This window comes from Pelobates fuscus, chromosome 9 (assembly GCF_036172605.1).
Source record: "Pelobates fuscus isolate aPelFus1 chromosome 9, aPelFus1.pri, whole genome shotgun sequence".
Classification (NCBI taxonomy): domain Eukaryota; kingdom Metazoa; phylum Chordata; class Amphibia; order Anura; family Pelobatidae; genus Pelobates; species Pelobates fuscus.
The window spans coordinates 165,796,357-165,921,138 of NC_086325.1; the positions used below are offsets into that span (position 1 = coordinate 165,796,357).

At 42.4% G+C, this 124,782-nt stretch overlaps 2 protein-coding genes across 2 annotated transcripts; one reads left to right on the forward strand and one right to left on the reverse strand.

Moving 5' to 3' along the window:
* Positions 1–1,100: 1,100 nt before the first annotated feature.
* Positions 1,101–39,524, forward strand: NOXA1 (NADPH oxidase activator 1). The gene is made up of 16 exons (XM_063431750.1): positions 1,101–1,429; positions 11,724–11,806; positions 13,990–14,098; positions 14,197–14,334; positions 16,783–16,890; positions 22,064–22,123; positions 22,891–22,928; positions 23,366–23,504; positions 24,272–24,334; positions 26,988–27,069; positions 27,318–27,382; positions 27,814–28,341; positions 34,274–34,446; positions 36,383–36,488; positions 37,222–37,345; positions 39,323–39,524. The coding sequence occupies exons 1-16, from the start codon at positions 1,256–1,258 to the stop codon at positions 39,406–39,408; spliced, it is 2,076 nt and encodes a 691-aa protein (XP_063287820.1). The 5' UTR covers positions 1,101–1,255; the 3' UTR covers positions 39,409–39,524.
* A 4,524-nt stretch (positions 39,525–44,048) lies between these two features.
* LOC134572656 (ectonucleoside triphosphate diphosphohydrolase 8-like) lies at positions 44,049–101,269 on the reverse strand. The gene is made up of 10 exons (XM_063431751.1): positions 101,185–101,269; positions 98,000–98,137; positions 90,031–90,148; positions 54,860–55,010; positions 50,391–50,550; positions 50,079–50,306; positions 49,452–49,706; positions 47,843–47,953; positions 46,160–46,297; positions 44,049–44,393 (listed from the first exon to the last, which is right to left on the reverse strand). Exons 2-10 carry the CDS (start codon positions 98,123–98,125, stop codon positions 44,178–44,180), a joined length of 1,503 nt encoding a protein of 500 aa, XP_063287821.1. The 5' UTR covers positions 98,126–98,137; positions 101,185–101,269; the 3' UTR covers positions 44,049–44,177.
* Between the last annotated feature and the right edge of the window lie 23,513 nt (positions 101,270–124,782).

A 124,782-nucleotide genomic window follows, 5' to 3' on the forward strand; every position in this document is an offset into this window, starting at 1 on the left:
AACTGAAACGTTATACGCTGACTTTGTCTATATTGACGTGCGATATCAGATGCACTATTAATAATAACTTTTACCTATTGTGTTGTTTTTGGTGGGTTTTTTTTAACAGGTTCAATAATGCATGATAAATTTACAGCAATGATATAGAAGACACATGGATTAGATAAAAAATTTTAATAGAAGGGTAGAAATACCCAGGACATAGTTGGAAAAACCCAGGACATACTTGGAAAAACCCAGGACATACTTGAAAACGAGAGACATTTCAATGTATCTTTCCTGGTAAAATAGTTTATAAATACATAAATATTGCAAACCAAGATATTACAGTAAGAGATCGATGAAGTATAATTTGTTTTAATTTCTAATTCCTAAGATGTGACACTGGCAAGTAATGTAATAAAGAAGCACTCCCATTAAAGTATTCAGAGTAATTGATGTTATAATAAACCGTGTGCAATTCCAGAAACCAATGATAAAAAAAAAAATCTTTATTTTCTGGTCATATTTTTTAAGGTCTGATATATATTTTTCTTTGAAAAAAAATTCTGGATGATAACTAACATCTAATATAATTGTAAAGTGCCTTGAGTCTCACAGGGAGAAAAGCGCTACAGAAATCGCAAATTCTTATTATCTTATTCTACAAAAATCACAAATTATTATTATTTTATTCTACAGAAATCACACATTTTCCAGGTTATTTATTAAAGCATACATTTTCAGGAAAACATATTAAAGATCAAATTTGAGGCCAAAAAAAGCCAACTTGAATACCTAGCTAACTATTTAAAATTCACACATTTTTGGCCTAAAATTTGCATTTTATTTTTTTATTTTTTCACACTTCAGTGAATAACTCTGACAATATTAATATATACATCCCTGGTTCTCGGTCTCAAGTTTAAAAATAATATTTGCATAGTATCAATATGTTAAGAAATTGTATTAAAACGTGTCCTTTCCTCTTCTTTGAACAGAGCACAGATGGGAGGTGCGCAATCGTGATGTCATTCAGGAATTTAAAGAGCTGCTGAATGCTCTGTGATTTAGTGCAGGTACTCACAAAGGAGGGAGGGAGACTTGAAAGGTATAAGAACTTCCTGGTTTCGGCTATCAGGTGTGTGGGACTGTAGTTTTTGTTTTGATTTTTTTTCTCTCTCACCTAAGGCAGAAATCTCCTGGAACGAGTTTCGATAGTTGGGCCAGGGGGTTGGAGAACAGGTGCCTTGTCACTTTATTGTACCTGGACACTATGCCATACAAGGACCTAATAACATATTGGCACGAAGGGGTTCTAGAAGCAGATAAAAAGAATTATGATTCATCTCTCAAAAACTTTGGAAACATTGACGACCCGCCAGCCAAGATTTGGTTCAACATTGGATGCATCCATCTTCTGAAGGGCGAGCTGGAGCAATCCCTGGAGGTAAGGGTTTATTTACTAAACAGTGAACTTAAAACCAAACCAGGCCTGCTGTGTTTATGCGCTACATAACTCCATAAACAGACGGCACAGTTAAAAAATGTGAACTAAAACAATCAACGTGAAACTATAGCGGAGTTGGAGAATTTTACCAAACTTGGTATGTTTTTCCTACAATTCATTGTTTAGTGCAGGGATAGGCAACCTTCGGCTCTCCAGATGTTGTGGACTACATCCCCCATAATGCTATTACATACATAATGCTGGCAAAGCATCATGGGAGGTGTAGTCCAAAACATCTGCAGAGCCGAAGGTTGCCTATCCCTGGTTTAGTGAATACAATCTTTTGTTTCCCTGAGTTGAGAGATGACCTGCAATGATAACCTGTGGCTACAAGCCAGGGGACACTCCAGGACACCTGTTTATGGCGGGATGGCCATAATTATAACTATACACAGCAAGGGCAGAAATAAGTGTATTAAAAACTGAAGTGCAAAATTTAGGCAAAAAGGGCTGATTTAAAAAAATTCTCCATCTTTAATATATACCTGCCAAGTGTCCCTGTTTAGGAAGGACAGTCCCTATTTTGGGCCAAATCCTTCTCTGTCTTTGTATGCTGATGTCCCTCTATTCAAGGTGCTCCATATTGTTGAGGTGTCCCAGTGTATAACAGAGCTCCACAGCAGTAATACTCCCAGTAATGTGTCTGAGTGTATAACAGAGCTCCACAGCAATAATACTCCCAGTAAGGTGTCAGATTGTATAACAGAGCTCCACAGCAATAATACTCCCAGTAATGTGTCTGAGTGTATAACAGAGCCCCACAGCAATAATACTCCCAGTAATGTGTCTGAGTGTATAACAGAGCTCCACAGCAATAATACTCCCAGTAATGTGTCTGAGTGTATTACAGAGCCCCACAGCAATAATACTCCCAGTAATGTGTCTGAGTGTTTAACAGAGCTCCACGGCAATAATACTCCCAGTAATGTGTCTGAGTGTATAACAGAGCTCCACAGCAATAATACTCCCAGTAATGTGTCTGAGTGTATACAGAGCTCCACAGCAATAATACTCCCGGTAATATGTCTGAGTGTATAACAGAGCCCCACGGCAAAAATACTCCCAGTAATGTGTCTGAGTGTATAACAGAGCCCCACAGCAATAATACTCCCAGTAATATGTCTGAGTGTATAACAGAGCTCCACTGCAATAATACTCCCAGTAATGTGTCTGAGTGTATAACAGAGCTCTACGGCAATAATACTCCAAGTAATGTGTCTGAGTGTATAACAGAGCTCTACGGCAATAATACTCCCAGTAATGTGTCTGAGTGTATAACAGAGCTCCACGGCAATAATACTCCCAGTAATGTGTGAGTGTATAACAGAGCCCCACAGCAATAATACTCCCAGTAATGTGTCTGAGTGTATAACAGAGCTCCACAGTAATAATACTCCCAGTAATGTGTCTGAGTGTATAACAGAGCTCCGCAGTAATACTACTCCCAGTAATGTGTCTGAGTGTATAACAGAGCTCCACAGTAATAATACTCCCAGTAATGTGTCTGAGTATATAACAGAGCTCCACAGTAATAATACTCCCAGTAATGTGTCTGAGTGTATAACAGAGCTCCACAGTAATAATACTCCCAGTAATATGTCTGAGTGTATAACAGAGCTCCACAGCAATAATACTCCCAGTAATGTGTCTGAGTGTATAACAGAGCTCCACAGTAATAATACTCCCAGGAATGTGTCTGAGTGTATAACAGAGCTCCACAGCAATAATACTCCCAGTAATGTGTCTGAGTGTATAACAGAGCTCCACAGCAATAATACTCCCAGGAATGTGTCTGAGTGTATAACAGAGCTCCACAGCAATAATACTCCCAGTAATGTGTCTGAGTGTATAACAGAGCTCCACAGCAATAATACTCCCAGTAATGTGTCTTTAAATGGTTACTTTAACTCTTTGGAGGGGGGGGGGGACATTTTCTGTGTAATATATCCTATTGGGCACTACATAAAAGGTCCATCCTCTCCATGTGCAATAAAAGCTAAAAAAAAATATTTTCTCACCTTGAATCCAACACCGGGCGAAGCAGCCTCACTAATCTTCCACACGCCCTCCAACATCTCAAGTGCCGCGCACCGTGCAATCTCAGACTTCTCATTGAGAAGCCTTTGATTGGGCATATTGCTGGCTCAAGTGCATGCGCACGCTCCAGGCTGGAGAGAGGAGGTCAGGAAGTGGAGGGGGAGGTTTTTTTTGTTAAAAGAAATCTGCCTGCAATTGACGGAAGCGGGGAGGAGCACACACTAGGAGGGGAAAGATATCATCCCCTTGATGGCGCCCTGCCTGCAAGCGGAAGATTTTTAGGTCTGTTGCCAGAGTGCAAGGCGCAGCGACAACAGATGTAATTTATGCACAGAATTGACGTTAGGAGTTCTGGGCTGCCGATGTCACTTGTCCCGGGGGGTGCAACTAGCCCCCAGCACACAGGTGCAAATAACTCTGAAAGTGCAGTGTTTCAAGCAAAAACACTGCACATACATACCATGACCACTTCAAATCACTGGTTGGAGTAACCCTGTAAACTGCAATAAATGTGTTTAGAAATCAGTCTGTGTAAATAAGATACATTGTTCTTCTAAGTTATATTTTAGTTTTATAAATTGTTATTAGTCACTATGAAATTTTTCAGAACAGCCCTGCCCCTGGCCACACTCCCACTCAGAACAGCCACACCCATGGCCAAACCCTCACTCAAACTCAGAACAGCCCCATTCTGGTCATCCCCCACTCACACTCAGAACAGCCCCAACCCTGGTCATCCCCCCACTCACACTCAGAACAGCCCCACCCCTGGTCATCCTCACACTCAGAATAGCCCCACACCTGGTCATCCCCCCACTCACACTCAGAACAGCCCCATCCTAGTCATTCCCCACTCACACTCAGAACAGCCCCATCCTAGTCATTCCCCACTCACACTCAGAACAGCCCCATCCTAGTCATTCCCCACTCACACTCAGAACAGCCCCAACCCTGGTCATCCCCCAAATCACACTCGGAACCGCCCCACTCCTGGTCATCCCCCCACTCACACTCAGAACAGCCCCACCCCTGGTCATCCTCACACTCAGAATAGCCCCACACCTGGTCACCCCCCCAATCACACTCAGAACAGTCCCATTCTAGTCATTCCCCACTCACACTCAGAACAGCCCCATCCTGTTCATCCCCCACTCACACTCAGAACAGCCCCATCCTGGTCATCCCCCACTCACACTCAGAACAGCCCCACCCCTGGTCATCCCCCCACTAACCCTCAGAACAGCCCCATCCTGGTCATCCCCCCACTCACACTCAAAACAGCCCCATCCTGCTCGCCCCCCACTCACTGCTCTAAAATTAAAGTGTCCGTCTCTGTCATGTGATATGTTGGGCAGTGGGCTCCTACAGTTACAGCTTCACTACTTTAACCTAGATTTTACAATTGACTTTTCCATTCTCTGAACTCCACAGGCGTTTTCTCTAAAGTGAATATTTATTTATTCGTTAATATATTAAAGTTTCTACTGAACAATAGAAAAGTGAATGTACGTGCAAACACGCTATTTTAATTACGAGATCGAGTTCTACGTGCATCATTAACCAGCAGATTATTGGGTAACAGGAATTCCCAAACTCACAGGACCTGATTCATTCACTGTGAATAATCAACTCGTAACATCAGAAAATCTGTTCAAGTGAATATACTGTGTAATGCAAGATTTTTCAGGACAACTGGGCTTATTAGCAAAAATTAATTTTAAGGAGACTGCAAATTGAAGCACAAAATAATCGAGATGGAAAAATAACACATTTTTAGTGTAGTATAAACCACAATGTATATATGTGACAAGTGAGTGTAGAATACATGATTATACACATATGGTATGTTGTTGAATATAAACTGCTCAAGTTACTCCTTATAATTGTAGATTATGCTAACGTAGTGTACCTATAATCTTAATTTTAATAATGACAGGAGGCGAGTATTTTGCATAACTTTCTTTACTTTATGCCTCCAGCAGCACAAGTCAATCAGTAAACTTTAAACCAATCAGTAACAGGCATCACATCGATATATAAAGCCCTGACAGTCACATGATTTCCTCTTTCTTTGATGCGAAAAACAGTCCATTATAACGTCAGGGAATTCAAATAACAGTCTTGAGTAACGTGTAGAACATAATTTGGAACATGACTTGAAAAAACCTTCCAGCTTTATCTTGATCTTGATCTTTATGATGGTTACTCTGAAAAGAACAGAAATACGTGAAAGGTGGTGGAACCCAACTGATGTCCACATTAAAAAACAGTACTATATGCATCTATATTTATATTACGTTAAATTTTTTTAACATTAAACAACCATGGTTTACTATAATAATCGCCATGGCTGTAACATCCGTCAACTATATAAGCATCCCATAAATATACTGAAATATCCAAAATCTTATAATTAGACTGAAAATGATAACCAGAAAAATTCGAATTTCCCAGAGTATAGGGAGGGAAACAGGGAGGGAAAATACTCGCCTCCTGTCATTATTAAAATTAAGATTATAGGTACACTACGTTAGCATAATCTACAATTTTATCACATGACAGGAGGCTTCGTATTTTGCATTTTTAAAGCTGTGGTATGATCGAAAGGATGCGTGTGCGGTTGACGAAATAAATATACGGAAGTTGTCTCGCCGTGTCCAATTCGCCGCCTGTAAAAAATATAGAGGCCCCTCATGAAGGCCGGAGAAGCAGCCGTGCCTCGTACCGAATGAGTACCTAAAGCAAGTCTCCTCCCCCGTTAATGATGACAACCAGTGAACCCATCTAGACGGAGTGTTCATGGTAACTGGCTTGTATGGTTGTTATAAACCCCACCGATGTCTTAATGTGTCAATCTAAGTGTTGTCGGGATCTCCATATAACCAAACACCGCTATAACTGCACAAAGACTGTGAAAAAAACGCCGGGAACAGGGTAAAACACGGACGCGAAAAAGATTTAGTTCTACGAGAACCGTAAAGGTCCTTCGGTCTGATCGTGGCATGAATATCCCTGTAGTGACACCGAGCTCACTGTTGAGGATTATCTTGTTCGTTCCTAGATGACATGGGTATTCCATCCTGAGCTTGTTTCGTACTTCTTTTCCCCGAAGCCGGAGGTTTGCAAGGTGTGCCCGGTGCTTCGGCAAAACCCCTTTTCGGATGATCCTGGGTGTCTGGTGGTACGCGAGTCAACCGAGGTTTTCCAGTGTGCCAAAAGAAACTTTTCTTGCCAGGCGGGTTCTGACTTTTCCTCTTCCGATGGAGACTCTCCGTTCTCTTATGATCTCCAGAGAAGGGGAAGAATGGAGTCCTCGTACCCTGATGAAGGGGTCTGAGATGTTCAATGTGCAGAACGTTCTTAGAGACGGTTCCGCTAAGTCGGGGTGTTCTCTTTCCCCTTTGGGGAAGTCGCGTTGGGCCCTTCCCATGGTGTTTAGGTGGTAAGGTGTCCGACTTGTTAGCCAGCCTCTTGGAGAGGGCTTCTTCCCCCGGTGCTGCCCTGGCGGCTTAATCTTCACCTGGAAATTTGGTCGGTGAATTGAGGGAAATCTGACCTGTTGGTTCACACCCTTTCGGTCTGTGGAGTCAGGATTGTACAACAGTACGCTTATTGCCCCTCAGTGTGTCTCTGTGTATAACCGGGGTCACCCAGCATTTCGATTAATCGGTACCACTTTCGCAGGATCTGGGTAGTGGTCTGAGAATGAGGACACCCTCCGTAGGACCGGGACGTACCCTGGTATGGGAGACGTGAAAGTCTCCCTATGTATAATCTAATGGTTCATCCTTATATGTCCTAGAGTTGTGGAGTTTGGCGGTATAGTGAGTTCTCCTTCTCGGTTAAGGGAGGGGCGTACGGGTCCTTCAATTGGGGCGTAGAGGTGTCGGAACACATGCATGTAGTGTGCCCTGGTCTGTGCATGCAATGCCAGAGCATATTCTGAAGGTAGAAGCCCTGGACAAGGGCGCGGTGGTCACCCCTTCGTACCTACGCCACTAGCACCGGGTAAGACTATCCTGGGGTCATGTTGGGACCCTCTTCCGGTCTGTGGGGTACCGAGACAGGTGTCAGGTACGGTAATACACTTATTGCCACTAGTGGGTCTCCACATACCGCTGGGGTTCTCCGGGAACTGTTTCTATCAGTACCACTTAGAGATTTCCTGGAGTGGTCTGAGGAGGGGGTTGCCCTCAATAAGACCGGGCTGAACGGTCAGGAATGTCTGGACGTAAGCCCGTATGGGGAGGTACGGTAGTCTCCAAATTATCCAAGGGGTCACCCTTATTGGGTATAGTACTGTGGAGCTTTGGCAGCACCGTGAGCTCTCCTTTCTTGGTGCTGTCGACATACATGTATCCATTGTGTTCCGATCTGGCATACAGTGACAGATCGTACTCCGTGGTTATCAGCCCGTCCTAGGGCGTGGGGATTAGACCCCAATATCTATATGTCCTTAGCCCTTCCGGGTCTTGGTTGGGTTCTCTGACTTCCTGAGGTATGTCTTGCCAGACCTCCTCCTCCGAGGGAGAGTCCTCTGCCCTCCGTTCGTCTATGATTTCTAAGGACGATGGAGATAATGGTTCCTCATCCTCTCATGAGGGTCTTGTGGAGTGTCTGACACAATGGTAGTATGATTTTTTCCCGTCTGTGGGGAGACAGAGTATACGTCAGTGCGTATGTGTCTACACAGTGGCTTCCACGTACAACTGGGGGGTACCCAGGTACCAAATAATCAGTACCACTAGGAGTTTGACTAGTGGTCTGAAGAGGGGTCACCCTCTTATCGACCGGGGTGAACGGTCTTTAATGTTGGGACGGAGCCCGGTAATGGTCGGGACGAAGCCCGGTAATGGTCGGGACGGAGCCCGGTAATGGTCGGGACGTAAGCCCGGTAATGGTCGGGACGTAAGCCCGGTAATGGTCGGGACGTAAGCCCGGTAATGGTCGGGACGGAGCCCGGTAATGGTCGGGACGGAAGCCCAGTAATGTGAGGTATCGAAGACCTCAGTACGCTTTTGCAAGGAGTCACCCTTGTGTATGGAATTTTGTGGAAATTTTGCCATTGTGGATTGTGCGTACTTCGTTATAAGCCCTTGATTGGGCGTGGTGGTCAACCTTGTACAACAAATTGTTGTTGTTGATTGTTTGTATGTAGTGATTTCTGGGTAGTTCTTCAGTGCTTTGTAACAATCATCATTGCCTTCTGAGTGTTCATCTAATTGGGCAGTGCAGCCTGAGCCTGATGGGAGTTGTTCCTGGTTTGGTGTAATACAATCCCAACGGTGAGTTACCTGCAGTGGTCCTTTAGCACAGAGCTGTAGGAGTTAACTGCAGTGAGGAGTGTGCTTAGCCTGATGGGAGTTGTTCCTGGTTTGGTGCAATACCATCCTCACGGTAAGTTATCTGTAGTGGCCCTTTAGCACAGAGTTGCAGGGGTTAACTGCAGTGAGAAGAGTGCTTAGCCTGATGGGAGTTGTTCCTGGTTTGGTGTAATACCATCCTACTGGTAAGTTATCTGTAGTGGCCCTTTAGCACAGAGTTGCAGGGGTTAACTGCAGTGAGAAGAGTGCTTAGCCTGATGGGAGTTGTTCCTGGTGTGGTGTAATACCATCCTACTGGTAAGTTATCTGCAGTGGCCCTTTAACACTGAGTTGCAGGGATTAACTGCAGTGAGGAGTGTGTTTAGTTACACGTTATATTATGTGAGCATGACGAATTAATTCAAATAATAGGATAAACAACAAAACTTCTCAGTGTACATGACAGAATATTTTGTCAGCTTCAGTGTAAAGCAATCATAATTTTTTGCTCTTTCCATCAAGTGGTGTACCTGTGATGGCACACATACTGTAATACTTTAATGGCACATAAAAACGTTAATAGAAGCAGAAAATCTGTGCCAGTTCGTGGGAATCACGAACTGGCGAAACTAAGATGGCCGCCGAGGATCTCGCGGTATCGCGAGATCCAAGATGGCCGCCGTTCGCGCGCAAATTTGCCGCGCAGTCCGCGACCGCGGCCCGCAATTGCGGTCCGACGGACTCGGTCTGCACCCCCTCGCGCCCCCCTACCCACCCCTCGGTACCCTGGGACCCTTAGAGGAGCCTGGTGGTCCCGCGCGATCGCGGTAAAATGCCGCGAATCGCGAGGGACAAACAGGCAAGCAAGCAGACAGTAACAGATCCCAGCAGGGGAAACACAGTGGGAAAAACCCACCTAACAGTCCAGGGAGAAGGATGGATTTAGCAGGGGAAATAGAGGAGGCAGATGAAAAAGGGAGGCCCCAGACAGGGGGAAGAAAAGAAAAGGTACAATACCAAAACCAGTTAAAGGGACCACAAGATAAATTTGCATTATATATAGAAAACAGTTGAGAGCTTCATACTCTGACCTGTGCCTTGGCTGGAAGCAGCAAAGAAAGAGGAAGTCATGTGTCTGTCAGGGCTTTATATATGGATGTGATGCCTGTTACTGATTGGTTTAAAGTTTTCTGATTGACTTGTGCTGCTGGAGGCATAAAGTAAAGAAAGTTATGCAAAATACTCGCCTCCTGTCATGTGATAAAATTCTGGCAGGACCTGCGAGTCCCTTATTGTCCTGCTATCTTTTCCTGCGAGACCCGACATATTTGCCAGATTTGGGGACCTGCGTTGTCCTTCTTTGAAAATTGCGTAGAGAATAGAAATGATACAAGGTTTTATCAGCTCACTACGGTGAGTCTCCATGAAAGATGACACACGGGGAGAAAGTCTATAGGTAAAAAAATAAAAAGCCATAAAGTGAACTATTTATTGGAAGCGTCAGTTAAAAATGTGTCAACTTCACCTGATAGGAAACCAAAGGAATAATAAAGAGCAGATAAAAAAAAAAAAAATTAGTAAAAAATCGCACTTGAAAAAGATAAGTAAATCCTTAATTTTGTTCATTTTAATAGCAAATGGGGCGGGGGGCGCTTGTCTTTTATTACGTACAGGGACAGAGAAGTGTTAGGAATGCACATTTTTATTCCTAATGCTTTGTGTTCCTTTATGGTTAGTAAATAGGAGGAATTTGGAGAAGCGCCTTAGGCAGGGATCATACCGCTCAATGCAATCAAGAGGAGCTGTTTTAGCCCCACCGTTTGTACTTCTGCACCTCTTCTTCTAATTAAAGGATTGTATTACATACTGCACTATATTGGTTTACCTTGTTCTCCTGTCTTCTTGTTACATACACCATTGGAGATTTTATCAAGGCGCTACACCCAACTCCTCTTCTTCACTACCTCTTATTTCTGCTGGATAGAGAGACTCCCGAGGGGGTTGTTTGAGCCGCCTTCTTCACATTTCCAGTATCTCCTCATGCGCTGAACCTTACTTTCTGTTGGTTCCTTTAAGATTAACTGTAACCCAGGAGGAATGCCATTTATTCATAATATGATAATTATACATCTTTAGCCAAGTGCCAAATAATTTGACAGACTAATACAGAGAATAATTTAATCCAGCGGTTTAAGGTACTCCCAGTGAGTTTTGAAAAGTCTCTCGTGGGACCTTCGATGGGATAAATGGTGATATTGGGGAGATGTACAAAGGTGTCGTCATAAGGAAAAGTGAGGAAAAGTTCTAAAAGTTGAGCAATCACCATGAAAACCTATGGAACGTTCCTACTGATTGCACATGTTTCCATAGTGACTGCGATGTGCTCTGCTTCATTGTTCGATTTGAATTAATCAGAACCTAGATGGGTGAAGGGACACGAAGTACGGCAGAGCCGGCAGAGACATGCCAAATCCTGGCTCTTTCTTTTCCTATTCAGCTGTGCTGGAGGCTGAAATCAGTGCTATCCTTCAAGTTTTTAATGTAGGTCTTAACTACCGTCTATGTTCAGTAGGCAAGAGAGACGTTCAGTAGCCTTGAAAGCGCTCTGGAAATGGTAGGCCAAGACTGAAGACTCCTCATGCATTGCCTCCAGAATGTTCTAGATAACTGACAGAGTGTGGTGTTGAGTGAAGTTAACTGTATGAATAGTTATATGCGTAAGATTTATTACTTCACTTTAAAATTGAATTGAGGTAAGGCTTTGGGGACCAGTACTGGACCAAGGCTAGATTTACGTATGAGAAGTGCAATGCTTAGCACTGGAAAACCTTGCAGAAAAATCTCTTCTGAAATAACGTCTAACCTGGTTCATCTTCTCGTTCTTTTACTTCCAGGCATATAATAAATCAGTTATGAAGGACCCCTGTCTGGCTGTTGGGTATTTCCAGAGGAGTTACGTAAACTTCAAGTTACAAAGGTAAGAGTTTCTGATTTACAGATTGTACAGTTCTCTGCCTCGAGCTGGGTACACTAACCGAGTGTCACCCTCATCAGCCATTCAACCCATCTGATTTAGCCAGGTTCACCCCAATTTACATTGTTACTGTTTGCTGAGTTTAAAACCATCACTCCGAATAGCCCTATAGCTTTGGTTGTAGTTTGCATTATTTTATGTGTAGTCCGGTGAGTGACGAGATTCAACTATTTAATAACGTATGACCGGCCAGCGATAGTAATCAAGGTGCCACTCAGATTCAGAGCTTTTATTGTCTTCTGAACAAGAAATGTCAACAAATTCTAGGGCTGCGTCGAATAAATACTGCTCCCTGTGTGCTTAATGAGAACACAGTCAATATTGCGTAATTCGGTGTAATGAAACATATAAAGTGTCGATCACACAGGGACCGTCAGAACAGCGCGGGTACAAAGATCATGTAATCAATATGTTGAGACATTATATCCATAATATATACATAACTCCTGATGTGCTATATATTGCAGGAAATTAACATTGGAATGGCAAAATGTAAGCTAAAACACCCATGATGACACTATAGCTAAATTGGATAATAATGGAACACCCTTCCCCTCTCTGTTAGACTTTCACCCAATCTCCACTCCTTCAAAAAAATCTTTGAAAACTTACTTTTTAAGGAAAGCTTATCAATTAAACGGCGAACAGCTTTCCCTTCACACACCCTGATTCCTCTCCTGAAACTGTCATCAAAACAAAACACTAAGCCCTCAATGAATACTATCCTAGCAACCTACTTTTCTACCCTACCCTTACCCCCTGTGTCACTTTACCCCACTCCCTCTAACATGTAAGCTCACTGACCAGGGCCCTCAATCCCTCTGTTACTGTGTCACTTTACCCCACTCCCTCTAACATGTAAGCTCACTGAGCAGGGCCTCAATCCCTCTGTTACTGTGTCACTATACCCCACTCCCTCTAACATGTAAACTCATTGAGCAGGGTCTCAATCCCCCTGTTACAGCAGGGCCTCAATCCCTCTGTTACTGTGTCACTATACCCCACTCCCTCTAACATGTAAGCTCACTGAGCAGGCCCTCAATCCCCCTGTTACTGTGTCACTATACCCCACTCCCTCTAACATGTAAACTCACTGAGCAGGGCCCTCAATCCCTCTGTTACTGTGTCACTATACCCCACTCCCTCTAACATGTAAACTCACTGACCAGGGCCCTCGATCCCTCTGTTACTGTGTGTCCAACTCGTCAGGTTAAAAATACGTGTCTGTTAGTCGACCCATTGTACAACGCTACGGAACTTGTTGGCGCTTTATAAATAATAATAATAATAATAATTGTACAGATCACCTAGTTTTGCCCAATTTTGGGGATTTCATTTTAAAGTGAGAATTCAAAGAGAATTTTTGATTTAAAGGGACATTATAGTCACCACCAGAACACCTACAACATTTCTTCTGGTGAGTAGAATCATTCCCTTCAGGCTTTTTTCTGTAAAAACAGTATTTTCAGAGAAAATGCATTGTTTACATTACAGTCTAGGGATACCTCAACTGGCCACTCCTCAGATGGCTGCTAGAGGGGCTTCCTGGGGCAGTGCTGCACATTGTGACTGCCATTCAGTGTATCCACCCTCTGCATGCAGACACTGAACTTTCCTCATAGAGATGCATTGATTCAATTCATCCCTATGAGGAGCTGCTGATTGGCCAGGGCTGTGTTTGGCTTGTGCTGGCTCTGCCCCTGATCTGCCTCCTTGACAGTCTCAGCCAATCCTATAGGAAAGCATTGTGATTGGCTCACAGAATCACTTCTGATGATGTCAGCCAAGCAGGCAGACAAGGGCAGAGCTTGCAGCTTCAGACTTGAATACAAGTAAGATTTTACTATATTTAGTTAGGCAATGGGGGCTAGATCTTGGTTTTAACACTGTAGGGTCAGGAATACATGTTTGTGTCCCTCACCCTATAGTGCTCCTTTAAGGTAGAAATAGCCAAACTGGAAACATTCAGACATGCTCCAGTTCAGCTGCTCTGGCCTTAAATACCAAATTCACTTTGAATTTTCACTTTAATGACTAACCCTGTATATTTCTGAGTTTAATGAATAATCCTGATGTTGTTCCCCTTGGGGTTTTTATTATTTCATTAATATTTTTTTTTTTTTCAGGTATGAGAAAGCATTATGTGATTGCCATCATTCGCTGGCTCAGCTGAGAAACAACAAAGTGATTGATTATAAACAGCTGGGACTCCACTACCTGCTGTATTCCTGGGAGGTAGGCTAAAGGCGACTTCCTCTAGCCTTCAGAGGCATTGTGTGTGACACCATGGAGGGTTATTTTAATGACGCTGTCTCCTTGCGCATGTCTTGCAGATTCTGTATAATACTGCGGTAATCCTGTGTTACCTGGGAAAGTGGGAGAATGCCCACGATAAACTGAAGGAAGCCACCGGGTGTCTGCCCGGAGAGGCCAGAAATTGTAAAATTGAAGACATGCTGGATGCAGTTCAGGTAAATGCTTTGCGTCATTTCCCCATTTTACATTTTAACGTCACAGTCATTGACCCCTTCAATACCAGAATTGAGTAGAAATGTTTTTGTTTGCAGTATAAAATATTGTCCAAAAAGCTTCAATTACCCTCATTTATATTCTAGATATTATTACCAGCCTGTAGAGCAGGGGTGCCCCCAAAAAGGTAGACCCCCATATGTGGTAGAACAACAACTCGTTGAAATGCCTTTAGAATGGGAAAACATCTTGGGACTTTAGAGATATATAAATGTATCTGTATTTACAGTGTGTGCGCATTATGCTGAAATGCCGTATTTCTTTTTATATTCTGTTTGCAATTTTTAGTAAGCTGTACTGCTATGCCTTCAAGGTCCTTTTAAAAATTGCGCTAAAAGTGTACTTTAGCGTATTTTATTATTTTTCAATTGTACTAAAAACAAATGGCGTATTTTATTATTAACAGTCATTATCAAAGTAAAATCATCATGTTTTCATTAAAAGTAAATGGTGATATCTTGGGAAAAAATGTAATGAAAACTCTTAACAGTAACTGGGTCCATCCAATGGTACACGACCCTCCCGTCTAGCATTAAACTGGATCATTCTCAGCAGTGACAAGCATAAATGGTGTTATGTAGCTTCCAACATTAGTGGCAAAGTGTTGTGTTGAGTAGTAGACCGACATGCTTTATATATTATTCCATCTTTTTATGGCACCTGATGTAAATCCTTAATAGAATGCACCTGATTGACTATTTTAAAATAAAAATCAACATTGTGCCTCACAAAACCTTACATAACCTAAAGTGCTAGCCTGGTTATTTTACTATTTATAATAAAAATTAATAACTTTCCTGTTATTTAAGGTTGTGCCTTGCTCAAAACAATTTTATTGCCGTTTTATCTTCAGACTGGATATCTTCTTGTATGGCATACAATGAAGCTTAGATCAGATCTTCAAAGCACAGGCTCAAATACATTGCAGTGGCAGGAATAGTACAAATAAGCTATGATTTCATTAAAAAGGTGGTTTTCCAGCATAGCAGGACGATCTATGCTATATACTTCATGCTAGATTTGTACGGGTGCACCATAATAGCAATGCAAAAAAAAGTACGCTATAATACACGTGAATGAAATGGTAAATAATTAAATACGCTAAAATACACTTTTACCAAAATAGCTATAAGCAAGGTGTTTGACCATTTTTACATATCTATTTTTGTCACGTCAAAATGTAATTGTAGCTTTTATACTAGCATTTCAGACCCTGAGTGAAATATGGCAAGATAAAGGACAGTGTATACTAACTAAAGCTGTCCGTTTTCCAAATATTTTTTTATCAATGATGAATGAATAAGTAAAAATGAAATATTGTTTATATTTAAGTTTGTCTGGAAAGCAATCTATATTGCTGTGTATATGCTAGCTATGTATCCCATGCGCTGATATTTTATAAATCATAACGTGCTGGGTTCTGAAGGGGTTAACCAGCTAGGAAGATTTTTACAGTGTTTAGTCTTAGTATCGTCATTGCTACAGCTCCCCTTCCCGAGCCGGAAATCTGTCAGGAAAATTATAAAAACCTGTCGACAACCTATTATACGTCCCTGAGTCAAAAAAACAAAACAAAGGATTGGATATTTGGGAAAGAGGAATGAACCCAAAGTTGGAGCACTCTGCTGTGTCTTTAATGTAGAAATCCTAAAAGTATTGTCATATTCTCTTTGTCTTTTTACCTGTCTTTCTATCTCCTGTTTATCTGTCTGTTTTTTTTTTTTACCTGTCTCTCTCTGTTTACCTGTCTGTCTGTCTCACTTTCTGTCTGTTTACCTGTCTCTCTATCACTGTCTTTCTGTCTGTTAACATGTCTCTCTCTCTGTTTACCTGACTGTCTCTCTTTTTGTCTGTTTACCTGTCTGTCTTTTTCTCTCTCTCTCTGTTTACCTGTCTGTCACTCAATTTTTTTTGTATTTATCGCTGTCTGTCAGTTTACCTGTCTGTCTCTCTTTCTTCCTGTTTACCGGTCTGTCTCACGTTCTGTCTGTTTACCTGTCGATCTCTCTCTCTCTGTTTTCCTGACTGTCTGTCTGTCTATCTATGTCTCTTTGCTCATGCAGCATTCTGTTGTGATTGTTTTCGGATGTGTTTGGGATGGTGGGAATGTCCTGCTGAATTTGCGAGGTTTGGGGATATGGAGCCTTCCTAGAATATATTAAAGTTTGGGCACGTCCAGCCTGTCCCTTTAAAAAGCTGGCTAGCAGGATTTGGTGTTTGTACTAATAGTGTTAATGAAGTATTCTGTCTGTTAAACTAAATGTTTAGTCATTGATGTAATACATTATAATACACGGCAATGCCTGCAATACATTGTCATTAAACCCAATAAAGCGATAAAGTTGTCATTGTCAGACATTAATTCCGTGTCCGTGTCCTCTCTCTCCCAGAACCATGTCTTCCTGCTGCCAGCGCACGTTCCTCAGGAGGAACTTTTCAAACCTAAAAAGGAGGAAGTTGAACAAATAAAATACAAAGACTTCCTGGGTAAACCGAAGGTAACAAAACAAACACTAACTTGTCTCTGAATGAGTCACGCTGACTTATCAACCCTTCTACTGCGATTACCTGACCGGCAACGCCACATCCCAGATTTACCCTGAATTTATATATCAACCCTTCTACTGCCATTACCTGACCGGCAACGCCACATCCCAGATTTACTCTGAATTTATATATCAACCTTTCTACTGCCATTACCTGACCGGCACCGCCACATCCCAGATTTACTCTGAATTTATATATCAACCCTTCTACTGCCATTACCTGACCGGCAACGCCACATCCCAGATTTACTCTGAATTTATATATCAACCATTCTACTGCCATTACCTGACCGGCACCGCCACATCCCAGATTTACTCTGAATTTATATATCAACCCTTCTACTGCCATTACCTGACCGGCACCGCCACATCCCAGATTTACTCAGAATTTATATATCAACCCTTCTACTGCCATTACCTGACCGGCACCGCCACATCCCAGATTTACTCTGAATTTATATATCAACCCTTCTACTGCCATTACCTGACCGGCACCGCCACATCCCAGATTTACTCAGAATTTATATATCAACCCTTCTACTGCCATTACCTGACCGGCAACGCCACATCCCAGATTTACTCAGAATTTATATATCAACCCTTCTACTGCCATTACCTGACCGGCAACGCCACATCCCAGATTTACTCAGAATTTATATATCAACCCTTCTACTGCCATTACCTGACCGGCAACGCCACATCCCAGATTTACTCAGAATTTATATATCAACCCTTCTACTGCCATTACCTGACCGACACCGCCACATCCCAGATTTACTCTGAATTTATATATCAACCCTTCTACTGCCATTACCTGACCGGCAACGCCACATCCCAGATTTACCCTGAATTTATATATCAACCCTTCTACTGCCATTACCTGACCGACACCGCCACATCCCAGATTTACTCAGAATTTATATATCAACCCTTCTACTGCCATTACCTGACCGGCAACGCCACATCCCAGATTTACTCAGAATTTATATATCAACCCTTCTACTGCCATTACCTGACCGGCAACGCCACATCCCAGATTTACCCTGAATTTATATATCAACCCTTCTACTGCCATTACCTGACCGACACCGCCACATCCCAGATTTACTCAGAATTTATATATCAACCCTTCTACTGCCATTACCTGACCGACACCGCCACATCCCAGATTTACTCAGAATTTATATATCAACCCTTCTACTGCCATTACCTGACCGGCACCGCCACATCCCAGATTTACCCTGAATTTATATATCAACCCTTCTACTGCCATTACCTGACCGGCACCGCCACATCCCAGATTTACTCTGAATTTATATATCAACCCTTCTACTGCCATTACCTGACCGGCACCGCCACATCCCAGATTTACCCTGAATTTATAGATCAACCCTTCTACTGCCAATACCTGACCGGCACCGCCACATCTCAGATTTACTCTGAATTTATATATCAACCCTTCTACTGCCATTACCTGACCGGCACCGCCACATCCCAGATTTACTCAGAATTTATATATCAACCCTTCTACTGCCATTACCTGACCGGCAATGCCACATCCCAGATTTAGTCAGAATTTATATATCAACCTTTCTACTGCCATTACCTGAACGACAATGCCACATCCCAGATTTACTCAGAATTTATATATCAATCCTTCTACTGCCATTACCTGACCGGCACCGCCACATCCCAGATTTACTCTGAATTTATATATCAACCCTTCTACTGCCATTACCTGACCGGCAACGCCACATCCCAGATTTACTCAGAATTTATATATCAACCCTTCTACTGCCATTACCTGACCGACACCGCCACATCCCAGATTTACTCTGAATTTATATATCAACCCTTCTACTGCCATTACCTGACCGGCAACGCCACATCCCAGATTTACTCAGAATTTATATATCAACCCTTCTACTGCCATTACCTGACCGGCACCGCCACATCCCAGATTTACTCTGAATTTATATATCAACCCTTCTACTGCCATTACCTGACCGGCACCGCCACATCCCAGATTTACTCTGAATTTATATATCAACCCTTCTACTGCCATTACCTGACCGACAACGCCACATCCCAGATTTATATATCAACCCTTCTACTGCCATTACCTGACCGGCACCGCCACATCCCAGATTTACTCAGAATTTATATATCAACCCTTCTACTGCCATTACCTGACCGGCAACGCCACATCCCAGATTTACTCAGAATTTATATATCAACCCTTCTACTGCCATTACCTGACCGGCAATGCCACATCCCAGATTTACTCTGAATTTATATATCAATCCTTCTACTGCCATTACCTGACCGGCACCGCCACATCCCAGATTTACTCTGAATTTATATATCAACCCTTCTACTGCCATTACCTGACCGGCAACGCCACATCCCAGATTTACTCTGAATTTATATATCAACCCTTCTACTGCCATTACCTGACCGGCACCGCCACATCTCAGATTTACTCTGAATTTATATATCAACCCTTCTACTGCCATTACCTGACCGGCACCGCCACATCCCAGATTTACTCAGAATTTATATATCAACCCTTCTACTGCCATTACCTGACCGGCAATGCCACATCCCAGATTTAGTCAGAATTTATATATCAACCTTTCTACTGCCATTACCTGAACGACAATGCCACATCCCAGATTTACTCAGAATTTATATATCAATCCTTCTACTGCCATTACCTGACCGGCACCGCCACATCCCAGATTTACTCTGAATTTATATATCAACCCTTCTACTGCCATTACCTGACCGGCAACGCCACATCCCAGATTTACTCAGAATTTATATATCAACCCTTCTACTGCCATTACCTGACCGACACCGCCACATCCCAGATTTACTCTGAATTTATATATCAACCCTTCTACTGCCATTACCTGACCGGCAACGCCACATCCCAGATTTACTCAGAATTTATATATCAACCCTTCTACTGCCATTACCTGACCGGCACCGCCACATCCCAGATTTACTCTGAATTTATATATCAACCCTTCTACTGCCATTACCTGACCGGCACCGCCACATCCCAGATTTACTCTGAATTTATATATCAACCCTTCTACTGCCATTACCTGACCGACAACGCCACATCCCAGATTTATATATCAACCCTTCTACTGCCATTACCTGACCGGCACCGCCACATCCCAGATTTACTCAGAATTTATATATCAACCCTTCTACTGCCATTACCTGACCGGCAACGCCACATCCCAGATTTACTCAGAATTTATATATCAACCCTTCTACTGCCATTACCTGACCGGCAATGCCACATCCCAGATTTACTCTGAATTTATATATCAATCCTTCTACTGCCATTACCTGACCGGCACCGCCACATCCCAGATTTACTCTGAATTTATATATCAACCCTTCTACTGCCATTACCTGACCGGCAACGCCACATCCCAGATTTACTCAGAATTTATATATCAACCCTTCTACTGCCATTACCTGACCGGCACCGCCACATCCCAGATTTACTCTGAATTTATATATCAACCCTTCTACTGCCATTACCTGACCGGCAACGCCACATCCCAGATTTACTCAGAATTTATATATCAACCCTTCTACTGCCATTACCTGACCGGCAACGCCAGATCCCAGATTTACTCTGAATTTATATATCAACCCTTCCACTGCCATTACCTGACCGGCACCGCCATATCCCAGATTTACTCTGAATTTATATATCAACCCTTCTCCTGCCATTACCTGACCGGCAACACCACATCCCAGATTTACTCTGAATTTATATATCAACCCTTCTACTGCCATTACCTGACCGGCACCGCCACATCCCAGATTTACTCTGAATTTATATATCAACCCTTCTACTGCCATTACCTGACCGGCAACGCCACATCCCAGATTTACTCTGAATTTATATATCAACCCTTCTACTGCCATTACCTGACCGGCATCACCCCATATAACATGCGGCATCTGCATCACCCCATATAACACGCTGCATCTGCATCACCCCATATAACACGCGGCATCTGCATCACCCCATATAACAGGCGGCATCTGCATCACCCCATATAACAGGCGGCATCTGCATCACCCCATATAACAGGCGGCATCTGCATCACCCCATATAACAGGCGGCATCTGCATCACCCCATATAACAGGCGGCATCTGCATCACCCCATATAACAGGCGGCATCTGCATCACCCCATATAACAGGCGGCATCTGCATCACCCCATATAACAGGCGGCATCTGCATCACCCCATATAACAGGCGGCATCTGCATCACCCCATATAACAGGCGGCATCTGCATCACCCCATATAACAGGCGGCATCTGCATCACCCCATATAACAGGCGGCATCCGCATCACCCCATATAACAGGCGGCATCCGCATCACCCCATATAACAGGCGGCATCCGCATTACCCCATATAACAGGCGGCATCCGCATCACCCCATATAACAGGCGGCATCCGCATCACCCCATATAACAGGCGGCATCCGCATCACCCCATATAACAGGCGGCATCCGCATCACCCCATATAACAGGCGGCATCCGCATCACCCCATATAACAGGCGGCACCCGCATCACCCCATATAACATGCGGCACCCGCATCACCCCATATAACATGCGGCACCCGCATCACCCCATATAACATGCGGCACCCGCATCACCCCATATAACATGCGGCACCCGCATCACCCCATATAACATGCGGCACCCGCATCACCCCATATAACATGCGGCACCCGCATTTCTAATGCCTACAGCCCAGAACGGACACCCCTAACAAGATGAAAACGTATAATAGTAACTCATGTTATAATTTTCATTATTAAACCTTTGATACAACGCTTGGCGTGAAGCAGTGCTATATCACCAACGTATTCTTCTAATTAAAAAGTAAGGAATTTATTTGATTTGGGGTCCAATTTTATTTCGGTTTTATTCTTTCTGAGGTCGGGTTGTTCTTTGTATGTCTTTTGTTTTATTTACACACAGGGGTTCATCTGCTAAACAGTGAATGGCCATGAATGACGTAAATGTATCGAGTGCATAAAGCAAATCTGTAACCAACACCACTTTACCCCTCTCAGGTCATCTCCTCTGTGGTTCCCAATGATCAGTACAGCGGATTCGAGCCCCTGCGTCCCCAGGTAAGAATGAGACCATCAAGGGAAATGTATATATTTATTAATAGGAAAACATTTTATATTATAAAAAAAGAGAATACAAATTGCTACACAACACATGGATTTCAGAATAATCAAAATCGCAATGATGTAATCCTGGTATCAATTACAGCATTTTATCAGCGTCACAAAGTCTCTGCTTGCAATTCTTCAAAGGTGTGTTTAATTCTAAAACCAAATATATATTAGATGGAACATGAATGGCTTAGTAAAAAAGTACAGATATTATAGAAACATAGAATGTGACGGCAGATAAGAACCATTCGGCCCATCTAGTCTGCCCAGTTTTCTAAATACTTGCATTAGTCCCTGGCCTTATCTTATAGTTAGGATAACCTTATGCCTATCCCACGCATGCTTAAACTTACTGTGTTAACCTCTACCACTTCAGCTGGAAGGCTATTCCATGCATCCACTACCCTCTCAGTAAAGTAATACTTCCTGATATTATTTTTAAACCTTTGCCCCTCTAATTTAAGACTATGTCCTCTTGTTGCGGTAGTTTTTCTTCTTTTAATCTCTTCAATTCAATTCAGTTCACTTAATTATCACTAAATATTGCTTGCCCTATCTACATCACAAAGCTAGATTATTTAACAATCAGAAATTTGCTGATGTTCACCTCACAGTGTAAAAGTGATCGTTTAAAATGACCGAGGAGTATTTCAATGCAGTTGTTTGATGTGAATTCTACTGGGGTTTTTATTTATTTTTTTTTTTTTATTTTTTAGAAACCTGGATTTTATGAGCCATGTCCTGAAGCAATCCTGTAAGTAATATTGATCTGTCTGTCTACCTATCTGTATCTAACTACCTGTCTGACTATCTCTCTGTGACTGTATAATGTTTGTCTGTCTATCTGTTTGTGTCTGTCTGTCTATATCACTGTCTCTCTATCTCTCGATGTCCAGCTCCTCTTTTTGTCTGTTTCTCTGTCTGTCTTTCTCTCTGTCGTTTTCTCTCACTGTCTGTCTATCTCTCTACCTTTGTCTCACTGTGTCTGTCTTTCTCTGTCTGTCTGTCAATTTCACTGTCTGTGTCTATCTCTTTCTATATGTGTGTGTCTGTCTTTGTCTGTAGATTTCTGTCGGTGTTTGTGTGTCTTTCTAACTTTGTCTTGCTCTCTCTCTCTGTCTGTCTACTTCTGTCTGTAGGTCTGTCTGTCTGTAAAAGATAATTCTGATAATCTGGGTAATTTTTCCACAGCGGTCAGGATGCTGGGTATCATCGTGTTTTGGTTCATTATTATCCAGAGAATTCTAGCGAAGTGTCTGTGAAAGCAAATACCATTCTGTTTGTTTTGAACAAAGATGGAGACTGGGCCACCGGCATCCATGATGGCCAGGTAACGTCCTCCCTGACATGCATGGCTGGGGGAGTAGGTCACACACAGCGCTAGGTCATAAAATGGGAATTGTCATTAAATTAAATTGCGGCAGGATAGTCAAATTGTAAGAATAGTTTTATATGTAAGTGTGTGTTTAACACTCATTGGTTAAATGAATTCAATTATTTCCTTATTCGGGCTCTTATCATGCTATGCACTAGTGCAGGGGTTCCCAACCCAGTCCTCAAGTACCCCCTAACAGTCCAGGATTTAGGGATTACCCAGTTGTGTCTAAGGTGTTTTTAGAAGAAGAAAAAATTAAACACTTTAGACACAACCGGGTAATCCCTAAATCCTGGACTGGTAGGGGGTACTTGAGGACTGGGTTGGGAACCTCTGCACTAGAGCACTGGTTGCCTGTCCATGGTTGAGAGCTCACCGCAGAAGATCAGTATACAATAAAGCAATGCTTGTATCTTGTGGAAGAGTATTACACACCAGAGTAATGCTTGCTTACCTGCGGGATCCCTGGGGATTGTGGAGTATTGACAATTACATTGTATCTCTCATGTAAAAATAGCCAAGTTAAGCAGCATCATGCTTCTGATTTGGTTATGTTGGCCTATAATTTGCAAGTCCTTGGTCAATTCTCCATAATTTCCGGTTTAGTGAATACAGCCCAGGGTAGTGTATAATAATAATAATAATAATAGATACTTTGTGTATGCACAGCTTGATAACCTCATTTTTATCATGTTCTATTCGTGAATGCCTACATTTTACAGAAAATATTTATTCCAACGAATGTTCTGGAACCTGTGAACAACACTCCCAAAGCAGACATTAAGGTAATTAACAACAGACGGAACAAATTGCACAATTTTACCTGTGATCAGTAATACATTAGAAGTAAGAGCTTCATTGGAATCCACATTGCAAGTCTAATAGAATCTGGACCAATTGCATACCTCCCAAGAGTCCCTATTTAGGAGGGACAGTCCCTATTTTGGGCCCAAATTCCTCTGTCCCTCTTTTCTATCCCAATGTCTCTCTAAACGCTCCATATTGTTGGTGTGTCTGAGTGTTTAACAGAGCCCCACAGCAATAATACTCCCAGTAATGTGTCTGCGTGTATAACAGAGCTCCACAGCAATAATACTCCCAGTAATGTGTCTGCGTGTATAACAGAGCCCCACAGCAATAATACTCCCAGTAATGTGTCTGAGTGTATAACAGAGCTCCACAGCAATAACACTCCCAGTAATGTGTCTGAGTGTATAACAGAGCTCCACAGCAATAACACTCCCAGTAATGTGTCTGAGTGTATAACAGAGCTCCACAGTAATAATACTCCCAGTAATGTGTCTGAGTGTATAACAGAGCTCCACAGTAATAATACTCCCAGTAATGTGTCTGAGTGTATAACAGAGCTCCGCAGCAATAATACTCCCAGTAATGTGTCTGAGTGTATAACAGAGCTCCACAGCAATAATACTCCCAGTAATGTGTATAACAGAGCCCCACAGTAATAATACTCCCAGTAATGTGTCTGAGTGTATAACAGAGCCCCACAGCAATAATACTCCCAGTAATGTGTCTGAGTGTATAACAGAGCTCCACAGCAATAATACTCCCAGTAATGTGTCTGAGTGTATAACAGAGCCCCACAGCAATAATACTCCCAGTAATGGGTCTGAGTGTATAACAGAGCTCCACAGCAATAATACTCCCAGTAATGTGTCTGAGTGTATAACAGAGCCCCACAGCAATAATACTCCCAGTAATGTGTCTGAGTGTATAACAGAGCTCCACAGCAATAATACTCCCAGTAATGTGTCTGAGTGTATAACAGAGCCCCACAGCAATAATACTCCCAGTAATGTGTCTGAGTGTATAACAGAGCTCCACAGCAATAATACTCCCAGTAATGTGTCTGAGTGAATAACAGAGCTCCACAGCAATAATACTCCCAGTAATGTGTCTGAGTGTATAACAGAGCTCCACAGCAATAATACTCCCAGTAATGTGTATAACAGAGCCCCACAGCAATAATACTCCCAGTAATGTGTCTGAGTGTATAACAGAGCCCCACAGCAATAATACCCCTGATAATGTGTCTGAGTGTATAACAGAGCTCCACAGCAATAATACTCCCAGTAATGTGTCTCTGTGTATAACAGAGCTCCACAGCAATAATACTCCCAGTAATGTGTCTGAGTGTATAACAGAGCCCCACAGCAATAATACCCCTGATAATGTGTCTGAGTGTATAACAGAGCTCCACAGCAATAATACTCCCAGTAATGTGTCTGAGTGTATAACAGAGCTCCACAGCAATAATACTCCCAGTAATGTGTCTGAGTGTATAACAGAGCTCCACAGCAATAATACTCCCAGTAATGTGTCTGAGTGTATAACAGAGCTCCACAGTAATAATACTCCCAGTAATGTGTCTGAGTATATAACAGAGCTCCACAGCAATAATACTCCCAGTAATGTGTCTGAGTGTATAACAGAGCTCCACAGTAATAATACTCCCAGTAATGTGTCTGAGTATATAACAGAGCTCCACAGCAATAATACTCCCAGTAATGTGTCTGAGTGTATAACAGAGCTCCACAGTAATAATACTCCCAGTAATGTGTCTGAGTGTATAACAGAGCCCCACAGCAATAATACTCCCAGTAATGTGTCTGAGTGTATAACAGAGCCCCACAGCAATAATACTCCCAGTAATGTGTCTGAGTGTATAACAGAGCTCCACAGCAATAATACGCCCAGTAACAGGTCTGAGTGTATAACAGAGCTCCACGGCAATAATACTCCCAGTAATGTGTCTGAGTGTATAACAGAGCTCCACAGCAATAATACTCCCAGTAATGTGTCTGAGTGTATAACAGAGCTCCACAGTAATAATACTCCCAGTAATGTGTCTGAGTGTATAACAGAGCCCCACAGTAATAATACTCCCAGTAATGTGTCTGAGTGTATAACAGAGCTCCACAGCAATAATACTCCCAGTAATGTGTCTGAGTGTATAACAGAGCTCCACAGTAATAATACTCCCAGTAATGTGTCTGAGTGTATAACAGAGCTCCACAGTAATAATACTCCCAGTAATGTGTCTGAGTATATAACAGAGCTCCACAGCAATAATACTCCCAGTAATGTGTCTGAGTGTATAACAGAGCTCCACAGCAATAATACTCCCAGTAATGTGTCTGAGTGTATAACAGAGCTCCACAGCAATAATACTCCCAGTAATGTGTCTGAGTGTATAACAGAGCTCCACAGCAATAATACTCCCAGTAATGTGTCTGAGTGTATAACAGAGCTCCACAGTAATAATACTCCCAGTAATGTGTCTGAGTGTATAACAGAGCCCCACAGCAATAATACTCCCAGTAATGTGTCTGAGTGTATAACAGAGCTCCACAGCAATAATACTCCCAGTAACGTGTCTGGGTGTATTACTGAGCTATTTTATTTATTTTTTGGTAGAAAGTGGTAAATGGGATTCCTATGCCACCCATGAAGACTCCTCCTACTAGACCAAAAGTGACGCCAATCCGAGAACATCGAGGTACAGACAGCCAAATCCCGTTATGTATGAATGTAAAAGTACCCACTGAGACTTACTAAGTACTGTATACTCTGTATTATTGTAAACGTACCCACTGAGAGATACTAAGTGCTGTAAATTTTCATTATTCGCCATCTATCCTGTTGCAGCATAGGGCAAAATAATAGTGTTATTATCATTCATCACAGTGGTATATAGAAATAAATTAATGGCTGCATTAAAATCCTGCTGACTATTGTGTTTTATAGGAAATCTGATATTTCCAGAGGGAATACCACCTCGGCCAGACGGAAAACCTCCAGAACCACATATGGTATGTTGCCGAAAGTGTGTCCACTGACTGTGTGGCCATTGATTTTGTGGCTAGTGACTGTGTGGCCACTGATTTTTATGGCCAGTGACTGTGTGGCCACTGATTTTTATGGCCAGTGACTGTGTGGCCACTGATTTTGTGGCCAGTGGTTACAGACCAGTGAGCAGATTCGCTGCACCCAAGTTAATGAGTACCAAATTCAGAATGTATTTGGGTTACCACTGACTTGTTATTAAACCATTATTTGGACTTGTCTATACTTGTATGACTATCCGCCACACTACCAGTTTAAATCCCTCTGTGATAATCCAAAGTGGGGGCATTATCTGTATCACCAAACCTCCATTCATCCCAGGTTTAGTCAGACGACAGATAGTTATCGAAAAGCCATTTCCAGTTGTCATTCTGATGATGTTCTCTTCTTCCAACAGCTGAATAATGGTATCCCAAGGAAAGGTTTGGAGGAAATATCTGCCCTTTCTACTGTAGACCCAGTGTTGGTGGAATCAGATTTTCCAAGGACAGGTCCGGTGGTGGAGAGGCCTACTCCTCATAGATTATATCCAGTAGTAGAGAGAGATGTAACATTTCTTGAGAAAACAATGCCTTTAAAATCAGATCCATTAGTGGAGAGAACCGCGCCACTAACAACAGGTCCAGCTGTGGAGAGAGCTTTGCCACCAACGACAGGTCCAGCTGTGGAGAGAGCTTTGCCACCAACGACAGGTCCAGCTGTGACTCTAAAAAACAATCCAACATTGGAAAAAGATGTCCATAAAAAAACAAATCCAGTTGTCGAGAGAGCTGTACCTCTAAGAACAGAGCCAGATGGGAAGAGAAATGTCTTTCTAGGATCAGACTCAGCAGGGGACAATTCTTTCCCTCAAAAACCGGATCCAGTGATGGAGCAAGATGTTTTTCTCAAGGGTGGTTTGGGAACAAATCAAAACTCTGAGAAGGTTAGTGAGGAACATTGTGCAGTTAATACATACATGAAACTATGGATAGTCAACTTATCAAATGTTTTCCACCTTTGACGAATGCCAACACAAAACTGTCACAAAGCTATTGCTTCTTCCTATTTCTGTGTTTATTGTCCCCCAATGACCCCAAGGGCCTTATGCCTGTTCCAGAGAGAAGTTTGTCGTTCTTGACTTCCCACATAGTTGCTTCTCCAGTTTCATCCTAAATGACATTGTTCTCTAAGCTCAGAAATTACAGGGTAAGCCATTCAGGTGTATTGGGACAGGTTGAAATTGTCTGGAAATGGACAAGCAATTATATCTTCATTTTTAACCACTCTCACTTGTAGCTTCAACATACTGTAATAAATCACTAGATTGAAAACCTCTAAGGGGTAGCCAAGCGCACAGTATACAGGAATCAACAATATCACAAGACAAGAGTTTACTACAGAAATAAGGAATGCAAGTATAATATATTTAAATAAAAATCAAATGTATGCAAATGATAAATGATTAAACCAAATAAATTGAATTAAATTAAAGCTCCACGGTTCATAGAAGGTTCCCTACGCACTTTGAAAGAATTATTATTACTGTTATTATTATTATTGCCATTTATATAGCACCAACAAATTCTGCAGCACTTTACTATTTTTTTACATCAAGTAAGTTACATATGGAATATTAACAGAGACGAGGTGAAGAGGCCCTGCTCAAATTAGCTTACAGTCTATATGAGGAAGGAGGTAAACACACACAATATAAATTACAGCATGTCAGAGTGGGGAGGGATTGCTCAAACAAGCTTACACTCCATGAGGAAGGGGTAAAGACACACAATAGAAATTACAGAATCTCAGAGTGGGGAGGGATTGTTTAAACAAGCTTACACTCCATGTAATGGTTGGTAAAGGCAGGGCCGTCTTTAAGGAGGGGCAAAAGGGGCAGCTGCCCTGGGCCCAGTTACTCCTGGGGGCCCTAAGGCAGCTGCCCCATGGGCCCCCTGCAGCACCTGAGATAATCAGGGGCCCCGGCCCTTTAATACTGCTCTGGACCGGGCCCCTGTAATATGGGGGGTGGCTGACTACATACTCACAGCTAGCCCCCATCTCACACACTGCCCTGTGAGTCTCTTTGTTCCCCGGGCATGCTGGGAGGAAGTGAGGTCAGATCGCTTCCTCCCAGTAAGAACAGATCACTTCCTTCTCAGTGCCGCTGGGGAGGGGGCACACACCACACAGAGGAGAATGCAAGCATTGTGGGGGGGGGGAGAGGGACTGGGGCAGCTGAATGCAGACTCCCATCAGCCAGGGCCAGCAAGCTCCCACTGGACCCCAGGGAAGCCACCCCACTGTACCCAAAAGGTAAGCAGACAGGAGGGTGGCTAAAAAAAAAATTTCTGTTTGTTTTGCTAATTTCTGATTTCACTTTTATTTATCAGAGATTACAAACACCCATGTGTGAAACACACTGGGGATAACTACATGTTAAAATTTCTAGATGAACCTGACAGTGCCCTATTAAATATAAATAAATAAAACATTGTCAAATATTTATTTTAACTATGTAAGAACAGAGTTGAGACATTATATTGGCCAAGGTTGTTGGGAGTTGCTATCCAGAAGCTGCTAGAGGGCAGAGATTAAAATATGTAAATTGACACTTATATATGTGTGTGTACATGGGTCTCATAAGTGTGTGTATCTGGCTGTGTTTATGTCAGTGTATGTATCTGTGTGTGTGTGTGTGTGTATCTGGCTGTGTTTGTGTGTGTGTGTATCTGGCTGTGTTTGTGTGTGTGTGTGTGTGTGTGTGTATCTGGCTGTGTTTGTGTGTGTGTGTGTATCTGGCTGTGTTTATGTCAGTGTGTGTATCTGGCTGTGTTAATGTCAGTGTGTGTATCTGGCTGTGTTAATGTCAGTGTGTGTATCTGGCTGTGTTTATGTCAGTGTGTGTATCTGGCTGTGTTTATGTCAGTGTGTGTATCTGGCTGTGTTTATGTCAGTGTGTGTATCTGGCTGTGTTTATGTCAGTGTGTGTATCTGGCTGTGTTTATGTCAGTGTGTGTATCTGGCTGTGTTTATGTCAGTGTGTGTATCTGGCTGTGTTTATGTCAGTGTGTGTATCTGGCTGTGTTAATGTCAGTGTGTGTATATCTGGCTGTGTTAATGTCAGTGTGTGTATATCTGGCTGTGTTTATGTCAGTATGTATATCTGGCTGTGTTTAGGTCAGTATGTGTATCTGGCTGTGTTTAGGTCAGTATGTGTATCTGGCTGTGTGCGTGTGTATCTGGCTGTGTATCTGGCTGTGTTTATGTCAGTGTGTGTATCTGGCTGTGTGTGTGTGTGTGTGTGTGTGTGTATATGGCTGTGTTTATTTCAGTGTGTGTATCTGGCTGCATTTGTGTCAGTGTGTGTGTATCTGGCTGTGTGTATGTGTACTTGTGGGTCAGTGTGTATGTTTACCTGTGTGTGTGTAAGTGTCCATCTGAGTGTGTGGTAATGCATACATCCCAGCATTTTAATGCCAACACTGCACACAAATACACTCCTACATTCCATCGCTAGCACTGCACACAAATACACTCCTACATTCCATCACTAGCACTGTACACAAATACACCCCTGCATGTGTACATGTGTATGTGTGTATCTGAGTGTGTACATATCTGTGTCGATGTGTGTGTGTCTCAGTGTGGCTGTGCCAGTGTGTGTATGTCGGTGTGTGTATCAAGTGCATGTATCTGTGTGCCAAAGGGTGTTTATGTGTGTATGTGCCAGTATGTGTCAAGGTGTTTATGTGTGTATCTGCGTGTTAATGTGTATGTTTATATGTGTTAATATGTATGTACATACATCCCAGAAATCAAACAGAACATGGAAACACACCCATGCAAATACAAACATTACATATACACAAACCCCTTTGCTGAAATACCAATACTGCACACAAATGTACATATGCATTTAAAAGACAACACTACATCCAAACACACCCATGCATGCAAATGCAAACATTACATACAAACACACCCCTGTATTAAAACGCTAAAATTATATACAAACATCAACTCTACAGACAAAAGCACGCCTGCATTTAAAAGCCAACTCTACAGACAAAGCACGCCTGCATTTAAAAGCCAACACTACACACAAGTACACAACTGCATTCCAGTGGTAACAGTAAATACAAATACACCCCTACATGCACACATACACTCTATACAAACACATGCTTACCTTCAAATGCACAAACACTGCTCACAAATACAACCCTGCAAGGATAGTAGATCCCCAGCTGTCATAGCATAGCATGACTTTTATATGAAAGATGGGGATTTCTCTTTTCTTCCCTCTTGCGATACAGGGAAGGCCTGAAAAATATTCTTGCAACAGGGCACTCTATACATTAGTTCTGCCGCTTAGTGGGAGTTGAGGTTGTGATTGCATGCCCGGGAGGTGGGGGTCCAGGGTCCAGGGGGCCCAGGCAAATGTTTGCCCAGGGTCCAATCAATATTAAAAACGGCCCTGGGTAAAGGGGTGAGGAGTGGAGTTAGTAGGGGTGTGGCGAAACCGACCTCGCCACGTGTCCTTGGAGGGGGCTGATTGCCCGCCTCTTGCCTTTGGACTATGGACCAGACTTTATGGGAATGTGATACCCCAGATAGCCATACCATGGAGCCTATTCATATAATGAAAGACTATGGGAAAGACTTTAGCTCCATGGCAATTGTACTGTGTGAGTAGGATCTGCGCGCTATTCGGTAGTTTTGTGCGTGCAGATCCCAGCTATCTGGGGATAGGTGAAATGTCTGTGTGTTATGTGTAAATGTGACTTTATGTATTTTAAAGTGTTTTATGTTGTTTTGCAACCATGTGGTTAATGGAGTCTGCCTTTAGTCCTGGGTAATTGGATTACTTCTCCAATTAACTCCAGGGCAGAAGGGAGGAAACCAGGGTGCATTGTGGGGATGTTTTTCTGCCAGCCAGAAAGGAACAAAAGATACTTTTAGTAACTTTTGAACCCCTGTTCGGATTCATGCCATTTTTTAATATGTTGTTCCCCTGAATGGATTGATTGTGGATATGTATTTTTATGTGAATGTGATGTATGGTTTTAAAGTTATGAAAGTTGTGTAAAAGTATATTTTACACTGTATGCATAATGGGATTATGTGTCACACTAAGGGGAGGGGATGTGTGGGAGGTAACATCTATGTCATTGGTTCTTTTATGCCTCCCCCTGGGTGTGGCCTGTATGTGTGAGTGGAAATAAAAGCCAGGCTGGATGAGCCAGTCCAGAGTTCCTGTTTTACCCTCAAAGTGATGTGTCGTCTCATTATTGGGGGGAAGGATTTATTGCATGCTGTTCCAGTTGACTGCTAGGAGTACAAGCCTATTCGTATGGTTCCTATTCAATGGTCTACAGCATTCATATGCTTGGGAGAATTTAAAAGGTTTCTCGGATTCGGTGATTGTGGTGTCTGCCAGAGTGCTTGGAGTCCTCAGGAAGCACTAGGAGCATCCATTAACGGAGGTACCAAGTCGGGGTGCCAGGTGATCCGTTACAAGGGGCTTTGTAGGTTAGGAAGCCGATGTAATGATTGGTAAAGGGTGAGGAGTGGAGTTAGTAGGGGCTTTGTAGGTTAGGAAGCCGATGTAATGATTGGTAAAGGGTGAGGAGTGGAGTTAGTGGGGGATTGGTAGGTTAGTGTTAGCAGTTTGAAGGGTACAGGAAGCCGATATAATGATTGGTAAAAGGGTGAGGAGTGGAGTTAGTGGGGGCTTTGTAGGTTAGTGTTAGCAGATGAAGGGTGGAGTTAGTAAGGTCTTTGTAGGTTAGTGTTAGCAGTTTGAATTGGATCCTGAAGGGTAGAGGAAGCCAATGTAATGATTGCCATAGGAATGAGGTGTTGAAGTAGCGATCAGTCAGGAAGATGAGCCTGACTGCAGCATTCATTACAGATTGAAGAGAGGCATTGTGGGTATTAACAAGGCCGATGACTAGTATTGAAATTCACTAGTCATCGGCCTTGTCAATAGTCAAGCCGGGAAATAATGAGTGCATGAACAAGTGCCTTAGTTGTATCTCTAGTTAGAAAAGGGCGGTTTCTGGCAATAGTTTTAAGGTGGAAGTCACAGGATTTGGAGACAGACTGGATGTGAGAAAAGACCTGAGTCGAAAGTAACACCAAGGCTGTGAGCTTGAGGGGTTCGGGTAATAAGTGTCCCATTGACTTGCAGGGAGATTGATGGATAAGAACTATTTGAGCGAGGAAACATGAGGATTTCAGTCTTAGAAAGATTAGAGTTTAGAAATTGGGAAGGCATCCAGGTAGAGATGGACGAAAGGCAGTTTGTAACGTGTTGTAGGAGAGCCGGAGAGAGGTCATCGGAGGAGAGGTAAATATGTGTATTATCAGCATATTATCAGCATATAGATGGTGTTGAAATCCATAGGAGTTAATAATGTAAACACAGTATAAAAATAGCAAAAATCTCCACCATTTAGCTATTGAAACCAGGGCTATAAAATACAATAAATGTCAATCAATAGTCCAAAAGCAGTTGAATGATGTTAATCCACTGAAGGCTGTAAATATAGAATCAATAGGACATAGTGCTTTCCGTAAAACAAACCCTTTATTAGACATGTAACTTAAACACTTACAAAGCCCAGAGCGGTGTAGACGTAGTTCCAGTGACCATTGGCAGCCGTGCAATAGTGATCCGGTGATTGTCACAGTGGACATTTGGACTATTGATGGACATTTATTGTATAGCTTTGGTTTCAATAGTTCCATCGTGGCGATTTGTTTGCTATTTTTATACTTTGTCAGTTCCCCTGCAGGTATCTCCCTGAATCTATAAACCCTCTTAATAATCGTGGATTTAATGTCTTGGATCTCCTGTTTTACTGCTACAGGTCACACAGAACACAGTGCCTCCACCTGCAGAGGACAAGGAGATAACACTAAAGATTCACACGGAATTCACTGTATCACTGAAAATCCACAAGGATATCGCCTACACAGAGCTCCAGGATCTCCTGCGGGACAAAATTCGACAACAAGGAGAACAAATGAGAATCCAGCTGAGGTACTGCATGACTCCCATATGCTCAACCTTTTTCTATGAAGACATTGTCATGGTGGCGCTGCAGGGTGTTCCCGCTCACTGTGTCCCATCGCCGCTGGTGCCACTCTTGCTCCATCCTTGGAAGCCTCCTCCGGCAGTCCGATTGACGCTGGCCGCTGCGCAGCTGAGCCCTTTTATGGCTCCACCTTCTCCGCCCTGAATTCGGCTGCAAACATGTGCAGACTTCGCGCACACATGATCCGGTGTCACATAACTGCCAAGAACCAATCAGAGTTCTTCGTAGGCTATTTAAGCTCAAATTAGATAGTTCTTAGTGCCCTGTGGTGGTAGTCCGATAGCTTGTTGTAATTATTGATTTCATTACAATTGAACCCCCGACTTGTACACTAACTTCCTTCTGTATTCCTTGATATCTGGCTTGCCTTTCCGTTTACGTACTCTGTCTCCCTGACCTAGGCTTGTTCTGTACTATTCTAAATTAGTAGTGTTAAACTCGCCATTTCAATGTCCGGTAATACGCTGCAGTATTCAGCTTATATTTTATTGATTCATTTAAGTTCTGTGTTGGGTCATTTCCTGACAGACATTTTTGGGAATAGTAGCTTTCGCTGGTTGGCTGTGATTTGTATTACTGGAGTGTTATACACAAAAGTAGGGATGGATCAGCTTAGACTGGTAGATGGTATAAAGGGAGACAAACTAACAAGAATAGAGACAGATGATCTCGGAATTAAAGACATGTGTGAGCCACATTAAACAGATGCTCCAGACAGAAAATGTTCATTATTTTTGTAATGCATTAGATAAAGTATTAAATTACACAATAAATGCAGAAGAAAAATCGAATAAAAACAAGTCACCTTTAAAGTACCTTCTACATCGAAATAGACAAAGCAGCTCTTATTCTAGTTAAACGAGCTCTAATTCATTCCATAATACAAGGGTTTATGGGGCATATAGCTAAACATCTTACATCGATCCCGTTAATTACATGCATGGATGGAATGGACGTGCAAGCCGATAGAAGCTGCAGTTTTGTGAGCAGAGCTGTCAGACGAAGCTTCATAGTAAGTTATGGAAGAGCCTGTTAGGGGAAGTTGAGATTTGTATACAAAGTTTCACAAAAATAGAAGGAAATCTAGCTTTGTCCTCTGTCAGGCAGACTTAGCCTTAACCTAGCCCTCAGCAATGAGCTGAGGTTGTTATGGTGCTTAGAGTGTCCCTTTAACCATAATCATAGTTATCATAATCCCCGCGGCCCGCACAATGTGCCTCCATGGGCCAGTGAGGGAGATCAAAACTCCACAGGCAGGGAGGGAGGCAGGAGAGCACCCGGGGAGCTCTAGCCTATCGCGAGGTCGGAGCGATGCCCTGCAAGCTAGAGTTCACTCACCACTGGATCACCAGGGATGGCAGCAGCACGGTCCCCCCTACAAAAGGTAAGAAGGGAAGGGGGCTATTTCCTAAACGGTCCCCCCCACCCCCACAGTCCCTCAAAACAAATACACACAATCAGCACCCTCATACACACAGCACCTTTACACATACGCACACACACACACTAACAGCACCTTTACACACACACACACACACACACACACAGCACCCTTACACACACACAGCAGTGTGTGTGTGTGTGTGTGTGTGTATATATATATATATATATATATATATATGTGGCATGTGTGTTTGTGCTTTAGGGTGCACACCCTTATACAATAGGCTGCGCACGCCTATGACCACAATGCTTAGTAAAAATACTCTGTTACCCCAGACAGTATCATTACTTTAGTGCATAACTTCTACATTATAACAGTGTTACTGCCTGCAGCCCCATGTGTCACCATATTTTGTCCAAAATAATGACAGTTTGTTACTGGAATAGTGATTTTTGTCGTTTCTATGTTTTACTATAATTCTACACTGATTTTTACAGTTACAGGGGTGCAGCTGGCAGCTCGGTGACCCCAGTGAGGGGGGACGGAGAATTACAGAATATATTGAAACAAGCCCCCACCAAGCGCCTAATGTTGCACTGCAAGGTACTCGACGTTCAGATATTTCAATATCAATATGTTTACCGGCTGTGTGTTAAAGAGCTGGGAGTGTCGCAGTGTGACTAGACCTGTTATCCATATTGAAACACATATATAAATAGTACGTCTTTATTGAATATGTGCAGAACTCTGTGGTTTAACCCCTTAAGGACACATGACGGATATAGTCCGTCATGATTCCCTTTTATTCCAGAAGTTGTGTCCTTAAGGGGTTAAAAATGGACATAAACTGTAAACGCCAAATATACTTGGCCTTGACAATACAAAGCTTGCAGGAGAAGGAACTAGAGTCTGAAATGCCATGTGTCAGTTCATATCTCCACTGTTTACCAGCACCACCCAGTGGTGGGAGGTTATATTACATGCTCTATGGAAAAGTAGCACAAATTAATGATGGGTATATGCCGAATCGTACACCTAAATAAATGGATGCATTTATTGATATCACTTAACCACACTGTGGGGTTTATTACAAAAATAGCAAGTTGTAGTGCGATCAGTACCGTTCACAAACGTTAGACCGAGATACCTGATTTTATTAAAACTTACAAGTCTACCAATCGAAGGCCATATTGGCCTTAGTTTTGCAAGTTGCTTCTTAACTCAGTATTAAAAATGTTTAAATTGTTTTTATTGATACATTCTGATAAACTAGAATTGATTAAGGTCTGGTTACAGACTGATGGGAGTAAAACAAGTTATCTGTATCTCAATACAGGATGCCAATTGCTGCCTAGGACGGCGTATCCTGTATAGTATGAAAGCAATCTATGAATATCCCGCAGAGGGTCCAGAAGACCTCACCTTTATTGTAGGAGACCTTATCGACATCCTCTCAGAAGGTAACTCCAGTGAATCAGCTAACGTGTTGTGGGATATCTGATTTATACAATCCTACAGACTAATGTATGATGGATATGGATCTGAAACATTGACTGTTTAAGGTGTGACAGGGAAAAAATGAAAGTGTGTCAGTATGGTGCGATAGCGGTTAATGGCTTATTGACTGTTTAGTTTTGGATAGCTGCAGTTATAATACACCGTGTGCGGGGAGACAGGGGACCTCCTTACACCATAACCTTATAGCTGCAGTTATAATACACTGTGTGCGGGGAGACAGGGGACCTCCTTACACCATAACCTTATAGCTGCAGTTATAATACACTGTGTGCGGGGAGACAGGGGACCTCCTTACACCATAACCTTATAGCTGCAGTAATAATACACTGTGTGCGGGGAGACAGGGGACCTCCTTACACCATAACCTTATAGCTGCAGTTATAATACACTGTGTGCGGGGAGACGGGGGGCCTCCTTACACCATAACCTTATAGCTGCAGTTATAATACACTGTGTGCGGGGAGACAGGGGACCTCCTTACACCATAACCTTATAGCTGCAGTTATAATACACTGTGTGCGAGGAGACAGGGGACCTCCTTACACCATAACCTTATAGCTGCAGTTATAATACACTGTGTGCGGGGAGACAGGGGACCTCCTTACACCATAACCTTATAGCTGCAGTTATAATACACTGTGTGCGGGGAGACACGGGAACTCCTTACACCATAACCTTATAGCTGCAGTTATAATACACTGTGTGCGGGGAGACAGTGGACCTCCTTATACCATAACCTTATAGCTGCAGTTATAATACACTGTGTGCGGGGAGACAGGGGACCTCCTTACACAATAACCTTATAGCTGCAGTTATAATACACTGTGTGCGGGGAGACAGTGGACCTCCTTATACCATAACCTTATAGCTGCAGTTATAATACACTGTGTGCGGGGAGACAGGGGACCTCCTTACACCATAACCTTATAGCTGCAGTTATAACACACTGTGTGCGGGGAGACAGTGGACCTCCTTACACCATAACCTTATAGCTGCAGTTATAATACACTGTGTGCGGGGAGACAGGGGACCTCCTTACACCATAACCTTATAGCTGCAGTTATAATACACTGTGTGCGGGGAGACAGGGGACCTCCTTACACCATAACCTTATAGCTGCAGTAATAATACACTGTGTGCGGGGAGACAGGGGACCTCCTTACACCATAACCTTATAGCTGCAGTTATAATACACTGTGTGCGGGGAGACGGGGGGCCTCCTTACACCATAACCTTATAGCTGCAGTTATAATACACTGTGTGCGGGGAGACAGGGGACCTCCTTACACCATAACCTTATAGCTGCAGTTATAATACACTGTGTGCGGGGAGACAGGGGACCTCCTTACACCATAACCTTATAGCTGCAGTAATAATACACTGTGTGCGGGGAGACAGGGGACCTCCTTACACCATAACCTTATAGCTGCAGTTATAATACACTGTGTGCGGGGAGACGGGGGGCCTCCTTACACCAATAACTTTATAGCTGCAGTTATAATACACGGTGTGCGGGGAGACAGGGGACCTCCTTACACCATAACCTTATAGCTGCAGTTATAATACACTGTGTGCGGGGAGACGGGGGGCCTCCTTACACCAATAACTTTATAGCTGCAGTTATAATACACGGTGTGCGGGGAGACACGGGGCCTCCTTATACCATGTTGTAGAAGCCATCGGTGTATTGTTAGTTTTATTTAATAAAATACTCAAAATATGAAAACAGGAACATGTCTGAGTAAATGTACGCGTACGCTGTGAGATTTATTCTGTATTTGACTACACATGCACTGGTTACATTTTCTGTCGATGTCTGGATTCATTTAGTACATAAACATACCTCACTTAAAAAACAAACGATAAAATAATATATGGTGCCTGTTGAGATGTGACCAGTTTATTTTTGTTTTGTCCAGTGAACGAAGAGTGGCTCGAGGGGCACTGCAATGGGAAAATCGGGATTTTCCCTAAATGTTTTGCGACAAGATTTGAGGACGATTAGATTGTTCGGAGGACCTTATCAACTGCCACCACAATCAATAGCAACCAGATCTAAGAAAACCGAAGAAGAACTGACCGAATGGGAGATCAATTCTACAAGAAGATTTCATTATTATTATTATTATTATTATTATTGCCATTTATATAGCGCCAACAGATTCCGTAGCGCTTTACAATATTTTGAGAGGGGGGGGATGTAACAATAAATAAGACAATTACAAGAAAACTGACAGGAATAATAGGTTGAAGAGGACCCTGCTCAAATGAGCTTACAGTCTATAGGAGGTGGGGTATTAGAAACATTAGGATAGGAAATATCAAGTAGGAGTGAAGCAGAGCTGGAGGAGAGAGCAAAGCACTATTCCATAGGGACAGGTATGTAAGGGAGAGATTACTCTGGGAGGCCATACGCTTTCCTGAAGAGATGGGATTTAAGGCCCTTCTTAAATGATTGAAGACTAGGGGAGAGTCTGATGGCAGTAGGCAAGTTATTCCATAGGAGAGGAGCCGCCCGTGAGAAGTCCTGCAAGCGTGAGTTGGCCGTACGGGTGCGAGCAGCGGTCAGGAGGTGGTCGCGGGCAGAGCGGAGGGTACGAGGAGGGGCATACCTCGTGATCAGTGAAGAGATATAAGAGGGGCTGGAATTGTTCAGTGCTTTAAATGTATGGGTTAGCACTTTGAATTGACTCCTATAGGATACAGGGAGCCAATGTAAGGACTGGCAGAGGGGCGAGGTGTGAGAGGACCGACTGGATAGGAAAATCAGTCTAGCTGCAGCATTCATTACAGACTGTAGCGGGGCAGTACGGCTTTTGGGGAGACCAATCAGGAGAGGGTTACAGTAATCCATGCGGGAAATTACTAGAGCATGGACAAGCTCCTTGGTAGCATCTTGCATAAGAAAGGGGCGGATGCGGGCTATGTTTTTGAGTTGGAACCTACAGGACTTGGCAACAAACTGGATGTGAGACTCAAAGGTGAGACCAGAGTCAAGTATGACGCCAAGACAGCGCGCTTGTAGGGATGGACTTATGTGGATATCACTGACTTGAAGGGAGAGTGAGAGAGGAGGATCAGTATTAGGAGGAGGAAAGACAAGGAGTTCAGTTTTAGAGAGGTTAAGTTTGAGAAAGCGTGACGACATCCAGTCAGAGATGGAAGAGAGGCAAGCAGTGACACGTTGCAGGACGGCCGGGGAGAGGTCCGGTGAGGAGAGGTATATCTGAGTGTCATCAGCGTACAGGTGGTAGTTGAATCCAAAAGAGGCAATAAGTTTTCCAAGAGAGGCAGTATAAAGAGAAAATAGAAGGGGACCAAGGACAGAGCCTTGGGGAACTCCAACCGAGACAGGGCGAGGGGAGGAGGTATCCTTGGAAAAGGAGACACTAAATGAGCGTTGGGAGAGATAGGAGGAAAACCAAGAGAGGACAGAGTCACAGAGACCGAGTGATTGAAGAGTTTGAAGGAGGAGAGAATGATCAACTGTGTCAAAGGCAGCAGAGAGGTCAAGGAGAATTAATATGGAGTAGTGACCTTTGGATTTAGCGGAGATTAGGTCATTAGTCACTTTGATAAGAGCGGTCTCAGTAGAGTGGAGAGGGCGGAAGCCAGACTGAAGAGGGTCAAGGAGAATACCTTGTTTGGGTTTGTCTGTAATCTGTATCTTGGGGTGTTTTCTTAATACAGACCCATTTAACACGGTTTGATTTATTGTGGGGAAATATTGCAACTAAGTAGTATTTTCAATTCAGCTATCATGGCCCAAAATATCCCTTCTCACCTCTCATCAATTCCTACTTTAGTATTTATATAGCGCCAACATATTCCACAGCGCTGTACAATTATAGAACGGGGATATCTGACAAGTACTTTACATACAGAATGTACGAGAGACGGGGTGAACAAGGACCTGCTCAAACCAGCTTGCACTCTGAGTTAGTAGATGAGCCACCCCGGGTTATTCACTAAATGGAGAACTGTTGTAAACTCAAACGAGTCTAAAATTTAAGGCCAAAGTAGCGAGATTGGAAGCATTGCTAACTTGGAGAATTATTCGAACTCGACTACTTTGGCCTTTAATTCTGACCGAACCAGAAAAAAGTCTTTGTTATCAGAATGGCTGTTTTAGACTAAAATTCTAATAATTGAAACATTAGTTGATAATCCCGTGTAAATCCAACACTGCCTTCTCATTTCAGATAATATTGGTTCACAATATTTTACTCTATTTACACTGACGCGTAAAATTCAAATCTGCTAGATCTGCAATTAATGAGATGTTTTATTTATTTATTATCACTTATTTGCTTATAGATTTTAGTTTATTGTTCAGTGTACTTTTTAAATCTTGTCATACGTTTATCTTGTTATAATGGAATAAATGAATCAATTTACTGCAGAAAACATCCCATTAGGTTTCCTGTGAATGCAGGTTTATTATTTTACAATATTATTTATGTTGTCGTACTATATGTTATGTACACAGATTAAGAAATGAGGCCCACCCTGAGGGAAATGGCCCCTGGTAAACCGTTACTGACTGTGAATGCAATGGGACAGACATTTCTCAGTTATGTGAATTTGTACATCACTTTATGCAATTAAACATGATCTCTTACAAGTACTGTAATCTTTGCTGATATTTCATGCATGAGAGGAGATAAAACGTTAGAGGGAATTTTATAATCAACTACACAAGTCATGTAGATAAAAGATGGTGTACTAGCCTTCCAGTGGGAGCAGTAACAGTGATATAGAAAGGGTAGTAGATACCTGGAATAGCCTTCCAGTGGGAGCAGTGACAATGATACAGAAAGGTTAGTAGATACCTGGAATAGCCTTCCAGTGGGAGCAGTAACAGTGATATAGAAAGGGTAGTAGATACCTGGAATAGCCTCCCAGTGGAAGCAGTAACAGTGATATGGAAAGGGTAGTAGATACCTGGAATAGCCTTCCAATGGGAGCAGTAACAGTGATATAGAAAGGGTAGTAGATACCTGGAATAGACTTTCAGTGGGAGCAGTAGCAGTGATATAGAAAGGGTAGTAGATACCTAGAAGAGCCTTCCAGTGGGAGCAGTAACAGTGATATAGAAAAGGTAGTAGATACCTGGAATATCCTTCCAGTGGGAGCAGTAACAGTGATATAGAAAGGGTAGTAGATACCTGGAATAGCCTTCCAGTGGGAGCAGTAACAGTGATGTAGAAAGGGTAGTAGATACCTGGAATAGCCTTGCAGTGGGAGCAGTAACAGTGATATAGAAAGGGTAGTAGATACCTGGAATAGCCTTCCAGTGGGAGCAGTAACAGTGATATAGAAAGGGTATTAGATACCTGGAATAGCCTTCCATTGGGAGCAGTAACAGTGATATAGAAAGGGTAGTAGATACCCGGAATAGCCTTTCAGTGGGAGCAGTAACAATAATATAGAAAGGGTAGTAGATACTTGGAATAGCCTTCCAGTGGAATCAGCAAATGCTAATTCAGTAAACTAATTACAGTACATTTTGTTGTGTTTAAACGTTCACGTCTTGCCAAGTAAAATCAGAAATCAGTTGGATACATCATAATGAAGGGACTAGAATTCCCAACAGTTTCTCATTCATTTGCACAATCTAGATTCACAAACATGTGACAGACCGCATGAGCTGGAGAACATCCGATTGGATGTTGCATAATAAATGTAACAAAAGAAAAATAAATCAATATTCACTAAATTGGTAGTTTTGGGGAAAATAGTTATAGGACAAAATAGCGGATTTAGAAAAACTATTCAATTCCACTATAGTTTCTGCTCAGTTATTAAAATTTCCGCAATAATGTCTCCCCAATCCCCAGTATCAGAAATATGTAAAAATAAAAAATATAACATTTCAATTTAGAGGAAAACCCTGACTGTTCAGTGACAGAAATAAAAACCTGTACTTCCACAGAATGACCACTAGGTGGCAGTGTTTTACCAAATATAAACCAGCCCATTGGCTGCAATGTCAGGAAACTCAAAATGTTATTGGCATCGATTACTCCATGTTCTCTACTGACAAATTAATCGAAATGTAATATTAACTTCATTTTTATATAGATTTATGCACACACACGTTTCCTTAGCAGTAATATTCCGAGGTCGGAGATTTCAAGGAACGTTTATTAAACTTCCTCCATAAGACTTGCTTGCTTAAGGCTGACAAAGAATCACCAAAGTTGTAGTTTAACCAAAAAAAACAAAACATAAGTTTGGGGCATTCTGGCGGGTCAATTCAACACTCATTTTTAAAAATAATTTAAAAAATACTCATTGGAAAAGTAGTTTTTCTTGCTTGTAATTATGTAATTTTTTTTGATAAATGTTTCTTTTATTTTTTATAACTTTTCATTTTTATTCTTTACTTTTTGACCCTCTGAAATGTACATTATTTCCCCTCCATTTCGTGTTGGCAACACACGGGTCAATGAGGCAGAGATCGATTTATATTAACGGTTAAAGAAATTCCCTCCTTGTAGATAGACCCGTATCTTGTGAGTTTCAGGAGATATTTAATAACTTATTCAAAATAAAGCAAAGCAACAGAGTCTGCATCCAACGATGAATCTTCTGCGATTACAACACAGAGATACATAATTTATTACACGTCTCTTGGGCAGACTAGATGGGCCGAATGGTTCTTATCTGCCGTCACATTCTATGTTTCTATGTCTCTTGGATGACTAGTTCCTTTGGATGGGAGCCTTTCTTTACGTTTCCTTCTCCAATAAAGGGATATATTCTCGGATATCAGCTCCATCCCCCCTGCCCTGAACACACGTTCCGGCGAAAACACTGGAGAGAAGCGGCCACTAGTCCGGCGGTGATACTCAGTACTATAAAGAAAAGCTCAGACACCCACAGGTTGTAACTGTGGCCCTTTAGCAGTGAGGGAGCTTCAGACGGGATCCTGTTGGTCAGGTTTAGCATGTACCCAAGAGTCCAGCCAACATCGGTATTATCAACCTGTAAAACACACACAAAAAATCGCGATAGCTCAGGATTAACCGGCTAAAACAAAAAGTGTCCTAAAGGGACTCTGTAGAGTTTACTGTAGAAAACAAAATAAACAAAGGTTCTTGTAGCATGCCTCCAAAGTGTCCCTATTTAGGAAGGTCACTCTTTTTGGGCCCAAATCCCTCAATCACTCTTTTCTATCCTAATATCCCTCTATTCTAGGAGCTCCATATTGTTGGTGTGTCTGAGTGTATAACAGAGCTCCACAATAATAATACTCCCAGTAATGTGTCTGCGCGTATAACAGAGCTCCACAGCAATAATACTCCCAGTAATGTGTCTGAGTGTATAACAGAGCTCCACAGCAATAATACTCCCAGTAATGTGTCTGAGTGTATAACAGAGCCCCACAGCAATAATACTCCCAGTACTGTGTCTGAGTGTATAACAGAGCTCCACAGCAATAATACTCCCAGTAATGTGTCTGCGCGTATAACAGAGCTCCACAGCAATAATACTCCCAGTAATGTGTTATAACAGAGCTCCCCAGCAATAATACTCCTAGTAATGTGACTGAGTGTATAACAGAGCCCCACAGCAATAATACTCCCAGTAATGTGTCTGAGTGTATAACAGAGCTCAACAGCAATAATACTCACAGTACTGTGTCTGTGTATAACAGAGCTCCACAGTAATAATACTCCCAGTAATGTGTCTGAGTGTATAACAGAGCTCCACAGTAATAATACTCCCAGTAATGTGTCTGCGCGTATAACAGAGCTCCACAGCAATAATACTCCCAGTAATGTGTTATAACAGAGCTCCACAGCAATAATACTCCTAGTAATGTGACTGAGTGTATAACAGAGCCCCACAGCAATAATACTCCCAGTAATGTGTCTGAGTGTATAACAGAGCTCAACAGCAATAATACTCACAGTACTGTGTCTGTGTATAACAGAGCTCCACAGTAATAATACTCCCAGTAATGTGTCTGAGTGTATAACAGAGCTCCACAGTAATAATACTCCCAGTAATGTGTCTGAGTGTATCACAGAGCCCCACAGTAATAATACTCCCAGTAATGTGTCTGAGTGTATAACAGAGCTCCACAGCAATAATACTCCCAGTAATGTGTCTGAGTGTATAACAGAGCCCCACAGTAATAATACTCCCAGTAATGTCTTTAAACTACAATAAACGTGTTTAGAAATCAGTCTGTGTAAATAAGATACATTGTTCTCATTCTAAATTACATTTTATTTCTATAAATAGTAATTAGGTCCCTTTAAATGTCTTTGATTAGCCCTGCCCCTGGCCAAATGATAGTAACAAACTTTAAAATGAAAGTGTCCCAGAAATCCACACATTTTGCGACGTCGGATATAATTACTGCAATATAAATTAAGATTTATATTGTTCAATATACGCAATAAAATCTCACTGGACTCGCTGTAAGACTCTGTAGATAGATAGAATTATGGAAACATTGAGTGTGGTGTCCCTTTAAACTGGAAGTCGAAAAACCAACCAATAGATCAGCTGCTTATCATTCTAGAGTATACTGTAACCGGAGCCCTGTCCTGGGAGATAGAAGGATTATAAATACACTAAATATAGAACCAGTTTATAGATAGGATTATGAATACATAAGGAAACAGTGTCACTTATTGTAAATACACATTAACGGAATCTACAGGTGAAATTCCTGTAAAGGCTGATAATCTAATGTCAGCGAATAGATTAATTCCACCTAAAACTGATGTGGAACTCACCTGTTGAGTAAAATGGATGTTGCCCCAGGTTTGTTCGCTAAAATTGTATCCATCGAGCAGCAAGGTGAGGATGTAGATGGCGGAGGTGCAATAATGTAACAGACGATCCTTCTTTTCTAGAGGGAAGTCTTGTTCCAGCTGTGGAAACGAGTTTAATTAGAGACTGAGATGGAAAGACAGGCCGCTTGGTACGGTGAATTGGGCCTTAGTGGTTTCTCTCTACAAAGATATCCTGTCTGTCTGTTTGTTTAGCAGTAATACCAGCTGCCAAATATTTGTTTAGAGAGGGAGCGATTGCGATTCTCCTCCTTAAATTAATGGCTGTATAATTTAATGAGAACTTTTTCCAGGATCCTAGCGCTAGGTATTCGTAGATTAAACATGCTTTGTGTAGCTACTTCCTCTATCTGGTGCGTTGGGGATCTTGCTGGAAGTCTTGCCGTTTCTGCTGTAGATGCAGGTTTTTTTTGTTTTTTTTTACCAAAGTGAGAGTTGTCCAGAACTTAAAGGGATTTTCAAATATAAAGAAAAATTTAGACAGAGTGGAAAATTCTCCACGTCCGCTATGGCTTTAGCTTGGTCACCTGGGCCTTTGAAATTCACTTTAGTAAATAATTCTTAATGGTTTGGTCAGGGGCCTCATGTAAGATCTCCAGCTCCCTATCGGTCAGGGGCCTCATGTAAGATCTCCAGCTCCCTATCGGTCAGGGGTCTCATGTAAGATCTCCAGCTCCCTATCAGTCAGGGGCCTCATGTAAGATCTCCAGCTCCCTATCAGTCAGGGGCCTCATGTAAGATCTCCAGCTCCCTATCAGTCAGGGGCCTCATGTAAGATCTCCAGCTCCCTATCGGTCAGGGGTCTCATGTAAGATCTCCAGCTTCCTATCGGTCAGGGATCTCATGTAAGATCTCCAGCTCCCTATCGGTCAGGGGCCTCATGTAAGATCTCCAGCTCCCTATCGGTCAGGGGTCTCATGTAAGATCTCCAGCTCCCTATCAGTCAGGGGCCTCATGTAAGATCTCCAGCTCCCTATCGGTCAGGGGTCTCATGTAAGATCTCCAGCTCCCTATCAGTCAGGGGCCTCATGTAAGATCTCCAGCTTCCTATCGTTCAGGGGCCTCATGTAAGATCTCCAGCTCCTTATAACACTTAAAGTACATTTTTTCCCTAGAAAGTTACTGCAAAATGGTCAGAAAACATTTTTTAAAAAGAGGAAAAAAAATACATTAAATACGAGCTGGAGTTCCGGAATCATAAAATGCGTTTACATCAATATGCAAGCTGCGAAGGAGTGGGTTCTGATTTGCCCCTTTGCCCAATAATAGGATATAATCTCTGAACTTGACTTTCTAAATCAAATCAAGCCTTCTTATAAGTTAATATAATTATATAGAAAAAAGTTTTAGCATTTTTATGTAAAAAAAATCTACTGGTAACGTTATATGTTACAAAATGAATATTATTTATGGTTTTGTTTTTTGATTAGCCATGTTCTCATTCCTGATGTAATATTTTGATGGTTTTTATCTGGTTTAGCGAGTTTATATTATATTTTTGAAGCCTAAATTGTAGCCCAGTTGTCCATTGCATTGTGTTGCACCTTTAACACTTTCTCAGACATCTAGAGCCGTTCTTTATCCTGATTACCACATTTACTGGGACTGAAACAGACCATTTGTTACCTTTTTCCATTCAAGCGTGCAGAATTCCTGGACAGTCTGATTGGTGACACTCAGGGACTGTCCGTCGGTGAGATTTAGGAAGTTTAACGTATAATAAAACGCAGAAAATGCCTGGAGATAAACAATAAAAAAAAAAAAGTTTGGGGTTAAATCTGGGAACAAGGGATGCACGAGCCTTACTAAATAAGGATCATCACAAGAGATATTATTATTATTATTATTTATATAGCGCCGTCAGATTCTGTAACGCTGTAGAATGGGATATGTACTAAACAGAATCAGCAAGATTTCGCTGCAGTGGAACAAAGTTCCAGAAAACATAAGAACGTACAGATTTATCTTCGCCAGATAATGCTGAGCTTTAGAGGTCAAGTTTCTCCAGTAGAATTTTTCCATTGGAGAAAACATTTATTAACACAGTGGGGACAGCCCTGGTTTTTCGTTGTTCCACTCACTCCCCCTCCATGTGGATAATGATGAAATTACCAATAACGGGACAGATTTGAATTATCCCCTTATTTTTCACATGACCGGAGCTTGCTTGAACTCTGTTGGACTGCTCATCACAGCATTATCTAAATAGGGTAAATGTATACATTTCATTTACGCTGTAAATATATTTAGATACAGTGAATTTTGTTTTAGCACTAATGTCCACCAATAATATTCACTAATGAACGCTCACTCCAGAATATAAACCTCAGAATAATTCACAAAAAGGTTACATTACTGACCACGAACGATCGTTCATTCACTGAACAAGTAATTGTGCAGCATTGACAAGAGAACTGCAAATTATGGGTTAAAACAGACAAAATCAGTAAAGAAATAAATTCAGCATGGCATTTTGAATTTTTTTTAGTTCATTACTTTTTAGCCTTTAAGCCCATATTTGCAGTCCCCTTGTCAGCTCTCTCCTATTCCCAGATTATTCACACTCTCAGTCACTGAATGAAGGACAACCGACTGGTTCGTATCTCGCCCTTCTTCGATTTCTCTGCCAATAGCAGGAGTTATAGGATGGATTACTCAAGGCAGGATTAGGTATCAATATCAGCTACTCGAATATTTACTAGTTTCATAGGTAATAATGCATTAAAATGTATTTTTCCAAGTATAGGTTTCAAATCTAAACATAAAATGTTTAAAAGACCGTTAAAGCAAGACGCTAGATACCGTAAACACTTTATCTCATTGAAGTGGTTACAGTGTTTGGTGCGATCCCACTGTTCTCTACTTGACTCCGAATAAGAGTGTTAAGCTCAAGAACAATGAGATTATCCAATCCATAACAACTTTGATATAAGTGGCTATGGTACCTAGACTGTCCCTTTAACCCCTTAAGGACCAAACTTCTGAAATAAAAGGGAATCATGACATGTCACACATGTCATGTGTCCTTAAGGGGTTAAACATTAATTGTAACAGCAGCTCCTGTTTAATAAGAGACAATGATTCAGTGATAAAATATACAAACAACATCATCCTGTAGGTCAGCAATCTTCGCAACCTTGTCTTTTGGCCCTGGACGTTTAAAAGTACTGGCTAATATTGGGAGCTTTGTTTGAATTCTTTTTAATATAGACCCTGAAATTTAGGCGAAACGTACGTAGAACAGTCCGTGCACAGGTGGCTGATAGACCCCAGCGAAGGAGCAAGGCTCTATACGACAATTGGTGAAGTTCATTACTTCCATGACGGTTTGGCGACACTGATCAGGGTTCCCTGCGCCAGTCACCGTGAAGTTCTGCTCCGGAATAACGGCTTGTGGTACACACGGACTGTTGTACAGAGAGGCAGGTGATACAGTAGCAGTGTAACCCTTGGGATAGCAAGGATGTGCAACAGCCAGTGTGTGGGAATCCTAAACAGAAAAATACACACAGATAAAAATACTTTAGTTATGAATATTTCTTGGTAGCGGGCATATAAAGGCCTAGGATGTCTAGTCTTGAGCGTCACTCATCTTAATTCAAACCAAATCATAGATGGAAAACTAATCGTTACAAATGAAAAAAAAAATGATTTTACAATTCGTGAAGTTACTCTCTGTAAATTCGTGAAGTTCTTGTTTTGCATGTAGTGATGTGTAAAGTAGTAACTGTGTTATATAATTGTGCTGATCAAAGTATTCACACATTTTCTAAAGTATTATATTTGCATTATGTCCAATAATCCTCATTAACGTTCTTTATTTCCTGCGTCCTTTGAAGACATCACAGCCGGTAAGTCTTACCTTTACGAGCGCTGCAAGTACTCTCTTAAAGAACTGGTCTTGGCCGTAACAAAGGTAACTATGGGTGTAGATCGTATAGTTATAGCCATACAGTCGGAAATGCATCTCTGCGTCTTTGTCTTCAATAGCTACAGAGGGAACAAAGGTCATCTGCGTAGAGGCCCCACCGAGATCCATGGCTCCTATTGTCTGGCCATCGGGATGAATCCAGGTTGACGTAAAGGAATACTTCACATAAAATAAAGTCAACATGGTTATTAAAATGTGTGAGCATTCATCTGGTTACCAACACGGACAGACTTTGCAACTAACCCGTAAGATTGTGCCCACAATATAGTTGACTGTGATCCATCCCAGTGAGCCCTCCTCGCTGCCCGTCAGGATCCGAGCGCTCTGAAAGTCCACGGGGTACGCTCGAAGGGTTTTCGAAATTTCTCGAAAGAGTTCCTGTGTTTGGTTTGGATTCGTCACACTGTAGGCAACAGGACCGTTGAAAATAATAATTATAAGAATTCAAAATGAACACTGAAAAACAATACCTCGAGGAGAGTAGCACAGTTACGAACCCTGTTATGGGACTTTCTCAGGCGTGTGTCTACAGGTAGTGTGTATTTAAAGTGCCGCCGTTTCCAATATGAAGAACATTGATGAGTGGTTCTGAAATGGTTAACCAGAGACCAGAATCACTGCATAATGTTGCCTTTATAAATGACGCCGCTAGGATTCACAAAGGAGGTTGAGGACACTTGTTTCATGAAGCTGTGGACTGTAACTCATCACACCCACACAACTCCCAAAGTCAATATTCACATCTAACCCCTTTACTTAGGGCTGTAATAATAACTGCCATTGTATAACAACGTAAAAGTTATAATGGCGCTGTGGTCTTTGGATTGACCGCATATCATGACGGACGGGTTTTGAAAATCTTCGTTTTACGTTTGCCATTATTCAAGTATTTGCATGTCCCAGCAGCAGACATTTCATGTGAGAATCTTTGAATCATTAATACGCATTGTACAGCACTACGGGATGTTTGGATATTTGTTAATAAAATGGCACCAAGCACCAAAACTATTTCAGCATAATGAAGCAGTTTTGGTGTATAGATCATGCCCCTGAAGACTCGCTGCTCAGTTCTCTGCCATTTAGGAGTTAAAGGAACACTATAGTCACCTAAATTACTTTAGCTAAATAAAGCAGTTTTAGTGTATAGATCATTCCCCTGCAATTTCACTGCTCAATTCACTGTCATTTAGGAGTTAAATCACTTTGTTTCTGTTTATGCAGCCCTAGCCACACCTCCCCTGGCTATGATTGACAGAGCCTGCATGGAAAAAAAAACTGGTTTCCCTTTCAAACAGATGTAATTTACCTTAAATAATTGTATCTCAATCTCTAAATTGAACTTTAATCACATACAGGAGGCTCTTGCAGGGTCTAGCAAGCTATTAACATAGTAGGGGATAAGAAAATCTTAATTAAACAGAACTTGCAATAAAGAAAGCCTAAATAGGGCTCTCTTTACAGGAAGTGTTTATGGAAGGCTGTGCAAGTCACATGCAGGGAGGTGTGACTAGGGTTCATAAACAAAGGGATTTAACTCCGAAATGGCAGAGGATTGAGCAGTGAGGCTGCAGGGGCATGTTCAATACACCAAAACTGCTTCATTAAGCTAAAGTTGTTCAGGTGACTATAGTGTCCCTTTAAATCACTTTTGTTTCGGTTTCTGCAGCCCTAGCCATGCCTCCCCTGGCTGCCACTCACACAGCCCCCATTTTATTTTCAATCAGATCTTACAGCACATTGTATTTAGACCTTCTTATCTCCTCGTCTGTTAATTGAACTTAGAATCACACACAGGAGGCTGCTGCAGGCGTTAGCTGGCAATTAACAGAGCAGCAGATAAGAAATTCTAAATTAAACACACGGTGCAATAAGGAAAGCTAAAACAATGTAGACGCTTTCAGGAAATGTTTAGGAAGGCTGTGGGAGTCTCAGCCTGTGGAGGTGTGGCTAGGGCTGTATAAACAAAGTGATTTAACTCCTAAATGGCAGAGGATTGAGCAGTGAGACTGCAGGGGCATTATATACATCAAAACTGCTTCAGGAAGCTAAAGTGGTTTTGGTGCTTAGGGAATCCCTTTAATATAAAGTTAAAGTAATACTTTCTGTATTGGTATCAGTGACCAATAAGTACACTGCTTCCATACTGTGGTAATACAATAAAATATAAAAATCAGAGCTAGCTGGTAGAGTAAGGGTTAAGAACGGGCTCATCCACGTGTTTACAAACTTTTTCATTATTGATTTTCTCTTATTTTTCCAAGTGCCAGATGACCTGTGAACTCACAGCTTTCTTTAATAAGTTGAAGTGCAATCTGTGGTCAAACGTGATTGCTGTTGACGTATAAACTTAATCTGGCTCCCAACAAACCCAAGATCATTGCTGACACGGCAGGAGCGCACCTCTCACACGGCGTACAAAGGGGACAATGTGGGTGATGTAATGGAACATACTTTGTTACTGTGTTTTACAGAATGCCAACTTTTTATTTGTTTAAGATTTATCTTATTCAAGTGAATCGGGGAGTGGATGTTTATTACTCTGAAGGTTTTGTTCCCACGAAATAAAAGGTTGTTTTTTCGTGTGTAGAAAAGTAATTTTACCGGGAAAAAAAAAGAAAAGAATAAATAAAAATGTGTTATGGTTCACGAATGTGCAGTGGGGTTTTCAAGTCCGCCTGGGGTAAGGAAGGACAAAATGATTTCAGGTTAAAAGGCACCAGAACAATGTCAGCTTAATGAATAGTGTCAGCTCATTGTATTTGTTCTGGTGAGTATAGTCAGGCCCTGATGGCGGTTTTATGTAAATACTGCCTTTTCAGAGAAACGGCTGTGCTTACAGTGCTTCCTAGGGACACCTCCAAAGCAGCTCCACGGGACCATCAGGGGTAAAACCAGCTCTGCACAAGCTACACACACTCAGCCAACATCACAACCAGCCCCTCGCATACATATCACACTTAACCAGCCACCACACTCACACTCAGCCACCGCAAACATCCTTTGGTGTATTCCTTTGAGGGAGCATGGAGGGGGGCCTTTTTTCATTCTTCCAGCGGGGCCCAGTGGATCCTATTTACATGCCTGTTATGTACAATTTAAAGTTAAATTACTTTAAGCAGAATAACTTAAGGTATCCATCTGGCTAGCACGACGTATGGGGAAACACGTTATGGGACAATGCTGGTTTTACTCTATTGAAATCCTAGTTCTACTGGCTTTTCTGGTCCAACTATTGAAATCCAAGTGTCAATTGATGTGGATGTAACCAAAAACAAACACGGGCGGGTTCACTGCAAACAGGGCAGTGATGGAGTTTAATTCCAGAATTAACTAAAATAAAACCTCAAGTCTGACACTGCTCCCTCTCAGGTCCATCTCATTCCATGTGGGACCAGTGACTTGTGCAGTCCACAATTAAGGCAGACCTCGGTTTGAGACCTCGTTATAGGTTAAAGTGGTCACTCATGACACTCAGCCAACAGTAGGGCTGCCTGAGTTCTGGGAATTTTAGTTCACACTCATCTGGTGTCAAGGTTAGCCTTCACTGGATCACATGCAGTGCATCCCCCTTTAACTGCCAGTGTGGCGGGGCGGTGAGGGGCGAGTGGAAGAGCAGAGGGAACGATAGTGTTAGGAATACAACTTTATATTTCTTACACTATAGAATAACTTTAACCGTTAAATGATGGATTGGAAGGAAACGCGGTTTAACGTGGAAAATTAAATAGAATGCGGCGTGCGCAGGCGCTTGTACCTCAGAGGGAGTGATGTTTTATATTCGTTAATCCTGGAAGGAAACCCTCCCGTGTTTATGTTTTTCGTTCAGACATATGTCTTGTAACCGCAGACACACCTCTACAATTAGGATGTCACAGGGAGACATTGTCCTCCAGCGTGGATACAGAGAATATAGATTTAACCCTTTATCACAATTAATCCGATATTAAGATCAGTTTACAGTCCGTGTCATCTCTCCATTCCAGAGCTTTTCGGCACATTCTTCTAACATATTATTTGACATTTTTAGGATTTATTTTTATTTTTATTTAACCGTATTGCAGCAGTCTTGTTATTACTTATTAACTTTCCTGAACTTGGCGAGCTTTGCCTTTTTGTCTCTTGATAGATTGTGTTACCCATAATAGATTTTATATATTGAGATTTAAAGTTTAATCTTTATTGGAAACACTTCGTGCCATACTCTACGTAGTACTAGTGCCAAGTAGTTTTCATCTAAAATACCCTTAAAAGGTATTACATTTTTTTTTTTTTTACTCAATTTGAAACCTCAAAATTTTCATTTATGTACATCCACCAGTTTATTTAAGAAATGTAGGATTTAGATTGTGAGCTCCTTTGGTAGTGCCCTCTTCACCTTCTGTTCCTGCACGTCTAACGTGTTTTATTAGCGGTTTGTTTAGTTTCACTATTGCACAGCGCCGTAGAATAGGTTGGAGCTATAGAAAGAATTGTAGAGTTCAAATTGTACTGGCTTAATCCGAGCCAAAATATCAAAGTGGGAATTCATTTACCAAATCAATATTCACAGTCCTGGTATTTTGTCCTCTGTTGTAAAATGTAATTTTCTTCATTTTCCTGAAACTCGTTAATTTACTGGAGTCTTGATCTGGTTTTACATAATTCGATAGTGTGCAGAGCCCCGCTGACCACTAAACAGCTGAAATCCTGATCAGTCTCGAACCAGGACTTACCTGAGAAGCCGCATGCCGGCCGTAGCACCCAATAAAGTGGTTGTTTCCTTCTGTTGCGATGCCGGGATGACTCTCAAAGCTTCCTCCATGCACGGCTTTAAACTTTCCCCGGCCTGGGCAGGATTACCAGCATAGGATGAAATCCCTGGGCCTGAAAATAGGAGGTCAAAAGCAGAGTGTTATAGAATATATACCTCCCAAGTGTCCATGTTTAAGAAGGACAGTCCCTATTTTGGACCCAAATCCCTCTGTCCCTCTATTCCATCCTAATATCACTCTTTTCTAGGAGCTTCATAGTGTTGGTGTGTCTGAGTGTATAACAGAGCTCCACAGCAATAATACTCCAAGTAATGTGTCTGAGTGTATAACAGAGCTCCACAGCAATAATACTCCCAGTAATGTGTCTGAGTGTATAACAGAGCTCCACAGCAATAATACTCCCAGTAATGTGTCTGAGTGTATAACAGAGCCCCACAGCAATAATACTCCCAGTAATGTGTCTGAGTGTATAACAGAGCTCCACAGCAATAATACTCCCAGTAATGTGTCTGAGTGTATAACAGAGCCCCACAGCAATAATACTCCCAGTAATGTGTCTGAGTGTATAACAGAGCTCCACAGCAATAATACTCCCAGTAATGTGTCTGAGTGTATAACAGAGCTCCACAGCAATAATACTCCCAGTAATGTGTCTGAGTGTATAACAGAGCTCCACTGCAATAATACTCCCAGTAATGTGTCTGAGTGTATAACAGAGCTCCACAGCAATAATACTCCCAGTAATGTGTCTGAGTGTATAACAGAGCTCCACAGCAATAATACTCCCAGTAATGTGTCTGAGTGTATAACAGAGCTCCACAGAAAAAATACTCCCAGTAATGTGTCTGAGTGTATAACAGAGCTCCACAGAAATAATACTCCCAGTAATGTGTCTGAAAGTATAACAGAGCTCCACAGCAATAATACTCCCAGTAATGTGTCTGAGTGTATAACAGAGCTCCACAGCAATAATACTCCCAGTAATGTGTCTGAGTGTATAACAGAGCTCCACAGCAATAATACTCCCAGTAATGTGTCTGAAAGTATAACAGAGCTCCACAGCAATAATACTCCCAGTAATGTGTCTGAGTGTATAACAGAGCTCCACAGCAATAATACTCCCAGTAATGTGTCTGAGTGTATAACAGAGCTCCACAGCAATAATACTCCCAGTAATGTGTCTGAGTGTATCACAGAGCTCCACAGCAATAATACTCCCAGTAATGTGTCTGAGTGTATAACAGAGCTCCATAGCAATAATACTCCCAGTAATGTGTCTGAGTGTATCACAGAGCTCAGCAGTAATAATACTCCCAGTAATGTGTCTGAGTGTATAACAGAGCTCCACAGTAATAATACTCCCAATAATGTGTGAGTGTATCACAGAGCTCAGCAGTAATAATACTCCCAGTAATGTGTCTGAGTGTATAACAGAGCTCCACAGTAATAATACTCCCAGTAATGGGTCTTTAAGCTACAATAACTGTGTTTAGAAATCAGTCTGTGTAAATAAGATACATTGTTCTTGTTTTAAGTTACATTTTAGTTGTATAGATGTATTCTGTCTCTCTTCGTCCATTTGTAGTATTGGGAGGTCTGGGATGAGCACAACCTTTATAAATTATTGTCGCCTCTATGGCTTTATCAGACTGATCTAAATTTCATCCACGAGAGGAGAACCAATAGAAACGTTGGGAGGGTTCCTCCCAGAGTTACAAACTATCATTTATATAGCAAAACGCCGCACATATAGATGTCAGGCACCATCACCACTTCAAATTGTTGAAGTGATCACGGTTCTTGGAATAACCCTTTATACTAACCCCATCAAATAGAGCTACCAGCTGTTAATCCCTCCCCACTCCCAAATAATACAGGACATAATGTTTAATATGTGTTATTGGCATGTGACGTGTGATTGCTAATCAATGCGATCCCGGGCAGAGCTGACACAGGGAAACTGCCAGAAGAATTCCCGGCACCAAATCACTGGAAATTAAAGAATCTATTCAAAGCAGGAGACGTCCTGCACGGGAGCTCCCAAACATTCAGTGACAATGGAATAAAACCAGCTGGCAGGAGCCCAAACTCATCTAAACGTTGATCTTTCCAAGACCTTTAACCCGTATTGATTAATCCTTGGAAATCAACAGATCCCACGGAGAGGGCTCCCAGGCCAGGGAGGGGGGGGGGGGGGGGGGGGGATATTAGACTAAATATAGCAGGTTACATTACAGTAAAGTGTGTATATATTTTATTTATTTAGCTCTAACGGGTGTAACCAATAAAGTGCTGAGTACACCTGTTAGCGCTATATAAATAAAATATACATACACTGTATACCTACTGCACTTACTGTACCTCCCTCTACTGTAATGTAACCTGTAACGTGCTGAGTACACCTGTGAGCACTATATAAATATAATATACATACACTGTATACCTACTGCACCCACTGTACCTCCCTCTACTGTAATGTAACCTGTAAAGTGCTGAGTACACCTGTTAGCGCTATATAAATATAATATACATACACTGTATACCTACTGCACTTACTGTACCTCCCTCTACTGTAATGTAACCTGTAAAGTGCTGAGTACACCTGTTAGCGCTATATAAATATAATATACATACACTGTATACCTACTGCACTTACTGTACCTCCCTCTACTGTAATGTAACCTATAACGTGCTGAGTACACCTGTTAGCGCTATATAAATATAATATACATACACTGTATACCTACTGCACTTACTGTACCTCCCTCTACTGTAACGTAACCTGTAAAGTGCTGAGTACACCTGTTAACGCTATATAAATAAAATATACATACACTGTATACCTACTGCACTTACTGTACCTCCCTCTACTGTAATGTAACCTGTAAAGTGCTGAGTACACCTGTTAGCGCTATATAAATATAATATACATACACTGTATACCTACTGCACTTACTGTACCTCCCTCTACTGTAATGTAACCTGTAAAGCGCTGAGTACACCTGTTAGTGCTATATAAATATAATATACATACACTGTATACCTACTGCACTTACTGTACCTCCCTCTACTGTAATGTAACCTGTAAAGTGCTGAGTACACCTGTTAGCGCTATATAAATATAATATACATACACTGTATACCTACTGCACTTACTGTACCTCCCTCTACTGTAATGTAACCTGTAACGTGCTGAGTACACCTGTTAGCGCTATATAAATATAATATACATACACTGTATACCTACTGCACTTACTGTACCTCCCTCTACTGTAACATAACCTGTAAAGTGCTGAGTACACCTGTTAACGCTATATAAATAAAATATACATACACTGTATACCTACTGCACTTACTGTACCTCCCTCTACTGTAATGTAACCTGTAAAGTACTGAGTACACCTGTTAGCGCTATATAAATAAAATATACATACACTGTATACCTACTGCACTTACTGTACCTCCCCCTACTGTAATGTAACCTGTAAAGTGCTGAGTACACCTGTTAGCGCTATATAAATATAATATACATACACTGTATACCTACTGCACTTACTGTACCTCCCTCTACTGTAATGTAACCTGTAAAGTGCTGAGTACACCTGTTAGCGCTAAATAAATATAATATACATACACTGTATACCTACTGCACTTACTGTACCTCCCTCTACTGTAACGTAACCTGTAAAGTGCTCAGTACACCTGTTAGCGCTATATAAATATAATATACATACACTGTATACCTACTGCACTTACTGTACATCCCTCTACTGTAATGAAACCTGTAAAGTGATGAGTACACCTGTTAGCACTATATAAATAAAATATACATACACTGTATACCTACTGTACCTCCCTCTACTGTAATGTAACCTGTAAAGTGCTGAGTACACCTGTTAGCGCTATATAAATATAATATACATACACTGTATACCTACTGCACTTACTGTACATCCCTCTACTGTAATGTAACCTGTAAAGTGCTGAGTACACCTGTTAGCGCTATATAAATATAATATACATACACTGTATACCTACTGCACTCACTGTACCTCCCTCTACTGTAATGTAACCTGTAAAGTGCTCAGTACACCTGTTAGCGCTATATAAATATAATATACATACACTGTATACCTACTGCACTCACTGTACCTCCCTCTACTGTAATGTAACCTGTAAAGTGCTGAGTACACCTGTTAGCGCTAAATAAATATAATATACATACACCGTATACCTACTGCACTTACTGTACCTCCCTCTACTGTAATATAACCTATAAAGTGCTGAGTACACCTGTTAGCGCTATATAAATATAATATACATACACTGTATACCTACTGCACTTACTGTACCTCCCTCTACTGTAATGTAACCTGTAACGTGCTGAGTACACCTGTTAGCGCTATATAAATATAATATACATACACTGTATACCTACTGCACTTACTGTACCTCCCTCTACTGTAACGTAACCTGTAAAGTGCTGAGTACACCTGTTAACGCTATATAAATAAAATATACATACACTGTATACCTACTGCACTTACTGTACCTCCCTCTACTGTAATGTAACCTGTAAAGTACTGAGTACACCTGTTAGCGCTATATAAATAAAATATACATACACTGTATACCTACTGCACTTACTGTACCTCCCCCTACTGTAATGTAACCTGTAAAGTGCTGAGTACACCTGTTAGCGCTATATAAATATAATATACATACACTGTATACCTACTGCACTTACTGTACCTCCCTCTACTGTAATGTAACCTGTAAAGTGCTGAGTACACCTGTTAGCGCTAAATAAATATAATATACATACACTGTATACCTACTGCACTTACTGTACCTCCCTCTACTGTAACGTAACCTGTAAAGTGCTCAGTACACCTGTTAGCGCTATATAAATATAATATACATACACTGTATACCTACTGCACTTACTGTACATCCCTCTACTGTAATGTAACCTGTAAAGTGCTGAGTACACCTGTTAGCACTATATAAATAAAATATACATACACTGTATACCTACTGTACTTACTGTACCTCCCTCTACTGTAATGTAACCTGTAAAGTGCTGAGTACACCTGTTAGCGCTATATAAATATAATATACATACACTGTATAACTACTGCACTTACTGTACATCCCTCTACTGTAATGTAACCTGTAAAGTGCTGAGTACACCTGTTAGCGCTATATAAATATAATATACATACACTGTATACCTACTGCACTAACTGTACCTCCCTCTACTGTAATGTAACCTGTAAAGTGCTCAGTACACCTGTTAGCGCTATATAAATATAATATACATACACTGTATACCTACTGCACTCACTGTACCTCCCTCTACTGTAATGTAACCTGTAAAGTGCTGAGTACACCTGTTAGCGCTAAATAAATATAATATACATACACCGTATACCTACTGCACTTACTGTACCTCCCTCTACTGTAATGTAACCTGTAAAGTGCTGAGTACACCTGTTAGCGCTATATAAATACAATATACATACACTGTATACCTACTGCACTTACTGTATCTCCCTCTACTGTAATGTAACCTGTAAAGTGCTGAGTACACCTGTTAGCGCTATATAAATAAAATATACATACACTGTATACCTACTGCACTTACTGTACCTCCCTCTACTGTAATGTAGCCTGTAAAGTGCTGAGTACACCTGTTAGCGCTATATAAATATAATATACATACACTGTATACCTACTGCACTTACTGTACCTCCCTCTACTGTAATGTAACCTGTAAAGTGCTGAGTACACCTGTTAGCGCTAAATAAATATAATATACATACACTGTATACCTACTGCACTCACTGTACCTCCCTCTACTGTAATGTAACCTGTAAAGTGCTGAGTACACCTGTTAGTGCTATATAAATAAAATATACATACACTGTATACCTACTGCACTTACTGTACCTCCCTTTACTGTAATGTAACCTGTAAAGTGCTGAGTACACCTGTTAGCGCTATATAAATAAAATATACATACACTGTATACCTACTGCACTTACTGTACCTCCCTCTACTGTAATGTAACCTGCTGAGTACACCTGTTAGCGCTATATAAATATAATGTACATACACTGTAAACCTACTGCACTTACTGTACCTCCCTCTACTGTAATGTAACCTGTAAAGTGCTGAGTACACCTGTTAGCGCTATATAAATATAATATACATACACTGTATACCTACTGCACCCACTGTACCTCCCTCTACTGTAATGTAACCTGTAAAGTGCTGAGTACACCTGTTAGTGCTATATAAATAAAATATACATACACTGTATACCTACTGCACTTACTGTACCTCCCTCTACTGTAATGTAACCTGTAAAGTGCTGAGTACACCTGTTAGCGCTATATAAATATAATATACATACACTGTATACCTACTGCACCCACTGTACCTCCCTCTACTGTAATGTAACCTGTAAAGTGCTGAGTACACCTGTTAGCGCTATATAAATAAAATATACATACACTGTATACCTACTGCACTTACTGTACCTCCCTCTACTGTAATGTAACCTGTAAAGTGCTGAGTACACCTGTTAGCGCTATATAAATACAATATACATACACTGTATACCTACTGCACTTACTGTACCTCCCTCTACTGTAATGTAACCTGTAAAGTGCTGAGTACACCTGTTAGCACTATATAAATAAAATATACATACACTGTATACCTACTGCACTTACTGTACCTCCCTCTACTGTAATGTAACATGTAAAGTGCTGAGTACACCTGTTAGTGCTATATAAATATAATATACATACACTGTATACCTACTGCACTTACTGTACCTCCCTCTACTGTAATGTAACCTGTAAAGTGCTGAGTACACCTGTGAGCACTGTATAAATAAATATACATACACTGTATACCTACTGCACTTACTGTACCTCCCTCTACTGTAATGTAACCTGTAAAGTGCTGAGTACACCTGTTAGCGCTATATAAATATAATATACATACACTGTATACCTACTGCACTTACTGTACCTCCCTCTACTGTAATGTAACCTGTAAAGTACTGAGTACACCTGTTAGCGCTATATAAATATAATATACATACACTGTATACCTACTGCACTTACAGTACCTCCCTCTACTGTAATGTAACCTGCAAAGTGCTGAGTACACCTGTTAGCGCTATATAAATATAATATACATACACTGTATACCTACTGCACTTACTGTATCTCCCTCTACTGTAATGTAACCTGTAAAGTGCTGAGTACACCTGTTAGCGCTATATAAATAAAATATACATACACTGTATACCTACTGCACTTACTGTACCTCCCTCTACTGTAATGTAACCTGTAAAGTACTGAGTACACCTGTTAGCGCTATATCAATATAATATACACACACTGTATACCTACTGCACGTACTGTACCTCCCTCTACTGTAATGTAACCTGTAAAGTGCTGAGTACACCTGTTAGCGCTATATAAATAAAATATACATACACTGTATACCTACTGCACTTACTGTACCTCCCTCTACTGTAATGTAACCTGTAAAGTGCTGAGTACACCTGTTAGCGCTATATAAATAAAATATACATACACTGTATACCTACTGCACTTACTGTACCTCTCTCTACTGTAATGTAACCTGTAAAGCGCTGAGTACACCTGTTAGCGCTATATAAATACAATATACATACACTGTATACCTACTGCACTTACTGTACCTCCCTCTACTGTAATGTAACCTGTAAAGTGCTGAGTACACCTGTTAGCGCTATATAAATAAAATATACATACACTGTATACCTACTGCACTTACTGTACCTCCCTCTACTGTAATGTAACCTGTAAAGCGCTGAGTACACCTGTTAGCGCTATATAAATATAATATACATACACTGTATACCTACTGCACTTACTGTACCTCCCTCTACTGTAATGTAACTTGTAAAGTGCTGAGTGCACCTGTTAGCACTATATAAATAAAATATACATACACTGTATACCTACTGCACTTACTGTACCTCCCTCTACTGTAATGTAACCTGTAAAGTGCTGAGTACACCTGTTAGCGCTATATAAATATAATATACATACACTGTATACCTACTGCACTCACTGTACCTCCCTCTACTGTAATGTAACCTGTAAAGTGCTCAGTACACCTGTTAGCGCTATATAAATATAATATACACACACTGTATACCTACTGCACTTACTGTACCTCACTCTACTGTAATGTAACCTGTAAAGTGCTGAGTACACCTGTGAGCACTATATAAATATAATATACATACACTGTATACTTACTGCACTTACTGTACCTCCCTCTACTGTAATGTAACCTGTAAAGTGCTGAGTACACCTGTTAGCGCTATATAAATAAAATATACATACACTGTATACCTACTGCACTTACTGTACCTTCCTCTACTGTAATGTAACCTGTAAAGTGCTGAGTACACCTGTTAGCGCTATATAAATAAAATATACATACACTGTATACCTACTGCACTTACTGTACCTCCCTTACTGTAATGTAACCTGTAAAGTGCTGAGTACACTTGTTAGCGCTATATAAATATAATATACATACACTGTATACCTACTGCACTTACTGTACCTCCCTCTACTGTAATGTAACCTGTAAAGTGCTGAGTACACCTGTTAGTGCTATATAAATATAATATACATACACTGTATACCTACTGCACTTACTGTACCTCCCTCTACTGTAATGTAACCTGTAAAGTGCTGAGTACACCTGTGAGCACTGTATAAATAAATATACATACACTGTATACCTACTGCACTTACTGTACCTCCCTCTACTGTAATGTAACCTGTAAAGTACTGAGTACACCTGTTAGCGCTATATAAATATAATATACATACACTGTATACCTACTGCACTTACAGTACCTCCCTCTACTGTAATGTAACCTGCAAAGTGCTGAGTACACCTGTTAGCGCTATATAAATATAATATACATACACTGTATACCTACTGCACTTACTGTATCTCCCTCTACTGTAATGTAACCTGTAAAGTGCTGAGTACACCTGTTAGCGCTATATAAATAAAATAAACATACACTGTATACCTACTGCACTTACTGTACCTCCCTCTACTGTAATGTAACCTGTAAAGTACTGAGTACACCTGTTAGCGCTATATAAATATAATATACACACACTGTATACCTACTGCACGTACTGTACCTCCCACTACTGTAATGTAACCTGTAAAGTGCTGAGTACACCTGTTAGCGCTATATAAATAAAATATACATACACTGTATACCTACTGCACTTACTGTACCTCCCTCTACTGTAATGTAACCTGTAAAGTGCTGAGTACACCTGTTAGCACTATATAAATACAATATACATACACTGTATACCTACTGCACTTACTGTACCTCCCTCTACTGTAATGTAACCTGTAAAGTGCTGAGTACACCTGTTAGCGCTATATAAATACAATATACATACACTGTATACCTACTGCACTTACTGTACCTCCCTCTACTGTAATGTAACCTGTAAAGTGCTGAGTACACCTGTTAGCGCTATATAAATAAAATATACATACACTGTATACCTACTGCACTTACTGTACCTCCCTCTACTGTAATGTAACCTGTAAAGCGCTGAGTACACATGTTAGCGCTATATAAATATAATATACATACACTGTATACCTACTGCACTTACTGTACCTCCCTCTACTGTAATGTAACCTGTAAAGTGCTGAGTGCACCTGTTAGCACTATATAAATAAAATATACATACACTGTATACCTACTGCACTTACTGTACCTCCCTCTACTGTAATGTAACCTGTAAAGTGCTGAGTACACCTGTTAGCGCTATATAAATATAATATACACACACTGTATACCTACTGCACTTACTGTACCTCCCTCTACTGTAATGTAACCTGTAAAGTGCTGAGTACACCTGTGAGCACTATATAAATATAATATACATACACTGTATACCTACTGCACTTACTGTACCTCCCTCTACTGTAATGTAACCTGTAAAGTGCTGAGTACACCTGTTAGCGCTATATAAATAAAATATACATACACTGTATACCTACTGCACTTACTGTACCTCCCTCTACTGTAATGTAACCTGTAAAGTGCTGAGTACACCTGTTAGCGCTATATAAATAAAATATACATACACTGTATACCTACTGCACTTACTGTACCTCCCTCTACTGTAATGTAACCTGTAAAGTGCTGAGTACACCTGTTAGCGCTATATAAATAATATATACATACACTGTATACCTACTGCACCTACTGTACCTCCCTCTACTGTAATGAAACCTGTAAAGTGCTGAGTACACCTGTTAGCGCTATATAAATAAAATATACATACACTGTATACCTACTGCACTTACTGTACCTTCCTCTACTGTAATGTAACCTGTAAAGTGCTGAGTACACCTGTTAGCGCTATATAAATAAAATATACATACACTGTATACCTACTGCACTTACTGTACCTCCCTCTACTGTAATGTAACCTGTAAAGTGCTGAGTACACTTGTTAGCGCTATATAAATATAATATACATACACTGTATGCCTACTGCACTTACTGTACCTCCCTCTACTGTAATGTAACCTGTAAAGTGCTGAGTACACCTGTTAGTGCTATATAAATATAATATACATACACTGTATACCTACTGCACTTACTGTACCTCCCTCTACTGTAATGTAACCTGTAAAGTGCTGAGTACACCTGTGAGCACTGTATAAATAAATATACATACACTGTATACCTACTGCACTTACTGTACCTCCCTCTACTGTAATGTAACCTGTAAAGTGCTGAGTACACCTGTTAGCGCTATATAAATATAATATACATACACTGTATACCTACTGCACTTAATGTACCTCCCTCTACTGTAATGTAACCTGTAAAGTACTGAGTACACCTGTTAGCGCTATATAAATATAATATACATACACTGTATACCTACTGCACTTACAGTACCTCCCTCTACTGTAATGTAACCTGCAAAGTGCTGAGTACACCTGTTAGCGCTATATAAATATAATATACATACACTGTATACCTACTGCACTTACTGTATCTCCCTCTACTGTAATGTAACCTGTAAAGTGCTGAGTACACCTGTTAGCGCTATATAAATAAAATATACATACACTGTATACCTACTGCACTTACTGTACCTCCCTCTACTGTAATGTAACCTGTAAAGTACTGAGTACACCTGTTAGCGCTATATAAATATAATATACACACACTGTATACCTACTGCACGTACTGTACCTCCCTCTACTGTAATGTAACCTGTAAAGTGCTGAGTACACCTGTTAGTGCTATATAAATAAAATATACATACACTGTATACCTACTGCACTTACTGTACCTCCCTCTACTGTAATGTAACCTGTAAAGTGCTGAGTACACCTGTTAGCGCTATATAAATAAAATATACATACACTGTATACCTACTGCACTTACTGTACCTCCCTCTACTGTAATGTAACCTGTAAAGCGCTGAGTACACCTGTTAGCGCTATATAAATACAATATACATACACTGTATACCTACTGCAGTTACTGTACCTCCCTCTACTGTAATGTAACCTGTAAAGTGCTGAGTACACCTGTTAGCGCTATATAAATAAAATATACATACACTGTACACCTACTGCACTTACTGTACCTCCCTCTACTGTAATGTAACCTGTAAAGCGCTGAGTACACCTGTTAGCGCTATATAAATATAATATACATACACTGTATACCTACTGCACTTACTGTACCTCCCTCTACTGTAATGTAACTTGTAAAGTGCTGAGTGCACCTGTTAGCACTATATAAATAAAATATACATACACTGTATACCTACTGCACTTACTGTACCTCCCTCTACTGTAATGTAACCTGTAAAGTGCTGAGTACACCTGTTAGCGCTATATAAATATAATATACATACACTGTATACCTACTGCACTCACTGTACCTCCCTCTACTGTAATGTAACCTGTAAAGTGCTCAGTACACCTGTTAGCGCTATATAAATATAATATACACACACTGTATACCTACTGCACTTACTGTACCTCACTCTACTGTAATGTAACCTGTAAAGTGCTGAGTACACCTGTGAGCACTATATAAATATAATATACATACACTGTATACTTACTGCACTTACTGTACCTCCCTCTACTGTAATGTAACCTGTAAAGTGCTGAGTACACCTGTTAGCGCTATATAAATAAAATATACATACACTGTATACCTACTGCACTTACTGTACCTTCCTCTACTGTAATGTAACCTGTAAAGTGCTGAGTACACCTGTTAGCGCTATATAAATAAAATATACATACACTGTATACCTACTGCACTTACTGTACCTCCCTTACTGTAATGTAACCTGTAAAGTGCTGAGTACACTTGTTAGCGCTATATAAATATAATATACATACACTGTATACCTACTGCACTTACTGTACCTCCCTCTACTGTAATGTAACCTGTAAAGTGCTGAGTACACCTGTTAGTGCTATATAAATATAATATACATACACTGTATACCTACTGCACTTACTGTACCTCCCTCTACTGTAATGTAACCTGTAAAGTGCTGAGTACACCTGTGAGCACTGTATAAATAAATATACATACACTGTATACCTACTGCACTTACTGTACCTCCCTCTACTGTAATGTAACCTGTAAAGTACTGAGTACACCTGTTAGCGCTATATAAATATAATATACATACACTGTATACCTACTGCACTTACAGTACCTCCCTCTACTGTAATGTAACCTGCAAAGTGCTGAGTACACCTGTTAGCGCTATATAAATATAATATACATACACTGTATACCTACTGCACTTACTGTATCTCCCTCTACTGTAATGTAACCTGTAAAGTGCTGAGTACACCTGTTAGCGCTATATAAATAAAATATACATACACTGTATACCTACTGCACTTACTGTACCTCCCTCTACTGTAATGTAACCTGTAAAGTACTGAGTACACCTGTTAGCGCTATATAAATATAATATACACACACTGTATACCTACTGCACGTACTGTACCTCCCACTACTGTAATGTAACCTGTAAAGTGCTGAGTACACCTGTTAGCGCTATATAAATAAAATATACATACACTGTATACCTACTGCACTTACTGTACCTCCCTCTACTGTAATGTAACCTGTAAAGTGCTGAGTACACCTGTTAGCACTATATAAATACAATATACATACACTGTATACCTACTGCACTTACTGTACCTCCCTCTACTGTAATGTAACCTGTAAAGTGCTGAGTACACCTGTTAGCGCTATATAAATACAATATACATACACTGTATACCTACTGCACTTACTGTACCTCCCTCTACTGTAATGTAACCTGTAAAGTGCTGAGTACACCTGTTAGCGCTATATAAATAAAATATACATACACTGTATACCTACTGCACTTACTGTACCTCCCTCTACTGTAATGTAACCTGTAAAGCGCTGAGTACACATGTTAGCGCTATATAAATATAATATACATACACTGTATACCTACTGCACTTACTGTACCTCCCTCTACTGTAATGTAACCTGTAAAGTGCTGAGTGCACCTGTTAGCACTATATAAATAAAATATACATACACTGTATACCTACTGCACTTACTGTACCTCCCTCTACTGTAATGTAACCTGTAAAGTGCTGAGTACACCTGTTAGCGCTATATAAATATAATATACACACACTGTATACCTACTGCACTTACTGTACCTCCCTCTACTGTAATGTAACCTGTAAAGTGCTGAGTACACCTGTGAGCACTATATAAATATAATATACATACACTGTATACCTACTGCACTTACTGTACCTCCCTCTACTGTAATGTAACCTGTAAAGTGCTGAGTACACCTGTTAGCGCTATATAAATAAAATATACATACACTGTATACCTACTGCACTTACTGTACCTCCCTCTACTGTAATGTAACCTGTAAAGTGCTGAGTACACCTGTTAGCGCTATATAAATAAAATATACATACACTGTATACCTACTGCACTTACTGTACCTCCCTCTACTGTAATGTAACCTGTAAAGTGCTGAGTACACCTGTTAGCGCTATATAAATAATATATACATACACTGTATACCTACTGCACCTACTGTACCTCCCTCTACTGTAATGAAACCTGTAAAGTGCTGAGTACACCTGTTAGCGCTATATAAATAAAATATACATACACTGTATACCTACTGCACTTACTGTACCTTCCTCTACTGTAATGTAACCTGTAAAGTGCTGAGTACACCTGTTAGCGCTATATAAATAAAATATACATACACTGTATACCTACTGCACTTACTGTACCTCCCTCTACTGTAATGTAACCTGTAAAGTGCTGAGTACACTTGTTAGCGCTATATAAATATAATATACATACACTGTATGCCTACTGCACTTACTGTACCTCCCTCTACTGTAATGTAACCTGTAAAGTGCTGAGTACACCTGTTAGTGCTATATAAATATAATATACATACACTGTATACCTACTGCACTTACTGTACCTCCCTCTACTGTAATGTAACCTGTAAAGTGCTGAGTACACCTGTGAGCACTGTATAAATAAATATACATACACTGTATACCTACTGCACTTACTGTACCTCCCTCTACTGTAATGTAACCTGTAAAGTGCTGAGTACACCTGTTAGCGCTATATAAATATAATATACATACACTGTATACCTACTGCACTTAATGTACCTCCCTCTACTGTAATGTAACCTGTAAAGTACTGAGTACACCTGTTAGCGCTATATAAATATAATATACATACACTGTATACCTACTGCACTTACAGTACCTCGCTCTACTGTAATGTAACCTGCAAAGTGCTGAGTACACCTGTTAGCGCTATATAAATATAATATACATACACTGTATACCTACTGCACTTACTGTATCTCCCTCTACTGTAATGTAACCTGTAAAGTGCTGAGTACACCTGTTAGCGCTATATAAATAAAATATACATACACTGTATACCTACTGCACTTACTGTACCTCCCTCTACTGTAATGTAACCTGTAAAGTACTGAGTACACCTGTTAGCGCTATATAAATATAATATACACACACTGTATACCTACTGCACGTACTGTACCTCCCTCTACTGTAATGTAACCTGTAAAGTGCTGAGTACACCTGTTAGTGCTATATAAATAAAATATACATACACTGTATACCTACTGCACTTACTGTACCTCCCTCTACTGTAATGTAACCTGTAAAGTGCTGAGTACACCTGTTAGCGCTATATAAATAAAATATACATACACTGTATACCTACTGCACTTACTGTACCTCCCTCTACTGTAATGTAACCTGTAAAGCGCTGAGTACACCTGTTAGCGCTATATAAATAAAATATACATACACTGTATACCTACTGCACTTACTGTACCTCCCTCTACTGTAATGTAACCTGTAAAGTACTGAGTACACCTGTTAGCGCTATATAAATATAATATACACACACTGTATACCTACTGCACGTACTGTACCTCCCTCTACTGTAATGTAACCTGTAAAGTGCTGAGTACACCTGTTAGCGCTATATAAATATAATATACATACACTGTATACCTACTGCACTTAATGTACCTCCCTCTACTGTAATGTAACCTGTAAAGTACTGAGTACACCTGTTAGCGCTATATAAATATAATATACATACACTGTATACCTACTGCACTTACAGTACCTCCCTCTACTGTAATGTAACCTGCAAAGTGCTGAGTACACCTGTTAGCGCTATATAAATATAATATACATACACTGTATACCTACTGCACTTACTGTATCTCCCTCTACTGTAATGTAACCTGTAAAGTGCTGAGTACACCTGTTAGCGCTATATAAATAAAATATACATACACTGTATACCTACTGCACTTACTGTACCTCCCTCTACTGTAATGTAACCTGTAAAGTACTGAGTACACCTGTTAGCGCTATATAAATATAATATACACACACTGTATACCTACTGCACGTACTGTACCTCCCTCTACTGTAATGTAACCTGTAAAGTGCTGAGTACACCTGTTAGCGCTATATAAATAAAATATACATACACTGTATACCTACTGCACTTACTGTACCTCCCTCTACTGTAATGTAACCTGTAAAGTGCTGAGTACACCTGTTAGCGCTATATAAATAAAATATACATACACTGTATACCTACTGCACTTACTGTACCTCCCTCTACTGTAATGTAACCTGTAAAGCGCTGAGTACACCTGTTAGCGCTATATAAATACAATATACATACACTGTAAACCTACTGCACTTACTGTACCTCCCTCTACTGTAATGTAACCTGTAAAGCGCTGAGTACACATGTTAGCGCTATATAAATATAATATACATACACTGTATACCTACTGCACTTACTGTACCTCCCTCTACTGTAATGTAACCTGTAAAGTGCTGAGTGCACCTGTTAGCACTATATAAATAAAATATACATACACTGTATACCTACTGCACTTACTGTACCTCCCTCTACTTTAATGTAACCTGTAAAGTGCTGAGTACACCTGTTAGCGCTATATAAATATAATATACACACACTGTATACCTACTGCACTTACTGTACCTCCCTCTACTGTAATGTAACCTGTAAAGTGCTGAGTACACCTGTGAGCACTATCTAAATATAATATACATACACTGTATACCTACTGCACTTACTGTACCTCCCTCTACTGTAATGTAACCTGTAAAGTGCTGAGTACACCTGTTAGCGCTATATAAATAAAATATACATACACTGTATACCTACTGCACTTACTGTACCTCCCTCTACTGTAATGTAACCTGTAAAGTGCTGAGTACACCTGTTACGCTATATAAATAAAATATACATACACTGTATACCTACTGCACTTACTGTACCTCCCTCTACTGTAATGTAACCTGTAAAGTGCTGAGTACACCTGTTAGCGCTATATAAATAATATATACATACACTGTATACCTACTGCACCTACTGTACCTCCCTCTACTGTAATGTAACCTGTAAAGTGCTGAGTACACCTGTTAGCGCTATATAAATAAAATATACATACACTGTATACCTACTGCACTTACTGTACCTTCCTCTACTGTAATGTAACCTGTAAAGTGCTGAGTACACCTGTTAGCGCTATATAAATAAAATATACATACACTGTATACCTACTGCACTTACTGTACCTCCCTCTACTGTAATGTAACCTGTAAAGTGCTGAGTACACTTGTTAGCGCTATATAAATATAATATACATACACTGTATGCCTACTGCACTTACTGTACCTCCCTCTACTGTAATGTAACCTGTAAAGTGCTGAGTACACCTGTTAGTGCTATATAAATATAATATACATACACTGTATACCTACTGCACTTACTGTACCTCCCTCTACTGTAATGTAACCTGTAAAGTGCTGAGTACACCTGTTAGCGCTATATAAATAAAATATACATACACTGTATACCTACTGCACTTACTGTACCTCCCTCTACTGTAATGTAACCTGTAAAGTACTGAGTACACCTGTTAGCGCTATATAAATATAATATACACACACTGTATACCTACTGCACGTACTGTACCTCCCTCTACTGTAATGTAACCTGTAAAGTGCTGAGTACACCTGTTAGCGCTATATAAATAAAATATACATACACTGTATACCTACTGCACTTACTGTACCTCCCTCTACTGTAATGTAACCTGTAAAGTGCTGAGTACACCTGTTAGCGCTATATAAATAAAATATACATACACTGTATACCTACTGCACTTACTGTACCTCCCTCTACTGTAATGTAACCTGTAAAGCGCTGAGTACACCTGTTAGCGCTATATAAATACAATATACATACACTGTAAACCTACTGCACTTACTGTACCTCCCTCTACTGTAATGTAACCTGTAAAGTGCTGAGTACACCTGTTAGCGCTATATAAATAAAATATACATACACTGTATACCTACTGCACTTACTGTACCTCCCTCTACTGTAATGTAACCTGTAAAGCGCTGAGTACACCTGTTAGCGCTATATAAATATAATATACATACACTGTATACCTACTGCACTTACTGTACCTCCCTCTACTGTAATGTAACCTGTAAAGTGCTGAGTGCACCTGTTAGCACTATATAAATAAAATATACATACACTGTATACCTACTGCACTTACTGTACCTCCCTCTACTGTAATGTAACCTGTAAAGTGCTGAGTACACCTGTTAGCGCTATATAAATATAATATACACACACTGTATACCTACTGCACTTACTGTACCTCCCTCTACTGTAATGTAACCTGTAAAGTGCTGAGTACACCTGTGAGCACTATATAAATATAATATACATACACTGTATACCTACTGCACTTACTGTACCTCCCTCTACTGTAATGTAACCTGTAAAGTGCTGAGTACACCTGTTAGCGCTATATAAATAAAATATACATACACTGTATACCTACTGCACTTACTGTACCTCCCTCTATTGTAATGTAACCTGTAAAGTGCTGAGTACACCTGTTAGCGCTATATAAATAAAATATACATACACTGTATACCTACTGCACTTACTGTACCTCCCTCTACTGTAATGTAACCTGTAAAGTGCTGAGTACACCTGTTAGCGCTATATAAATAAAATATACATACACTGTATACCTACTGCACTTACTGTACCTCCCTCTATTGTAATGTAACCTGTAACGTGCTGAGTACACCTGTGAGCACTATATAAATATAATATACATACACTGTATACCTACTGCACTTACTGTACCTCCCTCTACTGTAATGTAACCTGTAAAGTGCTGAGTACACCTGTTAGCACTATATAAATATAATAAACATACACTGTATACCTACTGCACCCACTGTACCTCCCTCTACTGTAATGTAACCTGTAAAGTGCTGAGTACACCTGTTAGCGCTATATAAATATAATATAAATACACTGTATACCTACTGCACTTACTGTACCTCCCTCTACTGTAATGTAACCTGTAAAGTGCTGAGTACACCTGTTAGCGCTATATAAATAATATATACATACACTGTATACCTACTGCACTTACTGTAACTCCCTCTACTGTAATGTAACCTGTAAAGTGCTGGGTACACCTGTTAGCGCTATATAAATATAATATACATACACTGTATACCTACTGCACTTACTGTACCTCCCTCTACTGCAATGTAACCTGTAACGTGCTGAGTACACCTGTTAGCGCTATATAAATAAAATATACATACACTGTATACCTACTGCACTTACTGTACCTCCCTCTACTGTAATGTAACCTGTAAAGTGCAGAGTACACCTGTTAGCACTATATAAATAAAATATACATACACTGTATACCTACTGCACTTACTGTACCTCCCTCTACTGTAATGTAACCTGTAAAGTGCTGAGTGCACCTGTTAGCGCTATATAAATAAAATATACATACACTGTATACCTACTGCACTTACTGTACCTCCCTCTACTGTAATGTAACCTGTAAAGTGCTGAGTGCACCTGTTAGCACTATATAAATAAAATATACATACACTGTATACCTACTGCACTTACTGTACCTCCCTCTACTGTAATGTAACCTGTAAAGTGCTGAGTACACCTGTGAGCGCTATATAAATAAAATATACATACACTGTATACCTACTGCACTTACTGTACCTCCCTCTACTGTAATGTAACCTGTAAAGTGCTGAGTACACCTGTTAGCGCTATATAAATAAAATATACATACACTGTATACCTACTGCACTTACTGTACCTCCCTCTACTGTAATGTAACCTGTAAAGCGCTGAGTACACCTGTTAGCGCTATATAAATACAATATACATACACTGTAAACCTACTGCACTTACTGTACCTCCCTCTACTGTAATGTAACCTGTAAAGCGCTGAGTACACATGTTAGCGCTATATAAATATAATATACATACACTGTATACCTACTGCACTTACTGTACCTCCCTCTACTGTAATGTAACCTGTAAAGTGCTGAGTGCACCTGTTAGCACTATATAAATAAAATATACATACACTGTATACCTACTGCACTTACTGTACCTCCCTCTACTTTAATGTAACCTGTAAAGTGCTGAGTACACCTGTTAGCGCTATATAAATATAATATACACACACTGTATACCTACTGCACTTACTGTACCTCCCTCTACTGTAATGTAACCTGTAAAGTGCTGAGTACACCTGTGAGCACTATATAAATATAATATACATACACTGTATACCTACTGCACTTACTGTACCTCCCTCTACTGTAATGTAACCTGTAAAGTGCTGAGTACACCTGTTAGCGCTATATAAATAAAATATACATACACTGTATACCTACTGCACTTACTGTACCTCCCTCTACTGTAATGTAACCTGTAAAGTGCTGAGTACACCTGTTAGCGCTATATAAATAAAATATACATACACTGTATACCTACTGCACTTACTGTACCTCCCTCTACTGTAATGTAACCTGTAAAGTGCTGAGTACACCTGTTAGCGCTATATAAATAATATATACATACACTGTATACCTACTGCACCTACTGTACCTCCCTCTACTGTAATGTAACCTGTAAAGTGCTGAGTACACCTGTTAGCGCTATATAAATAAAATATACATACACTGTATACCTACTGCACTTACTGTACCTTCCTCTACTGTAATGTAACCTGTAAAGTGCTGAGTACACCTGTTAGCGCTATATAAATAAAATATACATACACTGTATACCTACTGCACTTACTGTACCTCCCTCTACTGTAATGTAACCTGTAAAGTGCTGAGTACACTTGTTAGCGCTATATAAATATAATATACATACACTGTATGCCTACTGCACTTACTGTACCTCCCTCTACTGTAATGTAACCTGTAAAGTGCTGAGTACACCTGTTAGTGCTATATAAATATAATATACATACACTGTATACCTACTGCACTTACTGTACCTCCCTCTACTGTAATGTAACCTGTAAAGTGCTGAGTACACCTGTTAGCGCTATATAAATAAAATATACATACACTGTATACCTACTGCACTTACTGTACCTCCCTCTACTGTAATGTAACCTGTAAAGTACTGAGTACACCTGTTAGCGCTATATAAATATAATATACACACACTGTATACCTACTGCACGTACTGTACCTCCCTCTACTGTAATGTAACCTGTAAAGTGCTGAGTACACCTGTTAGCGCTATATAAATAAAATATACATACACTGTATACCTACTGCACTTACTGTACCTCCCTCTACTGTAATGTAACCTGTAAAGTGCTGAGTACACCTGTTAGCGCTATATAAATAAAATATACATACACTGTATACCTACTGCACTTACTGTACCTCCCTCTACTGTAATGTAACCTGTAAAGCGCTGAGTACACCTGTTAGCGCTATATAAATACAATATACATACACTGTAAACCTACTGCACATACTGTACCTCCCTCTACTGTAATGTAACCTGTAAAGTGCTGAGTACACCTGTTAGCGCTATATAAATAAAATATACATACACTGTATACCTACTGCACTTACTGTACCTCCCTCTACTGTAATGTAACCTGTAAAGCGCTGAGTACACCTGTTAGCGCTATATAAATATAATATACATACACTGTATACCTACTGCACTTACTGTACCTCCCTCTACTGTAATGTAACCTGTAAAGTGCTGAGTGCACCTGTTAGCACTATATAAATAAAATATACATACACTGTATACCTACTGCACTTACTGTACCTCCCTCTACTGTAATGTAACCTGTAAAGTGCTGAGTACACCTGTTAGCGCTATATAAATATAATATACACACACTGTATACCTACTGCACTTACTGTACCTCCCTCTACTGTAATGTAACCTGTAAAGTGCTGAGTACACCTGTGAGCACTATATAAATATAATATACATACACTGTATACCTACTGCACTTACTGTACCTCCCTCTACTGTAATGTAACCTGTAAAGTGCTGAGTACACCTGTTAGCGCTATATAAATAAAATATACATACACTGTATACCTACTGCACTTACTGTACCTCCCTCTATTGTAATGTAACCTGTAAAGTGCTGAGTACACCTGTTAGCGCTATATAAATAAAATATACATACACTGTATACCTACTGCACTTACTGTACCTCCCTCTACTGTAATGTAACCTGTAAAGTGCTGAGTACACCTGTTAGCGCTATATAAATAAAATATACATACACTGTATACCTACTGCACTTACTGTACCTCCCTCTATTGTAATGTAACCTGTAACGTGCTGAGTACACCTGTGAGCACTATTTAAATATAATATACATACACTGTATACCTACTGCACTTACTGTACCTCCCTCTACTGTAATGTAACCTGTAAAGTGCTGAGTACACCTGTTAGCACTATATAAATATAATAAACATACACTGTATACCTACTGCACCCACTGTACCTCCCTCTACTGTAATGTAACCTGTAAAGTGCTGAGTACACCTGTTAGCGCTATATAAATATAATATAAATACACTGTATACCTACTGCACTTACTGTACCTCCCTCTACTGTAATGTAACCTGTAAAGTGCTGAGTACACCTGTTAGCGCTATATAAATAATATATACATACACTGTATACCTACTGCACTTACTGTAACTCCCTCTACTGTAATGTAACCTGTAAAGTGCTGGGTACACCTGTTAGCGCTATATAAATATAATATACATACACTGTATACCTACTGCACTTACTGTACCTCCCTCTACTGCAATGTAACCTGTAACGTGCTGAGTACACCTGTTAGCGCTATATAAATAAAATATACATACACTGTATACCTACTGCACTTACTGTACCTCCCTCTACTGTAATGTAACCTGTAAAGTGCAGAGTACACCTGTTAGCACTATATAAATAAAATATACATACACTGTATACCTACTGCACTTACTGTACCTCCCTCTACTGTAATGTAACCTGTAAAGTGCTGAGTGCACCTGTTAGCGCTATATAAATAAAATATACATACACTGTATACCTACTGCACTTACTGTACCTCCCTCTACTGTAATGTAACCTGTAAAGTGCTGAGTGCACCTGTTAGCACTATATAAATAAAATATACATACACTGTATACCTACTGCACTTACTGTACCTCCCTCTACTGTAATGTAACCTGTAAAGTGCTGAGTACACCTGTGAGCGCTATATAAATAAAATATACATACACTGTATACCTACTGCACTTACTGTACCTCCCTCTACTGTAATGTAACCTGTAACGTGCTGAGTACACCTGTTAGCGCTATATAAATATAATATACATACACTGTACACCTACTGCACTTACTGTACCTCCCTCTACTGTAATGTAACCTGTAAAGTACTGAGTACACCTGTTAGCGCTATATAAATATAATATACACCCACTGTATACCTACTGCACGTACTGTACCTCCCACTACTGTAATGTAACCTGTAAAGTGCTGAGTACACCTGTTAGCGCTATATAAATAAAATATACATACACTGTATACCTACTGCACTTACTGTACCTCCCTCTACTGTAATGTAACCTGTAAAGTGCTGAGTACACCTGTTAGCACTATATAAATACAATATACATACACTGTATACCTACTGCACTTACTGTACCTCCCTCTACTGTAATGTAACCTGTAAAGTGCTGAGTACACCTGTTAGCGCTATATAAATACAATATACATACACTGTATACCTACTGCACTTACTGTACCTCCCTCTACTGTAATGTAACCTGTAAAGTGCTGAGTACACCTGTTAGCGCTATATAAATAAAATATACATACACTGTATACCTACTGCACTTACTGTACCTCCCTCTACTGTAATGTAACCTGTAAAGCGCTGAGTACACATGTTAGCGCTATATAAATATAATATACATACACTGTATACCTACTGCACTTACTGTACCTCCCTCTACTGTAATGTAACCTGTAAAGTGCTGAGTGCACCTGTTAGCACTATATAAATAAAATATACATACACTGTATACCGACTGCACTTACTGTACCTCCCTCTACTGTAATGTAACCTGTAAAGTGCTGAGTGCACCTGTTAGCACTATATAAATAAAATATACATACACTGTATACCTACTGCACTTACTGTACCTCCCTCTACTGTAATGTAACCTGTAAAGTGCTGAGTACACCTGTTAGCGCTATATAAATATAATATACATACACTGTATACCTACTGCACTTACTGTACCTCCCTCTACTGTAATGTAACCTGTAAAGTGCTGAGTACACCTGTTAGCGCTATATAAATAAAATATACATACACTGTATACCTACTGCACTTACTGTACCTCCCCTACTGTAATGTAACCTGTAAAGTGCTGAGTACACCTGTTAGCGCTATATAAATAAAATATACATACACTGTATACCTACTGCACTTACTGTACCTCCCTCTACTGTAATGTAACCTGTAAAGTGCTGAGTACACCTGTTAGCGCTATATAAATAATATATACATACACTGTATACCTACTGCACCTACTGTACCTCCCTCTACTGTAATGAAACCTGTAAAGTGCTGAGTACACCTGTTAGCGCTATATAAATAAAATATACATACACTGTATACCTACTGCACTTACTGTACCTTCCTCTACTGTAATGTAACCTGTAAAGTGCTGAGTACACCTGTTAGCGCTATATAAATAAAATATACATACACTGTATACCTACTGCACTTACTGTACCTCCCTCTACTGTAATGTAACCTGTAAAGTGCTGAGTACACTTGTTAGCGCTATATAAATATAATATACATACACTGTATGCCTACTGCACTTACTGTACCTCCCTCTACTGTAATGTAACCTGTAAAGTGCTGAGTACACCTGTTAGTGCTATATAAATATAATATACATACACTGTATACCTACTGCACTTACTGTACCTCCCTCTACTGTAATGTAACCTGTAAAGTGCTGAGTACACCTGTGAGCACTGTATAAATAAATATACATACACTGTATACCTACTGCACTTACTGTACCTCCCTCTACTGTAATGTAACCTGTAAAGTGCTGAGTACACTTGTTAGCGCTATATAAATATAATATACATACACTGTATACCTACTGCACTTAATGTACCTCCCTCTACTGTAATGTAACCTGTAAAGTACTGAGTACACCTGTTAGCGCTATATAAATATAATATACATACACTGTATACCTACTGCACTTACAGTACCTCCCTCTACTGTAATGTAACCTGCAAAGTGCTGAGTACACCTGTTAGCGCTATATAAATATAATATACATACACTGTATACCTACTGCACTTACTGTATCTCCCTCTACTGTAATGTAACCTGTAAAGTGCTGAGTACACCTGTTAGCGCTATATAAATAAAATATACATACACTGTATACCTACTGCACTTACTGTACCTCCCTCTACTGTAATGTAACCTGTAAAGTACTGAGTACACCTGTTAGCGCTATATAAATATAATATACACACACTGTATACCTACTGCACGTACTGTACCTCCCTCTACTGTAATGTAACCTGTAAAGTGCTGAGTACACCTGTTAGTGCTATATAAATAAAATATACATACACTGTATACCTACTGCACTTACTGTACCTCCCTCTACTGTAATGTAACCTGTAAAGTGCTGAGTACACCTGTTAGCGCTATATAAATAAAATATACATACACTGTATACCTACTGCACTTACTGTACCTCCCTCTACTGTAATGTAACCTGTAAAGCGCTGAGTACACCTGTTAGCGCTATATAAATAAAATATACATACACTGTATACCTACTGCACTTACTGTACCTCCCTCTACTGTAATGTAACCTGTAAAGTACTGAGTACACCTGTTAGCGCTATATAAATATAATATACACACACTGTATACCTACTGCACATACTGTACCTCCCTCTACTGTAATGTAACCTGTAAAGTGCTGAGTACACCTGTTAGCGCTATATAAATATAATATACATACACTGTATACCTACTGCACTTAATGTACCTCCCTCTACTGTAATGTAACCTGTAAAGTACTGAGTACACCTGTTAGCGCTATATAAATATAATATACATACACTGTATACCTACTGCACTTACAGTACCTCCCTCTACTGTAATGTAACCTGCAAAGTGCTGAGTACACCTGTTAGCGCTATATAAATATAATATACATACACTGTATACCTACTGCACTTACTGTATCTCCCTCTACTGTAATGTAACCTGTAAAGTGCTGAGTACACCTGTTAGCGCTATATAAATAAAATATACATACACTGTATACCTACTGCACTTACTGTACCTCCCTCTACTGTAATGTAACCTGTAAAGTACTGAGTGCACCTGTTAGCGCTATATAAATAAAATATACATACACTGTATACCTACTGCACTTACTGTACCTCCCTCTACTGTAATGTAACCTGTAAAGCGCTGAGTACACCTGTTAGCGCTATATAAATACAATATACATACACTGTAAACCTACTGCACTTACTGTACCTCCCTCTACTGTAATGTAACCTGTAAAGCGCTGAGTACACATGTTAGCGCTATATAAATATAATATACATACACTGTATACCTACTGCACTTACTGTACCTCCCTCTACTGTAATGTAACCTGTAAAGTGCTGAGTGCACCTGTTAGCACTATATAAATAAAATATACATACACTGTATACCTACTGCACTTACTGTACCTCCCTCTACTTTAATGTAACCTGTAAAGTGCTGAGTACACCTGTTAGCGCTATATAAATATAATATACACACACTGTATACCTACTGCACTTACTGTACCTCCCTCTACTGTAATGTAACCTGTAAAGTGCTGAGTACACCTGTGAGCACTATATAAATATAATATACATACACTGTATACCTACTGCACTTACTGTACCTCCCTCTACTGTAATGTAACCTGTAAAGTGCTGAGTACACCTGTTAGCGCTATATAAATAAAATATACATACACTGTATACCTACTGCACTTACTGTACCTCCCTCTACTGTAATGTAACCTGTAAAGTGCTGAGTACACCTGTTAGCGCTATATAAATAAAATATACATACACTGTATACCTACTGCACTTACTGTACCTCCCTCTACTGTAATGTAACCTGTAAAGTGCTGAGTACACCTGTTAGCGCTATATAAATAATATATACATACACTGTATACCTACTGCACCTACTGTACCTCCCTCTACTGTAATGTAACCTGTAAAGTGCTGAGTACACCTGTTAGCGCTATATAAATAAAATATACATACACTGTATACCTACTGCACTTACTGTACCTTCCTCTACTGTAATGTAACCTGTAAAGTGCTGAGTACACCTGTTAGCGCTATATAAATAAAATATACATACACTGTATACCTACTGCACTTACTGTACCTCCCTCTACTGTAATGTAACCTGTAAAGTGCTGAGTACACTTGTTAGCGCTATATAAATATAATATACATACACTGTATGCCTACTGCACTTACTGTACCTCCCTCTACTGTAATGTAACCTGTAAAGTGCTGAGTACACCTGTTAGTGCTATATAAATATAATATACATACACTGTATACCTACTGCACTTACTGTACCTCCCTCTACTGTAATGTAACCTGTAAAGTGCTGAGTACACCTGTTAGCGCTATATAAATAAAATATACATACACTGTATACCTACTGCACTTACTGTACCTCCCTCTACTGTAATGTAACCTGTAAAGTACTGAGTACACCTGTTAGCGCTATATAAATATAATATACACACACTGTATACCTACTGCACGTACTGTACCTCCCTCTACTGTAATGTAACCTGTAAAGTGCTGAGTACACCTGTTAGCGCTATATAAATAAAATATACATACACTGTATACCTACTGCACTTACTGTACCTCCCTCTACTGTAATGTAACCTGTAAAGTGCTGAGTACACCTGTTAGCGCTATATAAATAAAATATACATACACTGTATACCTACTGCACTTACTGTACCTCCCTCTACTGTAATGTAACCTGTAAAGCGCTGAGTACACCTGTTAGCGCTATATAAATACAATATACATACACTGTAAACCTACTGCACTTACTGTACCTCCCTCTACTGTAATGTAACCTGTAAAGTGCTGAGTACACCTGTTAGCGCTATATAAATATAATATACATACACTGTATACCTACTGCACTTACTGTACCTCCCTCTACTGTAATGTAACCTGTAAAATGCTGAGTACACCTGTGAGCACTATATATACATACACTGTGCACTTTGTATTCCCAGCACTATAGTTTATATTTAAAGAAATCATAAAGTTTCTTATTTTTCAATTCTTTCTCCATGAAAGAAAGTGACAGGTTATTCTGGTTTCATACATTAAATATGAAGCCGCTGGCACAGTTAGTCACTCCATTGGGCAATATTTGACTTTTCATCCCACTGAGTGTAGCCTTCGGACACTCCTAGGTATGGTTAAAAAAAAAAGAAAGAAAAAAAAAAGTTACCTGCGCTCTCTCCTTAATCCTTATGTATGTTTAAACAAATGGAGGTCATTTAGTTACTCCAATGGCCATTGGAGGGAATGCCCGCCTTCCAACGTCAAGGCAGACCCCCCTAAGCGGGTTCTACACTGACTGTCAGGGGGGTCTGCCTTGACGTTGGCAGGCGGGCATTCCCTCCAATGGCCATTGGAGTAACTAAATGACCTCCATTTGTCTAAATATACATAGGGATTAAGGAGAGAGCGCAGGTAACTTTATTTCTTTGGTTTTTAACTATATATTGGGGCTGATGTGTACTGTAGTCATTGCTGCTGCCCAGGAGTGAGCGCAGGACTTATCTTTTTGTATTTGTACTCCTAGGTATGGGTTTGCTAAGTCACGTTTGGTATTACACAGTTATAGTTCATGTTTAGTGGACAGCATGCAGCTTTAAAGATACATTACAATGGCGATCCGTGAGAATCGTCCTTTAACCTCCGTTACAGACCGACATGGTGATCCGTGAGAATCGTGCCTTTAACATCCATTACAGACTGACATGGCGATCCGTGAGAATCGTACCTTTAACATCCATTACAGACTGATATGGCGATCCGTGAGGATCGTGCCTTTAAAATCTATTACAGACCGACATGGTGATCCGTGAGAATTGTCCCTTTAACCTCCATTACAACACGGCAATCTGGGAGAACCGTCCCTTTAACATTCGTTGCAGACCGACATGGCGATCTGTGAGAATCGGTTCTTTAACCTCCGTTACAGACCAACATGGCGATATGTGAGAATCGTCCTTTAACCTCCGTTACAGACCGACATGGGGATCCGTGAGAATCGGTTCTTTAACCTCCGTTACAGACCGACATGGGGATCCGTAAGGATCGTCCCTTTAACCTCTGTTACAGAGGGACATGGCGATCCGTGAGAATCGTCCCTTTAACCTCAGTTACAGAGGGACATGGCGATCCGTGAGAATCGTCCCTTTAACCTCTGTTACAGACCGACATGGTGATCCGTAAGGATCGTCCCTTTAACCTCAGTTACAGACCGACATGGTGATCCGTGAGAATCGTCCCTTTAACCTCCGTTACAGACTGACATGGTGATCCGTGAGAATCGTCCTTTAACCTCCGTTACAGACTGACATGGTGATCCGTAAGGATCGTCCCTTTAACCTCAGTTACAGACCGACATGGTGATCCGTGAGAATCGTCCCTTTAACCTCCGTTACAGACTGACATGGCGATCCGTGAGAATCGTCCCTTTAACCTCAGTTACAGACAGAAATGGTGATCCGTGAGAATTGTCCCTTTAACCTCCATTACAACACGGCAATCTGGGAGAACCGTCCCTTTAACATTCGTTGCAGACCGACATGGCGATCTGTGAGAATCGGTTCTTTAACCTCCGTTACAGACCAACATGGCGATATGTGAGAATCGTCCTTTAACCTCCGTTACAGACCGACATGGGGATCCGTGAGAATCGGTTCTTTAACCTCCGTTACAGACCGACATGGGGATCCGTAAGGATCGTCCCTTTAACCTCTGTTACAGAGGGACATGGCGATCCGTGAGAATCGTCCCTTTAACCTCAGTTACAGAGGGACATGGCGATCCGTGAGAATCGTCCCTTTAACCTCTGTTACAGACCGACATGGTGATCCGTAAGGATCGTCCCTTTAACCTCAGTTACAGACCGACATGGTGATCCGTGAGAATCGTCCCTTTAACCTCCGTTACAGACTGACATGGTGATCCGTGAGAATCGTCCTTTAACCTCCGTTACAGACTGACATGGCGATCCGTGTGAATCGTACCTTTAACATCCATTACAGACTGATATGGCGATCCGTGAGGATCGTGCCTTTAAAATCTATTACAGACCGACATGGTGATCCGTGAGAATTGTCCCTTTAACCTCCATTACAACACGGCAATCTGGGAGAACCGTCCCTTTAACATTCGTTGCAGACCGACATGGCGATCTGTGAGAATCGGTTCTTTAACCTCCGTTACAGACCAACATGGCGATCTGTGAGAATCGTCCTTTAACCTCCGTTACAGACCGACATGGGGATCCGTGAGAATCGGTTCTTTAACCTCCGTTACAGACCGACATGGTGATCCATGAGAATTGTCCCTTTAACCTCCATTACAACACGGCAATCTGGGAGAACCGTCCCTTTAACATTCGTTGCAGACCGACATGGCGATCTGTGAGAATCGGTTCTTTAACCTCCGTTACAGACCAACATGGCGATCTGTGAGAATCGTCCTTTAACCTCCGTTACAGACCGACATGGGGATCCGTGAGAATCGGTTCTTTAACCTCCGTTACAGACCGACATGGTGATCCGTGAGAATCGTCCCTTTAACCTCTGTTACAGACAGAAATGGTGATCCGTGAGAATCGTCCCTTTAACCTCAGTTACAGACAGAAATGGTGATCCGTGAGAATTGTCCCTTTAACCTCCATTACAACACGGCAATCTGGGAGAACCGTCCCTTTAACATTCGTTGCAGACCGACATGGTGATCCGTGAGAATCGTGCCTTTAACATCCATTACAGACTGATATGGCGATCCGTGAGGATCGTGCCTTTAAAATCTATTACAGACCGACATGGTGATCCATGAGAATTGTCCCTTTAACCTCCATTACAACACGGCAATCTGGGAGAACCGTCCCTTTAACATTCGTTGCAGACCGACATGGCGATCTGTGAGAATCGGTTCTTTAACCTCCGTTACAGACCAACATGGCGATATGTGAGAATCGTCCTTTAACCTCCGTTACAGACCGACATGGGGATCCGTGAGAATCGGTTCTTTAACCTCCGTTACAGACCGACATGGGGATCCGTAAGGATCGTCCCTTTAACCTCTGTTACAGAGGGACATGGCGATCCGTGAGAATCGTCCCTTTAACCTCAGTTACAGAGGGACATGGCGATCCGTGAGAATCGTCCCTTTAACCTCTGTTACAGACCGACATGGTGATCCGTAAGGATCGTCCCTTTAACCTCAGTTACAGACCGACATGGTGATTCGTGAGAATCGTCCCTTTAACCTCCGTTACAGACTGACATGGCGATCCGTGAGAATCGTCCCTTTAACCTCAGTTACAGACAGAAATGGTGATCCGTGAGAATTGTCCCTTTAACCTCCATTACAACACGGCAATCTGGGAGAACCGTCCCTTTAACATTCGTTGCAGACCGACATGGTGATCCGTGAGAATCGTCCCTTTAACCTCTGTTACAGACAGAAATGGTGATCCGTGAGAATCGTCCCTTTAACCTCAGTTACAGACAGAAATGGTGATCCGTGAGAATTGTCCCTTTAACCTCCATTACAACACGGCAATCTGGGAGAACCGTCCCTTTAACATTCGTTGCAGACCGACATGGCGATCTGTGAGAATCGGTTCTTTAACCTCCGTTACAGACCAACATGGCGATCTGTGAGAATCGTCCTTTAACCTCCGTTACAGACCGACATGGGGATCCGTGAGAATCGGTTCTTTAACCTCCGTTACAGACCGACATGGTGATCCGTGAGAATCGTCCCTTTAACCTCTGTTACAGACAGAAATGGTGATCCGTGAGAATCGTCCCTTTAACCTCCATTACAACACGGCAATCTGGGAGAACCGTCCCTTTAACATTCGTTGCAGACCGACATGGTGATCCGTGAGAATCGTGCCTTTAACATCCATTACAGACTGACATGGCGATCCGTGAGAATCGTACCTTTAACATCCATTACAGACTTATATGGCGATCCGTGAGGATCGTGCCTTTAAAATCTATTACAGACCGACATGGTGATCCGTGAGAATTGTCCCTTTAACCTCCGTTACAGACTGACATGGCGATCCGTGAGAATCGTCCCTTTAACCTCTGTTACAGACTGACATGGCGATCCGTGAGAATCGTCCCTTTAACCTCAGTTACAGACAGAAATGGTGATCCGTGAGAATTGTCCCTTTAACATCCATTACAGACTGATATGGCGATCCGTGAGGATCGTGCCTTTAAAATCTATTACAGACCGACATGGTGATCCGTGAGAATTGTCCCTTTAACCTCCATTACAACACGGCAATCTGGGAGAACCGTCCCTTTAACATTCGTTGCAGACCGACATGGCGATCTGTGAGAATCGGTTCTTTAACCTCCGTTACAGACCAACATGGCGATCTGTGAGAATCGTCCTTTAACCTCCGTTACAGACCGACATGGGGATCCGTGAGAATCGGTTCTTTAACCTCCGTTACAGACCGACATGGTGATCCGTGAGAATCGTCCCTTTAACCTCTGTTACAGACAGAAATGGTGATCCGTGAGAATCGTCCCTTTAACCTCCATTACAACACGGCAATCTGGGAGAACCGTCCCTTTAACATTCGTTGCAGACCGACATGGTGATCCGTGAGAATCGTGCCTTTAACATCCATTACAGACTGACATGGCGATCCGTGAGAATCGTACCTTTAACATCCATTACAGACTTATATGGCGATCCGTGAGGATCGTGCCTTTAAAATCTATTACAGACCGACATGGTGATCCGTGAGAATTGTCCCTTTAACCTCCATTACAACACGGCAATCTGGGAGAACCGTCCCTTTAACCTCCGTTACAGACCGACATGGGGATCCGTGAGAATCGGTTCTTTAACCTCCGTTACAGACTGACATGGCGATCCGTGAGAATCGTCCCTTTAACATCCATTACAGACTGATATGGCGATCCGTGAGAATCGTCCCTTTATCCTCCGTTACAGACCAACATGGTGATCCGTAAGGATCGTCCCTTTAACCTCCGTTACAGACCGACATGGGGATCCGTGAGAATCGGTTCTTTAACCTCCGTTACAGACTGACATGGCGATCCGTGAGAATCGTCCTTTTAACATCCATTACAGACTGATATGGCGATCCGTGAGAATCGTCCCTTTATCCTCCGTTACAGACCGACATGGTGATCCGTAAGGATCGTCCCTTTAACCTCCGTTACAGACCGACATGGGGATCCGTGAGAATCGGTTCTTTAACCTCCGTTACAGACTGACATGGGGATCCGTAAGGATCGTCCCTTTAACCTCTGTTACAGACCGACATGGGGATCCGTGAGAATCGGTTCTTTAACCTCCGTTACAGACTGACATGGCGATCCGTGAGAATCGTCCCTTTAACCTCCGTTACAGACTGACATGGCGATCCGTGAGAATCGTCCCTTTATCCTCCGTTACAGACCGACATGGTGATCCGTAAGGATCGTCCCTTTAACCTCTGTTACAGAGGGACATGGCGATCCGTGAGAATCGTCCCTTTAAAGGTTTACTCCAACCCGTTATGTAAGTTTATGTTTTGGGGCATAAATTGCACTATTGGGCATTGCCAAAAGGTCCCCACCTTAAAAAGTTAGAGTTAAAACGTAGCTTTAATCCAGTGTTGGGCAAAGTTCCCGCCACTGATCTCCCTTCTCTGGCCGACGTGTCTCACAGTCCAATCATAGGACATTCATTATGCCAAATATCTCTGGTTTCACCATGACCACTTCAAAAAGCTGAAGAGATTATAGAGATTGAGACACCCTTTAACTACGGTTACAGACCCACGCGGCCGTATGTGAGAATCGTCTATTTAACCTCATTTACAGACCGACAGGACACCTCTATAAAATTCTAGTTCGAAAAACAGTATGACCGCCCCATATAAACCGACCACCCACTTCGCACTGCAGACTTTCAAGGCCTCCTCAGCACTGAAGGGGTTAAGCGGAGATTCCCGGAGTCCTGTTTATTATATGTAGGGCCATATATCAAGATATTGTCCTCACTGTGTATTTTCCAAGGGTGTGTTTTATTGTTGTTTAGCAATGTTTATTAGACCGTGTGAATGCGAAGCCACGAGCCACATTCTCATATCTCCTACTGTTACTATGACGTGTATAAAAAAAATCCCCCGTCCCCCCATATTGTAGTGGATATTGTCTACATTGCTGTGCTCATTCACACGGGGGCAAAACTACTGTCTGGGGCACTCACCCTTCTAAATGGTCCCAGAGATTATTCGATTTTCAATAAGTTTGTTTATTTTTTTACAAGGCAATTTGCCAGTTAGACAGCTCTATGTTGTATATTAACCTTTGATTGCCAGGAGATGTTTTTAAAGAATTGTGGGAAATCAACCACAGTATAGCACATTTTAGGGAAAAAAAAAGACAAGAGGGAAGGTTTTTTTGTGATTGCTTGGGGTTTAACACTTAAAACTCCTTTACAATTTCCAGTTTAGTTTCTCTATATATTTTAATAGTTTATTCGTTGGTTCTATCCCTTCCAAGGTTCAGGAGCTGAAGGGTTACACTGATGGGACACACGGACACACCTTGTACGCTGCACATGTAGATCTGGCTGACAATCCCCGTGTCATTCTCTTTATTCGCAGGCCACTTGTAAACATAAAGGGAGGTGTGGGACGAGCCGGCGTCAAACACTATTCCGTACTGGAAGAGAAAAAAAAAACAGAGCATCATGGGAAAAGTTCCCACCGACCACGGAATGCTGGGTATTACTGAAACAATGTAATTCCTGCAGTTAAAGCTTGATCGAAATTCACAAAAACACCAGAAATAAATAATAATAAATCTAATGGAACGGGGGGTTTATTAACGCAACAGCAAGTTACGGCAACCAGACAATTAATATGATAAATTTATCCCAAATAGTCATAGTCAGAGTCAATAGTCAGAATATTTATTGTGCCTTTGCCGACTTCCCAAATCTGCTCATTTGGCCTAATGTAAAATTAACTGTATAATGATTAAACCGGCTAATTAGGGGCTTATTCTCAAAATCAGAAAGTGATGAAAGAATTGCAAAGTCTATACCAAATTGGGAAGGATGGTGGGTGAGGTATTGGTTTGGTTTCCCCCCCCAGCTATTTCGAACTAAAATTTGAATATCCTTGGTCGGTAAACCCCCAGGTATGAGTAAGAGTTCTCCCAGCTTCACCAACACATCGGGTCTATTTAATTAATTGTAATTCTAAAGAACTCTTTTTGTAGATGTAGGTAAAATCTTTTTCCTCTGAGACAAAAGATGAATGAAAAGACCCAGTCAAAAAACAGCCACAGTCTGAGGGGGTGCACGAGATATGCCTAAAAAAAACACGTACATTTTGTAAATTTTGATTTAAGTAACAAAATCTGCAATAAAAAAAAACAACCTTTATACACGGACTCGCATAACACACCTAAGATGCGATAAATGTGAATGTAACACTAAACCTGATTAACCGCCTGTCCTGCCTGCACTAAAGATAGTTTATATACAGAGCCTTCCCTTGTACACCCTGGGTAATTAGTGTATATATATATATACCTACAGATCTTTGGTATAATGCCAACAAAGAAGGTGGTATATTCACTAAATGTTTATTTAGAGAGAGAAATAAATATATTTTATATAGACACATCTGGGGTTGTCGTAGGGATAGATAACTATATAAACACACACACACACTATCCCTTATAGTGTGCCGGGGTAGTCGTAGGGATAGATTATATATATCATTGACGTTGTGGCAGGCTTATGCAATGTATGATCATATAATGTAACTAAATCCCCATTATTTATTTTTTTTGCCTAGATTAGGTGTTTTTTAAAAAAAACTTTTAAAAACTAATAAAATCTGTCAACATTGAAGTTGCTGTTTAGTAGATAGGAGAGTGCGCTGGATCTTGTGTATTGTTTATTGTATAATATGGCCCCCAGCAGCACCCCATTTAAGCATGTTTAGGGGAGTGCAACCACCCCCCATGTTTTTCATACATACATACTAACCCTTATAGTGTGCCGGGGTTGTCGTAGGGATATTATATATATATATATATACACAGGGGTGGGCTGGGAAGGGGGGCAGGGAGGCAATTGCCCCCCAGGGCGCCCTAAACCCAGGGCCGCCCACATCCAGCAAAAAAAGGAAAAATCTGAATCCCCTGCTTCTGGCTCTCTCCCTGCCTCTGGCTCTCTCCCTGCCTCTGGCTCTCTCCCTGCCTCTGGCTGAGGAGTCAGATTTTTCAACTTACCTCACTCTCCCTGCAGCCTGCAGCCGGTGGAATCGCCGGCCTCTCCTGATGATGTCAGGAGGAGGGGGCGTGACTTCCACTGCTCTTCTCACAGGACCGCTGGGGAGTCTGGGAGAAGAGCAGAGGAAGCCACGCCCCCTCCTCCTGACATCATCAGGAGAGACTTCACTGGCTGCTGCTGGTTGCTGCTCCTGATGGCTGCTGTCCACCCCTCCCTGGCCTAAGGTAAGACTCAGGGAGGGGGGAAATACACTTTAGTGTTTTTTTTTATTCCCCTCCTCAGCCCTGTCCCCTCCTCAGCCCCTGCCCCCTTAGTCAGCCCCTGCCCCCTTAGTCAGCCCCTGTCCCCTCCTCAGCCCCTGTCCCCTTAGTCAGCCCCTGACCCCTACCTCAGCCCCTGTCACCCTTCCTCAGCCCCTGTCCCCTTAGTCAGCCCCTGCCCCATTAGTCAGCCCCTGCCCCCTCCTCAGCCCCTGTCCCCTTAGTCAGCCCCTGCCCCCCTCCTCAGCCCCTGCCTCTTCCTCAGTCCCTTTCCTCTCCTCAGCCCTGTCCCCTTAGTCAGCCCCTGTACCCCCTCCTCAGCCCCTGTACCCCCTCCTTAGCCTCTGTCCCCTTAGTCAGCCCCTGTCCTCATCTCAGCCCCTGTCCCCACCTCCCCTTCGTCAGCCCCTGTCCCCTTAGTCAGCTCCTACCTCAGCCCCTGTCCCCTTAGTCAGCCCCTGCCCCCTCCTCAGCCCCTGTACCCCCTCCTTAGCCCCTGTCCCCTTAGTCAGCCCCTGTCCCCATCTCAGCCCCTGTCCCCACCTCAGCCTTAGTCAGCCCCTGTCCACACCTCAGCCCCTGTCCACACCTCAGCCCCTGTTCCCACCTCCCCTTCGTCAGCCCCTGTCCCCTTAGTCAGCTCCTACCTCAGCCCCTGTCCCCTTAGTCAGCCCCTGCCCCCTCCTCAGCCCCTGTACCCCCTCCTTAGCCCCTGTCCCCTTAGTCAGCCCCTGTCCCCATCTCAGCCCCTGTCCCCACCTCAGCCTTAGTCAGCCCCTGTCCACACCTCAGCCCCTGTCCACACCTCAGCCCCTGGCCACACCTCAGCCCCTGTCCCCACCTCCCCTTCGTCAGCCCCTGTCCCCTTAGTCAGCTCCTACCTCAGCCCCTGTCCCCTTAGTCAGCCCCTGCCCCCTCCTCAGCCCCTGTCCTCTCCTCAGCCCCTGTCACCCTTCCTCAGCCCCTGTCCCCTACCTCAGCCCCTGTCACCCTTCCTCAGCCCTGTCCCCTTAGTCAGCCCCTGCCAACAAAGAAGGTGGTATATTCACTAAATGTTTATTTAGAGAGAGAAATAAATATATTTTATATAGACACATCTGGGGTTGTCGTAGGGATAGATAACTATATAAACACACACACACACTATCCCTTATAGTGTGCCGGGGTAGTCGTAGGGATAGATTATATATATCATTGACGTTGCGGCAGGCTTATGCAATGTATGATCATATAATGTAACTAAATCCCCATTATTTATTTTTTTTGCCTAGATTAGGTGTTTTAAAAAAAAACTTTTAAAAACTAATAAAATCTGTCAACATTGAAGTTGCTGTTTAGTAGATAGGAGAGTGCGCTGGATCTTGTGTATTGTTTATTGTATAATATGGCCCCCAGCAGCACCCCATTTAAGCATGTTTAGGGGAGTGCAACCACCCCCCATGTTTTTCATACATACATACTAACCCTTATAGTGTGCCGGGGTTGTCGTAGGGATATTATATATATATATATATATACACAGGGGCGGGCTGGGAAGGGGGGCAGGGAGGCAATTGCCCCCCAGGGCGCCCTAAACCCAGGGCCGCCCACATCCAGCAAAAAAAGGAAAAATCTGAATCCCCTGCTTCTGGCTCTCTCCCTGCCTCTGGCTCTCTCCCTGCCTCTGGCTGAGGAGTCAGATTTTTCAACTTACCTCACTCTCCCTGCAGCCTGCAGCCGGTGGAATCGCCGGCCTCTCCTGATGATGTCAGGAGGAGGGGGCGTGACTTCCACTGCTCTTCTCACAGGACCGCTGGGGAGTCTGGGAGAAGAGCAGAGGAAGCCACGCCCCCTCCTCCTGACATCATCAGGAGAGACTTCACTGGCTGCTGCTGGTTGCTGCTCCTGATGGCTGCTGTCCACCCCTCCCTGGCCTAAGGTAAGACTCAGGGAGGGGGGGGAAATACACTTTAGTGTTTTTTTTTATTCCCCTCCTCAGCCCTGTCCCCTCCTCAGCCCCTGCCCCCTTAGTCAGCCCCTGCCCCCTTAGTCAGCCCCTGTCCCCTCCTCAGCCCCTGTCCCCTTAGTCAGCCCCTGACCCCTACCTCAGCCCCTGTCACCCTTCCTCAGCCCCTGTCCCCTTAGTCAGCCCCTGCCCCATTAGTCAGCCCCTGCCCCCTCCTCAGCCCCTGTCCCCTTAGTCAGCCCCTGCCCCCCCTCCTCAGCCCCTGCCTCTTCCTCAGTCCCTTTCCTCTCCTCAGCCCTGTCCCCTTAGTCAGCCCCTGTACCCCCTCCTCAGCCCCTGTACCCCCTCCTTAGCCTCTGTCCCCTTAGTCAGCCCCTGTCCTCATCTCAGCCCCTGTCCCCACCTCCCCTTCGTCAGCCCCTGTCCCCTTAGTCAGCTCCTACCTCAGCCCCTGTCCCCTTAGTCAGCCCCTGCCCCCTCCTCAGCCCCTGTACCCCCTCCTTAGCCCCTGTCCCCTTAGTCAGCCCCTGTCCCCATCTCAGCCCCTGTCCCCACCTCAGCCTTAGTCAGCCCCTGTCCACACCTCAGCCCCTGGCCACACCTCAGCCCCTGTTCCCACCTCCCCTACCTCAGCCCCTGTCCCCTTAGTCAGCTCCTACCTCAGCCCCTGTCCCCTTAGTCAGCCCCTGCCCCCTCCTCAGCCCCTGTACCCCCTCCTTAGCCCCTGTCCCCTTAGTCAGCCCCTGTCCCCATCTCAGCCCCTGTCCCCACCTCAGCCTTAGTCAGCCCCTGTCCACACCTCAGCCCCTGTCCACACCTCAGCCCCTGGCCACACCTCAGCCCCTGTCCCCACCTCCCCTTCGTCAGCCCCTGTCCCCTTAGTCAGCTCCTACCTCAGCCCCTGTCCCCTTAGTCAGCCCCTGCCCCCTCCTCAGCCCCTGTCCTCTCCTCAGCCCCTGTCACCCTTCCTCAGCCCCTGTCCTCTCCTCAGCCCCTGTCACCCTTCCTCAGCCCCTGTCCCCTACCTCAGCCCCTGTCACCCTTCCTCAGCCCTGTCCCCTTAGTCAGCCCCTGCCCCCTCCTCAGCCCCTGCCTCCTCCTCAGTCCCTTTCCTCTCCTCAGCCCTGTCCCCTTAGTCAGCCCCTGTACCCCCTCCTCAGCCCCTGTACCCCCTCCTTAGCCCCTGTCCCCTTAGTCAGCCCCTGTCCCCATCTCAGCCCCTGTCCCCACCTCAGCCTTAGTCAGCCCCTGGCCACACCTCAGCCCCTGTCCCCACCTCCCCTTCGTCAGCCCCTGTCCCCTTAGTCAGCTCCTACCTCAGTCCCTGTCCCCTACCTCAGTCCCTGTCCCCCCTCCTCAGCCCCTGTCCCCCCTCCTCAGCACCTGCCCCCCTAGTCAGCCCCTGTCCCCTTGGTCAGCCCCTGTCCCACCCTTTCCCTGCTCCTTTCCCCCCTCTCAGCTCATGCCCCCTTCCTCAGCCCCATGCTCCCCACCACAGCCCCATAACATCCACACTACAGCTCCTCTCCCCCAATTGCAACCCATATTACCTCACCACAGCCCCTTTCCCAAATTGTAGCCATCAACTTGCTTCAGCCCCTATCCTCCCGTACATTTCCTAAACCCCCAATTACAGCTTATACCCTCCACTACCACCCCCTGTCCCCCACTACAGCCCTGTCCCCTTACTCAGCCCCTGTCCACTGGTTTTAAAAGTGTAAAGTTTGGGTGTGTGTGTATGAGTATGTCTGTGTGTGTCAGTATGTCTGTGTCAGTCAGTATGTCCGTATGTCTGTGTGTGTGTGCGTCAGTATGTCTGTGTGTGTGCGCGCATCAGTATGTCTGTGTGTGTGCATCAGTATGTATGTCTGTGTGTGTGTCAGTATGTCTGTCTATGTGTGTGCAAGTATGTCTGTCTATGTGTGTGCAAGTATGTCTCTGTGTGTTTGTCAGTATGTCTGTCTGTCTGAGTCAGTATGCCTGTAACAGTGTGTCTTTCTGTGTGTGTCTGTGTGAGTACTAGTATGTATCTCTGTGTGTGTGTCAGTATGTCTGTGTGCAAGTATGTATCTGTGTGTGTGCCAATTTGTCTGTGTCAGCCAGTATGCCTGTGTGTGTCAGTATGCCTGTCTGTCTCAGTCAGTATGCCTGTAACAATGTGTCTTTCTGTGTGTGTCTGTGTGCCTGTCAGTGAGTGTGTGTGTGTGCCTGTCAGTGAGTGTGTGTTTTTTAGTGTGTGCCACTTTTTTTAGTGTGTTTTTACTCTCCTCTTGGTGCAATGGGCCACTTGACTGGATTTGCCCCCCAGGCCTAAGGCTGCCAGCCCTCCCCTGTATATACACACACACTATAGGCACACTACCCCTTATAGTGTGTGGAGATTGTCGTAGGGATTGCGATACATTCCACTAGTTTGAGGGGATTTGAATCCTTTATATGAAACCCCTGTAGACCCTTAGGTTTAGTTTGAGCAAAATCACATTTATCGCACTTATGGGGTGCGTTAGGGAGTCCAGGGCATAAAGTTGTTGTTTTTTTTGTTTGTTTGGGTGTTTTTTAAATTGTGGTTTTTGTTCCTTAGATAAAGATTTATAATATTTTTCTAGCCTCATCTCATGCACTCTTTAGACTGACTGTTGTGTTTTTTTTTGTTTTGTTTCTTTAACGTATCTTCTGTGTCGGATTAATTTGGGTTGTCCCCTCACCTATAGATTAAGGATCTGACTACCTTGCACCCTTTCTCTGTATCATGTTCCTGAATACCAGACTTCTAGTCTGTTGTACAGTCCTGTCAATGAACAGGTCACCAGCTCTAAGTCCTCTTGCTGTAGATTTATTTGAAGAATATTGTCTGAAACACTTTTTTACTACAGATTTTTTATTCAAATATTTCCCATTATCTATAACTCGCTGAATGCACTTTAACCCATTCCAGATTATCCATCGAAAAACTTCCTAAAACTTCACAGTATTTGAAAGGAGAAATATTTATTATTACAGCTTATTGCAAGAGGTGTGTTATAGGAGTTTAACAGTAATGCACGACCCAGCAACCATGCACTCCAGACACCATCACCACTTCAATCACTTGCAGTGGTTATGGTGCTTAATGTGCCCCTTTCAATAAATTAGGACCACTTGTTAAAACCATTAAGTGGTTTATTCATTAGTCAGTGAATGGTTGTGGTTTGAATGAAAACCAAGTGGTAGAATTCAGGTTACAAGCAATGAAATTTCAGAGTTGGAGAATTTCTTTCAAATTAAGTATTTTTCGAAATGTGATAATTTTTCTGAAAACAAACGTTTTCCCAGTTTCGGCTTAAATTTTGTAATTTGGTTTTCTCTATAATTCACCAGTTTTCTGTTCTCACGCACAAATTAGCATTTTAATGCAGGCTTCTTATGGCGTGATACAGTTTCATTTTCTGGCTATAGAATGGGTCGGTTTATCCTGTATAAATGTGTTATCCGGGTATTAATAACATCCGTGAACTGCAAATCACAGATCGATCCTCGCCTGACCTCGTTCCCAGATACATTAATCAGTTTTCCGTTTAGGTTGCATTTTAAACTGCGTAGTAACAGGTATTTTTATCAGTCAAAGTTGGCTACTGCTCTGTGCTTTAACGTGGAGGTCAAAATACCACCGAACACAGACAGAGTTATTCAAATTCAAAGGGAAACACAAATTGAAGGACAAGCTCACTGGGAAGATTCTCTAAGTCTCCTATGATTCAAATTCACTTATTGTAGCCTAAAAATGTAAACTCTCCCTTTGGTTTGTAACTCGGAGAGTCTTAATAAAGACTTAATGACTGGTAACCGACAAACAGGGGTGCAGGATCATACCCGCTAGCCTGTACTAGGACCAAGTTATAAAAATGTAATTTCAAAACATATTTGGTAAAACACCTGAAATTATCTTTTATTTTTTTATGAAACATACATTGGAATGCCAGGTTGGAGGGGCTCCTAACTAACCCCACTTTCATTTTTATGGCATTGTACGGTAACTTTGTGGGGCGATGTATGAAAATGATTGTGGGAATCCAGAGACCTACCTTGTCAGGTGATGGTAGGTAGATATTTCGTATTTCCACAATGCTGAGGATGAGGGCTACAATCCCGGATATCACAGAGATTAAGATCAGGCATCCTACAAGCAGACCCTTTCGATTCTTGCACATTACCGCATCAACCTGGCAGGTAAAAAAAGGTTGGCTAATGGCAGATCCAACACACCGCGAGAAATCACATCCCACCCCACTCACCACGTGAAATATCCCCCCAATACCACCACTGGTCTGTCTCAGTTACCCCAACTCCCAACAGCAGATAAAAAATCTAATAAAAAACAAACAAAAAAAACCTACCACATCTCCCGTGCAGAACACTGAACCCTGCAGCTCTCCATAGACTGAACCCTGCAGCTCTCCATAGACTGAACACTGAACCCTGCAGCTCTCCATAGACTGAGCACTGAACCCTGCAGCTCTCCATAGACTGAATACTGAACCCTGCAGCTCTCCATAGACTGAATACTGAACCCTGCAGCTCTCCATAGACTGAATACTGAACCCTGCAGCTCTCCATAGACTGAATACTGAACCCTGCAGCTCTCCATAGACTGAATACTGAACCCTGCAGCTCTCCATAGATTGAATACTGAACCCTGCAGCTCTACATAGACTCAGCCCTGAACCCTGCAGCTCTCCATAGACTGAGCACTGAACCCTCCAGCTCTCCATAGACTGAACACTGAACCCTGCAGCTCTCCATAGACTGAACACTGAACCCTGCAGCTCTCCATAGACTGAATACTGAACCCTGCAGCTCTCCATAGACTGAATACTGAACCCTGCAGCTCTCCATAGACTGAATACTGAACCCTGCAGCTTTCCATAGACTGAACACGGAACCCTGCAGCTCTCCATAGACTGAATACTGAACCCTGCAGCTCCCCATAGACTGAACACTAAACCCTGCAGCTCTCCATAGACTGAACCCTGCAGCTCTCCATAGACTGAACACTGAACCCTGCAGCTCTCCATAGACTGAATACTGAACCCTGCAGCTCTCCATAGACTGAACACTGAACCCTGCAGCTCTCCATAGACTGAATACTGAACCCTGCAGCTCTCCATAGACTGAACACTGAACCCTGCAGCTCTCCATAGACTGAATACTGAACCCTGCAGCTCTCCATAGACTGAATACTGAACCCTGCAGCTCTCCATAGACTGAATACTGAACCCTGCAGCTCTTCATAGACTGAATACTGAGCCCTGCAGCTCTCCATAGACTGAACCCTGCAGCTCTCCATAGACTGAACCCTGCAGCTCTCCATAGACTGAACCCTAAACCTCTCCATAGACTGAATTACGAACCCTGCAGCTCTCCACAGACTGAATACTGAACCCTGCAGCTCTCCATAGGCTGAACACTGAACCCTGCAGCTCTTCATAGACTGAATACTGAGCCCTGCAGCTCTCCATAGACTGAACCCTGCAGCTCTCCATAGACTGAACCCTGCAGCTCTCCATAGACTGAACCCTGAAGCTCTCCATAGACTGAACCCTGCAGCTCTCCATAGACAGAGCACTGAACCCTGCAGCTCTCCATAGACTGAATACTGAACCCTGCAGCTCTCCATAGACTGAATACTGAACCCTGCAGGTCCATAGACTGAGCACTGAACCCCGCAGATCTCCATAGACTGAACCCTGCAGCTCTCCATAGACTGAACACTGAACCATGCAGCTCTCTATAGACTGAGCACTGAACCCTGCAGCTCTCCATAGACTGAATACTGAACCATGCAGCTCTCCATAGACTGAATACTGAACCCTGCAGCTCTCCATAGACTGAACCCTGTAGCTCTCCATAGCCTGAACCCTGCAGCTCCCTATAGACTGAGCACTGAACCCTGCAGCTCTCCATAGACTGAACACTGAACCCTGCAGCTCTCCATAGACTGAACACTGAACCCTGCAGCTCTCCATAGACTGAACACTGAACCCTGCAGCTCTCCATAGACTGAACACTGAACCCTGCAGCTCTCCATAGACTGAACACTGAACCCTGCAGCTCTCCATAGACTGAACACTGAACCCTGCAGCTCTCCATAGACTGAATACTGAACCCTGCAGCTCTCCATAGACTGAATACTGAACCCTGCAGCCCTCCATAGACTGAATACTGAACCCTGCAGCTCTCCATAGACTGAACCCTGCAGCTCTCCATAGACTGAATACTGAACCCTGCAGCTCTCCATAGACTGAATACTGAACCCTGCAGCTCTCCATAGACTGAACACTGAACCCCGCAGCTCTCCATAGACTGAATACTGAACCCTGCAGCTCTCCATAGACTGAACCCTGTAGCTCTCCATAGCCTGAACCCTGCAGCTCCCTATAGACTGAGCACTGAACCCTGCAGCTCTCCATAGACTGAACACTGAACCCTGCAGCTCTCCATAGACTGAACACTGAACCCTGCAGCTCTCCATAGACTGAACACTGAACCCTGCAGCTCTCCATAGACTGAACACTGAACCCTGCAGCTCTCCATAGACTGAATACTGAACCCTGCAGCTCTCCATAGACTGAATACTGAACCCTGCAGCTCTCCATAGACTGAATACTGAACCCTGCAGCTCTCCATAGACTGAATACTGAACCCTGTAGCTCTCCTCAGGTTGATCATTGAACTCCGCAAACCCTAGATGATCAGAACAGGTTTGTGGTAACTTTCCTAAATGCCAGAGTTTAGGATTGTTAGACTTTCACTGGCAAATCATCAACTTGGCTAATGAACGATCAAAATAAATAAATAAATAATAATAATAAAAAAATATATATATACACACACACTCATCCTGCTGAAAGTTGGTGTTTATTCACTAAATGTTGCAAAGTTTAGCCAATAAAAGATGGATTTGGAAAAATATTCCCACCCAGCTAGCCAGTTTAAATATTTTATTTTACGTTTTGTAATTCCCAATCACTACAATTCACGGTTTAGCAAATAAACCTCTGAGATCTGAATTCACAGGAATGAGAGACTGGGAATACGCTACAACATGAAGACTGATATAATGTGACTATTAGCTGAGAGCAAACAGTGCACCCACTGGGGAGCCACGTGCCCATTGCCACCAATGTGGATTGAACTAATTTCAAAACACAGGAATCCCCACTCCACCCCCCCTTCCCCCCCACATACACACACACATATATATACAGACCTGTCTTTGATGGCTTCAGCCCCAGCAATGAATGTCCCAGCTGTGTCACTGTATCTCCTCCGATGGGTCAAGGTGCACTGTGTGATGTACACTGTACAGTGTGTGTGAGCCACCCCTCCCACCATACAGGTAACCAATCACCTGGAAAGACTGCATCTCCAACCCTCCCAGCTTATAACACAGCTTTACACTTTTTTTATTCACAGAGAGAGAGAGAGAGAGACACACACAGAGACAGACAGAGAGCAAGCGACAGAGACAGAGAGAGACATACACGGAAAGACACAGTGAGAGACGCCTAGAGAGCCATAATGGAGAGAGACACACAGAGAGAGAGAGAGAGAGAGAGAGAGAGAGAGAGAATGGAGACAGACACAGAAAAATGACAAAGACATACACAGAAAGCGAGACGCAGAGACAGATTCAGAGAGGAAACAGAGACAGAGTGGAGAGAGACATACACAGAAAAATGACAGGGACTAGGAGAGAGACACAAAGACAGAGACATACAGACAGAGTGGAAAGAGAGACAAATACAGACGGCAAGAGAGACAAAGATGTTGCAAGCGATACAAAGAAACAAAGTGAGAGACAGACAAAGACATGGAGAAAGAGGCAGAGACAAACGCATAGACAGACAAAAAACAGTGAGTGAGATGACAAAAATTAGAGACAGAGACAAGAAGAATGAAACAGACACAAAGAAAAACAGACACGAAGACAGACAAGAGAGAAGGAGACAAAGATACAGTGAGAGAGAGTGGCTAAGAGACCGTGAAGACCAGTCCTGCTCTGCTCAACAATAAATGGTGAACCCAGGCTATAAATAATAAAATTAATCTGAAAGCTATTATAGCATGTGCAATATAATTCCTATACACACACACACACACAGACCAGGCGGGGTCCAGCCGGACCACTGTCTCATATATAGAGCCAATCAGAATAAAGCAATAACTACCACAGTTATCCACTAAACCGGGAGTTACGTATGTATGGCCGAACTTGCCGAGTGGTAAAAGCTGTGATTTATGTGGAGATATTGTGGTCTTAAATTTCCACTTTGTGAAGGAAGGTCATCCTCAGACCACAGTCAGCCAAGGGTTAACTCGAGTGTGCCGCCATTATCACGATCTGGGGGAGTCCTGGACGCCGTGCTAGTCACACAATGTAGCGAGAAATGGATCGTGAACGTCCGGCCAGAGTTCACTTGGATTTTGAAGTGGACATTCTGGTGAGAACCTGGAATTCTGGTCTCCATAGACACGGCATGCTAGGTACATGGTTTGATTAATCCTCCGTACTGCAGGATGTAGTCCATGTTTGCGGATTAAATCAAGTGTCAGCGAGGGGTATATCAGAGCTCCACGCACATCCACACAGACAAACACAGCTGGGTAGTTTGTTTAATACAATTAACTTGGATAGGGAATAGAGGTACGGAGTGACAGTGAGCGGATCCTCAGGTCAAGGCGGGCAGCAAAGGGTCAATGACCATGAGCAGTTCCTCAGGTCAAGGTGGGCAGCAAAGGGTCAATGACAGTGTGCGGTTCCTCAGGTCGAGGTGGGCAGCAAAGAGTCAATGACAGAGAGCGGTTCCTCAGGTCGAGGCGGGCATCAAAAAGTCAATGACAGTGAGTGGTTCCTCAGGTCGAGGTGGGCAGCAAAGGGTCAATGACAGAGAGCGGTTCCTCAGGTCGAGGCGGGCAGCAAAAAGTCAATGACAGTGAGCGGTTCCACAGGTTGAGGCGGGCAGCAAAGGGCCAATGACAGAGAGCGGTTCCTCAGGTCGAGGCGGGCAGCAAGTAACAGGGTCAATTCCCAAATCAAAGGGTGAAAAGGCCAGGGGACAGAAAGGAGTGGAGGAACAAGTAGCAGAAAACACTTATGTTCGTTACCAGCTGGACCCTGGCATTCTTCTAGTGGTCATCACAAAATGACAGCAGAGGCAGCAACGTTGTGATTCTTGTCGCTGGGTTAAAACAAGGAATGTGCACGTTCTGCCTCAGTTTGTGTCCTGTCAATCATACATCATAAAAGACGCAGAGTGGCGCCACGCATGTGCTAAGGGCAGGCGTGGAATGGGAGCAGACCCGGAGCTGTGTGAGAATCTGATCGAACACAACCTTAAACTTGCATCATCCCAGGAGGAAGCCGGAGGCAGTTTCTTGCGTAGATAACAAATCCACGAGCCACCACGGACTCCAAATCTACAAAATCCACGATCTTGGTGAGGGCTGATGGGATTCCACTGCGGCTATGGATCCCAAAATCTCCTCATTGAACCTCCAACAATATACAAGAAAATTATTAATAGAATGTTAAAGGAACACTATAATGTTAGTAATACCTGGTTAGGTGTGCCCGCCAGATTAAGGTATTTTACTCCCCATTTCTCGAGCGCTTCGCCAGTCTCGCTGTGTCTGGCTCCAACTCCATGGCAAAGATAATCGATGTTAAGAATCTCAGACAAACCAAGCATTGGGAGGCTATTGTGAATGTGTGACAAACCGCCGCACTGCGCCAATCAGCATCTTCTCACAGCGATACATTGAATCAATAACGAGAGGTGCTCCTAGGCAGTGTTTACAGTGCTAGGCCTGCAGGGACAGGCTATAGACACCATTACCACTACATAGTTCAGATTTTATTTTTTATTGTTAAGAAAGAAAACACAATGGTTCTCAAGGTATATTCTTGATAGATATCGCAATGATTTAGGTTCTATTTCATTTCTAGAGATTCCCCTTTTCCCCACTTTGAAAGATATGAAATGGTTAACTGGTTATTTCTGATTGCTAGATTTTTATTTGAATGTATATCCTGCACATTTGCACTTTTATGGTATATAGCACTGGAATATGGAACTGATGGAGTGCTTATCCATATCCATCCCATTACCTGGCTATTTATTTCTGTGTTGATTAATTGTGCCTTTATCACTTCTATAATGTTTCTCTCCCCTTTTCATTTAGATTTCAGCTATGATAGCGGTATTTATTATTTATCACATATTAGTCCTGCATTTACAGGATATATGTTCTATATATTTTATTATATTTTCAAGTCTGGAACCGACACCCAGATTTTGAATTAAATAAACGATTATGTTTTATATCTATTACGTTCAATCTTTGTTCTTTATCTATACTTATACATTTTATTTATCCAATTGGCTATTTTCCCCATGTGCCCTTGACCAAGGCGTATATAAGGCTAATTTGTAGACCAGTGTCAGGGTACCTGTGGTCTCTACCTCCAAAAGAGGTAGAGACTTAGCTGTTCCACCATCCAGACGGTCTGATGACTCCCTTCCCCGCGGTCTATCCGGTCATGCAAGGCCGGCCGCGAGGGAGTGACTGCCTTTTACACCATCTAGGCAGGAAGTCATCATCAGGACACTCCCCCGGATCGACCTGTCAGTCAATTGCTGCAGGACCAATCAGGACGTCTCGGAGGTGTGGTTACTGCTCTGAACAGGGTATTTAACAGAGCTTCCTTCATTAGCTCATTGCCCTGTCGTGGTTCTAGCTTGTTCTAGTCACTCAGTGCTTGTGTATTCTATTATCCCTTTTGGTTTTGACCCGGCTTGTTTACCTTACTCTGCTTATCTCTGTTACCCTTGATTCGGCTTGTCTCTCGCTTACCTGTCTTCTGTTACCCTCGACCTCGGCTTGTCTTTGACCATTCTATACGGTACTACTTACGTTAGTCCGGCCATTCTAAGGTCCGGTATACGTATCTGGCTACTGTTTGTACTCTGCGTGTTGGATCCCTGTCCCGATCCTGACATTACGACAGGGCCAATGGATCCTGCAAGTACAAACAGTCAGCTGGCTTCTCCTGATCCTAGGTTTGAAGCCATGGATCACAGAATGGATCAGATGGCGCTTGCGCTACAGGCTCTATTATCTCATGCCAATAACCCACCAGAGGAGATACGTAATACCCCTGTTTCTCCTGTCAGTTTAGGTCTAGAGGTAGCCACAGTGGGTGCTTCTTCTCGCATTACCCCCCCAGTACGCTATGGTGGGGCTCCTGAGAAGTGTCGTGGTTTTTTAAACCAAATTAGTATCCACTTTGAATTGCAACCCCGCTCTTATCCTACAGATAGGGCAAAGGTAGGATTTATTATCACCCTACTTATTGAGAAAGCTCTGAGATGGGCCAACCCACTATGGGAGAACGATAACCCATTAGTGTATAACTATAACACATTTGTAGCTGCTTTTAGAAGAACATTTGATCCTCCAGGTAGAAAGGTTAATGCAGCCAGATTACTGTTGCGCCTGAGACAGGAGAACCGAACACTGGTGGATTATGCACTAGAGTTCAGGTCTCTGGCGTCAGAAGTCAAGTGGAATGAGCAGGCGTATATGGATGTATTTTTGAATGGCCTATCTGAAGTAATCCTTGATGAGGTTACTACCAGAGAACTCCCTGAGAATATGGAAGATTTAATTTTGCTCATCTCTCGTATAGATGAACGTTTAAGAGAGAGACAGAACACTCGAGAGAGGAACCGGAGACCTTCTTTTAGGTTAGCCCGCGCTTTTCCAAGTCCTGACTCCACGGTATCTTTGCTTCCTGAACCTATGCAGATAGGTTATACCCGCCTCTCTGAGGAGGAAAGACAGTACAGGAGAAGAGAGGGTTTGTGTATGTATTGTGGAGCCAAGGGTCATTTACTCTCGAACTGTCCTAACCGTCCGGGAAACGCTCGCACCTAAGTCTCTCTAGAGGACAAGCCTTGGGTGTTTCTATTTTGTCCTCTACTCCTAATTATAAAGATCACAGGCTTCTGCTACCAGTTTCCTTAACTTGGGAGAAGGAAGTAGTAAGGGCTATGGCATTGATAGATTCCGGTGCTGCTGAGAATTTTATCGACCAAGCCTTTGCTATTAAGAACAATTTCCCATCCCAGCTAAGGGAGACACCCTTGGCCGTTGAGGCCATAGATGGTAGACCACTACTAGACCCTGTTATCTTTCGTGAAACCATACCCATTAGTTTAAATGTTGGTATCCTACACGTGGAGAATTTATCTCTTTTGCTCATTTCATCCCCTTCCGTTCCCATAGTTCTGGGGTACCCATGGTTGAAGAAACATAACCCTATTATCGATTGGGAGTTAGGGGAGATACTCTCGTGGGGCCAGGGTTGCCAGGATAGGTGTTTATGCAAGGTTTCTCCATTAGCTAATGTTAACATACCTGAGACTCCTATTCAGTCCACAGAAAGACAGATACCAGACCTTTACCTAGACTTAAAGGCAGTATTTGACAAGAAGAATGCCGATTCTTTGCCGCCACACAGGCCATTTGATTGTAAAATTAAGCTCCTACCTGGGACTATGCCTCCGAGGGGCCATGTATATCCTTTGTCTGTTCAGGAAAACTTGGTTCTAGTGGAGTATATTCGGGAGAACTTAGAAAAGGGATTCATTAGGAGGTCTTCTTCCCCGGCCGGGGCTGGGTTCTTTTTCGTTAAGAAAAAGGATGGCACGCTGAGACCTTGTATCGATTACCGAGGCTTGAATAAAATAACTGTCAGAAATGCCTATCCTATTCCACTTATTACCGAGTTATTTGATCGTCTTAAGGGCTCCAAAATCTTCACCAAGTTAGATCTCAGAGGGGCATATAATTTGGTGAGAGTCCAGCAGGGACACGAGTGGATGACGGCGTTCAATACTCGGTACGGTCACTATGAATACACAGTTATGCCGTTTGGACTTTGCAATGCTCCTGCAGTATTTCAGGATCTGATTAATGAGGTACTTAGGGAGTTTCAACATGATTGTGTCATTGTCTACCTAGACGACATACTGATACACTCTAGGGAGATTGAAACTCACCATAGACAGGTCAGAGCGGTATTACAGAAACTTCTGCAACATGGTCTATACTGTAAATTGGAAAAATGCAGCTTTGATCAGTCTCAGATAGATTTTCTTGGTTACGTGATTTCTGGGGAAGGTTTTAAGATGGACCCTGACAAACTCCAGTCTATTTTAGATTGGCCATTACCTAAGGGACTCAAGGCTATTCAGAGGTTTATTGGTTTCTCCAATTATTATAGGCGCTTCATTAAGGGTTACTCGTCTATTATTGCGCCCATTACCAATATGACCAAACAGGGGGCAGAAACTAAGACGTGGTCTCCTGAAGCTCTCGCTGCTTTCAAGAGGCTCAAATAACTTTTTGCTTCTGCTCCAATATTAGTCCATCCTGATACGACTTTGCCGTTTCTACTCGAGGTCGATGCCTCTGAGACAGGAGTAGGTGCGGTTCTGTCACAAAGATTAGCGGTAGATAAACCATTACACCCGTGTGGGTTTTTTTTCCAGGAAACTTTCTGGGGCTGAGAGCAGATATGACATCGGAGACAGGGAACTGTTAGCAGTCATTAAAGCCTTAAAGGAGTGGAGACATTTGTTGGAGGGGACCCTACACCCTATTACGATTTTGACAGACCACAAAAACTTGTCATATATTGGGGAGGCTAAGCGCTTATCCTCTAGACAAGCTCGTTGGTCCTTATTCCTGACTCACTTCAATTATGTACTGACTTACAGACCTGGTTCTAAAAACTCTAAAGCCGATGCATTATCTCGCCAATATGAACCTTCTACTGTACCTGAACCAGTTCTTTCTTCTATAGTTCCGAAGTACAATATCATTGCTAATACGAATCTCAGGATTCATTCTCCATTACTGGCCGAGATCATTAAGTTGCAACATCTCGCACCTAAACAGACCCCTGCGGGTCGTCATTTCGTTCCTCCTGCTTTTCAACTGGAACTTTTACAGTGTTTACATAATAGCAAGATGGCGGGACATCCTGGTATTCGCAAAACTTACGCCTTGATCTCTAAGGACTTCTGGTGGTCTACTTTACGGAGGGATGTTGAGGAGTTCATCGCTGCATGTGAAGTTTGTACTAAAACCAAACAACCCCATACGCTTCCATGTGGACTCCTGCAACCCTTGGAGGTTCCAGAGAAACCATGGTCCTGTTTGGCCATGGACTTTATTGTCGATCTACCTATCTCTAAAAGACAGACTGTTATCCTCACCGTGGTTGACAGGTTTACTAGGATGGCACACTTCATTCCCCTGCCTAAACTTCCGTCTTCTCCCGAATTGGCAGAGATATTCGCCAAGGAGATTTTTCGCCTACATGGGATACCCTCTCAAATTGTATCGGACAGAGGCTCCCAATTTGTTTCCCGCTTTTGGAGGTCCTTCTGCTCTCAACTTGGTATTAAATTAAACTTTTCTTCTGCCTATCATCCTCAGTCTAACGGAGCTGCTGAACGTACCAACCAGAAAATTGAACAATATTTACGATGCTTTGTTTCTGAACACCAGGATGATTGGGTCGGTTTGATTCCTTGGGCGGAGTTTGCACACAACAATCTCGTTTGCGATTCTACTCATTCAAGCCCCTTCTTCATGAATTATGGTTTTCATCCGTCTATTCTTCCTTCGGATTCTCCTTCCCAGGGGGTGCCGTCGGTTGATGTTCATGTTGCCAATTTGAGGAAGTTGTGGGATCAAACTCGACAAATCCTTGTGCACAACTCTATGTTGGTCAAGAAACACGCTGATAAACGTAGAAGGGCGGTTCCGGTCTTTGTTCCAAGTGATAGGGTATGGCTGAGCACGAGGAACATCCGTTTAAAAGTGCCCTCCATGAAGTTCGCTCCTCGGTATATTGGACCCTACAGGGTGCTGACCCGTATCAATCCGGTTGCGTATCGTTTAGCTCTTCCTAATACCTTACGCATTCCGAACTCGTTTCACGTTTCATTGCTGAAACCACTCATATGTAACAGATTTTCCTCCACAATAGCCCCTCCTCGCTCCGTTCAGGTGGAGGGTCAGGAGGAGTATGAGGTCAACTCTATTATTGATTCTCGAATCTCCCGGGGGAGAGTACAATATCTGGTTGATTGGAAGGGATATGGTCCTGAGGAGAGGAGTTGGGTACCTCAGGAGGATGTTCATGCTCCCCGTCTCCGCAGGGCGTATCACTCTCGCTTCCCATCTCGTCCCGGTTCATTCCGCCCGGTGGGCGTATCTGAGAGGGGGGGTACTGTCAGGGTACCTGTGGTCTCTACCTCCAAAAGAGGTAGAGACTTAGCTGTTCCACCATCCAGACGGTCTGATGACTCCCTTCCCCGCGGTCTATCCGGTCATGCAAGGCCGGCCGCGAGGGAGTGACTGCCTTTTACACCATCTAGGCAGGAAGTCATCATCAGGACACTCCCCCGGATCGACCTGTCAGTCAATTGCTGCAGGACCAATCAGGACGTCTCGGAGGTGTGGTTACTGCTCTGAACAGGGTATTTAACAGAGCTTCTTTCATTAGCTCATTGCCCTGTCGTGGTTCTAGCTTGTTCTAGTCACTCAGTGCTTGTGTATTCTATTATCCCTTTTGGTTTTGACCCGGCTTGTTTACCTTACTCTGCTTATCTCTGTTACCCTTGATTCGGCTTGTCTCTCGCTTACCTGTCTTCTGTTACCCTCGACCTCGGCTTGTCTTTGACCATTCTATACGGTACTACTTACGTTAGTCCGGCCATTCTAAGGTCCGGTATACGTATCTGGCTACTGTTTGTACTCTGCGTGTTGGATCCCTGTCCCGATCCTGACAACCAGGAAGTTCTCTAGAAAAAGTCTCACTTATGAGACGAAACGCGTAGACTCATCGGTCCACGTCTTATCCCTTTACGCTGCTGCTTTTACTTAGCCCCTGCCTTTTTTTAAAGTTACCGGCCGTGGCTTTTCCACACACTGCCAGCTAGCTGTGCTACCCCAACGCGGCACCCGGTCAGAACTTAGTGGGTGCCCAACGATCGGCACCGCTCACCACGTTTGTGAACTCTGAGCATTTATGCCGTCTAAGCAGGATCATCAGGGGTTGAGCTCGCTGGGCATCTCAGGATCATCCATCGATCTCCTGTATACATTGGGTCCAGGTCTCGTAGGGGGGCCCCTCCATCGATAAGGACTTTTACTGGAGTATCTTATTTATTCATATATCCAACACAGGATTTTATCGATTATCATTGTGGTCATTTCATGTTTTAGACATTGTTTTTTAGAACGTTTATTGCACATTATATAGGGCATAGTGTTGTTGATATATCCTTTTTTTATCCTTGACTTTTTTTCCTCTTGGTCAAATTTTCTCTGAGCTATATTTAGGATAACACACTTTGTCACGATTTGTTGTGTATATTTATTTTCTATGGCACTCTGATAGCAGTTTTTACTTGGTAACATTTATGGTGGTAGTGGTTTAAACGGCCTTACCACCTCATGTTGCTAATTGTATCAGTGTTGCATTTCATGTTTTTTTTTGTCAATCTTTCTTTTATTGAGGCATATATAGTGGGGTACAAAATAAAGAGAGGGAAATGCAATAATGGTTGACAGCGGAGGGTTCATACATCATTAATTTGAAGAAACCACATTTCCTGAGTAGCGATGCCTCATTTTTTTTTTTTTTTTGTTAAAACAGTTTTCTGTTGGCTTGTTGTGTTGCATAAACATAATATAACCATAAACAGTGCCTATCTAGGTAAACTATGAAAATAGAGAGTCAGTAGGCTATATAACATCGTAGACACGCTTTAGATGTTTAGGTTAAACATTCAAGAATATTGCAAGCTAGGTAACTATCTGAATACTCATCAGTAGGAAAAACTATTTGTAAGGAGGTAACTACGCTAAACGTGCATACAGTGGTGGCTGTGCTCAAGGCTAAACATATATGGCTGTGTGAGTTAACTAAGAGCTTTCATTTACACTTCACTGGGCACACGACAGGCGTATACATATGTATAAGGTGCCAATGTTTGCTAGGCTGTGTATGATGAGTGTATTCTCTGAGTCTCACTGTGGTAAGAGTAAGCTAAAGGGTTGTAGCGTAGTTTTCCATACAAAATTTAAAAAGAATTTAAAATAAAATAATATAAAATAATAACATAAAGTTATACGAGTAGGCAACATAGTAAGCATGGTTACAAGTGGGAGTCCAGCAAGGAGAGTCCATGTGGGTCATTCAAGTTAGGTCACTACAGCCATTGGCTGAGAGTGATGGTGGTGGGACTGTCAGTTAGTGGGGCCTGTTCAGCCTATACCTCTGCTGGGTAGGGTGGAGAAGTTGACACCGTCGTTCAGTAAAAGCCATAGGGGTGCGGCATGGTGCGAGTTGGTGTCGGCCGTCGGCCAGCCCCAGGTCATAATGAAGGCCTTCACCTGTGTTCCACCGACTCGGTTGCTCGGAGAGGCCGGGTCGTCCCTTCGTCTGACTCCATGTGGTCTTCGGCCTGGGAAGGCGTTGTAGACGGCCCATGGTAGAGGCTTCAGGTAAGTGAGTGAGTCGTTGGGCGGTCTGTCTTAGTGTATTATTACCTCGCCCCTGCTGCTGTGGGTGAAGCTCTGGGCCTTGAGGCAGGACTAGGTGGGTATAGGAGCGGTCGGGGATATACAGCAAGCCAGCTGAGCAGCCCTTTGTGGACATGGTGCCTCTTCGGCCCTGGGTCAGTGTGAGGGATGGTACCTTCCTGCCACGAGCCTGGGGTCCTTTCAGGTCCAGGGACTTTCCCGGCGGGCGGGTGCGTTGGGCTGTGCATGGGTCTGGCGCGTGATGCCGTGTGGCGTCTGCGGCCCTCCGCTTGAGTGGCCGGTACCTGCGGGTCAATCCCCTCATTGCTCTCTGTCCAGGTGGGCGATTCATGCGAGTTGCTGTGGCTTGGCGTTTTTTGGTGCCCTTCTGAGGTTTCCCAATCCTCTTGGAGCTGCCTGCTAGTGCGGTTATGTCGCCGTCCGGCGGGAGCTCGAGCAGAGCACGTCTTACTCGTTTGCTAGTCAGGCTCCGCCCCCCGCATTTCATGTTTTAAATAGATTTTTTGGAGTGGCTTGGTTTTTTTTTGTGTACTTGTTTAATTAAAATGTGTGTTTTATACAGATTATATTTATCATCTAATATTTTTTTTAGGAGCGCTCACACTATATATTTTATATACATTTTTGATTCCTTAAAGTCACTTTGTTTTTGTGTGAAGCAGCCCTTTTCATTCTCAGCTCTTTATAATTTTTATGACCCCATTGTATATATGTTTTAATAGTTTTTTTTAACTGGTTTAGATTTCCAACCTAAAGATTAAAGGTTACAGTTTACTTTTTAAAGGTTTATGTTAATGTTTCACAACTTGTGAAGTAATGGTGGAATGGAGCTATATGATATACAGTCATTATTTCTGTAGAAAATGCATTTACTTGGGCTGGGAAAGTGATATCAGCGGGTATCAAGGTATAGAGAGCAGGTGATCAGATTCTAAGCCCTTCGATACAAGTTATCCAGTCAGTCTGTGAACAATGAATAGCCATCCTTTCAAATGACACTATAACCTTCGTAGTGTCCCAAGAATTGCGCTTTAGATACATGATCCAGCTCAATTTCTGGGTGTGAAATAAAGTTCTACATAACCACCAAATGTGTGAAGCTGGTCTGCTGAAAACAGACCTCCAGAGATTTTACAACCTCACATCCCATGGTTTGTAGCCATTCCGGAATCACGGGCGCTGTAGCTTTGCAACATTTGGGAATCTACATTTTGGGCAACCCCGGTATAAAGTGTTTAGGAGCTGCAGGTAGAAGATTTTTGTGGAATCTCCATATGGCTTTTATGTGCAGTTAAGTGTTTTGTGTTTTTTTTTTTTTAATAATACTATGTAGACACACACATATTGGATTGGTTAAAATCCGGGTGTGTGGTGCATTTTACCAGTCTTGTAAAATTAGGACATTACAGTTTATCCTAGTATGGATGTAAGGCTTTAATGTCCAAGATCACGGGTCAGAAGGTAGGACTTGACATTTCTCCGATTTATAGGCTCCTCTATGGCACCTCCCCACCGTTCACTTAATTTAGAAGATAAGAGGTATTATGGAATTTCATAATTTTACTTATTTGGCAGAGGGCTTCACATCTTCACATTAAACTTGGGTGGCCACTCACTTTGAGAGACCATCATGTGGAAAAAGGTGGCGGTGAAGGGGGTCTATATCTTTCCAGGTGTGTCTGCACGAGCCCACTAAATGTCCCATCCGTGGTGCAGCCTAGGCCGTTGCAGCTTTTAAATGCAGGCTGATCGACGCCTCCCTACAGACTTTGTTTGGGCAAGTAGGTCTCCGAAGACCGTACTCCCTCTTTCATTATTGACCAGCCGTATTTGTCGAGTGATGCAGACAAACTAAATCGAGGATCGGAATATATTTGAATGTTGTTTTTTTAATAAACTAATTGAATTCTGGCACAATAGGTTTTCCGATGTTTTGTCATTCCTTGACATAATGGCACGCTTAGGCCAAGATGGCTGCTTGACTTCCAATCTCAGCTACTTCAATGCCACAAACTACGTAATAACCCACTGGTACATCATGGAGAAGTCTCCACCTCGTGTACAATGTGCCCTTAACGTGTGATTGTTATTTAATCCCTGGAACACGCTCAGATTTACAGTTTTTAACTGATGCAATATAAAATCTACGTTTTGCTGCAATTTACAGCTGTAGATACGAGGTATGTGCTGGGGTTAAAGCAAAGGATGTTAAGTATTAGCACACGTGATAAATACACATTCAGGTTAATTTGAAAACCGCTCGTTCACATCAACAAGGATCTTGGCTCTTAGTAAACATCTACAAGGACATAAACCAAAGTATGTGAGACGGCACATTCTACATTTGGAAGATATCCAGTAAAAACGGTAAAAACGCACAGCTTGGGAATTATTGCGGTGTAAAACGCTAATTGACGGCACGTTATCAGTTCATTTGTGGTGATCACATGTCATATATTGAAAGGATACTGGAATCAAGTCAAGAAACTTCTAAATGACTTGCCCATAGATTCTATCTTTAAGAAACTATATCAGGGCATCCACGAGAAATACGGGAAATATAGATCAGTAACTAGTGGCCCTGAATGCTCTGTGTTATGGCTTCTCTTATCTCCTGCCTACTTTGTTGATGGCATCACATCCTCTATATACTGAGTTACCGTGCGGGAACGCAAGGACAGCCATAAAAAGGAACCTCCGTAGACACTCCAGTGACACAATGTTTCAGGAGCCCTTATTTCCATGTTAGAATTCTACCTACTTCCAAAAAAGGACGTTATTTTATCTCAGTATGTTTTCTACCTAGCGGGACCGACGATGGGTTTGTCAGGCCGAGCTGAGAGCGGCCATGTTAATTCAGTACAAGATGTTCATATTGAGGAATAATAAAAGCAAACAGACAGGGTTATTTGCTAAAGTGTAAACAGATAGGAATTCAGAGCAAATTTCAAATATTAGGTTAAAATAGAAATATAGCCGATTTGGAGCATTTTATCCAAAAATTTTTATAAAATTCACAGCTTGGTATGACAATCCATCGGATGTGCAGCCCTGAATATGGAGTTAGACGTTTCCAGTAGAAAATGAGAATTCAGCTGAATTCGGTTTGATGCAGCTCTGATGACGTCACTATCAGAGAACCAGGTAAGTACCAAGTAAGTAAGTGGATCCCTAACTATAGTTAAGTGATAGAATGAAATATTACCAGATCTTTGAATAGCGGAGCTTAAAGTGGATCGGTGTCAGGGTACCTGAAGCCTCTACCTCTGAGAGAGGTAGAGACTTAGAAGTTTATCCGTCCGGACGGCATGTCTCCTCGGTTCCTCGCGGTTCATCCGGTCTTGCAAACGCCGGCCGCGAGGGAGTCACTTCCTTTTATAGCAGGAGGCCCGGAGGTCGACGTCATGACGCCAACCCGGAACGCCCTGTCACTCAAATCTGTGGAGACGAATCAGGACTCGCCGGAGGCGTGTCTTCTCTCCCTAACCAGGATACTTAACAGTGGCTCTCTCATTTACTCATTGCCCTGTCGTGGTTCTAGTCTGCCTAGTCACACAGTGCTCTGTTATTCTCTTGTCTTTTGGTTCTGACCCGGCTTTGGTATTTACTCTCCTGTCTTTCTGTTATCCTTGACCCGGCTTGTCTCTCGCTTACCTGTCTTCTCGTTCCCTCGACCTCGGCTTGTCTCTGACCATTCTATACGTAGTTTTACGTTAAGTCCGGCCATTCTAAGGTCCGGTATACGTATCTGCTACTCTTTGTACTCTGCGTGTTGGATCCTTGACCCGATCCTGACATTACGACAGGGCCATGGATCCTGCAGGTACAAATTGTCAGCTTGGTTCTCCTGATCCTAGGTTTGACGCCATGGATCATAGGATGGATCAGATGGCTCTAGCACTACAGGCGCTGCTATCACGTCCTATTAATCCACCATGGGGAGATGCGTAATACGTCTGCTTCTTCTGTGGGTTCAGGGCTAGAGGTAGCTACTGTAGGTGCTTCTTCCCGAGTTACCCCACCTGTACGTTATGCTGGTTCTCCTGATAGGTGTCGTGGGTTTTTGAACCAGATCAGTATCCATTTCGAGCTACAGCCCCGTTCCTACCCTACTGATAGGGCAAAAGTGGGATTTATTATTACCTTACTCATTGAGAAAGCTCTGAGATGGGCTAATCCGTTGTGGGAGAATGATAATCCATTAGTCTATAACTATAATTCCTTTGTAGCTGCTTTTAAAAGAACTTTTGACCCCCCTGGCAGGAAGGTCAATGCAGCCAGATTACTGTTGCGCCTTAGACAAGACAACCGAACACTTGTGGATTACGCACTAGAGTTCAGGTCTTTGGCGGCAGAGGTAAAATGGAATGAACAGGCCTATATAGACGTATTTTTAAATGGATTATCCGATGTAATACTTGACGAGGTAGCGACAAGAGAGCTTCCCGAGAACTTGGAAGACTTAATTTCCTTTATCTCTCGTATTGACGAACGTCTAAGGGAGAGGCAGAATACTCGAGATAGAACCGGTAGATCTTCCTTTAGACTAGCACCATCATTTCAAATTTCTGAAACCAAAACTCCACAGTTTTCAGAACCTATGCAGTTAGGCCTTACTCGTCTGTCAGAGGAGGAGAGACAGTACAGGAGAAGGGAGGGACTGTGTATGTATTGTGGAGCCAGAGGTCATGTACGTTTGAGCTGTCCCAGTCGTCCGGGAAACGCTCGCACCTAAGTTTCTCTAGAGGACAGACCTTGGGTGTTTCGATTTTGTCCTCTACTCATAACTACAGAGAACATAGACTCCTATTACCGGTCTCTTTAACTTGGGAAAAGGGAACCTTAGAGACTATGGCATTGATAGACTCCGGCGCTGCTGAGAGTTTTATCGACCAAAAGTTTCTCACCAAACACACTATCCCATCCCAGTTAAGGAAGACACCCTTGGCTGTTGAAGCCATTGATGGTAGACCTTTAGTTGAGCCTGTGATTTTCCGGGAGACCACACCTCTTAACTTAACTACTGGTATTCTACACAAGGAGGAAATATCCCTACTACTTATTTCATCTCCTTCTGTTCCCATAGTCCTGGGATACTCCTGGCTTAAGAGACATAACCCCGTTATAGATTGGAAATCAGGGGAAATAGTTTCGTGGGGTCAGGATTGTCAAGAGAATTGTTTAAAGAAAGTGTCACCTCTCTGTAGTGTCAACGCACTTAATAACGCTACCGACTCTACCAAAGTACAGATTCCGTCCTTGTATCAAGATTTAAAGGCAGTATTTGACAAAGGAAAGGCTGATACCTTACCACCACATAGGTCTTTTGATTGCAAAATTAATTTACTTTCTGGTACTATGCCTCCCAGGGGTCATGTATACCCTTTGTCTACGAATGAGAACTTAGTTCTAGAGGAGTATATTCGTGAAAACCTAGACAAGGGGTTCATTAGGAGATCCTCCTCTCCTGCTGGGGCTGGATTTTTTTTTGTTAAAAAGAAGGATGGTTCTTTAAGACCTTGCATTGACTACCGAGGTCTTAACAAGATAACCATTAGAAATGCATATCCGATTCCCTTGATCACCGAGCTTTTTGATCGATTAAAAAGTTCTAAGATTTTCACTAAGTTAGACCTTAGAGGTGCTTATAATTTGGTGAGAATTCACGACGGAGACGAGTGGAAAACTGCGTTCAATACTCGATATGGGCACTATGAGTATACTGTAATGCCTTTTGGTCTCTGCAATGCCCCGGCGGTATTTCAGGATCTTATTAATGAGGTTCTTAGGGAGTTTCAAGATGACTGTGTGATTGTATACCTTGATGATATACTTATACATTCCAGGGATATTGAGACTCACCACGGACAAGTCAGAAGGGTTTTACACAAACTTCTTCAGCATGGCTTATACTGCAAATTAGAGAAATGCAGCTTTGACCAATCCCAAACTACCTTTCTTGGTTACGTGATTTCTGGAAAGGGGTTTGAAATGGATCCGGAGAAGCTCCAATCCATATTAGATTGGCCTTTACCTAAGGGTCTCAAGGCTATCCAGAGATTTATTGGTTTCTCCAATTACTACAGACGTTTCATTAAGGGATACTCCTCTATCATTGCTCCCATCACCAATATGACCAAACAAGGGGCTGATACTAAGAATTGGTCTACTGAAGCACTTCTGGCTTTTAAGACACTCAAGGAGCTGTTTGCTTCCGCACCAATTTTAGTTCACCCTGATACTACACTACCTTTCCTACTCGAAGTTGACGCTTCTGAGACAGGTATAGGTGCCGTTCTGTCCCAAAGGTTGGGTGTAGATAAACCATTACATCCTTGTGGATACTTTTCCAAAAAGTTGTCAGGTACTGAAAGCAGATATGACATTGGTGACAGGGAACTCCTAGCGGTTATCATGGCCTTAAAGGAGTGGAGACATTTATTGGAGGGGACTTTGCATCCTGTTACTATTTTGACAGATCATAAAAACTTATCCTATATTGGAGAGGCTAAACGACTATCATCTAGACAGGCTCGTTGGTCCATATTCCTCACTCACTTCAACTACATACTCACATATAGGCCAGGTTCTAAGAATTCTAAAGCCGATGCCTTGTCTCGCCAATATGAACCTGCTGCCATATCTGAGCCGGTTTTGTCCTCTATAGTACCCAAGTGTAACATTATCGCTAACACTACTCTCAAAATCCACTCTCCGCTGCTTGATCAGATAAGGAGCTTGCAGCATCTGGCACCTAGACTGACCCCTGCTTCCAGACATTTCGTTCCTCCTGAACTCCAACTGGAGCTCTTACAGTGTCTTCACGAGAGTAAGGTGGCTGGTCATCCGGGTGTTCGCAAGACGTATTCTTTGATCTCCAAAGATTTCTGGTGGCCTTCGTTACGGAGGGATATTAAGGATTTTATCGAGTCTGTGAGGTCTGTACTAAAACTAAACTACCGCATTCGCTTCCTTGTGGCCTTCTACAACCTCTGGAAATTCCTGACAAACCTTGGGCCTGTGTGGCAATGGACTTTATTGTGGATTTGCCTGTTTCTAAAAGGCACACTGTTATCCTCACCGTAGTTGATAGGTTTACCAAGATGGCACATTTCGTACCTTTACCTAAACTTCCGACTTCTCCTGAATTGGCGGAGATATTTGCTAAAGAGATTTTTCGCTTGCATGGGATTCCTTCGGAGATCACTTCTGATAGAGGCTCCCAATTTGTTTCACGTTTCTGGAGATCATTCTGTTCTCAATTAGGCATCAAATTGAATTTTTCTTCCGCCTATCATCCTCAGTCTAACGGAGCTGCCGAACGAACCAACCAGAAGATTGAGCAATACTTACGTTGTTTTGTTTCCGAACACCAGGACGATTGGGTCGGTTTGATTCCTTGGGCGGAGTTTGCGCACAACAATCTCGTTTGTGACTCTACGCATTCAAGCCCCTTCTTCATGAACTATGGCTTTCATCCATCTATTCTTCCCTCGGTTTCTCCTTCCCAAGGAGTGCCGTCGGTTGATGTCCATGTTGCCAATTTGAGGAAGTTGTGGGATCAGACTCGACAAATTCTTCTACACAATTCTATGCTGGTTAAGAAACATGCTGACAAACGTAGAAGGGCGGCTCCGAATTTTGTTCCAGGCGATAGAGTTTGGTTGAGTACTAGGAATATTCGCCTTAAAGTTCCTTCCATGAAGTTCGCTCCTCGTTATATTGGTCCCTACAGGATCTTGACTCGAATTAACCCAGTGGCGTATCGTCTAGCTCTCCCAGCTACTTTACGCATCCCGAACTCCTTTCACGTGTCATTGCTGAAACCTCTAATCTGTAACAGATTCTCCTCCACAATCGCCCCTCCTCGCCCTGTTCAGGTGGAGGGTCAGGAGGAGTATGAGGTTAACTCCATTATTGATTCTCGTGTCTCCCGGGGGAGAGTACAATATTTGGTTGACTGGAAGGGTTATGGTCCTGAGGAGAGGAGTTGGGTACCACAAGAGGATGTTCATGCTCCTCGCCTTCGCAGGGCATTTCACTCCCGCTTTCCATCTCGCCCCGGCTCCTTCCGCCCGGTGGGCGTATCTGAGAGGGGGGGTACTGTCAGGGTACCTGAAGCCTCTACCTCTGAGAGAGGTAGAGACTTAGAAGTTTATCCGTCCGGACGGCATGTCTCCTCGGTTCCTCGCGGTTCATCCGGTCTTGCAAACGCCGGCCGCGAGGGAGTCACTTCCTTTTATAGCAGGAGGCCCGGAGGTCGACGTCATGACGCCAACCCGGAACGCCCTGTCACTCAAATCTGTGGAGACGAATCAGGACTCGCCGGAGGCGTGTCTTCTCTCCCTAACCAGGATACTTAACAGTGGCTCTCTCATTTACTCATTGCCCTGTCGTGGTTCTAGTCTGCCTAGTCACACAGTGCTCTGTTATTCTCTTGTCTTTTGGTTCTGACCCGGCTTTGGTATTTACTCTCCTGTCTTTCTGTTATCCTTGACCCGGCTTGTCTCTCGCTTACCTGTCTTCTCGTTCCCTCGACCTCGGCTTGTCTCTGACCATTCTATACGTAGTTTTACGTTAAGTCCGGCCATTCTAAGGTCCGGTATACGTATCTGCTACTCTTTGTACTCTGCGTGTTGGATCCTTGACCCGATCCTGACAATCGGTCATCGCTTGGAGTCTTGGCATAATTGGCAAAGACCCCCGATGGTGACATCGCTGCTGGAGGTCCGATGGTCGAAGAGTGGGCAGTAAAGATGAGATTTAATTAGCGGGCTGGGGGAACTGACAAACTTGGCGGCAGCAGCACCACCCAGTGTCTAGCTTTGACAATCAATAGTCCCTGACTTGCTTCATTTTTTTGACTGGGTTGGAATTCCACTGACCGTCTAACCCATTCGATCTGAGCATTTCGTAAAGATTAGATCTACCTGAAGTAGGAAGTGGTCATTTTGGAGGGGCGGGCGACAGTGCTGCCTTGACATGAAAGAACACTGCAAGGTGCAATCAGAACACTAAAACAAGCTGAGATCAGGTAAGTCAGACTACCTAAGATTAGCGCAGGCAGCAATCACCGATAGTCAAAACAATTTACCCGGATCAGGAAAACAAAACAAGAATGAGCTGAACTCTACAGACGTAGAGAAACTACAAATGGCCAAGACCTATTGCATCCAATGATGCAACTACTGACCACATCCAAACTAGACGCAGTGAAGGAGAGGACCTCTGTCAGTTAATATGAGCACCGAGTTTCCAGCCGTTACCTGCCGGTGAGGAGGAGAGTATGACACTGAATGCTCAGTTACATCACAGCCGGTTACGTCATACACAAACATGGTTTATTCACTAAACTACAAAATGTATCCAAATTTACGAAAAAATATCTGATTCGTAAAAATTCTCCAATTTCACCATAACCACATATAGGGCATTTTAGCCCAAATTGTGCAAATTTGTATTTTAATTTGAGGAGCTTAGTGGTTAATGTTGCATACGTCGCTGGGTTTTTGGCACGTTAAAATAACCACGCAATATGATAATGGCGCCCTGTAGAAAGAATGCAGTGCTATTACAGCACTGACCAAGTTTTACATGTCATTGCTTGGGGTTTGGGAACGTTAGGGGTGCACCATCACCCAGATGAAGTCAGGCTGAGTGTGATTGGGATTACACACTGAGCTCTACATCCTACAATTTAAGGACCTGGGGATCACTGCGGTTCCCTGTGCTAAAACGACACCCGCTATTTTAAAGAGAGCACTCGGAGCGCAGTGTCGATCCTCTGTCACTGTGACAATGCTATTGTAAAGTTGTTATTTTTTATAGAACTCCTCTGCGGCTGGGATGCTGGGGGTGGTATCAACTACCACAGCATGGAAGGAAAACACATGGAAACATTATACAAAAACCTAATCGGAAGGATTGTTCATGAGCTGTGAACGAAGGAAAGTTGGGGATTTTTTAATAAAAGTTAGTAATTTGGATTTTAATTCGGGTAACCTAAAAAAAACTCTGTGCCGGCTTTTGCAGTCGAGCACCAGCAGCAAACCACAAACATCCAACTATTATTACAAAAACTAAAACATGTAACAGTCAACAAGAGCCACAACAATGGAACAATTTATAAAACGGAGAGAAACCAACGAAAGGAACGAGCAATGCGCCCCTACCTCCTTCACGGATATTAAATCATCTCAGGCCAGGAAGCTAAGAATGTAATGAATTGACGTCTACAAGGGGTAAAAACAACGACATTTTGTCAATTTCTTTGCTTTTTATATTGTGGATTTTTTTACTCAAAATATATTAATCGTGCCCAGATCGCAGACGCAGAGAAAGAAGCCTGTTAAATTAAAAACAGTGGTATGAGTAAGTGTCCGAATTAGGGATTGTTTAGGGGAAATTGGGCAAATGTCAGAAAACTCAGGGACCCTGGAAGCTGGGCTGCGGACTGAACAAAACAGCCTCTCCGAATGCCGATAAGCTTAGGAGACACTAGGTGGCGCAGAAGCCTAATAAAACCTTTTGAGATTGCGATGAATTTATTAATACTTCTAAAGTGTCCTGAATTCAGTGGGGCAGTCCTGATCTGGGTTCACATTTTGCTCCCGCAATAGTTTCAGCAGGATTCTGCTAAAAGGCACGGATAGATTGTACTGACAGACCCCCTCTCCGGGTCATCAACCGCAGTACTGGCAGGTAATATGCACCTCTTAATTATTCCATTCAGGTTCTAATTAGACCCAGTGCCACAGTTGTATAAAATTAAGCACCTTGCCATGCAGTCTGCATTTACAAACATTTGTGAAAAATTGGGTCATTCTGAAGAGCTCCCCGATAGGTTGCCACCTTTACAATAAGTCCGTGAAGTTAGATATTCAACGGTCAACTGTAAGTGTTAAAATTGGAAAGTGAAAACATTTAACAGCAGCAATTCAGCCACAAAGCAGAAAACCACGTAACGTCACAGAACGGGGTCAGTGAGTGCTGAGGCTCATGGTGTGTAAGTCGCCAATGCTCTGTGATGCCATAGCTGAAGAGTTCCAAACTTCCACTAACAAGATCAGCACAAAAACTGTGCGGTGGGAGCGTCACAGAATGGGTTTCACATCAAGTACAATGCCAAGCATTGGAACGAGAGGTGTAAAGCACGCCGCCACTGGACTCGGGAGTTATGGACACTCCATTCTGTGAAGTCTGATGGGCGACTCCGTGTTGAGTGGATGTCAGGAGAACGTTACCTACCTGACTGCATTGTGCCAACTGTAAGATCAGTGCAGGAGGGATAATGGTATGGGGCTGTTTTTCAGGAGCTGGGCTTTTAGTGAAAGTAAATCTTACTGCCTCACCATACCAAGACATTTTGGACAATGCTTCCAAGTTTGTGGGAACAGTTAGGGAATTATATTTTCTATACCAGCATGACTGTACCCCAGTGCACAAAGCAAGGTCCGTATAGACATGGTTGGATGAGTTTGGTGGGGAAGAACTTGACTGGCTACACAAAGCCCTGACCGCAACCCCGAACACTTTTGGGATGAACTGAAATGGAGATTGTGAGTCAGCCCTTCTCTTCCAACATCTGTGTCTGACCTCACAACAGCTCTACTGAATGAATGGGCAAATTATCCCACAGAAACTCCAACGTCCCAGCGGATTGGAAGCTGTTATAGCTGCCAAGGATGGGCAAACTCCATATTAATGTCTATGTATTTAGAATGTGATAAAAGTCCCTGTCGGTGTAATGGCCAGGTGTTCTATTGTGTATGTATGTGGATATTTTTCACAGAAAGAGTTAAAGGTGCATAGAATGGCTTCCCAGCAGAGTTGCTACAAACTAAAAACGGTAAAATGATTCAGAAACTCTTGGTTTAACATCCTGCTACCCAGGGCTGGCGCTACAATAAGTCGGCACAGGCAGCCACCTTAGGGCGCACCGGCCCGTGGGGGGCGCAGGTTCTGGGTGATCAGCTCTGTGCGCTCCCCTCCTGCCAGTCAGTCATTGTAGCGTGGCCGAGACGCAATATCTGTTTACTCTACCCGTTCTGACAGGAGGTCCTCACTGGCAAGGGAGAGATAACCCAACATCTGCGGTCTGGCCAAGCGACGTAGGGGCGGCGAGCTGGCACGGTGGGGGAGAAACTACAAGGGGCGGGTGGGGAAAAAGACAGATATGGGCTGGGGGAGGGGGGAGATAAAGACACAGAGGGGCTGAGGGGAGAAAACAATGTGCTGGGGGGAGGATACACAGTGACTGGGAAGGGGGTGAGAAAGGGGAAAAATATATCCACACAAGGTACTGGGGGAAGAACACAGTGGGGATGTAGAAGGGGAGAAAGACACATTAAGGGGCTGAGTGAAGCAAGAGAAACACAATCCTAGCTCTGGCCCTGCTACTACCCTGAGCAGCAAACAGTGAAACACCATCAAAACGAAATCCTGTGATTTTAGCAAAGGGAATGAACTGTATTTATAGACACACAATTTAACTGCAGTGCTGCAGAATGTCCGCCAGGGGGCATGCGTCCCCCATCTATAAATCTAATCATGGTGTCAGCAGAACCAGGTTTGAATCATTCTGTTAATTAACTGGGATGTAACAGAGATTAGGTAGGATGTGGGTCACAGCAATGTCTACACAGAGCTGCCAGCCTGGGACGAACTCAGGTAAAGATACACATTGTGCTGAGTGGGGGATTTTAATAAATATTCACAGCTCCTGGTATAAACAGTCTGGGTAACCAGATTTCTAATGCAGAGCATTTCTATGGAATATATTGTACAGCGCTGCGGAACACGTTGGTGCTATAATAGTATAGGGTTACTTTAAAAATACAAAAAGACTCCCATCACTCCTGGACGGCAGCAACGACCACAGTACACATCAGCTCCAATACATATAGTAAAAACCAAAGGAAAAAAGAGTGCAGGTAACTTTTGTTTTTTACTTTAAAAATAACCTATGCCAAGTGAGATGTGGAAACTATAATATAATGGCATGTCCCCTTTAGTGTCAGCTTCCTAAAATGCTTTGGACTTGTCATTGAGCTGCATTGGGAAGTCTGTGATTGGACAGCCACAGAAAGTCTGGGCGGGGTTAGAAGGGGAGGGCTTACAAAGGCTGCAGACAAGAAATCTGTAGCTTTGCACGCTGGTTTTAGATATACCCTCAAAG

What these genes read in the sequence shown, in the direction of transcription:
- LOC134572656 (XM_063431751.1), bottom strand. Translation starts at nt 98,125, where the DNA reads ATGTGCAAGAATCGAAAGGGTCTGCTTGTAGGATGCCTGATCTTAATC. An exon ending in ACCTACCATCACCTGACAAG is followed by an intron (nt 90,149 to 97,999) that starts GTAGGTCTCTGG and finishes TTTCTCTTCCAG; the next exon opens with TACGGAATAGTGTTTGACGC. An exon ending in CTACATGTGCAGCGTACAAG is followed by an intron (nt 55,011 to 90,030) that starts GTGTGTCCGTGT and finishes TCCTATTTTCAG; the next exon opens with GCCCAGGGATTTCATCCTAT.
- NOXA1 (XM_063431750.1), top strand. Translation starts at nt 1,256, where the DNA reads ATGCCATACAAGGACCTAATAACATATTGGCACGAAGGGGTTCTAGAA. An exon ending in AGCTGGAGCAATCCCTGGAG is followed by an intron (nt 1,430 to 11,723) that starts GTAAGGGTTTAT and finishes TTTTACTTCCAG; the next exon opens with GCATATAATAAATCAGTTAT. An exon ending in ACTTCCTGGGTAAACCGAAG is followed by an intron (nt 16,891 to 22,063) that starts GTAACAAAACAA and finishes TACCCCTCTCAG; the next exon opens with GTCATCTCCTCTGTGGTTCC.